The sequence below is a fragment of the Andrographis paniculata genome, unplaced genomic scaffold, assembly GCF_009805555.1.
Source record: "Andrographis paniculata isolate CXL003 unplaced genomic scaffold, ASM980555v1 Contig9END, whole genome shotgun sequence".
NCBI classification, from domain to species: Eukaryota; Viridiplantae; Streptophyta; class Magnoliopsida; order Lamiales; family Acanthaceae; genus Andrographis; species Andrographis paniculata.
Window position 1 is genome coordinate 1,218,353 of NW_026137639.1, and position 144,179 is coordinate 1,362,531.

Below are 144,179 nucleotides of genomic sequence, written 5' to 3' on the forward strand. Positions count from 1 at the left end.
ACTCAGCTTGTAAACAATTCGTCAAACTTGATCATATGAAAACAATGACTCAAATTTTGGATGCCTAATAGAAAAACTTGGAGAAATTGAAAAAAAAAATACTCATATTTGCAAAAGTCAGTTATTTCGGTTTTTGTAAACACGTGGGATATATTTTATCGGCGAGATAAATTCAAGACAAAAGTGATAATGGGTATATGTGTGGAATATTTTGTGCAATTTTCTCGAAAAACTTGTGAATTAGGACTATGTTTATATGCAACTCGGTTCAATTAGAGAGTTTACATGCATATTAATTCCAAGAGTAACAACAATAGATTCACATTCACATGTTATATAAGATAATAATAATAATTATAATAATTAGCATGCAAAGCATGAGTGAGTAAATGAAATTAAATTAAATACGACTAATGTCCCTCCCGAAGATTAGAGTGGTCAACCAGTTGGTAAGTACATAAAACCTGTTCCTCCAGCTGATCACCCTCGTCAGATATGCCGACCTCCACACAAAGAAGCTCACAAACCCTGCCATCGACACTCCTCTTCCTTCCTGTCAAGACGTCTCATTTCAAATTTCAATTCATTCATTCAAATAAATAAATAATTCCCCCGCCGACGCCTCAGGTCATATGTCACACATGGTTTGTCCAGTGTAATTTGTCAGTCAAGTCTAGTTTGCAGGGTATTAGATTCGATTGGAGATTTACCCAGTGCGTACTTTCGAATAGTAGCCGAGGGTTTTCAATGTCATAAAAAATAAATAAAGAAATAATTGACTACCTTGCTCTGCCTTAGGTCCACCAGTGCCTTGTACCTCCCAATTGTGGCCATGCTGCCTTGATGCTTGTACACAAATCCATCTCCCAAATCCATCTCCTTTGCCCCTTCCGCATGCCCTCCTCCACTCTTCCCTACACGGTTCAGCAACCCTGCCAGGTACTTCCCCTGTCTCTCCGCTACCTGCCTCCAACAATCATATTGTTGTTGTTAGTTGATCGATCAGAATAACTGTCTTAGTTAAAAACTTAAGGCGTTAGGAATTTATATTATTAATTATTTTTCTAATATATAGGACTCTCAACACACTCTCGTTCGGTGGAATTCGAACTCGAGACTTATGACTCTGATATCATATTAGATTATCGGAAGCTATTAGGTGGAGACGGGCATTCTGATCATATAATACAAATAAAATAAAATCAATCAATCCCTAGTAAGGAGTAATTAAGTCCCATGTGGTTAATAATAATTGATTTCTAACTGTACCTGTGCCAAGGCTGGGAGAACCGGCTTCCCTACGCTCTCAAGAAACCCGCTGCAGTCGCCTATGGCGAATGCGTCCTCCTCTGATGGGATCCGAAGCCATTCGTCGATTCCTATCCTGCGCCAATGTTTTTTCCACTCACTCTTTATCCACACACCCAAATTTGTTTCAAGAAAAGTAAATTACACACACACACCTTCCTCCAGGGGATTTGGGGATATCCAGAGAAGTCACAAATGGCGACGGACCGACACCGGTAGACCACACAAGAACACCGTATGGGATGCTGGTGTCGTCGTTGAGAATTATCTTGTCCGCCTCAACATCCCTCACAAGTCCACGAACAAGATGGACTCCTGACTGCAAAAATTGGGAACATATATACCATTATACGTACAATTATTTATATCAATGCTATATAGTATTGTCCTTCACATGCTTATCCATGGCGGTTTCTAACCTTGGTCAGTTGCTTGATCGCGTATTTTCTGAGGCGATCGTCGAATGATGATAGTATCTCATTCGCCTGCAAGATTTATCAGTTGAAAGAGATGGAATGAATCTATCAGATGACAATTTCAGTATCTCATTTTGCTGGCAATGGTTGTGTTTGTGTGTGTATGAATGATAGTTCAGTCTAACCTCAACTAGTGTAACTTGAATGTAATCTTTCACATGTGCATATCTTTGATGAACATCCTTCTGTATGAAGTCACTAAGCTCGCCGCTGAACTCTACTCCGGTAGGACCACCCCCAACAACGACGCAGTGTAAGAGCCTACGCTTCTCTTCATCGCTTACTCCTGTTTGAGCATGACAATTAGAGAGAAAACTGTTGTATATCACCCACAAACGCAGTGATCGTAGCCTATAATGGCGGATTTTCAATACCTGGCACATCTGACAGCATCAGATTCAGAAGCAATTTCCTCCTGATGGCCTGCGCATGATGAACTTCGCGAAGGAATGTTGCGTATTCATTTGCGCCTTTAATCCCAAACGTCGAAGCCTGCGCTCCGGAAGCAATGACTAACTTGTCGTACGCGAGCTTGAAGTTCCATGGATCTATGGCATTAGCTCCTTCAGTGACAGTTTGGCAGCTAATCTAGCACGAGTCAATGTTCATGTCAATAAGTACTATCATTGCCTAGAACAAACGCAGCAACATGGAACAACAATAGCAGTATCATCAAATCAAATTCAGGAGCGCAATCCACAAAGTAGATCCGAAATGAAAGAGGAAAACGAAATGAATCGTTTAATTACCTGGTGATTCCTGAAATCAATTCCAGTACAATTAGCCAGGAAGAAATACGAACCAGGTTCACGAGAAATCGCCGGTTGGATCCTCCCGATCGGCTCAGCAACTGACCGGAACTCCAACGTACCGACGCAAGTAGAAGCCAGCAGCGGAGTGAAGACCATGTGATTTCTCGGCGAAACGCAAACGACATCATAAATTGTCGTATCGATGTCCTTTATCAGCCTGCACCCAGCCCAGCCCGACCCCAGCACCACCACTCTAGGCTTCTCCGTCCTCTTCGTCGGCCCCAAGCCTGGAGGCTTCTCCGCACCGACCTCCGCACTGAAATGCTTCAGCAATTGAACAGTGGGCCCCGGAGGAGCTCCCAACGTCGACGTCGCCGGTCGCTGTCTCTTGGAGAGGACGGCGGCGGAGAGCTGGATGAAATTCCTCAACCACGGCATTCTGAGTGAGTCTGTAGTCCAGCATCAATTAAATCGATCGCGCATCGGAATCCAAATCGAAATCGATCGCGAGGCAAACCGTCAAACAAGTTGCTGAATTGGAATCAATTCATCTAATTCGTTTCTGCGTGTCGTTCCGCATGAATCGAACGCCGCTGCAGATTCCTGTAGATGAAATCCGAGTGCGCGTCGGTAGCTTAAGTTTTGATGGAGTGCGATGAGAGGAGTTGCAGAGTGTATGGACGCCATTGCAGATAACGTCTGGGAAAACCGCCAAAATTATTTTATGTAAATATTTAAAAAAATAATAGAGAAAATTGTGAAGGAGAAACTAATCTTTATAAGAAGGCACAGTGCCGGCGACATATGCATGCACGTACATATTGTGCATCTTTATTATTTATTTAAATACTCCATAAGATTGATATTTATATCATTTTAACTTTATATAAAGAGTAACTATATGCGTAAAAAATAATCGTAATTTAAATAAAACTTAAGAGTATTTTTTATGAGAATGATTATGGTGCTGATTTTTTAAATCAGCACACGTGATATATGTAAACAACACACATTAGTATTACACACAACACATGCTATGTATAATAAAGGCATGTATTGTTTTTTAATAATAATAAGTGTGTTGTATACAAGTATATCATAGACTAAGATCAACTGTTGTGTGTGTTGTATGAGATTATAACATGTGTTGTTAGTTCATGTATTGTATTTGTATTATATTAACATATATAATGTGTTGTCTGTAGTAATATTGTGTGTTGTCTGTAATAATATTGTCTACTGTTGAGACTCTAGCATTTGTGTTTTGTTTATGTGTTGTATGTGTATTATATTAACATATACGATGTGTTGTTCAGTACAAAATTCCGCATTGTAGCCGCCACCATTTTTTATATTAGTGTATAATTATATTTCCTAAAAAAAAAAATAATTTTAAATGAAACATACAAAAATAATAAAAATATTACTTTAAATTTTGATATATGGATGACTATTGAATATCTATATATGGTAAGTACATGTCAGTTATCCTACCCCAATGTACACAATATATTTGAGTACCCATACTATGTATTTTAAAATTATTGTAGAAATTAAAATAAGTATATGATTTAATATAAATACATATTTGATATAATATTTTTTAATTTTAAAAGAATATTACTATATCCGTCCCATAAGAAGAGTACCATGAGTTTTTTGTATGTTGATATTTGAATATTAATTATTATATCAATATGTAGTCCAAATCAAAAGAAAATGACAAAAATACATCTATTAGTCTCTTATAATACAAATACAATGACATTTGTGGAATAAATTATACAAATATAATAATATTTTCAACGTTAAGTACAATGACGTAAAATACAAATATTGCTCCTTTTACGGGATATAGTAGCATATATTTTAGATAAAATATATATATATATATATATTTTAACTTAAGACATATTTTAAGATGTGAAACATAACAATCATGATTATTAATCTAATTAAGTACAAGGCAGGGAACACCGGTTGTTGTGGCTAATAATTATATATGTGTTGTTAATGGAATGTGACCCTCTTTCATCATTACATGTAGACTATTATGTTCGGTTAAGAATTTATTTGAAAAAATAAAATAAAATAAAATAAAATAAAATAATAATATTAATATTAATGTTGGTTTGATTAGATATCTTTTTATTTAAGCAATATGAATGGCTTTTTATTAAAACTAAATTTTCACTTCATTTTGGTTAATGATATGTAAGAAAGCTACAATGATGTGACAAAAAAAAAAGTACATTCTTCTTTATTTATTTTTCAAATTTTTTGGAAGTATAAAATATATTGTTATATTTTAGAATGACTTTGAACATATTTAATGATATTCAAATGGACAAAGTTTTTATTTGTTTTGAAAAATAAAATGTGTATATCATCTATCTATAAATACAATCAAGTTTACAATTTTATTCAAATATGTATTATTTCATAATTTGATATATTTAATCCTTACTTATAATATATATGTCGACTAACAATTGCATTAGATGGATAAAAACTGCTTTTTATTGAAATATTTTAATATGACCTAAATTGAATTTTTTCACTTCCTAAATTAATGGAGCATTGATGGTTAACCAACTAGTTGAGCAAAGGGTATGTTTTTATTTTATTTGGAAAATTGTTTTTTTTTTTTTTAGCCGGGTAATTGACTTTTTGTTATTTTAGTTTAGAAATTAAAGTCTGTACATAATCGTAAGTAAAATTTTTTTAACACAATTGGTTCTCTAACCCAGAGATGTGTACGTGGCACACATGTCGGAGCATCAGTATCCGTCAGGTAGACAAAAAAAGATTCACTTACATGATTAAAATAAAAATGAGTCAATTACAAGATTAGAAAAATATATATATTATTTTGAATTTAAATCAATATTATTTATTATGCATTATTTTCAATAAAAAATATATTATTTCTTCTCACAAAATATCAAATTATATTTTTATTTAAACAAAAATTTAAATCAATTTCAAACTACAACTAAATAAACCATTAAATGTATACAATACATATATATATATACACGTTCGGCTTTGTTTACACATCAATTTTGATAAATTTTACATAATTTAACTTTTCAAAAATATCATGTTAAATATTTTTGCTTATCTAGTTGATATATTTGATCATTTTAGTCATTTAACTAAAATATGTATCGAAATAATCATTGAAAATGTATTATGCAATTAGAATATTATTGATACTTACATGAAAAAAATTAGCATCAAATAGTTATATGAATTTAATTTTATAAATTTATTAAAATATATATTTTTATCTATTTTAAAAATTAAATTCACGAAACTGTAATGTGACTATTTCATGTCAATTCCAATAATATTATGTCTATAAAAATTTTGATATTAGAGGACTTTTTTCGACAATTACAAATTAAATATAAATTTTTATATATGAAAACTTTAGTTAAATCATTAAAATAATAAATAATGTCACATTTGAGACTAAAAATACAAATATCCGTATAATTATAGATATATATTTATTATGTACAAGTTAATTGTTCTTTTTATTAACTTACGCATTAATATATTTCCATTAGAGCATAATTTTTGAAACATTTCTATATATGTACATAATTTAATTTCAATTACATTTATAATTATAAAATTTAAATTAATATCTAATAATTACAATATCAAAATCAATTCAAATTAAACAAATCTTATTTCAAAAAATTTCGAATTCAAAATTTCGCAAAAATGTAAATATACTCTAAATGGCCAAACAAACACGCCTTAACCTTCAAATCATTGCTGTTCGAATTTAATGGTTTTGAATTAATAACAACATTTAATTCGATAATGTGGAAATTAGTTAACATTAAAGTCCATTGAATAATAATAATAATAATAATAATAATAATAATAATAACATAGAAAAAAAATTAATTTCAGTCATAATATAATCAAAATTTATTACTTTTGATCATAATATAAAAAACGAACAATTTTTATCAATTTTTAAATATATAAATTTCTTTATACTCTCTCCGGCCCATTGAAAATTTGTTATTTTTCATTTCAATTCGTCTCGAAACAAAGTTATTATTTTCCAATTTAGTAATTGTTCTATCTGCCTAATATAATAAATATCCTTCCAACTTACATTATATTACACAAATATCATTACTTTTATATTATACAACAATAATACTAGCATTTTTGTTTTTTTTTTTTTCACTACAATTCATTGTAATACTAATATTAAAAAATATACTTCAAAAAAATAAACGACAACCATATGATTGGTTCGAGGAAGTATATAAATTGATTTTTAAATATATAAATTGCTTTATATATTTAATAGCTTACGAAATCTATTCTCCAGACTCCATTTTCACCGCCAGTTTCCTCTCAAAGTATACGCAATTGCGCCGCCGCATGTCGTCGAGCAAGAGGTTGAATTTCAGGAGAATCTTCACCGCAAATGGAAGCTGCGGATGCAGTCGGAAGGCGACCGACATTGTCGAACCTAAATCCAAGTCCAAAAACTCAACCGATCAAAAAAACCGCAACGGAAACGCCAGATCCGGCGACCGTTCTACTTCCGCCGGCGTGGTCTCGTCGGAGGATCTCGATCGTAGCGTCAAATGCTTGGAAACAGTGGCGAGAATCCGCAACAGCCTCCCCGTCGTCAAAGTCTCCGACGATCCTTACAGCGATTTCCGGCGATCGATGCTTCAGATGATATTGGAAAACGAGATCTACACGGAAGACGATCTTCAGCATCTCCTCCGCAGCTTTTTGGAGCTGAATTCCCCACACCACCACGAAGTAATTTTCAAAGCGTTTATGGAGATTTGCAGCACCTGTATCGCCGACGCCGGTGAGGAGTCGTCGGCGGCGCCGCCGCCGTGCTCCTCCGCTGAAACTACGTCACATTAATCACAAGGTACGCGCGCGCGCGTGTGTGCAAACTTGAGCTGTGCCGACCATGTGAATGGCTTTAAAATGATTTTATATAGTATTTTATTAATTTTTGAATGCTCAATCACACCACGTGACTGATTTTTTGATTCCTCAATCCGATCTTCTATTTATCTTCACGTACATAATCATTCACACACTACTTTATACACAATCGTTTTTCAATCACCGAATTCATGTATATATATTTCAATATAACTTCAGATCGTACACAAAAATCACAACCAAATGGAATCAATCAGCAAAGATAGCATTTGCAGTTTGAATCTAGAATATATATATATATATATATTTATATATACTTTCTCCCTCCCGTGGATTTCAAATTGATCTTTTGGAATTTTATATGAATAGATTAAAAAATAATACTCCAAATATTGACGTTTACTTTTGAGAAAATAATATTATTTTAATTATAGCGAGTAGTTAAAAGTAGTGTAGTGATATTTTTGTCCTTACTTTGTGATGTAAAAGTAAGGGTATTTGTGGAAAAAAAATAAAGTATTTAATAAAATGTTAAATTTGTAATTAGACGTTCCAAAATAAAAATATGTAAACATTGTAAGTGGACGGAGGGAATACTATCTTTTTGTTCATTTTTTTATTTTCTTTTGTCTCACTAATTTGTTTTTTTTTTTTTGAAAATATAATTATATATTTTAATAATAATTATTTTAATTTTAATTTTAATCAATAATTATTTTTATTAAATTATAATTATTTTAACTAATATATTTTTTAATTACTTAGATAATTTTTACTAATTTATCTGAGTAATTATACGATTGTATTGAGTAAAATTTAAACGTATTTTATTATTAGTATGTAATTATTATTTGTAAATAAAAAAATAAATATTTTAAAATAAAACTATAATAAAAATGATACTTTAAAACGAAACAAAATTACTATATATTAAATATATTTGAATTAGAAGGAGAATTAAAGTCGGAAAGCAACTAGAAAAGTTTGTTGAAGAGTGGGAGTTGGATTTTGACTTGTAGCATATTCACATCATCAATCAATTTTATTTTTATTTATTTTTTTAATGACAAGGGAAGGGACCGCAATCAAGAGTTTTGAACTAATTCACGGTCACGTGTCAACCCTCATCCGATCACAACTCATCAATAATTCATTTTGCCACATGCATTGCATTTACATAAAAATTAAGGCTACATTTACTTACAGATCTCGACTGAAGAAGTAGAATTTTGTCACTGTTAATTTTTTTTTTCAAAAATATTTTATTAAATACTCTTTCCGTCTCGCCACCGATAATTTTTTTTTTTTCTTTTTTATATCCCACAAAAGATGACATCTTTCTATTTTTGTAAGTTTATTGATCTTAAACATACTTAAAAAATACTCCATTTGTCAAGCCAGAAAGTATACACATTTTTATTTTTTATTTTGGGACGTTCAATTACAAAGTAAACATTTAATCAAATACCTCATTTTTTTTTTACAAATACTGTTATTTTACATATCATCATTGTTTTTATACCAAAAGTAAGGGCAAAAATGTCATTACACTACTTTTAATTAATCACTATAATTAAATTACTATTATTTCTTAAACACCGCGCCAATAGTAAATGTTTACTTTATCCGTGGATGGAGGGAGTATAAATCAATTTAATTAAACTTCTAACATCTTACAGGTAGGACTCACCCAGAACCCCTTTATTTTTATATCTCTCTTCAATTAAAAAATACTTTTATCTACCTTTAAAACTTCTCATTTTTATAAATCTAATTTATGATAATAATAAATAAATAAATAAATATATTTTGTATTCATTTGTATTATATAAAATATTATTGTCTACAAAATGATATCTATATTGCATATATTTTATTAAGACCTGCACCATCTAAAATACCGTATTCTTAACAAAATGCTTCATCTTCCGTAGTATTTATTTTCTATAGTTGTATTTGTTCAGTGTTTTATATATGAAATATAAAAAAAATATACTATTAATATAAAAGATAATATTTTATACTATAAATTTTTTATTTGTATAAGTGAATATAATGTATATATATTATAATTTTAATAATATTAATTGGAAAGCAAGTAGAAAAATGTTAATGAATATACCCTACATATTATATAAAAAAATATACTTAATAGTTATTTTTATTATATGGAGTACTTGCTTTTATTTTCAAGTTTGTTTTGTATTTTTAGTTTGAAAATATTTTTTAGGTGAGATATAAAAAATATATCGATAATATAAAATAATATTTCGTATAATTTATCTTTTTAGGAAAATATGGAGAGAGAGAAAATCCCTTATTTTTTAAGTGACTTTGTAATATATTGTAAGTTTTAGATTTTTGAAAATAGTTAAAAAAGCTTTGATATAATGTTTTATATAAAAGAAATTGTATTAATGTAATATGTTTTACAAAAATGAGTATAACATTATTAAAATTTCTCAAAATATATGTATAAACAGAGTGGAATCATCAATTGTCATTTTATTTTGGGTATAATTTACATGTTCTTTCAAGCAAAAAAATAAGTGCTATTTTTTAATATATATATATATAACCCAATATATAGTACTCCTTCCGTCCCATGTAATATGGGTGTATTACTGTATACAGGTAAAGTATAATTAGTAAGTAATTAAAAAATATATTAGTAAAAATAATTATAGATTAAGATTAAGATAATTTAATTAAGATTAAAAAATTAAATTTTAAATTTTAAAATAGGGTTAAAGTGTATAATTAATTTTTCAAAAAAAAAAGGATAAATTATATGGGACAAACGAAAATAAAAAATAGAGACAAATTATGTGGAACGGAGTATCATAAAATAAAAGTAAAAAATTACATAAATGTGTATCCAATAAAAGTTAATAATTCAAATACTCAAAAGAACATTCTAGAACACCATCAAAATTCTTGGTACTTGGACAATAAAAATATTTAAAATTATACTCCCTTCGTTTTTCTAAAATAAAAAAATAAAAAACAACGGGGGATACAATTAAAACTATGATCATTAACAAAAACATACCGGTGTTTTTGGCCAAATTATTTTAGTATTATTATTATTATATTTTTTATTATTTAAAAATATTTTATAAATATATATAATTAATTAATGTTTTTATTTGAAATTATGAAAAGAACAAACCATGAATGCTTAATTATTAAGTTTTATTTCTTTTTAATATTATTCTTAATACTATCACATTTAGCTCTGTTTAAAAAGAATCCAAATAAATGAATTAATTGAGCTATTATTTGGCTTTCCATAATTGATTATCGATGATTACGCAGGTATAATAATAACAATGGTACGATTGTTTTGTGAGATTGTTGAAAATAAATTTTTTTTATATAAAATAGAAAGAGAATTATGTAGAAAATATAAAAATAATAAATATTTATAATGTATTAAATTTTTTTGAAAAAAATATGTGAGAAGAAAAAAAAACTCTAGTTTTTGTTTTCAAATAGTAACTTTAAATGGGATATTTAATTAAAAAATAAATATAAATTATACTTCTCAATTCAGAATAATTATGATTTTTATTTTTTTTGTTGTGTACTAAACTTGGATAGTCTAGTAAAATGTTTATCCTCTCATAATTTTATTAGTCTTACTTTAATAAACAATAATTATTTTTTTATTATTATTTTTTTATTCCACTATTTTTTAATAATTCTTTAATAAAAATTTCATAATTACAAACTTTATTTTTTACCTATTATACTTTTATATAAAGAAATTATTATTATTTTAATATTCATATCCGAGCAAAATAATATATAAAGTATTCCGGACAAAAATAAAAAGTAATATATATATATATAACACAGTTGGTGTGTTCACCCAAGATTATTTTACTAACAAATTTTTCATAAACTATTTACACAGTATAATATATACTACGCTATCAAATTATCCAAACAATAAATAAAGAGTTTTTAATCATATATATTAATTATTATTTAAAACTATAAATTGTACTATTACTCATATAGAAATAATAAAATGATATAAATTATTATTATTAATTAATTAAATCTATGACCTTAAATATTACAAACTAAAAGTATCAAATTATTTGGAGACCGATGGAATAATTAATAAAATAAAATAATTATATTTTTAAATGAAATATAAAAATATATTATTATATGTGAAAATTCTATTTATTAAATTAAAAATGAAGACATTGTAGAACTTAAAATTATAAAATAAATATATCCACCCAAAATATATATATATAATACCTTTTCCATCCCACTTGAATATACAATTTAAGATTTTATAATCAATTAAAAAATAATATTTCATTAATTAATAAAAATACGCAAAGAATTTTTACCATTTTTATTATTTGATTTTATATATAAAATAATTATAAGTATAATAATATATTTATAATTTATATAAATTTTAAAAATATTTTAGTATTATTGTACATTTATTTTTACTTAGTATACAGAAGATACTTTGAATGGGCATGAAGGAGTATAATAGAATAAAATAAAATAAAATAAAATAAAAAACAAATATATACAAGTAAATAAAGATTGACAACAATTTTCATCTAAAACACAAAATCTAAATTTATCCTCCTTCATAAATTCAACCATTTGTTTTCACCCAAGCTATAAAAATAGCACTAGAAAAATCCACAAACCATCATCTCTACATGCAAGAATACACTTTCGGGTAGCGATCGCGGATTCCTACGATATTAAAAAAATGGAATTCCGGCGGGAGATTCCCGTTGGATTTCAAGAAAATCAGGATCCGACGAGCCCCTTGTATTTAGCATACGACATTATGAATGCGAACACAACTAAGCACATAATGCCAGTCAATATAACCACCTACACCGTAATAATTAGACAGATAGTTTCAGAGACTATGAATATCAGGAAAAGAAAATAGTGATAGAGTCGATATGGATGTCGATACTGACCCATTTGAACATGTAATCGTGATCATCGTTCCATGTGTAGGGGATGTTCATACCGAAGATACCGGCCACTAAAGAATATAGGGCGAGGCACATGGTTCCGGAACTAAGAAATAACTCGAGCTGTGGTCGACACGAGCGAATTAATTTTCGTGAAATAATGAATGCAAATACGTGTTCAGATAAGCCGGAAAGTTAGGGAGATGAACCTGAATGAGCTGGTTTCGATGGTTGTCAAGCTGCAACAGGAAATGTGATGCAATGGTTTAGGTATGCGAGAAGATGCGCCATAGAAATTGAACAAAAATATGTGTTGATATGATAATCTCACCTGGATATTTATATAATCTTCAGTGTTGTCAATGTATTCACGAAGCTGTTGAGAAAGACAAGCTGTTAAATAAATAACTATGCCCTGTAAAACTGTAAGGAAAGTTCAAAAGTTGCAAAACTTCGACCCACAGTTTATTCTTAACCTTTCTACAAGTCAATTTATAACTTATAGTGTGAAGAACATTTTAAAAGAACATTTTAACAGCTTGCATACCGTGGTTAATTTGTTGAACGTGCCGTCGATTTGCATAAAGTAGGCCTGCACATGAATACAAGGATATTATAATTATTATTCTTTTCAAAAGCTCAATCATAAAAAATCATATTCAGCAATTAACAATACCTCAAGCAACATTTCAAGTTCCTCGACATCATTCTCATCTCCGCGAACTGTTAGAACACTTGCTCTACTGGCACGAGATATCTTAGAACCAATGGTAGGTGACGCAAGGTACCAACTGGCAGCACCAGAGCTACTCACAGGCGATGCACTGGCTAATTTTCTGGATAAATAAAGGTCTGCCATGTCATCGTCATCATCCAATAGTTGTTCCAGTTCATCCCTGACCTGAATACAGCAAAAATTACAATGCAATAATCAGTAAAGATAGACTTGAGATCCATGAAGCAACGCAGTAATCTTGATTCATATTTTATCAGTTTCCAAAATATCAAGCTAATTAACAATCATCGAAAGCCGGCAATTTGAGACAATGAAGCAAAGCACAGATAGTGATAAAAAAGAGACATTGCACAACATTCTTGAAAATATTTAATGTTTAGGTTATTTTCAAATCATATAATGAGGTTTAGTATAATTTTTCTGTATTTTATGAAATTCAAGTGCAGCAGGCACGAAGCATAAAGAGCACATTACAATCACCATGACCTCATCTAGGAAAACATAATCTCAGAGATCCAGTCAAACTGTATCACAGTTTTGGCAGCGAAAGCAAACAGTAAGGCGATCGGTAATAGTGTAGATCAGAATTTTTAGATCTTGAGTCCAACAAAACAGAGAAGTGGTATCACAATCATTTTAGGAATTGTGGAAATTACAAAAATCACAGTTATTGATTTGAATGTGTAACAAGAATAGTCATTGACATGGTTGTAAATGGCGCACAGTGCAGCATGGGGCAAGGCCTTTGCCATGTCAGCATCATAAATATTAAATGTATAATTAAAACCAAATAAATATATGTACAATCAATATCTATATGCATTGTGATATACCCCCACAAGATGTGTGAATTTTGTAAAGTTCCTTTGAATTTTTTTTCTAACAAACTTACATTGCGATGAGTAGAGCCGAATTCATGGGGACTTAATGAACTACTTTTGGAAAACGGTTCTTTAAATAATGAAAAAGTAGAATAAAAGTGTGCAAACACTCTTCAAATGCATTCAATTTTTAACAGAACCACAAACGTGATTTTATTTTCAGTCTGTACACTTCTAAGAATCTAGTGACCGGTTCTATAGTTTGGTATATAATAAACAAGGAAAGAAAAATACAAAAGGGAAAAGGATTAGTCCGTCTATTATAGAAAAAACAGAACTGCATCGATCTTTCATTCAAAACCAATTGTTGAACATTATTGGAAATCGTTTTACTTTTCAATTTGCATTCATTTTCATACCAATGCCCAATACACGTTGTAGGTTGCAACACACACAAGTCTACTAAGTTTTAAAAAAGTGCACAACAGTAAAAGGGACAAGCCACAGTACTATAGCATACGGCAGCGGTAAGAAAGACGAATAAGTATATCAGAAGGAGAATAGGGTGTAGTAGGTAATGTTTCTATCATTTGAGCGGTAAGTATAGGTAAATGTGTGACAGGTTTCATATCCGAATGCTAATTAACAAACAAGAACACTGAAAATTTTTAATTTAAATGATTAAGCTAAAGCACAAAAAGATCACTATGAGTAACCCCATTAATCTGAGACAACACATACTAAAGCAAGAATATCTCAACATTAAAAAACATTTAGGAATGGGACATAAAAAGGTAGAGTTGTAGTTGAGCAGAAGTCTCAGAACCAAAACAAACATTGAAAAGAACTTCATATCAAATTATTTTGCACTTATTATAAAGGAGTGATACCTTTTGTACACGAGCAGTTAGTCTAGTCATCTGACTCTTTAACTTCCGTACACGGTCCAAGTTACGGCTACTAATCTGAAATTGCATTGGTTCAAGAAAACACAAAACTATATAATAATTGACTTTGTCAATGTCCATAAAGAGAGAGAGAGAGAGAGAGAGAGAGAAAGAGATCATGAAATTTTGTGTTCAAAAGAGGTGCATTAACATGCTATTAATTGCAATAACATTACAAATATTTACAAAGTATGCAAACGTTCTGAAAGGAATAAATAGATTTCAATCAAATAATTGACATGTGACTAGGAACACCTAAAACTTATGAGCCTAGATTTGATTACCTAAAACTTCTTTATCTTTATGAATCTTCATTTGATTAATAAACACTTACTAATGTATGTATAAACATATCAAGAATGGGAATCAATATTATAGGGATAATTAATATCAAATTATGAACAAAAATAAATTAAAAAAAAAAAAAATCCACCGCTTGATGAGCAAACAAATCAAGCTTAACAATAGCATGCTTAACTCGGCTAATTTAGTTCGATAAAATATCTACAGGTTCAGAACTGGTATAGATGAACAAGAACTCTCGTACCAATAACTACAAAACAAAGAAGTTTAAAAAATGTAGTTGTACTAAATGCAATGAACCTTGTTATTTTATGGTATTAAACTTGATGTGTTTGCCTCACATATCATATTAACGAACTACTAAAAAGATATATACCTTTGACGTAAGCATATCTAAAGCCGGGTAAACAGCAGACTCCAATTCTATTGTGCGGGCGGAAAGGTAACTACAAATGGCTTCTAGTGCTACCTCAAGGGCACGGAACTCAAAGGGCGAATCTGCATCACACAATGAAGTAAAAATATTAATTCATGCAAACGGGTGCAGATGCACTGCAGGCCAATTAAAATAAATAAATAAATAATAATTGCACCATCTGCAACTATGAAAATAGAGAAGTATTTAAGAAATACCATCTTCTTCGCCATTTTCAACATCAGGCTGCATAGGCATATCCCTGCCATCTGTATTGCCATCTGCATTGTCTTCCTGATTGGTAATGGCAGGTTTTAATCTCCTTCGAAGGTCCTCCACAATGGGAACAACATTATCGTCCGATGGATCACGAAGCAATACCTAATAAATTATATTTTTATCAATGTCTCCATGTAAGGTGGAGCAGAAACATCTAGACTCAACCTCAACCGCTTGATCAAATAATCTATCATAAAATTCCTTTCGACAAAAAATGGCTTTGTATTCTCTGCCAACAAATCACCATGCTAATCATCTCAAATTCAAAGTTTCTTTTACTGTAATTCTGGTTTATTAAGCTTACACAGAACTCGAATTTCAGTTGATTCATTAAGTTCAACACAATCACAAACAACCTAAATTCATAAACCTAGTGTCAATCGATTAAAACCTATTTGTCACTCTAACTATTACACTTCATCAAGTATAAACTCAGAAGAGCAGGTAACAATTTCATTCACTCACTAAGAAGTTCAATAAACTCTTAATAAACTAAAAGTTAAATATAAAGAATGCAAAAGAGAAGTAGCCCATCTGAGATGAAAACACCCACCTCCTCCGATGTGATGATAGCCTTGATATGCTGCATTGCACCATGAAAAAAGAAAGTGTTAGCTCATGAGTGCATACACACTAAAACCAGCACGCCAAGCCAAATCGACTCAACTTCAACAATGCTCGTACAACTAAGGGATTAGTATCAATAACAACACTTCAAAGAATTCCCAAATGAATCCATACTTTTATTCCACATGCAAATATACGAAAATTTTAACCATAAACTAAAAAATTCAACAGCTTGCAACACTGCAAAATCATCCATGGCTTTCGGAAACTTTATGCACTGAAGTTGAAAATTAAAATTGGTGGAACTTGAAAAACCTAAAAATTAGAAACTTAACCAGCTTCAAATATAAAAAACGTAAAAACAAGAACTGCCTATAAAAGGATTCAATTCAACTCCTAAAGCAAATTTCAATCTTCAAAACTCACCAAATTGAATTACTTCTTACTTCCTAACAGCATTACCGCCTATTGCTACATCTATCACTGTAAAGATCACTCAAAAAGCATACATCTAACTACCCAAAAAAAAAAAAAAGAAAAATTAAAATAAATAAATAAATATAGAAAAGAAAAACCATAACCGAAAACCTTCGTACCTCTAAATTGAGAACAATGGCTCTCTCACGGCCGAGGATTGCAGAGGGATAAGACAAGAGAGGATCGAGAATGCGAAGATCACGAGCGTGTATCTGCACGCGGTGCATGATTGCGTACTTATCTACATCGAGTACGATTTCCTGGCCAGATGAATCGATCAAAATCCAACTTCTGGAACCCGTCCCCTTCTTCTTCAACCCTCCAACAGCATTGGGAGTGTCCATCGGCACTACAGACGCGCCTTCTCTACCCGCCATCGTCAATCAAATCAAAGATTCCGTCGCTATTCACAGCCCGACTGTCAATTCGCCCTTCTGGAAGAGAATTTGCGATGTGTAGATTCAGTCTGGAAGAGGAAGAGGAAGAGGCTGTGTGTCTACTTGTAGCCTCGGCAGGTGTCTCTGTGTATTTGCAGAATGAAATTGAACCATCACTTCGTCCCCGTCTTGAAACCCTAGGCAAGAACAAAATACTTTCTTCTAATCCGTCCAACTAACTGCAAACGTTCACAATCGTAAGTTTCTCATTCGTTTATGCATTAAAAAGTCTAGTTTATGAAAGTTGAGTTTGGCAATTAGTGACTTGATTCAATAAATTATTAGCTTATTCAATTAGTTAGTTTGACTAGCTGAGTCAATTAACGATTTGTGTTAAAATATTTGGTACAACAGTAATAGTTGTTTATACATAAAAAAGACTATTAACGACATTGATATATTATTTTTTAAAATATTTAATTTTATTCATTTTGGTTTGAAATTTATGAAATTTTTTGTCATTAATTATTAAAATTATAAAATATTTATTTTTATTTTTATTATTTAAATTAAAAAAAATTATTTTTACTAAATTATAATAATATTTTATTAAAATTATATAAAATATAAAATAATAAATCTTTCGTATATATATTTTTATTATATTAATTATTTTTTTAATATATATAAATAAATTAATAACTTTTATTTTTTCTATTTGATTTAATTTAGAAATTTATATATTTTACAAATAAAATAATTTATATGTAATAATTAATAATAGTAATTGTTTTAAATTTAAAAAATAAAAATATAATTTAATAAATTAAATATATTAATAAATACTGCTATAAAAATATATTTATATTTATAAAATAAATAATTAAATTTTAAGGGTAAATAAGAAATAACTAAAATTAAAATTTCTTTCAAAATGTTGGGTAGATGAATTTTTCAAAAATTAGCTTTTTTTGTCCAAAAAATTCTTTCAAAAAACTAATTTATAAAACAGCTAAAAACTAAGCTCTTGAAAAGCTGTTACCAGACAACCTCAAAATCAAATACAAATTTTTTATTCTGTTTGATTATTTATCTTTTTTTCTGTATGTAAAAAGAATCAGAAGAGCCGCATACAGGTAAATTTTGGCCTATTTTGATGTTATTATTTTTAAAAATATAATCAAATTTAATTCACATACTTATACATTTTTTACTAGTAAATGATATTTTTAATATAGTTTTTTTTGTTTATTTTTTATGAATCGAACAAGAAAAATAATAAATTGAAAAATATAATAGATCAAATTCTACTATGATTTTTTTTATTAATTAATTTTCGTATTTTTCTAAGAAAAAAATAATCTTAACAAAAATTAAATTAAATAACCTACTATTATGTCTTCTTTTCTTTTTTCTTTTTTTCGGACCTAGATTGCAGAGTATTAGGTTCGACCGGGGGTTTACTTAGTACGCACTTTCGGATAGCGATTACAAATTCTCACATCATAAAATAAATAAATAAAATTATTAACGAACGAAATATTAAAATGTCTACCTATATGTTTATACAAGTTTGTTTGATTTTGATATAAATTTAAATTTTATTTTACTTTTATAGTCACAGTTAAATTTAAGAAAGAGGGTAATTGCTAAATAATTAAAAAAAGTATTAATAGAAATAATTATATACTCCCTCCGTCCCACATATTTTGGGCGTGTTACTTTAGATATTCTCACATAATTTGTCTTTTCTTTTTTTTTAAAAAAAAAAATTTGATTATATACTTTAATCATATTTTAAAATTTAAAATTTAATTTTTAAATATTAACTAAATTATTTGTTATCTTAATTTTAATTTATAATTATGTTTAGTAAATAATAATTACTTTTACTAATATACTTTTTAATTATTTACTAATTATATTTGACCTAATTATATCTCGTATCTAGAATAATGCCCACATCTTATCTAACATGGTCGGAGTAAGTAACTAAGAAATGAATTAGTAAAAATAATTATTGATAAAAATGGTTATAAATTAAAATTAAGATGACTAAATTGTTTAATTAAGATTAAGAAAATTATAAATTATGATATTTTAAATATGATTAAAATGTATAATATTTTTTGAAAGGACAAATTATATGGAACATACGAAAATAGAGACAAATTATGTGAGACGGAAAGAGTATAATTAAAATAATTAATTAGTATAAATAAAATTTAAAAAAATTAAAAATTTTAAATGTAATTAAATATGTAATCATTTTTTAAAGAATGGCATAAAAATGCTGCACGTGAGAGGGTGGGAGTAATTTAAATATTATTTTCATATAATATTTTATTAAATATATATATTTTTTTAAAATGTAATTTTTATTTGGATTTTATTTTATAAAATAGCTCAGCCAAATATGCTAGTTTTTTTAAAAGTAGAAATCAGGAGGGCAGCTCCTGCATCATTCCGAACGTGCCCTCACAAAGTGGGTGTGCGTCCGTACGAGTATATTAAATTCCAATAAGCAATATAAAAATGATAATATAATAATTTAAATAATTTTCATTTAATCGGTGACCCAATCAATTTATATAATTATGAACAATTAAATAATAATAAATTAATCAAGCTGGAGGCCATATAGAACACCGGCGTGCTTCTCATGGCCCCCACTCGCCACAAAGTACACGTCTCTAATCTTCTGAAACGCATGCCACGTCAGCAAGCTATCGGACCCGGCCTGATGCGACTTCCCGACGACCCGGTCCACTTCCAGAGACCGGGCGACCCGGTCCAGTCCGCCGTACAAGCTGTTACAAAACCGCATCAAATGCTTCACGTCGTACACGTTTTCACCGAACAGAGCCCGCACCACCGCCAGAAACTCGCCGAGCCGCCGTGGGAGCCGGCGGCGCGTCAGAGCCTTCACCAGATAACCGAAATCGTACGCGCTGTGGAACGTCACCCAGCTCACGCCGTCGTTGCACACCAGCCCCGACCCCATCATCCGCTCGGCGAACGCCGCCGAATCCACGCCGGCGTCGCGGTGGCGGTCGAAGTCGATGCCGTGCCGCCGGAGAAGCTCGATCGAGTCCGCCGCGTGAAGGTCACGCGCCACGTCGAAGTCGGAGAAATTGAACTGCCAGATAAACCGCTCTCCTCCACCGCCGCCGCCGCCGCCGCCTAGGTCGGGGAGGTTCCCCGCCGCGTCGGAGAGCGTGAGACCGATCTGAATGAGATTGAGCGCATCTACGTTCGATTTTAGCAGCTTATAATGATCGGACGGCGAGGAAGGGCGGCGGTGCGCCGGCTTGATGACGACGCCGGGGAACTCGGTGTCCATGGAGACGAAGGGGTAGCGATCGACGAGATCGGAAATGAGATCGAACTCGGCGTCGAGATTTTCCGACCAGACTTGCCGAATCTTAACAACCACAGCATCATCTTCTCCGATCCCCATAGATTTAGATTTCGATCCTTCTTCTTGGAAACCCTAATTGAAACCCCCAAAAATTTAAATCGATAAATATGAAATTGGAGAGTGGACATGATGCAGGAATTGAGGAAATGAATAGTTTTATACACAGAGAGATAGAAAGGGAAGGGGAAAGAGTGAAGGAAGGTTCATTGAATTTAATTAATTGACTATTCTCAATGTTTTCTGACCGGACACGCCTTTCACCGTGTTGTGAACATATTTATTTAATTTAATAATAATAATAACAATAATACCTATCCAATTATCGGATACAGAGTGGGGTAACTAAAAGTAGTGTGATGATATTTTTGCTTTTATTATTATTATTGTTTTTTTTATAAAAGTAATGATGTGATATAAAATAAAAATATTTGTAAAAAAATATAGAATATTTAATAAAACAATTACTTTGTAATTGAACGTCCCAAAATAAAAATATATATACTTTGTATGAAGCATTCTTTTACTAAAAATAAAAAAAACGAGAAAGACAATAAAAATAAAAGAATTTATAGAAGTATAAAAAATAATAATTTTTTATTAAAATAAAAATAAATTTAAATGACGATAATATATATATATATATATATTTTATTTGGATGAGATAGGAGTGGTAATAATTAGTAAATGCACACTACACTACGGGTAGTTAGCAGTTGCAGTAGTGTATGTTGGAAGAGTCAACATTGAGCGCCTACACTAGCTTTGACTTACTTAATATAAAATTTATTTGCATATTGTTTAACAGTCAACAATAATTGGGGGAGACCGGAGACGCAGTCACACACCACTTTCTCATTTGCTAACAATATCGGTATATGCTAATAATTGTCGAAATATTTTAGATATTATTTTTAAATTTTTAGAATTTAGGTTTAATAAATTAAAATTAAAATTTTATCTTTTTCAAATTTGAATTTACTTTTATATTATATATTTTTTTATTTTGATAATCAATAGTATTTGATATTGATAATATAAAAAATAATAATAATAATACTTATTTAGTCTTGCGTATATGCACTTTAATTTTATTTGAAATTTTTTAATTTATATTTTTTTTTAATTTTAATTAGACTAAGTAGATTTTAATATGTAATTATTTATATTATATGATAATTATATTTAAGGTAAACTGGTTTTTTAGTCCCGTAACTGGACCTCCCTCTTTATCATTTTAGTTCTGTAAGTGGAGCATGTGGCAAACTGGTCTCATATGTAAAAAAATTTCGTTATTTTAGTCCTCCGGCGCCGAAGACGCCCGCATGGCTCGCCGGAGGTGACGTGTCCGCCAGGTGTCCCGCCAGGTCAGCAACACCTGGCGAACACATGGATTTATTTTTTTTCATTTTTTTTAATTTTTTTTAATTGGACTAAATAAAAAAAATAAAAAAATAGAAATAAAATTTAAAATAAGTTTTTAAAAAAATTAGGAAAATGAAAAAAAATAATAAAAAAAAAACCACGTATCTGCCAGGTGTGTCGGACACGTCACATCCGGCGAGCCACGCGGGCATCTCCGGCGTCGGAGGACTAAAACAACGAAAATTTTTCACTTATGAGACTAGTTTGCGACAGGCTCTACTTACGGGACTAAAATAATAAGATGGTCCAGTTACGAAACTAAAAAAAATAGTTTACTCTTATATTTATTAATATATTTTAAGTTATTTACTAATTATATTTATTTTAAATTTTTATGCCTCGGCTCAAATACTAGATGCTATAGAAGGGTAGTATTTTATATTAAATAATTGATTTATTTAATAAATAAAATATATGATATAGTATTATATTAGTATGTATACATTACAAGTTTTTTTTTTAAGACCATAAATCCAATTTTGATCTAATCAAATCATTATTGTGTTGATTTCATTTAGTAATTCTTTCACATAAAAGTAATAAATATATATTATTGTAGCATATTTATGATACAATATATGTTTCATTATAATTCAGCATATATTGTCTTGTAAATCAATATATGATATTTTATAAGATAACATATATTGTGTTATGAAAAATATGTGATAATGCTTTTATTTATATGATATGTTGACCGATCAAATTAGTATCAAGCTTATTTGATTGAGTTAGCACTTGCTCGCGCCTATTTTTTTAGTAATATTTTTTTAAAAGAATTATTACAACAAAATTATTGAATGAATACACCATATTGCGTTTGTGGGAAGTTGGATTTTTTTAATTTAAATTGCAAATATTCAAATTTCAAATTTAAATATTTGTTTAATATGATACAAGTAAATATTAATATAACATGCCAAAAAAAAAAAATCAATTTGATATTGATATTTTTTTAAAAGAAAAAAATATATAATCTGATATATAAAAAAAAATAATGATAAAATTGCCTTCGTAGTATTGAAAAATTTATTATACAATATTTTTTTTTTATTAAAATACAGTATATTTTAAAAATACTTAAATAATTATTTTAAATTTATTTAATATATAATATCAATAAATAAGTTTTAATCAATCCAATTTTCACCCGCAGTTTACATCGAGCTAGTAAAAACTGATCCGATATGACAACCTGACACGATCCGACACGACAACCCGATTATAATATATCAATATTGATTAATATATTAATTATATATGTAAAATAATCATAATTTAATAATTTTATCATAAATTAATTTAAATTACGTTCAATTTTAAATATTTCAACATAATTTACACTCAAACCAATAAAAATTAACATAACACAACAACACAACAAAAAAAAATTATTTAATTTAAATCAAGAAATTCGACTTAATTATGTATACGGGTCAACACGAGTCAACCCAAATCCGACACGATAATAAACGAATCAACCCAAACCTGACACGATAATAAACGGATCGAATTAAGATTGAGTAATTTAACTCATTGAAAATATTCAACATAACATGAATAGGTCTCGCCAGCTCTAATCGTACACCTGCAACTCTCTTTTTTTGGCTTCTATGTATTATACTCCCTCCGACCCATGTATTATGGGCCTATTACGGTAGATACGAAAATTTAGATAAAATGTGATTAGTAAGTAATTAAGAAGTATATTAGTAAAAATAATTATCATATAATAAAAATAATTATGTATTAAGATTAAGATAACTAAATAGTTTAATTAAGATTAAAAAAATTAAAATAAGATTAAAGTGTATAATTATATTTCCAAAAAAATAATGGACAAATTATGTGGGCTGACGAAAATAGAAAATAGGAACAAATTATGTGTGACGGATGGAGTATTACTTTTAAATATATTAATAATACCACTAAGATGGTTATATTCCAAACGTGCCTATTTAGTCTAAAGTGGATTTTGATTATATATATCCACGTGCTAATTTCATTTTATGCACGTGATTGTTTATTCTTGTAGACATTGTCTGGACTCTGGAGTTTCACTTTTATTTTCTAAAATTATTTTTTCAAATAATACTTTCTTCAAAAAATTTATACTCCCTTAGTTATAGTCAAGATAATTATAGTAGATCATTAAATCATTAATAATAAATTACGATATTATTTTATTATTTTTTATATGAGTAGTAATATTGATATTTTTAAATATTTATAATATTATATCTTAATAAAATATATACAATACAAATATTATTTTATAGAAAATAAAATTTTATACGATACAAATAAGTAAAAAATAAATTTATTTATTTATTTATTATTAGCTTAAAAACTAATTTTATAAAACTTAAGAAATTTTAAATTTAAATAAAAATAAAATAAAGAGATTTTGGATGAATCATAAATAAAAATTTAATTAAATTAATTTATATTTTTTAGATATATTTATAATGAATAAAATACTAAAAATAAAAAATAGTCTATCTTCTACAAACTTACAAAAAATAGGAATAATTTGTTGAGAGAGAGAGAGAGGGGAAGTATAATTTTGTTTGGCCATATTAACTTAAAAATGAAAATATTTTAATATTAAAATAAAATATATAAAAAAATAAAATAAAAGTGGTATAAAAAATATATTAAATAATTGATCAAATTAAAAAGAAAAAAGTGATGAGAGGAGTAAAAAAATAATACTCTCTCCGTCTCAGGTGTCTCCTTTACCGATAGATACGAAAATTTATGATAAATATACTTAGTAAATAATTAAGAATGCGTCAATAATAATAATTTAATACAAATAATTTTAAATTTAAATTAAAATAACTAATTATTATAATTAAATTATAAATGCGATTAAAGTGTATAATATTTTTCAAAAGAATAAAAAAATAAGTGGGACAAAAAAAATAAAAAAATAAAAAGGTAGGCAAGATAAATAGGATAGATGGAGTAGTATATTTACTATTATTTGATAATATGTGAATAATAAAATTATAAATGAATACAATTGAATGCTATAAACAAATTGTACAAAAATTTAGCGGATATAAAAAAAATAGTAATATAATGTTAGCGGATTGGATTAATTACTGTGATACGAGAATTTAGAAAAATATAATTAATAAATAATTAAAAATATATATTAGTCAAATAATTATAGATTAAGATTATGGTAACTTATTACTCTAATTATTTTTTTTAAAAAAAATTATAAATTTAAAAATAAAAAAAGTTAAAGTATGTAATATTTTTTCTTTTAAATGACATAAGATTTAAAATGAACACAAATGACAATGTGAACTCGATAGGTGGGATGGATGAAGTATATACTTCCTTGGTCCCATAATAAACGAAATCTTTTTATTTCGTAAATTTTACTAATTTAATATATATTTAGCAAATATAAATCAAGTTAACAAACTTTATGTGTGTTTGTTTGAAGGATTTGTGTGGATTTCTACTGTTCATATAATTTTTTTTTTAAAAAACATCAAATCAAACATCTATTTTTTATTTTTTATATTATACTAAAAATTAATTTTATATTCAAAATATCACATCAATCCATATTTATACGTCGTATAACTATTCAAATTCCAATATTTTACTGTTCAAATTCCAATAAAAAATCCAAAGCCCCAAACACACAAGTAGGGTGTGTTCGTTTGATGAATTTGGATAAAATTCCACTATTCATCCAAAAATTTTCCCCCAAAAACATCAAATCAAACACCTATTTTTCATTTTTTATATTATACTAAAAATCAATTTTACATTCAAAACATCACATCATCACCTATTTATATCACATCATACGACTATTCAAATTCAAAATTTTTACTATTCAAATCCCAATTCAAAATCCAAACCTCCAAACAAACACACCCCTAATGTCTAAGACTTTGATTTGAATTTGATGCTTTCATTTGATTTTGAGATTAGATGACCTTTTTAGTTGGGAATAATAGTGTGCATTGGTGCAAGTGATATTATTTTATTATTTTTTATATGATTGGTATGGTTGATATTTTAAATATTTTTAGCATTATATCTCCTCAATAAAAAATATATATAATATGAACATCATTTCGTAAATAACAAAATTTTATATAATACAAATAAATAAAAAACTAATTAACTTAAATAAATAAATTTTTATTTATTTATAATTAATTTAAAATTAATTATATATATAAAAAAAGTTTTAAATATAAATAATGATATTTATTTATTAAAAAAAATAATAGAAAACAGACGATTTTGAGCGAGTCCGTGTAAAGGTTAATATTTAATTTAATTGATTTATGAAGTATATTTCAACTACATTTAAAATGAATAGATTTATTATAAAAAATATTGCGATGGACAATTCAAAAAATATACTTCTTCCGTCCAAAAAGTATAGTTTTGTTGGGTTGGACACGAGATTTAAGAAATATTGATATTATATTATATTGGTAATTTGATAAAAAGTAAGGACAAATGACTTTTTTGCCCTTACGAGTATATTAAGTGTAAAAAATAGTAATAAATGTGTAATAATAATAAAAGTAGAGATAATTTTACGGTGATATGATTATTTATGAAAATGAGGTTATTGTTTTACGATGAAAAAAAATGATAAATAATACTATTGAAAATATAACTTAATACATTATTTTAATACCAAACTAAAATTAAAATTTTTCCAATTATCGAACAAAACAAACCCAATGTTTTTACAGGTTTGTCAAACAATAAAAATAAAAATGTGAAACTTTATTTTATATTTTATTATTAATAAAATATTAATATTTGATACTCTATTAAAAAAAAAAATCAAAATACAAAATAGAGAGAGAATTATGTTTTGTAAATATATATTTAAGAAAATGTACAGTAAAATTGAAAAAAAAAAAAAAAAACAAAGAAAACCCTTAAATTGAGGGTTCTAAATAGATTATCCTTTTAAAAAAATAAAAAGTCAATAGGATTTATAAAAATTCAAGCGTCTCTCTTTTTCCTTCAAATATTATACTACATAAATAAAAAATAAAAAATTAAAATCAAGAACATCGCCAGAGACGCCGATACCCTTGCCGGGTGGTTCCGCCGCCGGTCGATGCAACTTTTCCTTTGCCTCTCATTTACTGCTATCTTCCGCTTGGATTTCCAATTCGTGTTTGATAGCGAAACAGCTGTTAGTATCGACCGTTCCGTTATTCATGATTTGTTTTGTGGTGATTTGTGAGACTTAATTGTTAGAGATTGCCGTGGTCGTTAATGGCGTGGAGAATGCTACCAAAAAAGGTTAGCAGTTGCTGGAGTTCCCTCCTTCCAATCCTCTTTTCCCCTGATTTAATTTCTAACACAGGAGCACATTATAGGTCATGATTTTCATGTTAATTGTGGCTATCAAGATCGTGACCTAATTTTATCAATTGCTGCTGCTGCGTCAATTATTACGATTTTAGATGCTTTTATTTTGACTATTTCTTTACGTTAGTTAGTCTCTATGAGCAATAGTTGCAGAAAGATCAAGACCTCTTTATTTGGAAAAATGGCAAAAAAAAACAATCAGTTTTGCCTTGATTCTCTAGCAGGTTGTTACTGCAAGTTTTTCTAGAGCATTGGAGGCCACTGCTAGGTATTCAGCTGCATCAGCTTCAAAATGTGTGTTTCAAGATTCTGCCAAAGCGTTGCCTGCTCTGGTCAGGCGTTTACACGGTATATTTATTATAGTTTGCATATTCATATTGTTAATGGCTTTACTTGTTTAAGACTATAAAATTTGCTTGTTTTATGTGTCTGATAGATTTTTAGTATCATTATGTTGTGTTTTTGCTGTTAAATGATGGCACTACTTGTTCAGTTGATTAGAATAACAAGAACGATACCACTCTAGCCATAGCATTATTTTCGTAATTTCCCAGTTGCTTTATGATGATGATTTGATTTTGGTCTGGTAGGATTTCAATAAGCTGTGAATTGTCTGTTTGAGCATAATTGGCATGATTTGGCAATTTTGTGGGTCGCAAGGCTATTGTTCAGTTAAATGCTGATGTTTAATCGTCTTTCAGGGTATTGCCACACTGCAGCATTTCTAGGTTCCGAAAAAGGGCTTCCTTCTCCCGCTGACGGATGTCTAATTAGGTATTTATCTTTGAGTGCAATTTGATTTAGTTACAGAGATGTGTTGATTTGTGTCAGCAAAGATAGTTGGTTGTTAAGTAATTGTTTAATATCTACTCCAACAATTGCCAATATTAGCTGGAAGTTGTGACACAGTGATTGTGTAGCTATATTCTCATGGCCTACTTGATAGTCATTCTAGTGAAATGTATTTTCATTTTTACCGCTTTAAGAATGTTATGTGATCACTGGGACCTCCCTAAATGAATAGCGATTATGATGCATATACTAACTTGATTTGGCTAGATCTGATTATAAGAGTTTAAAGCCATCTTCTATTAATTAAAAGCATGTAGTCTTGCATGTTACAAATAGCTGGAACGGTTTTGACTACATATCTAAGTGCCTGACTTTCCCGGGATGTCTGTGTCCTGAAGAAATTCCATAGCAACTCATTAATGGTAACATGAAAACACACTCTGAAGCCTGAACTTTCCCATTCTGTGATTCTGTATTAGAGTTGATGAAGAAAATGCTCAAATTCATTGAGTAGTGTTCCCTTTGTCTCTTAGTTTCTGGAATCTTATTTGTCAGCTATATTCTTCTTCTAATTTTATGAAGTAAACTGAAACTATTAATGGGTGTTCCTTTGGTGTGCAAAAATAGTATGTGATCCTATACAAGTGGCGAACTGTGTAAAACTTGATTTTGTATTTTGAACTTGGTTGTTTTCATAATATATATATACTAGTTTTGATTTTGTAAATTGTGTTTTTAGATTAAATAGTTGTTGGATATGATATTTTGTATAGAAAAATTATGTTTCTATTGGGAATCGTGAAGTTAGATGGTAAAGAAACTGAAAAAATATTCAAAGTAAACTGAGCCTCAATAATTGAATGGCTGCATTGATGCACAAGAGAAATAATTAGCTGTGAAGTATTATATCTTCGGTTTGCTCTTTTGATGGGATAAATAAACACCCAAAACACTAATCCTCTATGCCCGTATTTATACCTGGTAACACACAAAGACAGTTAATGATGTCCTTTTTCACACATCTTCATTTCAAGACTTTTTCACCTTAAAACAAAATTTGTATTTACATGAAATTAGATTATCAATGTATTATACCTTCAAAGAGTAGCTACGGCGAGGGTAGTAGTAGTACGTACATTCTGCCATAACAAGCTCTGCAAATGTCAGCCTAGGATATTTACAATTTATTTAAATACTTATGATGCAGGATGATTTGTTCTTGCCTTGAATGTTAATTATTTGATTTGTTTGTTTGTTTTTATTAAATTGCATATGCTATATGCTATAATTATTGATCTTCAAGATTCAACTATATTAACATTTGGGGGAGTCATTGACAGGCATGTTTGGTTTCTTTCTTTTATTTTTTAAATGCATTTGTAAAAATGGTTATGCAATATTCCTTTTAGATATTTCCATGCGACCCCTGAGCTTCAGGGCAGGAGAAAAGAGGATGGATCGATGCATCTAAAGACTTCGAAGAGAGTTAAAGTTGTAAATACTGGGAAATTTTCCAAGAAAAAGAAAGACACACCACCTCCTGTTGAAACTCCTTACATACCTCCAAGGCTAACTAGAACAGCAAAATCCTTGGCAAACAAAACTATTGAAATATTCGAAGGCATGACTATCTTAGAGCTTGCAAAGCGTTGTGGGGAATCGACAGCTACAATTCAGAATATTATAACAAATGTTGGGGAGAAAGTTGACTCTGAGTTTGACTCTCTCAGCATCGACATTGCAGAGCTGGCTGCAATGGTATTTATTCTTTTGAATTTTGGGTGTCATTCTTGATTTCTTGCTCCAAGAATTTATTTACGATCGTAATATTTTCTCTGATTACTGAGAATGAAATTAAGAATACCACACCAGAACATCAGAAGTTGAATTAGTTTCAACACTTCCCTTTCAAATGCTTTTGTATGTAATTCATTTCCATCTAATAATGCATTTTAATCTCTTATCTAGGAAGTTGGGCTGAATGTACGTCGACAGCACACAGATGAAGGAGCTCAAGCTTTGCCACGCCCTCCAGTCGTCACGGTTATGGGTCATGTCGACCATGGCAAGACATCTCTTCTGGACGCCCTTCGAGAGACATCCTTAGCTGCCAAAGAAGCAGGAGGCATTACCCAGCATCTAGGTGCATTTGTCGTAGGAATGCAATCCGGCGCATCCATCACTTTCCTCGACACTCCCGGCCATGCTGCATTTAGCGCTATGAGGGCTAGAGGTGCGGCAGTTACGGATGTAGTTGTGCTCGTGGTGGCGGCGGATGACGGCGTAATGCCTCAAACTCTAGAGGCCATGTCTCATGCAAAAGTAGCCAATGTTCCCATTGTCGTCGCAATCAACAAGTGCGACAAACCGGATGCGAATCCCGAACGAGTAAAGATCCAGCTTGCATCGGAAGGATTGCCGTTGGAGGAGATGGGCGGAGACGTCCAGGTTGTCGAAGTTTCTGCCGTAAACAAAACCGGGCTGGACAGGTTGGAGGAGGCTTTACTGCTCCAAGCCGAGTTAATGGATCTTAAAGCGCGCGTCAACGGACCTGCACAAGCGTATGTAGTCGAGGCAAGGATCGACAAGGGACGGGGCCCGCTGGCGACTGCGATAGTGAAGATGGGGACGTTGGTTTGCGGACAGCATGTTGTTGTGGGCGCCGAGTGGGGAAGAATTCGGTGTATCCGAGACATGGCTAGAAAACCGATCTCGAATGCTACACCCGCAATGCCTATCGAGATCGAAGGGTTAAAAGGGCTCCCCATGGCCGGTGACGACATCGTCGTTGTCGAATCTGAGGAACGAGCAAGAATGCTGAGCGAAGGAAGGAAAAAGAAAATCGAGAAGGATAGACTCATGAAACTCGACGAGGAGCGGCAAAGAGATGAGGTGGAGAGGCTACAAACAGAAGAAGGAGAGGAAAACGCCGACGAAGATGAGAAATCGAAGAGGGTCGAAGTTCCGATCATCGTGAAAGCAGATGTGCAAGGCACTGTCCAAGCGGTCAGCGACGCACTGAAATGTCTGAACAGTTCTCAGGTTTCGTTAAAAAGATTCTTCGAATACGATCGAATATTCTTCCTCCCGATTCACAGCTCTCAATGTCTTTGTCCCAGGTTTACGTCAAGGTTATCCATGCTGGAGTCGGGCCCGTCACTCAGTCCGACGTAGACATGGCGCAAGCCTGCGGGGCGTGCATCGTTGGATTCAACGTTCGGGATCCTCCTAGTGCAATCAGCCTTGCAGCTGCACAAAGCAAGATAAAGGTAAGCACGATTTACTCGGAAAACGTTTCGAACTAGGGGTGGGCAAAAAAATTTAACCGAACCGCCGAACCGAATTTTCGGTTAACCGAGCAAATTCGGTTCGAATACAAATACTGCATATTTTATATTTGTTCGATTAAGTTAATCGAATCGAATATATTTATATTATTATATTTTAAAATTTATATTAATAATTATATTCGCTTTGTTTTTTGTTCATATATTTGAAATATTTGTAAATATTTTTATTTAATTAGAATTTTAATTATTTTTTAATATATGTTTTTAATGTTGGTTCGGTTTGAATTATTTGCAAATATTTTCGGTTACGAAATTTTCGGTTCGGATACGGTTCACGGTTTCGGATATTTGTTCGGTTCGGTTCGAATATCAAATACCCGCATATTTGCAAATACCCGAACTGTGCCCACTCTATTTCTAACACTGTATAAAAATTACTTATACGACGATATCTCGCCGTCGAAGGTAAAATTACACCGAGTAATCTATCATCTATTAGAAGACGTGGGCAACTTCATCGTCGAAAAGGCTCCCGGGACGCTGGAAACGAAGGTCGCCGGAGAGGCCCAGGTGCTGAACATATTCGAGCTCAAGGGGAGGAGCAAATCGAAAGGGGACGATGTGAAGATTGCGGGATGCCGCGTGATGGATGGGCGGCTGACGAAATCGGCGACAGTAAGGCTTCTTCGGAGCGGGGAAGTGATCTTCGAAGGGTGCTGCGCGTCTCTGAAACGAGAGCAGCAAGACGTCGAGGCTGTGGGGAAAGGGAACGAGTGCGGTCTGGTGATCAAGGACTGCGACGACTTCCAGATCGGCGACGTGATACAGTGCCTGGTGAAAGTTAATCGGAAACCTAAGTTTATATCGTCGGAGAGCGGATCCGTGAGGATCGAGTGCTGATTTGATCAGGTCAGTAATGAAATCGTTTTTTGATGTTATTTTTGGACCTTAACTTATGAAGTATTTTTTGGTAGTGTTCTCTGCTCCTAGTTTAGTTAAATTACCAGATCTGGGGGTGGACTGGGCGGGGAATTAGTGAAATTTTAAATTTAGATAATTTTTTTGATATATTATATATAGATATTTGATATTTATATCTGTCTCGATTTGTTTGTTATTAATTTTGTTTTGCTATGATTTAGAATGTGTTTAAGTTTTTAAATTGACTCGTGTTTAAGTTTTTAAATTGACTGGGATAAAGATCTCTCTCGTTGACAGGTTGAATCGAATATAATTTTAAATATTTGTGTTTATTTTTTAATTAATAATTTTATATATTTATTTTTTAACGGACATTCGCGAATAAATTTTGGACTGGCAAATTAATAAAATGAGTTTATTTATGTTGTTCGGTTCATTTACTTTTGGAATCAAGTTTACATCAACCGAGTCAAATTCTCAGTCTTGAATAGCTATTTTCAATTTTTTTTTTTACAAGTTTCAACTAGTTTGTTTGGTTGTATTTTCATCATTTTATTTTTGCTATTCATATACATTAATTTAATTTTGTTTTCAAAATATTAGACATCATATATATATATTTTATTTAATATATTACATAATTGTTTTGTTTAAAATATTATATTACAAAATTTTTACTATTTACAAAGCATACTAAAATAATGAAATACAACCAAAAAAACACCAACAAGAAGGAAATATGGGATATGTATTTTTGAAGGTTTGGAAGTAAAATTTGAATTAGATTAATTTTGAATTAAAATAATTATTTGATGTGATTTTTTTAATATAATATAAATAAATAAAAAAAATTAAATATTTAATTTGATATTTATTATAAAAATAATAAAAATTCTTCAAATACAATCCAACGAAACACACCTCATTTGTCTATCAATTACGTATAGACAAAACGAACATAGCCCAAGAGAAAAATCTATCATCACAAATAAAAGCAAAATAGTAAAATAATCCATCAAATTATACTACCTAAAAATTTGAATAGGCAAATTTAAAATATTTGATTATATATACAACTTATTATAATAAAATATTTTTAAATTTTATTGATAAATGTAGGTTCTGATATAAAACATTAAATATATTGTGCATTCATTTTTTATTTTTTAGATTGATGTGTTTTTAACTATGAAACATTAGTATAAAATAATATTTTATGTTGAATTTTAATTTTTTCTGAAAAAAATAAAATATATATTGTATAGAGTCCTATCACTCAAAAATTAAAAAGATTAAGTAGACGATACAAAGACAACATCATCGACAAGTATAATCAAACTACTTGTAAGCCGAGCATGAGCTCAAGCTCAAGCTCATTTACATAGACAATAATTCTCGAGTCCAAGTTCAATTTGTCTATCTCTACGAACGATTTGAGTCGCAAGCTGCAGTTTCGTTTAACAGATGTAAATACAAACTCACCCTATAAAATTGGTGAAATTTTCTTATCAGAGTGTAGGTGACTTCACTGATCAAACTTATTTCTGTAGCTGGATATTACAATCATTTTTATTATTTTGGCTGTAAATATGAAAAATGAGTTGAGTTGTTAGGGTGGTGGGTTGAGTTGAAATCTGGACAGGTAACTTTGAATATGCAGAACACAACCAATTTTAAAGTATAATGTCAATGGTGGGAATAATTTAGTCAGTATTATATCAAATCATATCATATATATATATATATATCAATAAAAAGGAATCCAAAATAACAATAATAATCATAGGATTTGAGCGGGACATGATAACAACTGTTTAATTTCTATTCTGCAACAGCCAAAAGCTTCAACAAAACCCCAAAAAGAACAGTACGGACGGATCTTGAAACACAAAACAGACAGAAGCAAATCATCAAATAAACAAGACCACCACCACCACCACTAATAATAATCATAATAATAGCTGATACATATTGAAAAGATTCATTTGTTGTTGGGGTTGGGGGTGGGGGTGGGGGTGGGGTTGGGGTGGAGGAAATCAAGCAAGACAGTGTTCTTGCACTTGGGACACTTTGGGACATCATTCTCAAGCTCCATAACCACCATCACATACATGAGGCATTTCTGGCACCCCACCAGCATCATCATCGGACTTCCCTCCTTGCTTCTCTCCGGGCTCGACTCCCGAGACACACACGAGCTCCTTGGAGAAGATGAATTCGAAGCCCCCTGCCCCTGTTCCATTGGTGGAGATAGCTTCAGGTTCAGCTCCACCTCTTCCCTCTCCCTCCCATTCTTGTACCCAGCCATTCCTCAATTCAATCTACCTACGAACACAAATCAATCATTAGATACATACATATATAACATATATATATATATATATGTATCTCAGGCAAGCAAGTAAGCAAGTAAGCAAGTAAGCAAGAAGCAGTACCTTTGATGGAGCAGAAAGAACTTCTGAGTTTGTCTGTCTCCTTCAACTATGTGATAGATATATATATATATATATACACATATACATACCCACATATATATATACACAGCTCACCAGATGAAGAAGTAGTAGAAGCCATTGGAAACATAAGAGGTACATTTAATTTCAGAATTGATTATGGAAGCAACAATTGTACAGTTTGCTGAATTGAATTTGTATTTAGGGGAGATGGGTGGGGTGGAGGTGGCAGATAGATAGATAGGTAAAAAACAATAGATGAATTTGTTGAATTTACAACACATATATACATTTAAGTATTTGTGTGTGTGTGTTAATTGAGAACTCACAGGAAGTTTGCTGGCTACTAAATTTGGGAAAAACTGATTTATAATAAATAAATAATATTGGCAATGGGTATTTCATTTAATTGCTGACAGGGTTGGTTTAACTAAACACTTAATAAATTGAATTCAAGAAAGCCATTTAAAGGCACCATTAATAGCCCACTAACTGCCTCCCATCAAACTTACATATTAAATCAATCCTACTCTCTACCCTTTTCATCATCAAAATTAAATATAAATATAAATAATAAAAAAAATAAAAATAAATAGTCTAGTAGTATAAGTTTCCCACTCTCCCCTATTCACTTCAAGCTTTAACTTTTAGTTGGGAGCAGCAAACATTTATTTACATGCATTCTTTAAAGTCACATAGCACCCTAACCAAAAGGGGGTTCATCTATCAATCAATGTATATACACATATATACATACACCATATCATATGCATATTCAAACAAATAAAAAGTAAAAAATGAGCGCAATGTTCTACAAAAAAAAAATTCATTATTTTCTCTAACAAAACATCACATCACACTGCTATTTAAATAAAAAACCTAAAGCCAAAGCCGAAATAAACAAACTCTATATTTTAATGTTAATATAGGCTAACATCCAATTGAGCTTCTCAAATTTATAAATTTTTATATCATAAGCATTTCTGCTTGGAGCAAAGAAAAAATTTGCAGATCACAATGGGAATGGCCATAAACAAAAATTTTCAAAAAATAAAAGTACCGAAGTAAGGAATTTACAAAGGTTTGTATATTGCACATACAGTAATATTACAGAGAACTTCAAGGTTGGTCTGTTAGTCTTCCGGAATCTGTGGTTGCTCAAGCTCAATAACATTCTCTGTGAGCGAGCCGAGGGTGCCGCCGATGGTTGTTTGATTATTGCTATGGCATTGGTGCAGTTGTTCCCTTAGGCTGCGGACGAGCTCATTGAGCCTTTGGATGTTCTTCTCCTGCGATAAGATAATCTGCAAACGAGAAAGTATTGATGCAGCTCTCAGTATTTGTCTTAAAACATGCATAGCAGTAATATGTTGTATTATATTATGCATGTACGGGTATTTGGTTTTATGTTTGCACTAAACTATAGGCAACGCTAATTTTGCCAAGTTGTGAATTGCACACTGGGCACGAAGAATACTGCAGTTAAGCTCCCACGGGCAATATTAATGACAATAATGATGCATTGAAGCCAACATCTACTACATTTCCTACAGGCTACAACAGTTGCATAGATGTTGCAATATGCAGCTTAGAAGAAATCTTTCAAGCCAAAGAAGCCTTGTCTAATCACTAATTCCAGCCTCCATAACAATTAGTGCTCGTCTTATTGAGAAACCAAAATTATAATATAGGATGATGTCTCCCTTATTCTATATTTCTAGTGCCCAAGGAAAATATATCTAGCCTATTCTATGTTTCCATATACATCTTGAACCACAATGTTAGGAAATATATAGTATCTTTTTGTGGTACGACAAAAATACGAATGTCACCATCAGGCATTGAACCCTTTCAATCAAATTAAGTGGAAGGCACTTCAACAGTTGAGGCTGTTCTGGGTGTCCTAGGGAATATAGACAGGATGTAGCGTGCCACAACAAATGTTTGACATTAAGGGTGTGTTTGTTTGAAAGATTTTGGAGGATTTCCACTATTCATCCAATTTTTTCCCCCCAAAAATATCAAATCAAACACCTATTTTTCATTTTTTATATTATACTAAAAATCAATTTTACATTCAAAACATCACATCAAACCCTATTTATATCACATCATACAACTATTCAAATTCAAAATTTTTACTATTCAAATCCCAATCCAAAATCCAAACCCCCAAACAAACACACCCTAATATTACACAGAATGGAATATTACTAATGCAAAAGTTCAAATGCACCAATAGATGAGTATACAGGAGAATTTGCTTTGACGATAGATGATACAAATGATTTAATTCAGCCTTCGTTGTCGTGTAAGATATAAATACATAGATATGGAAAGGGAAAAAGAGGGAATGCCAGAGTCGTTGATTTCATTTCAACCCTGTTTCCATCTCAGGTGCCACGGGCGGCAGGTGATTATATACGGACCAATTATAAACATCAAAACATATTTATATAATAGACAAATATAGACTTTATTCCAATTCCTCAGACGTTTGCATACCGACAATTGACAATGCACACGAGGGGGGAAAACCAAAACAAAATCACCAAGATAATGATATAATTTGTTGCACTCATCCCAACAGAATGAATACGTAGGCAAAGATATACTTCAGCACAATGCCCCTGTCACGGCACATAACAATTGATAAATGTTCACAGACAAGGACACAAAAAGTTTAACTGAAAAACGGACATGGTTCGTTACCCTTAAGCACATAGCTCACGTCATGTTATGGAAACTAATAAGTGTGCACACAAGGGAAAAAAGAAACAAGAAAAAAACACAATCCCCTTGACGTTTCATGCCGAGAATTGATGAATGCACATGAGGGGGGAAAAAACACAATCTCCAAGAAAATGATATAATTTGTTGCACTCATTCCAACAGAATGAATACGTAGGCAAAGATATACTTCAGCAAAATGCCCCTATCATGGCTCATAACATTTGATAAATAAACAGTCAAGGAAACAAAAAGTTCTACCCAAAAACGGACATGGTTCGTTAGACTTCAGCACAAACTCATATCATGTTATGGAAACTACCAAGTGTGCGCACAAGGGGAAAAAAAAAAAGACAAGACAAGACAAGAAAAAAACACAATCCCCTTGATGTTTGCATACCAACAATGAACACAAGGGGGGGAAAGAAGAACAAAATCACCAAGATAATGATGCACTCATCCCAACAGAATGGAATGTAGGCAAAGAAATACGTCAACACAATTCCCCTGTCATGCCGCATACCAATTGTTAAATGTCATGCCGCATGCCAATTGATAAATGTGCACACACGAGGAAACAAAAAGTTCAACCGAAAATCAGACATAGTTCATTACACTTGAGCACAAAGCCCCTTTCATGTTATGGAAACTAATAAGTGTGCGTGAGGCATAAAAGAAAAAAGAAACAAACAAAAAACAATAGGAATTCAACCAAGAAAACAACATAATACAATGAGATCATCCGAGCAGAATGAATGCTAAACCAAATAGGGAAGGTACAATTTTACCTTCTCTTTAACAATTTCCTCCCTTTTTGAAATCGGCTGCTGCTTCTGAGGCTCCCCCGAACCAGTGTCCATATCATTTACTAATTGCTGCCTCCATTCGAATTGCGATGTGATAACCAATACCATCAGCAAGAAAACAAGCAGCATCGGCCTCGACATGATTCTCATCAGCTTTCACACAACCTAGAAGACAACCAAAAGGCACACAAACTTTTCAATCCTGAGAAAAACAATGGCACTAGATGCTGCAAAAAAAAAAAAGATTTCATCACCAGACAATCACACACACAATCATCACCCATAAATCCACACACTGAGTTCAATATAATAAGAACCCTAATTTTTCAACCCCCATTCTTCAAGCTCAAAATTCAGGAAAACAAAAGAGGAAATGGAACCTTTAGCACACCGAAGTCCGGTCATATTACATCGACATCGCTATATAGCTTACAAATCAAAGGATTATGCTTCAATTCCAGTTAGCTAAATTCCATAACGAGAAAAATGAACTTAAATTCAGAGCTCAGCTTCGACATATGCAGAAAAACGGGAGAATTAAAAACCAAAATAATCAATCGAATAATATAAACCCTAGTTTGGTTGCAGTATTCACCAGATTATCCCTTTTCGCGAAGTGCTGCCAAAAAGGGACCGACCGATAGAGAAATATCAAGTGCGCACCAAATTACTGTTCCAAACATTCGAATTAACGCAAAATGCTGAGTTCATGAAAACATAAAAATGAGAAATTGCAGAAGAGAGTACGCAAGACTATTGAAGCCAGCAGATGATTCTTGAAAGCTTCTCCACATCATCGTCGCCATAAACAAACTGCCAAAACCTTGAAGCGGTGATGCTTAAATTTTTTTTATTTCAAATAATTAAACATTAAACGAATAATTTTTTCAATTATGTCGTATTTACTTTTTCCTTTTCTTTTTTTAATCAAATATTAACAATTTTTCTACTCAAAATAAAATATATCGTATATGCATCACATGATAGAACTAGAGTAATTTTTATAACAAAATAAATAAAAAGGTAAATTATTTTTTTAGTCCTGTAATTGGACCTCATTATCATTTTAGTACCGTAAGTGGGCTGTTGCAAATTAGTTTCATAAGTGAAAAATTTTCGCTATTTTAGTTCTCCAGCGCCGGAGACGCCTGCGTGGCTAGCCGGAGGTGACGTGTCCGCCAGGTGTCCCACCAGGTCAGCTACACGGACACATGGATTTATTTATTTATTTCAATTTTTTTTTATTTTTTTTAAATTAAATCAAATTAAAAAAATTAAAAGTATATAAATAAAATTAAAAATAAATTAAAAATAAGTTTTAAAAAAAATTAAAAAAAAAAAAATCCATGTGTAGGTCGCTGACCTGGCGGACACATCACCTCCGGCGAGCCACGCGGGCGTCTCTGGCGCCGGAGGACTAAAACAGTGAAAATTTTTCACTTATGGGACTAGTTTGCGACATGCTCCATTTACGGGACTAAAACGATAAGGGGTCTAGTTACGGGACTAAAAAAACAGTTTACCCTAAATAAAATGACATTAATAAATATTTATTATAAATCTTGAAAAAGAAAATGACATAATCAAATAGATTTTTTTTTTTACTTGATTTTGAATAGTAAAATTTTGAATTAAAATAATTATTGGATATGATATAAATATATATTGACATGTAAAATTAAATTTTAATATAATATAATAAATAAATAATAAATATTTAATTTAATATTTTTAGAAAAAAAAAATTGAAATAGTAAAATCAGATGAAAATTTATATCTCTTTAACAAATCAACATAAATTGACCTTGAGTTCTTAACTATTCGAACTCAAACATGAAGAATTCGAACCAATTCAACTCGTTAACGGCTTTATTTTGAAACACTCCTTTATGTATATACATATATATTTCCCTAGCTTTCCACACATGTTCGTCTAGTGTGATGTGTCTTGTGGAGCTTAATTTACATACCATTAAATTCGATCGAATATTTATTCAAAGCGTACTCGAAAAGTAGCACGTGCGAGTTGGGTCCCAACTTATAGAAAATGTCACATTATACAATTAATGCTAAATTAGTTTGTAGTAATTGATGTTGAAGTCGTGAATGTAATTTCTCGTCGCTAGCAATGTTTTGGTTATATATATATATATAGGTAATTTATCAAATTGGCGTAGATTGATGAAAATAATTTTTTATATGAATGTGAAAAATATTTGCAACATGTTGAATGAGTTGTAATATCAAAATATGATTTTTCTTTTAAGTTTAACAATAATAACAATAATAAATTTTTCCTTTGCTATCTAATGAATATTATGACAAAAAACTTAAGCAATGATAAACTTTATCAACTTATTGAAAAACATAACTATCAAATAATTTTTTTACTATATTTTAATATTACAGTTTAATCAACATATTACGAATATCTTCAAATTCATATAAAACGAACTTTTATCTTCATTTATCTGTCATCAATTTGTTATATTATATCGTCTTTCCTATTTATATATATATATATATATATAAAACGATGCTAACAACAAAAAATTGTATTCACTCCTTTAACATCAATTGCTACAAAAACAAATTTAGCATGCATCATAATGTGACATTTTCTACAATATCTGATTATTGATTCTTCCCTTCAACTACTTCATTTTGTCGAAAAATTTTCAGGCAAAAAAATTCATGGTTACTTCAAATGGAAATTATTCCAATTATTCAAGTTCAATTATTACTTTGAAATAAAACTGTAAAACAAGCGAATTCCAATGCATTGAAATCACTAAAGAAATCAAACAAATGGTAATTTTTGCTAAATTCTATTTATTATATTCTACATATACTTCATGTCCTTTGTCGAAAATCATCAATAATTAACAAAAAATTCAAATAATGATGACAAATCGATAAACTAACATTTTTCCAAGTATGTTCATGTTCAAATTCATAGAAAAATTAAATCTCAAAAGCACTTGGTTGAGTTCATGTCAAAGCTTGAGTTCTTACTGCAAATCAATACCTAACCATTTTCAATCCATAACAAAACCAAACTCCTTGTTATAAAGATCAAATTTTCAAAATCCATCAAAGCTAAATCAAATATCACATCCACACCTATAAAAATCTAAGTTCAACCTAAAAGAGGAATCAAATGATATGTCTAAATAACAGAACTTTCTCTCATTGGATCCACATATGATTTGTATGAAATTTTATGTTCATAACATTACACGTCGTTTTTCTGTCTATAAATTCGATGCTCAAACCAAACCTTAAAAAGTTAACATACCTAAGTTTCGGCAGGCATAGCAATATCCTAAAAAGCAGCAGCAGCAGCAGCAACAGCAGCAATGCCGGGAATCACCTTCTTCCTCCTACTCCGAACATTAACTCATCCACAAAAACACTGCTCTACTGCTCTGCTCTCTAAGCCAAATTCCCGATCCGATCCAATCCAATTCAATCAAATTCCCGACAAAAATCTCTATTCTATTGTATCCTATCCTATTCAGGTAACTGTAGAATGATCCAAACAAGTAAAGCCTAGAGGATACGAGACGATATACTACAGATCGCAGATACTAACATCCCACCAAAATGCACAACATTGAAACCAACCATTCCAATCACAGACAATTTCTATCCCGGCATTCCATTGCATTGCATTGCCCAAAACGGGTAAGATAACGAAGGAAAAAGGAAAAGGGTGTCTATAGTTTTTTCAAAAGGATCCTAAAGGATACCAGTTTTTGTTTTTCGCTGTTCATATATTTTTTTTAACTTAATGGATCCCAGCTCAAGTCTCCCGAGGAGTGTCCGTCGGGTGGCTGTTTCCCGAGTCTGGGGCATTGGATTTCTTGCTCGTTGCGTCGGAATCCCCGCGCTCGGAACTCTTGCGCTTGGTGTCAGACATTGCGCTAGAATCCACGGAATTGGATTTCCGCGACTTCTTTTGTTTCTGCCCGGGAGGACTCGCTGAAGGCTGCAAAAGATAATCAAGATTTAGAACACCCCAAAAGTAAAAAAAAAAAAAAGACGGAAGCTTTAAGGTTATGAACGATGTTTTCGATGTTCTTTACTTACCACAGCATTATCCTTCCGCTTTAGCTTATCGCCTGTTTCGAGAAAGTAAAGCACCTCGTTCTTGGAGCGAAATTTGCGCTGCTCCGATGGTTCAACATAGTACTGCATGATTCCAAATGTAAGAATGATGAGAATAAGTTATTACCAAGTACGAGGAACAAAATCGTCCTAGAATACCAGCAATGATAATCAAGCTTATGATTATCGACCGAAGCGTCTAATACGGTTTTCTTCAACCTATAGAGCACAAAGCAATAGCCAACAAGCATTTTAAGGCACATAAAGATTAGGCAATTTAGGATATGGGTTCGACTTAATTTTTGTTTGGCCGTTAAGGAGGTCGTGTTGGAATGATGTAATAATTCGAATGTTGTCCTTGCCGTACTTTGCGGAGGAAAAAAAGAAAAGCTATCCAACTTTATAAAACACGAAAGAGGCGGAGTTAAAAAGATAAATCACGTAATCGTCGATAAGAACAAACGCAATTAAATTTCATGTGATATGCATAACTATGATAAGAAATATCACACCAATGACTCCGAAGATGACGACTATCCGACATTCGTACATAAATTCTCTACCGACAACCAATGATCGACTCGTTTACACTCTTAATTCAATAAAGGAAATCGAACTTTCTACGCAATCATTGGCACACGGAATATGCCGACAACTAAAGCAAACAAATATGATCCGACAGCATATTACGAATCGACAAAAATTCAGTCCCGACATATAACAAGGAATCAATCAAATCTACCAAATCGAAGCCGAACTTTTCCTCAAAACCTCGTAATCGACCAACGGACATTAACAAACAAGTCGAACAAATTCCATACATACATACATATATATATATACATGATTTGTAGACCCCTATCAACTTCAACATTCATCAATAAGTGTTCTAAATCTACAATGCAGCATTCCACCGAAACAAAATAAACATCAATTTTACATTCGAACAATCGACCATAGGAAACAACAACCAAATTGACAGTGCTAAGCAAATCAAATTTGTTCACAAGACTCAGTTTCTTCCTCCTCCTTCTCGAAATTCTATTCACACACATAAACCCTAATTTGGAACCCTAAATCAATCACAGTGCTCAGAGAAACCAAAACGAAGGAATCCAAACCAAATCAGAGACGGTTACTTCATCAAGAATCCACAAACGAACATAAAAACACATTCCCAACACACAATCAACAATCGAAAGTAACAAACGTAACGAAGAAAAGGAAGAACACTAACTCGGTCAATCAGGCCGGCGGAGGCGCCGGAGGAGCGCACTTTCAGATCAATCCTCCAACCGTCGGGCAGCCAGTCGGGGCGCTTCGCCATCTCCTCGGGATTCCTCCGGCGAGCCGAGCGGGGGGCGGAGGGCTCCCCCATGCTATCGTCGCTGGGGATGAACATCGTAATTGGCTGGGCGGCAATAGCCACGCCCCGCGGGAACACCACTCGCTGGCCCCCCTCCGAACCGCCGCCGATGTCGGCCCTCTCCGGGTTGATGAAGGAACCGCTTCCCAGAAGCGGGTCGGCGGCGCCACTAGGGCTCTCCTCCGGTGGACGATTGGGACTTTGGGTTTCGGGTCCGGACATTGCGATCGGAGAAATCGAGGGTTAAGGAACTCAACTGTGACCACTGACTCTCTCTCTATATATATATATATACAGAAAAATGTATCGGTGGGCAGTGTGTATAGATTTCGAGAAATTTTCAAAATTTTCCACCAAATATTTTATTCGAAGAAATAAATAAGAAAAAACTTTTTGACTATGTGGAAATGGAAGAGCAGAATAAAATCGCTGATTAATTAATTTATTACTATTATCGTTATTATTATAATATTATTATTATTACTAGGTGAGAGGTTGCTTGTGCCGATAACTATTTCTGACATGTAATGAAACAGAAGCCCGGATGAATATACTTTTTTTCTCTTTTGTTTTTTATATAAATATACTTATTTACTATTTATAAACAATTTGCTTTTTTGAATCTGGAGCCCAAATTGCAGCTTTTTTTTTTTTTTTTTTTTTTCAATATTGTTTTTTAAATTTTTTTTTAAAAAAATACTTATTAAATTTCATTTCAAATCGGTCATTTGAAATTTTGTAATATATTAAATAATAATAATATTTTATTGATTAGTGAGAGTGTGTAAGAGATTTTGATATTTTTATCATTTAATTTTGTCTATAAAATAATTGTATGTATAATGGTATATTTGTAATTTAAATAAAAATTTAAAATATTTTAATATTAGTGTATAATTATCTTTTGTAAAATAACAAATTGATACTTTGATATGAGACATACTAATAAAATGATATTTTAAAATGGGAAGAGAATATACTTTTCTTCGGTACCTCCGAACTGCAACTAGAATACTTTCAAGGTTTGAAACCATGATCTCATAATCACAAGTTCACTTTACACTCCATTAGGTCATCAATTACTATATTTCCTATTTTAACAATAATGCAAGATGTTTGAGGCATATCAGAAAAATATATTGAAGGGTATTTGGAACGGAGGAAGCATATTTTATATTTTTTACACAATTTCTAATATTATACCAAAAATCATTGCATCTAAAACGGAATAAACGTAATTTATGATTTGTTATTTTGCGATTTTAAATTACAATTAATACTATTTATTTTGTTTTTAATAAAATATACTCTATTATATTACTCTCTCCGTCCCATAACTAAATATTTCAGTATTTGTAATATTATGTATATAGTAAAATTACTATAAAAAAAAAAATTGATACTTTGTTATGGAATGGACTAAAATGTAAAAATGGATACTAAGACGAAGGAAGTACATCAAAATACTATTTAAATAAAAATAAAAATAATATTTTATTTTAAATCAATTTCAAACAGTAATCAAATAAACCCTTATATAATATTCCGTTTCACTTACCATGCCCACATTGTTGTTTTTATCCGTCTCACATCTCATGTCACTTTCATTTTTTGGAAAATGATTACACACTTAATCTCATTTTAAATTTTTTAATTTAATTTCTTTTTAATTTTAATTAAATTAATGAATTATCTTAATCTTAATTTATAATTATGTTTATTATAAAATAATTATTTTTACTAATATATTCTTAATTATCTACTAATTATATTTATCCTAAATTTTCGTGACATTCAACATGGGACGGAGGAAAAAAGATATAAATATATTAACTTAATAATTAAGTTGATAAAAATTTGAGGCTTTGGTACAGTGTGCTTTTGTTGGTTTTTTATTTGATGCCGACAAATGTTAATGGGTGATATTTTGATGGGGAAAAAACAATTTATAGCACATCATCTGTGTGATTCGTCGGAGGACACGTGTTCCCGACGTGAATTTTATTTTTATTTTTTAAAAAATTAATTTATTTATTTTGTCCATTTTTTTGGAAAAACTTAAAATTTTCAAAAAAAATAAATTGAAACTTAAAAAAAATAAAAATTCACGTGACACACGTGTCCTCCACCGAGTCACATGGATGCCACATATACATCTCCGGCCGAAAAACTAAAATTGCAAAAAAAAAAAAATTCAATTACGGAACTAGTTTGCGACATACTATAATTACTATACTAAAATGATAAAAAAGTCCAATTACGTGACAAAATAATCGGTATATCTTTTTTAAAATACAAATAATAAAAATATTTTATAATAATTTTTAAATTTCTAATAACTAATAAATAAAAATTAAAAAAAAAATAAAATAAATAGAACGATATATATATATACATATATATATATATATATTACTTATTTATTTGAGGTACCAGCTTCATTAAAGTCATGGGATTAATGTCTTATAACTTCTTATTTATTGTAACTAATTATTGTTCGTTTCGTAGTAGTAATTATTTGTATATTAATAGCTTTGGTAACCGTTTGGCAGTTGGAATTTATTCTTCATCGAAATTTGGGTTTTATTTATTTTTATTTAAATAGTAGTGAGCTGTAATATTTTGTAAAAAAGATATATTTTATAAGAAAATAAATAATTGAAAAGGAAAAAAAATCAAAATAAATAGAAATTGAGTTTATTTATTTACTATTAATTTAGATAATATTTTAATGTTATTTTATGATAGAAAATAAAGATTTTTTTTTTATTTTTTTATTTTTTATTTTTATAAAAATTGTATAAACTGAATAATTAAAACATATTGCTAGAAATAATGTAAAAATCAAACCCGGAATCGGGTATTGATTTTATTATATTATTAGTATAATTTTTTAATTGAGTCATAGTTTATACTTCGATTTCTTTGAACTAGTTACATAGGGGCAAGTATTCGAATACTCGAATTTATATTTTGTTAATTCGAACCAATTCGATTTATCTTTTTATTTTTAGATATTCCAAACTTAATCGATGTGTCCAAAACCTAATTATAAAATGCAAAATCTAAAAATTTAAAATCTGAATTATAAAATCCAAACTAAAATGAAAATTCTAAATTGCATATTATTTTTTAAAATCCAAAATTTTGATAATTTTATTCTTTTTTATATCTTTCTATTAAAATATTAAAGATATATATTTTTATTAAAACATTATATATAATAATAAAACATATTCATGTATAGTGTTATATTTTGAATCTCGAATTGTTCGAATTTTTATTATACCAATTCAAATTGATCCGAAAATTCAAAATATATAAAAATTTTAATCTGAATCAAAATATAAATTTTGATTTAATTCAAGTAAATATACTGAATACGAATATTTTGCTCATTCTCCTATTTTGAAACTCTTTCAAATCTATTGTTTTTTTTTTTTTTTTAATTAATCCAGTAGCAATATGTATACTATGAGTATATTTACACAATACTTTTGTAATACGATTTTGTATAAATATTATTAAAAAATACAATATACATATATATTAATATAACATATAATGGTAAATGGCATAATACATATTTGTATTTTAGTTAAAACAATATTATATCAATTAAACATGTAATAATGTATAATAAAACAATATTAAAATATTTCATTCTTTTTACTTTAGTTAGTTAATAATAATGTGTAATGAAATAATATCTTATTAACTTACAATTATTATTTAATATGAAATTTTAAATATAAAAATTATTTTTTTTATGTAATATATAAATAAAAATAAATATTTGATTTGATATTTTATTAGAAAAATTTATATATAAACAATACAAATTTTGTAAACATGGGTGAAAAATTCAATGAATAATAAAAATTTTATACATTTGAATTTTATTTTTTGGAATCAACAATTACATACAATATCTTTTTATATTTCTCATTTTATCTTAACTAATGAGGGCTTTGTTCTTTTAACAAAAAAGTTCAACATAATTTTTTAAAAACATTAATATATTACGTATACTATTTATTTTTATATTATATATACAATTTCTTATACTCCACATAAAAAATATTAAAGTACAAAACAAACACACCCTAGATAAGTTAGAACACCTACCTATGACGTTCTTTCACATTTAAGAATCTACAAAATGTGAAGCGGTAATGCAGCATGATATCATAATAAAAAATTAAAAAGAATATATGTGAAGAACGTTTTTACTGAAAAACTAAATAAGAACACCTAGATAAGTTAGAACACCTACCTATGACGTTCTTTCACATTTAAGAATCTACAAAATGTGAAGCGGCAATACAGCATGACATCATAATAAAATATTAAAAAAAATATATGTGAAGAACGTTCTTACTGAAAAAATGTGAAGAGGCAATGCAGCATGACATCATAATAAAATATTAAAAAAAATATATGTGAAGAACGTTCTTACTGAAAAATTAAATAAGAACCTTTTGTCATCTCCTCTAACTTCTACGTATAGGAGAAAATATATACATTTTTCAATTGAAAAATATTTTAAAATAAAAATATTAATATTTCAATAACAATTTAATATAAATATATAAAAATTTTATTTAATAAAAGATTTTAAATTAAATATAAAATATTTTAAATTTAATATTTTATTTTATTAAATACACAATAATGTAATTTATACTTATAAGATTTGTATTAAATAAAATAATAAATTTATTGATGTGAAAAAAAGAAAAAATTTAAAAATCTTTATAAGAATTTACAACGTGAGATAAAACTGCATTAGTTCTTACTAAGTTTTTAATGATATAACAGGACGTAGAAGAAAGAAAATCTCAATAACACATACTATTGGGAGATAATTTATTTTGGTGAATTTTATGTGAAGTATTGTTTAAATTTAAAATTTTATGGTGTATGCATTACTTTTTAATATTTATTTACTTATATTTAAGATTTACAATTGGTAAAATGATTTTTTTTTCAAAATTTATTTCAATACATACATATATTCAGCATAAAAAACATTTAAACCGAGATTCTTTTTATTTTTTATCAAATAAATAATTAAAATATCACTATATTATAAATATTATATCAATTAAACATGTAATAATGTATAATAAAATAATACTAGATTATTTCATTCTTTTTACTTAGTTAGTTAATAATAATAATTTGTAATGAAATAATATCTTATTAACTTAAAATTATTATTTAATATGATATTTTAAATATAAAAAATAATTTTTTATGTAATATATGAATAAAAATAAATATTTTATTTGGTATTTTATTAGATTTTTTTTAAAAAAATTTTTTTTATGAACAATACAAATTTTTTAAAAATAATGTTTTGGGAGAAAAGTTCAATGAATAATGAGGGGTTTGTTTTTTTTTTTTTTTTTTTTTTTTTTTTAGAAAAAAACTATTTTTTTAAAAAAAATTAATATACTATACACACTAATTATTTTTATATTATATATACAATTTTGTATACTTCACATCATTTTTTAAAAAAAAAAATCAAAATACAAAACAAACATACCCGAAATTTATACTTTTGAATTTTATTTATCACTATCAACAATTACATACTATATTTGTTCGACTTTAGAACTTTCATTTACTTTTTGTGTGTTATCTTTGAATATTAATCATTATATCAAAACATAGTACAAATTAAGGAAAAATGACAAAAATACTTTTATTGATGTCTTATAATACTATTGTAATGACGTTTGTTAAAAAAATTATACAAATATAATAATATTTTTAATATTAAGTACAATAACGCAAAAGGTAAATGAGACTCTTAGAGCCGAGCGGATGAAGTATTATATATTTTTATATTTCTCAGTTTATTTTGCGTAATGTGGTAAGTTAGAATACCTGCATTCTTACTAAAAACTAAATAAGAATCTTTCATCAGCTCCTCTCACTTTCACGTATAGGAAAACTAAATAAGAATTTTTTGTCAGCTCCTCTCACTTTCACATATAGGAAAACTAAATAAGAATCTTTCGTCAGCTCCTCTCACTTTCACATATAGGAAAACTAAATAAGAATCTTTCGTCAGCTCCTCTCACTTTCACATATAGGAGAGAGAATATATAAATTATTCAATTAAAATTTATTTTAAAATAAATATATAAAATTTGATTTAATAAATGATTTTAAATTAAATATAAAATAATTTAAATTATACTACCTCCGTCCAGTTCTAAGGTCTCATTTACTTTTTAAAATATTAATTATTATATCAAAATATAGTACAAACAAAAAAAAAAAAATTGAAAAAAATATAAAAAATTATATATTTATGAAATTATATAAATATAAAAATATTTCTAATGTTAAGTACAATGACGCAAAATGTAAATGTGACCTTGGAGGCCGACAGAGAAATTATTTCATTTTATCAAATATTTACATGATATTGTAATATATAAGATATTTTAAATATATATATATATATATTATACACTATTTGTATTAAATAAAATAATAAATTTATTGATATAAAAAAATTTAAAAATCTTAATAAGGATTCTATAATATGAGAAAAAACTGCATTGATTTTTCATAAATTTTTTAAAGTGATATGACAGAATGTGGAAAGAAAAAAAAAATCTAGAAAAACAATAAAAATATATATTTTTTATCAAAATATTATTTAAACTAAAAAATACAAAAAAAAAAATGGTATATCATTTTTACCGTTTTGAAAATATTATATTCATTGTAAATCATAATTTTCAATAAAAATATAACTTAGATTTTTAGTATGGTAATAACATGAAATTTTGTATATTAATGGTAAACTATTACCATACTAAAATTCAACAATAAATATTTATTTATGATACGTTCAACTAATATTTCAATTCAAAACTATTTCTAAAACATCAAACACAAGTAAATTTTTTTTAAGAAAAACCAAATAACCAATTGGTCTTTATTTATTAATAACTTATTTTAGCAAGTACTGTTATTAGTTAATTCTACTAAAGATAATAAGCAATTAAAATATGTATATAACATTTTTTAAAATAATGAATTGTTTTAATATGATAATTAAATTGTAAAATATTAATTTATTTTTAAAAATATATCTTAAATTAATATTCAATAAAATATATAAGAAATATATATATATATATAAATTAATTTATTTTTTACTAAAAAAGTGATTTCATTCTTAATTTATTTTAATAGGTATGAATAATTTTAGCACTTGGGCCCCCAAAATAAACAAATACTACTCTACCTGGACAGAACTCAGGTGCAATATAACAAAAATAAAAAATAAAATTCCTTCCAACATGTCTCCTTTTTTGTTTTGTTTTGTTTTGTTTTGTTTTTTTTTTTTTTTTTGTCTTTTTTTGGTACTAGTACATGATAAGTAATGTGTGTTTGTTTGTTTGGGGATTAGATTCGATTTATACTATTCATTCAATTTTTTCACCCAAAAAACATCAAATCAAACACTATTTTTTATTTTTTATATTATACTAAAAATCAATTTTACAATTTTACAACATCACATCAATAATTATTTATATCACATCATATAACTATTCAAATTCAAAATTTTTACTGTTCAAATCCCAACTCAAAATCCAAAACATAGTTGATAAGGAGCCATATGCTCGTAATTTTAAATAAAATGTAAAAATATTAATTAATATGTGATGTGTGTTTACTTTATATTTTTTAATGAAAATGATTTTTATGTTAGATATGAGAAAGTGTCGATAATAAAAAACCAAATTTTTTGTATTGAATTGTTTACTTTTTTTTTTTTTATAGTGAATAAGTATATATATTATATATATTGTGTTAATATGTATATATATATTGTATATTTGTAATATTTATAAAAAATCTTATTACTTAAAAAAATAAGTTGGGTGAATAAACCTATATTATTAAATAAAAAATTTAATAAATGACTATGGACAATCCGAATATAGTGATTAATGAATATAGTGACAGCAAATGAATGATTTATATATATATATATATATATTTTTTCCAATTATTTATTTATTTTTATAATATATATAATTCTTTAACTGTTTCAAAAAATATTACTGTTAATGCAAAAATCTATAATAGCTTCAATTGTCATGTTGATTTGTGAAAATTAGCATTATACTATTTTTTTTCAATCATGGCCGAGAAACAATTTAGAAAGTGCATACTCTTATTTCACTTAGCACATTCATACTTAAAATATTTACTGCATAAAAATATGTCACGTGTTATTAATTCACGTGTTATTGTATTAATATAAATAATGTATTGATAGTAGCGACATCATATACCGTTTTTAACACACAATGTACTATAGTACAATTAAAATTCAACACCATACCTAACTGCTGTCATTAACCATACTAAATAAAATTTAGGCTCAAATCTCATTTTTACAATATAAAGAATTGAAAATTTTCTAAGTTATTAGTGTAAATAGAAAGAAAATAAATGTAACGGGAAGATCTTCAAATAATTTCCTAAAAAAAAAATTCTATATTGTGGATTTAACATACCTAGAATTGTGCACATTGTGGATTTTTATAGATTAATTTCACATTGTTATAACTGTATTTGAATTTCGTAGAATAACCTGATTTGGGCCGTACCATAAAAAGTGGCCGCGACGTGGGCTTCAACATTCATTAAGTTATTAGCCCAACATACATTTAGCCCATAATCAATATTTCGAGTTTAATTAATTAATTCAGCTCGATACAAATCGATTTTGAAAAATTTTAAATTCAATTTACAATAATTAAATTACACCGTTTATTTATTATAGATCAATACTACTGGTTATTAATCAACAACTTTTTAAATTCAAAACACAAATATAAATAACTAAGCACCAAACTTTTTAAATAAAACACACACACTTATAGAAACAAACATACCTGAATGAATCAATATATATATATATATATATGCACTGTTTTGTGCATCTCTGAATTTGCCATAAAACACACAGCATTCTTCTACACTTCACACTACCATATATGTCCTGCAGAAAGAAATGGCGTAAACATAAATTAAATCACACACTTGATAGATAGAGTGAACAGTACGTGCTATTATACATGCACATAATATTACTACAAACACCACATTGTATGCGTATTATATATTGTATGCGTTAATATAATACAAAAAATAACACTACGTTTATTATATATAGCATGTACTGTATGTAATACTAATGTGTGCTGTTTGTATAAATGCCGTGTCCTGAGGTGAAAAATCTGGTAACCATCTCCATAGATAGATACATAAATATTCTGCAACTATGATGAGAAAACTAGAAACTTTACCCTATACGATGTCGTTGGGGGGACGGGCATCACGATCCTTGGGAGGCTGGCTGGCCAAGGTTCTGGCCGGGACTCGACATATCTTGAGAGGATGCAGTCCGGGAGCCAGAGACGATGTTGTCTCTAAGATCTTTGATCATTCTGTACCTCTTCATTTCATCCTCAACATCCTTCACACAACCATGTGATGTGAATCCATGCAATCCATTGTTTTCGGAGGTTGTCTTGAATTCCCAGGAAATGGTGTCGCCGTAGTTTGTTTGGTTCTTCTCCGGAATGGGATTCCTTCCGTTACTTTTGTCGACCATTTTCCTCTTCGATTCATTCTTCACTGCCTCACCCCATACAAAGCTCTTGCTGTGATCGTCCATGTTTAGTTCAATGGAGCAGAGATCGCTGTCGCCTGAATCTTCTTCTTCCTTGTTTTTCATGGTTTCGATATGGTCTTTTTCTTCATCTTGTTGACAGTCTGATCCTGGAAATGTTTCCTTCAAATACTTTTCGAGCACCTTAATTTTCTGGTACCTCGGCGAGCCATTTCCTTGTTTTTCATCGGTTCTTGATTTCAAATAGGCCTCAAGTTTGTTCCTTAATTCATCTACGAGCGCATTTTTCTCCTCGAACATGTATTTAGCCTCCAAAAGCTTCATCTGAACTCTTTCCTCGCGTAGCATGTCTGCTAACTGAAGCATCTCGCTCTCTTTCTCCACCTCTTCCCGAAGTTTAGCTGATTGATTCTTTAGCTCCTCCACTTTGGCCCTGTCTTCCCCTACGCCTCGGGCCAACTCTTCGCATACAAGCTCCACCATTTCTCGGGCTTTTTTCTCACTTTTGAGGGCCTTGTTTGCTGTTACCAACGATGCTTTCGTCTGCAATAACTCTTTCCTGAGTTTCTCACTCAGTTTATCTGTTTTTCGCCTCAGCTTCTTTTGCATCTCGAGATCTCCAACTAAGGAGTTAATGACACAGTGTATTATCCTCTCTTGTTCTTTACCTCCCAAAACCAATTTCTCATCCCTAAAATGCTTCAACAAAAGCTCTGCCCTGTTCTTGTTTGCCATATGACCTTGGATTAGTTTATAGATACGAGTACATGCCCTGTCAAGCTCAAACTCCACGATCGAAACAAGGGATAAGCTTGTAGATTTTGCTCGGTCAATTCGCCTGATGCGATTAAAGATTACTTTAAGCAGTTCTTTAGAGGTTACAAGACCATCATATACATCCTTGAGAGGATTCTTTAGTCCAAGTACGTGTGTACAGTGTTTCCAGACATTGTTTTTCGTCTCACAAACCTGCACTAGTAATATGGTGATTAAGAGCATCATCTACACCTGTCTCATTCACAACTATAAATCCATTTATCTAAATTGTTTATACTACACAGGATTTTAAGAGATATAGCTACAAGACAGTGTGGGCTGTTGTGTGCCCATAAGGAAGACAAGCCATGTTAGCTGTTTTATATTGAAGCCACAGACGGCCTTTCGTGAAATTCCCATCAATAGTTTATCCAGAAACATTAATGCACCAAAAGCACCACCAAACATATAATTCAGGATAAGGCTTTTCGAGTCTATATAACTACCAAAATCCAGACTGCAAAGCATGGTTTTGTAGGGTCATGAATTGATAGGCGAACCGATATGGTCAGTAGAGTGATTGAACAGCATTCCGAAGGTAAATAAGCATAAGCCATTTTACTTAACAGATAAAGAATTTACCTGCATAATATCATTTTGAAGAGAAGCAGCACCTGCCAAGTTACAACCAGATTTCAATTCTTGACAACTCGCCGGGATTCTGTTTGTCCGTTTGGCAGGTTTGTGTTGTTTTGTTCCCTGCAAAGCTCATAAACAGTAGCAAACAGGATATTAGTGAAACTTGTAGATAAGATTATTCATTATTGTATCGAAACTTTCCATTTGAGTGACTTGAAAACATTCATCTCTGCCCAAAATGAAATTCAACCACACCTCAGAACTCAATTTGGATGTCTCTGCAACAGTATTTTTTCCAACACTTCCAACTTCACTTGCCTTGTCCTCCAAAATGCTCCTTTTCGATCTGGGTGAGGGTACCCTATTAATCTCCCACAGAATGGCAGCCAGTTTTCGGGCCGACACCGGCAGCTCCTTCACCTTCTCAACTTTCCTCCCTGCCAGATACTTGAATGCTTTGTCATTTTCTGGTGATGAAGATTCTGAATTCATCATTTTCCACTGAGGAACTGGAGTTGTAGATCCCCCTCTTTTCCCAACCAGCAATGCCCTCTTTAACCTGTAATTCTGCCCTAATGTAGATGAAGATGTTGACGATAAGCATCCTCTCTTTCTTACTTTACTTACCCTACCTCCATATCCAATTCCCCCATCTACATCCAAGCTTCTCCTTGCCATTTTCCACAATTGAGATGCACAACAACAAACTTAATATATGCACATTACTCAATTTCGTAGCGCTAAATTTCTATGTTTCGACAATTGCGGAAATCTCCATACATACAAACATTTATAAAGATAGATTCATAGGTAGATAAAGAGGCAAAGCTAATTCCAACAAATACCAAAAATTAATCCGACCAGAGTTCAAACCAACCAACAGTTAAAACAGTCGACGCACATCGCTGCCAATTTGATTGAGCACCTCTTTTTTCTTCGGCATCTCTTTTCCGACTGTTTCCCCTCCTTTTTCGAACTACGTGATGGAGCAATCAATCTGCCACAGATTTTATTCCAAAATGCATTCAGTGAGTCAATAAAGAGAGAGCGCATAAAGCATAAAAAAAACAAGCACTACCTGGCTTCAAAACGTAGCACCGTTGCCGATTAAGTAACAGTACCTTTAACTGTCATGCAAATTTGTGCCGCGCTTTGATTCAAAGTCGAAGAGCGGTAAAAAGGGTATAAAAAAACTCACAAACAGATGGAAATGAGACAGTCTCGCCTCGCCTCTCCTCAAAGCAGCGGGAATTGAGGCGCGATTGAGAGAGGAAACTGACAGACATTTTAAGGAGCGAATCTGGCAGCCATTTTCAGGAAAAGCTTAGGTGTTGACAGTCAGCGACATCGCCATTTGCTGTAACTGATACAATTATATATGTAGCGCGAGATGACGTGGCACGAGCCTATGCAAAGGCCAATAATAAATTAATAATAATAATATTGAATAGGTGGAAAATAGTTCCAAAGAATATGGACAGCTACAATTTAAATTAAGCATGGTGCAATTACAATACACTATATTACTTTTAACAGCATATTATTTATATTAATATAATATAAATACAATACATAAATTACTAATTCATAAATTAAAAAGACATGAACTAATAATACATACAACAATTTTATAACACATAAAATACTTACAGTATAAATAGTAATTATGAACAAATAATATATTTTTCAATTTTTAAAATCAGTACCGTAACTCTCTCTATTATATTTGTCGACGTGTCGTCTCGTATACATAATCCCAAACCGGTCTTGGATTGAGCCGAACTGAGTCGAACCTACTGTCGAGCCTGTATTCTAAAATTAAAAATGAAATAGGCGGTCCGGTCAGTTTGAACCGACTCGAGGAAGCTACGCACACTAGCTGGTTTATGAGCTAGGCTGGTACCATCGGTTTAGGCTAGAGTTAGACCAACCGTACCCGCAGGTTTGTTTTATGCCTATAATTTATAATTTTTTATTGAAAAATAAATTGTACTAGTCTGGATATATATAACTGAGGTGAATTATATTTTCATTAATAAAAATTCCAAGATACTCTCTTTGTCTCACTCGAATATATATTTTTTAGATTTTATAATAAACTAAAAAATAATAGTATATTATTGGTTAGTAGAAATATATAAGAGATTTTAATATTTTTGCCATTATAATTGTATGTATAATAATATTTTTTGTAATTTAAATAAAAGTTAAAAAATACTACTTGTATTCATATACAATTATTTTTTTACTAAAATAAAAATAAATAAATAAATAAATGACACATATAGAAAAAAAATAAAAATAAAAATAAATCATACTGAGATAAAATCAATTAACTTTAGTTCTATTGATAAATATACCACTACAAAAAAAAATTATTTTTGTAACAAAACTTTTTTGTCTCTAAATCTACTTTTTCCGTTACTAATAACATCAGAGACGGAATTAGGAATAGAATTACGTTAGCTACATGAACTTTAGGGACGAAATTCCGTTACAAATATATTATTTTTCTGTAATGTACACGTACATTAATGACAGTAATACAATAACTATAATAAATTTATAGTTAACAATAACACAAAAATTGCATTAATCAAACCAAATAAATACATATAATATCATAAATTAAGATATCCAATCGTATCATACATACAAATAATTAAAAATATGTTGTTAAAAAATTGGAAACGAAACACATTTAAAATAACACTAAAATAAACTTTACTAAAGTCAAGATTAAGATCATTTTAATGCTAAGATAATTAATATATTAACAAATGATTAGAATTAACAATGAATTTCAAATACTAGGGAACTTAACTTTAAATATATCTTGAAAAGAATAAATTTCAAATCTTTCGGAAATATAGTAATTAATTTAGACTAAGAGTTTGAATTCTATTGAGCCAAATCCATCCAAACAAATAGTCCATAATGTTTCCAAAGTTTGTGTTCATTAAAGATTTGTTCCTCGACCATTTTGCTTGCACTAATTAAGAAGATGGTGAAGAATTTTTGTCAACATAATAATTTTCTCGTATTTAGAATATTTAATGCATAAATTGAACATTTCCAAAGTATATTAAACAATTTCATCTAAAACTATATGATAAAAACTAGTGCATAAACTTCAATTTTGAAAAAAAAAAAAAAAAAGCACGGTAGTTAATTATCTAACTAAAGGAACTTAAATGGAGAAGCATGAATATTTATAATATAAGTACAACCATCACTATATATACACAAGCAAATAATCAAATGTAAAAAAAAAAAAAAAAAAAATGTAATAAAGCAATGATATAGTATATATTAAAATTGAATGTAAGGAATCACTTGAACTCAAATTTAAAATTAATGTAGGTTTCAAAGCAATAACTTAAAAGGAAAATTAAAATTGACAACATCACTCCAACTTATACCTTAATTTGATTCCGCAAAATCTAAAATTCCATATTAGAAAACTAATCGACAACATCAAATTTAGCACAAGAACAACAAAACTTACAAACACTAAATCAACAAAACTTAAACCTAAATCAACAAAATCCTATCAAATTAAAACCACCCAACATGAACAACACTTAACCAAATATTAAATTTAGCACAAACAACAATTAAACTTAAATTTAGATCTACAAAATCTTATTGAAAGTGAAAATTCTTCAAAATAAACAACACTAATTCGAAATACTTAATCAAAAAATCGACAATGAGACGTTCCAATAAAATTATTTAATAAATTAGTGTATATGGTTTGCAAGTACAACGACCAACGAAAAAATTGACAAGAAGAAAGACAAATCGACGAGACATAAGACTATTTTGCTTGGTTTGTAGGAGAAGCGACGACGAATGTACGTCAAGGTGAAAAGAGAATAACGGTATTTTGGTAGGATCAAAGGAAAAAAACAATAAAATATAGTGCGAATGACCTATTTGCAAAATATATAAATATTATTTTCACAACAACAACAACAACAATAATAATAATAATAATCAAAACTCATGTTGCCTTTTTATTAAGGGGATTATATGTTTGTTCACTGGACACACTGCTAGCATTTATTAGACTTTCGGATGAATATACTTTTTTTCTTTTGTTTTATTGTACTGTAAACATATTTACATTCTATTTATAAATAATGTGTGTGTTTTTTTTTTTTTTTTTTTTTTTTTTTTTTTTTTATAATTTGGAGTCCAAATTGTAGGTTTTTTTATTTTCTTAAAGAATATATATTTTGAAAATATTTTAGATATTATATAAATAAATATTGTAGAAAATATTTTTTTTATAATATTCAAGGGTTTGGTGCGTGTTAGAAACCGATTAAATTGGACTTGTACATTAAAAAAATGAAATTTGACAACTAAATAAAATATGTATATTTAATATTTAATAATTTTATATTTATAAGATTATTAGTAAAAAGATAGTCATGATTTTTTATTTTTTATTTTAATAATCATGGGTTTGGCTTATTTAGTCTTTTGATTTGGAGAATTTATTTTGACGTGAGATATAAAAAATAATATTTTATATTAAATGTTGACTTTTTGAAAGAATAATATATATATTAGTAATCATATCCTAAAGAAATTGTGGGTAAACAAACCCATAATAGTTGAGTTGCATATCATTCATCTTGACCATCAATTGTTTTATTATTATTTTTTTAATATTTTTATACAAAAAATAGAAAACATCCCAAATTACAACATTTTTAGCACATAGTTAAATCAAAATTTCCGAATCCTTGCTCTTGCTATTCTTTTGCATCATTATTCATCTTCACTCACTTCTATTTTTTTCTTCACATTTTTTCTTTAATTTTTTGTTTGTCAGTTATAGAATTAGAGCATAATTTTTTTCATGGTTAGACTGTAGAGGATAATTTTACAACATGTGCTCTATATTCATAATATTTTTGTATAAACAAGATTTAATGTGAGAAAAAAATATTATAATAGAAGGCAACCAGATTTTTTTTTTTTAAATTTTAAAAATGATACTATTGTTCTTGTTAATGTAAAAGACAATAAATTCTTTGCAAAAAAATAAACAACTAGCAAAAATAAGCTTTGGATGTGGATGTAATATAAAATTAAAGATTTCTGGAACATAGGAAAATATGTAAGAATTGTAGTTTTTAATAAGAAGTATAACGATACTTTGTATGATCCAGCTAGAGTTCATTTGTTGCATTCATAATGTGAATTAACAGAAGATTATAAAACTGCGTATAATACTTTATTAAATGTCAGTATGCAATCTACAAACAATTCGGGGTTTACTAAAAGATACGTAATTGATGAAGTTACTTGGGAAAGGAGAAAAAACAAAATTTTGATGACGGAGATACAATTTCAGTTGTTCAATATACTAGAAAAAGGAATCAATTTAAGAATCAGATTATAATTGAAATATAAAAGTAGATGATAATGATAGTATTATGTTGGACTTGTATATATATACATATATTTTAAAAGTATTTTTACTGTTTAGCTGACTATACTTGCTTTGGGAATATTATTACTTTCAACACCATGTATTATAAAAGTAAACATGAGTTTGTGTGTGCGCTTTTCGTTGGTATTAATTATCATGATGATAATATAATATTTAGTTTTATATTTTACAGATGAGATATAAAGATTATTTAAATGACTATTTGATGTATTTTTTGAGTTGATGGGTAACCAACAACTTAACGTGATTTTCATAGATTAAAATCAAACAATGATTAATGCAATACATTGTAAGTATTCTAATACTTGTCATAAATTATATCAATAGCATATTGGACAAAATGTTTCTTTAAACTTTGAAAATTTAAATAGTGACGTGAAGTTCAAATCTTTGGGAAAAAATACATGAATTTTTATAAATATGAAGATGAGTTTGAAGCAATATAGAAGATACTTGTGAATGATGCTGGAAAGAACAATGATTTTCATGTATAAAATAAGGTAAAAATGTCAACACTTTTTTGTCTTGATATAATTTTGACAAGACTCGTGACAACATCTCGAAGTGAAGACACTAATACGGAATTGAAAATAATACATCCACCCTATTACATTGTGTTTATAGCTACAAAACTTTTTTGATGCGCTGATGAATAAATAAAAAAAAAAAAAAATAGAAAGAGAAATAATATTGAATCTCTTCGTAAAAAGTTCTTACTTTTTAATTCACACAATTTATTGACAAAACAAGTTGCTATGGTGTATACACGTCAAAATTTAAAATTGTTTGACAACGAAATGTAAGAGCAATTTTCGAATTGATGCATTGAAGAACCTCGATATCCAAATTCTTGCTTGAGAATTTTGAAAACAATGCCTCTTAGTCGTGACTCAAAATGTCACATTGTTCGTATAGTTGAAAGGTTAATCATGCTATAATATTCGATTGATAACATTTATTTGCTTTTTCTGCAATATGATGTCAACCTTAGTTGAAATGTTGTTTATTATATTATCTAATATGTATTTTTCGTATATATATAAATATAATATGTATATATAATATTCACTTCACAACTTTTTTCAATATAATAATATTTTGAAGTGAAAATATACTTTGGGGCTATTAGAGATGCTTTTGAGGTCATCTCCAACATATTCTCTATTTTCAATTTTTTTGGCCAAAATATCTTTTAAATTTTAACTTCATTCCAGTCAACTCTATTTTTTTAAAAAAAAATATATTCCACTTATATTTTTTATTCTTAAACAATTACATAACATTTATTCAACTTTTATTTATTTACATATTAATCTCAAAAATATTTTGGTGTAATATAATGTTAATTTATTTTATATTATGTAATATTTTAATAATGCCATATACATATTTACGCAATATGAATAATTATATATAATTTATAATTTATAAAATAATACAAAATATAAAAAAAAATTAAAAAATACTAAATATATAAAAAAAAAAAAACAAAAGATTTAAAGGACCAACATGACATAAAAAAAAAAAAAAAACTTTTACTTCAAATTTGAATAATATACAGTGTTCCTTCAAATATAGATAAAAGAATGGCTTCCGTTGGATTAGTTTTGCTCCAATTATAGAGAATTTCTCCATAATTGAAGACGGTTAGAGTTGATATAAGTAGATGGATTTCTTTGAACAATTTAAGCAAAACCAATTTACCTTGGACACTTTATATAGTTTGTATCTTTTGCTTTGGATTTTATAAAAAGAATGTTGGTTGATTTTTGTTATACTGTCATGATGATGCGTTGCGATATGCCAAATTTTATTAAATATCAATTTAGTAGTTTAATGATTATTGTTGCATTGTAAGAAAATAAAATACTAGTCAGGTTTCTTCTAAGTACACACCGCACACATACAAAATATCATTCATTCCTCACATCATTATAATATATATATATTGATTGGAAATGCCAAGAATTGGTTGAGCGTATTATGAAATATGAATGAATAAATCAATGTCTCGAATCTACGTATTCAAATCTAGATAATCAACAACCACACTAAATTTAAAAAACAAAAACCGTCAATGGCGAAGGGAGGAAAACTCCCATAATCAAGTCGGTGCTGAAAAAGATGCAGTTCTTCAAGCTTGGCCACACTATAATTCATTCCTCACATCATATATAGATTGGAAATGCCAAGAATTGGTTGAGGATATTATGAAATATGAATGAATAAATCAATGTCTTGAATCTACATATTCAAAACTAGATAATCAACAACCACACTAAATTTAAAAAACAAAAACTGTCAATGGCGAAGGGAGGAAAACTCACCATAATAAAGTCGGTGTTGAAAAAGATACAGTCCTTCAAGCTCGGCCACACCCATTCCAACTCAATTTCCGTCGGTAATTTCTCCGACGAGTGCTCATCCAAGGATCTCCACGCTGTCTACATCGGTAAATTGTGGCGGCGCTACTTCGTGACTTCCGAAGCGGTGGAGAATATGCTCTTCCACGAGCTCGCTGAGCGTCGCGGAGATGAGTTGTCGATAACCGTCGGATGTGAAGTGGTTCTATTCGAGCACCTTCTGTGAATGCTCGAGAACGCCGAACCGAAGCCGGAATCGCTAGACGAGCTCGTTATGTTCTACTCGTGCTAGCCGCTGCGTTAGCATCGGGAGTGATTGCATGCGGACGTCCATATTGTACGGTGTATAGATGAAAGTTATACTGTATTAATGTATGTATGTATCAGTTGGATGCTTTGTTTTGTTTTTCCCATTGTCAATACTCCAATTGATTGACGGTATAAAAAAATAAAATTAGATAATCAACACAAGAAATTTATGTACATTCAAAACCATTTTCAACAAGAATACAACTAATTGATGTGAAAGACAATAAATTATATTAAATATCTTATACATCAGAAGTACATAAAATATATCATACAACAACAATAGTGTTCTTTTAATGAAGATAAAAAATGTCTTTACACACTTATAAATGGAATAATAATAACAATAATATGTAAATATAAATAGTATAATGTAGGTGTTTATAGGGTATATGAAGAATGACAATATGCAATATTATCTCAAATTTGTATCATATGGTAAAAGATAGTTGAATTGGTTGGAAAGATACAATATTGCAGTGGAATTTGTGATCGGGGTTAAGTATATCCACATAATTCATAAATCTTGTCCATGACTCTGAAATTTTGAAATAATCTCGTGAATAATAACACGAAAACTCATACTCCCTCCGTCCCATTGAAAGGTTACCATTTTTTATTTTCGTCCGTCTCAAAACATGGTTACCATTTACTAATTTAGTAACTGTACTACCTACCTAACATAATAAATACCCTTTCAACTTACAACATGTTACACAAATGCCATTACTTTTATATTACACTATACTAATAGGGGTATTTTTGTCATTTTCACTATAATCCAATATAATACTAATATTAAAAAATCTACGTGCAAAAAACAAACGTCACCCTTCCAATGGGACGGAAGGAGTATTACATATTTTGCGATAGTTACAACGATACTTGATGCAAACATGCTTGTTACAACTTCAAGGGTGATAGAAATGGTAGGATACATAGCACTTAAGTGTTACCATATATTTGCTTGATAAATATACACATACATTAATGTGACTAATACAATAACTATGATAATATCTAGTTAACAATAAAATCAAATATTGTATTATTAAAATTGAATAAATACACATAATATCGGGTATGTTTCTTTTGATGGAGTTTGAAAAATTTTGCTTAGAGTTTGGTGTTAAAATAATGTATAATAAAATATTTTGTAAGAGAATTTTTTTTTTAATAACGCGGAGTCCAAATAGTAAAAATTTGGGTTTGAGATTAAAGAAACAAACCCATTACGTTATAGTTAAAATATCTAATCATATCACACATACCAAAAAAATTAAAAGTATTTTGATAAAAAGTTGTAAATGAAACTCATTCTTAATAGAACTAAAATCAACTTTGTTAAAGTCAAGAAAAATATCATATTACTACCGAAATAATTAATATATTAAAAAATAACTATAATTAACTAATGAATTTCAAATATTTAACTTTAAATCTATCTCTAAAAAAATAATTTGCAAATCCTTAAAAATATATATATATATATATATACAAAAACGATTGATTTAGACCAATGTTTTGAATTCCATTGGAGTTAACCTTATCCAAATAAATAGCCCCTAATGTTTTTCCATGTTTGTGTTCATTATTCAAGCATTTTACTTAGCACTAATTAAGAAAGATAATAATGGATCTTAGTCAATCTAATATTTTTTCTTATATTAAAGATATGTGATGCATAAACGGTTGAATATTTCTAAGCTACATTAAACAATTTTATCTAAAAATATATGATGAAATTAGTACGTGAACTTCAATTTTTTGAAAAAGGCAAAAAAAAAAAAGAAAAAAAGAAAAAAAGAAAAAAAGAATAATAACTTAACCAAAAGAATTTATATTTGATTATTATTTCACTTAAATATATATTTTTAAAAAATATCTAAAATTTTGAATAATTCTATAATGATATTATTATAATTTTAATTATACAAGACTATTAAACGAGACAAGCATAACATTCTTGATTCCAAGTGTACTAATGATCTAACATATTCAATAACAAATAAATTGAATTATACATATATTGAGCAATTTTTGATTAAAAATGGAGTAAACAACAACATGAAAAATTAATTGAACAAAAATGCTAAAAACTCCTAAATAACAAAAGAATGAATAATTTACACATAACAAAATCAACATATATTGTAATATTCATTCGTCAACAAACGTACACAGTAACATTAAAATATCTCGATATAAGATTTATATATATATACAACTTGTATTATTTGTGAGTCCAAATTCAACTTTTGAACAATTAATTGAATTATCTATGTTCGTCAGCTTACATAAATATATATTATAGCTAGTAGCATTATACATATAGGTCAATATTGTACACTTATCAATTATACAAAATTGCAATAATTATTTATCTTTATAAATGTATATGTACAGCTTAATACTCAATTCATTCAAATTTAAACACTCCTTAATAATTTTGTAATAATAAATATAATTATATAAAAAATAATAATCATACTTATATATCATCGAATATATATATATAATTCAATGATGAAAATCCAAAAAGCAACGTACAGATATTAGGTTGTCTCTTTATTGCAGTAATGGTGACGGATGCATCTATTGCAAGGGATCAGATCCTCGGAGTAGTAATACATGTAAATGGGACTTTATATTGTACTTCAAAGGGAAGTTCGGACGGGCCTTCAACTCCTAATTTTCCTAGTAAGTTTCGCTCTATTTACTCATGCAATATACATTACTTCATATTTTGATTTTTGTTTTTCTTATATATATTGATTAAGTTATTTTGATAAAAAAATAATAATAATAATAATAATTTATATTAAAATTAATAATGTATGATAATAGATAAGGTATGAATAGATTCAAAATCTGAATTGAATACAATTATTTATATTTAATTTGATCTTGAATTGAACTCAATCATACATACATTTGATTATACAACATATATAGGCTCAACAAGATTCAATCAACCCGTAAATTTCGAATATACATCATAAAAAATAAAAAAAGAAATTTATATTTCTACTGAACCTAAACACGAATAACCAATAATTTAATTTTGCAAATAATAATAATAAGTGAAAGAAGAAGAAAACTAAACAAAAATATTGATTTTTTTTTTAAAAAAAATAAAGTTAAACAAGTAACAAAAATAATCCAAACTATATTTAAAATATTTCGAACATATATATATGAAATATATATAATTTATTTTCAGGTTGAATAAACAATAAACCTTGATTTGGATCCTATATGATATATAATTAATTAAATTATATATTTTTTTTAATAAATCGAATATGGGTCGAGTTTAGATATATTCATATATATCCAATGTCATCCTTACAAAAAAATAAGTATTATGTATGAATTTTAAATATTTTAAATAAGAAATATGTTTCTAAAAAATATGTTTCTAAAATAGTATTATAAAGAAAATATATTTATTAAATGTAATATTTTTTAAGAGAAAAAATACTGCAAATCATATAGTAGATTAAAAATAAATAAATAAATAAATTCTTAATATTTTATTTTTTTTCAACGTGATAAAACTAAAAGTTTAATAAATTTCTACGTAGATGCCATCGTTCAAGTTGCATGCAGTGCTAACGCGATATATAATGCACCGACAAATGTAACTACCAACTCAAATAGAGCGTATTTGGTGGTGTTGCTCCGAGGTCCTAATGCAACTGTTACTACAGTGATCTCCAATTACAAAATTTTCGTTCTTACACCACTTTCAACTTGCAACCAATCGTTGCCTTCAACCGGCCTTTTGTTAAACTTGAGCTTTGTTAAGACTATTCAATCCGGATTTATGCTTCTCACTTATATGGTTGCATTTGGTTTTACGGTGTAGCCCAATTGTGCGCCTTTGTATAGCTATTTCAGTGTATTCGTCGAAAGATACGAATTATTGATTTGAACTAGTGAAACGTTTGTAGAGCAAAAATTCATGTGTTGTGTTCTATTTATTAATCATGGTATATTTAAATAAAATTGTATTTCAAACTTTTTATGCTATATTGTCCGAACACAAAGATTAAAATATAATAATATTCTAATGTAAAATTGAAATAAATAAAAAGTAAAATGAGGTAGCATAAGAAATTTATGAAAAAATTATTGAAAAGTAGTGAAGTAAATAGAAAATACAGTGACAAATTAATTATTATTTGTTAAAATATGATAATAAAACTGTGGATAGATAAAGTTGTTTAATGATTAGCTGATAAAAAAAAAAAAAAAACTATATAATTATGTCGGATGGAGGAAGTATGATTAATCAATTGATTATCCATAAGTATAGTTGATTTTTATTTTGTTGATTGACTATATAATTTTTGTTTTAAGAAATTGGTTCAATACTATTGTACACCTCTTAGGGTGAAGGCCCAAATAAAGTTCGGCTAAATGACTGTTGGACCTTATTTGCTAATATTCTTGGACAAAATATTTTGTTACTTTTTTCGAGCCAAAAAATGTACAGAAAAAAAGTGAATACATTTTTAAATTGACAAAATAATAATAATAATAATAATAATAATAATAAATATTGAATATAATTTTGTGAAAGCAGAAAAATAATAATTATAATTTATAAGAAAAATTGCAAAAAAATAAATAAATAAAAATCATGTTAAATATACCTCGAGCCTAGTCTAAATATAATCGAAACAAGACATAATTTAATTTGATTTGAATCTCGGGTTTCATGATGTGTGTTTGATCGGGTCTCGGGTCCAGCCATGCGGACCATTGTCATCCCTAATTGAATTTGCTTTTTGTCCTTTATTTGAGTATAAAAGTGTGGAATAAATCAGAAATAAATCATAATTGTCATTTTTCTTTCACATCCAAAAAAAAAAAGGCCAGTTGTTTCCTTGCTGGCTTTCATGACTGTAGTCTGTATATACCAATTGGACCTTATCCTAATCCAATATGTGTATATATATGTTATAGAATGAATGAATAGAATAGATAATAAAGTGTTACCATGAAAACCCTAAAAGGCATGGCAAATATTTTTGGTGTTATAATAGCAGCAGCAGCAACTATGGCAGTTGCAGAATGTGCCCAAAGCCATACCTATGGAATAGTTCATGTCAATGGAACTCTTTTCTGCTCCTGCAATGGAAATGAAACATCGAACACACCACCACCATCATCTTCTTCGTCTCCACCTTTCCACAGTGAGTTCATATTTACCATCATCACTAAAATCAAATGATCCATTTTAGAAGTTCTTACCCCATTAAATGTCTTTCTTTCTTCCGACTGCAGATGCAAAGGTGCGTGTGCAATGCACTGCAGATGTCATAGCCAATGAACGGGCGCCAAGCGATGTGACCAAGTCCAACGGGGCATATTTGGTGGTGCTGGTCCCTCGTCCCAACGCTGCTGTTAGTTCCATACTCTCCGCCTGCAAGATCTTTGTTCTTACGCCCCTCGCCAGTTGCCACCCGTCTCTGCCACAAGCCGGGCTTGTGTCCAGCTTGAAGTATGTTGAGACCGTCCCATTTGGATCTTTGTACATCACTTACCTGGCTGCATCTGGCTTCACTCTCCGAGTTTAGATCAGCCCCGAGACAACAATCGCTACGTCAATACATATGTGAAAAGAAAATAACAGTTTGTAGAGAGTCTACCTCAAAATAATCGAGCATCCTTAACCTGTTCCGCCTAGATACAACACATGTATGTGTATATATATATATAGTTCGCTTTCCAGTTGCCTTGAATATGCTAACATATATGTCAATTTGGGAAAATGAATATTCTACTAAAGAAAGGCGGCAAATCAAAACAGTGATGCTAAAAATAGTCGATAAACCAAACTACCTACAAGATCGACTTTCCTCCAAACAGTAAACCAACAAATTGCAAAGGAGTCAATTTAACCATAACATCCCCACAAGACTTCTTGCATACGTTCAACAAACGGATAAAACACCATAAACAGCATAATAATATACTTATTGGATACACAAGTTACAGCTGAATCCTATACATTCGCCGTCCAGCACTTGTTAGTTGCAGAGCGAGAAAACCTGAGGCGACATCCGCATTTCCAAGATTCATCACTACTGGTGGGCGTTCAGCACTGCTTGGTAAACCATATCGATGAATTGGTTGTCCTGCACAGAATAATTTAAGTGCATAAGATCAAAGTCAACATTTAAGAACATGATGCAAAAGGTGGCCAATTCAATTCTACTTTGATTGTATTAATTTAGCTTTCTCACCAATTAGACTGAAGAAAATAAAATTCTGTGAGTGTTAGATAAATAAAAATTTTAATTCTTGCAAGGATTCGCTGCCTAAAAGAGTATTGAACTTTCAAACAGAATTGATTTCTAGCATTTGCTTCAAATTATAACAGATAAAGTTAACAAAAAAAAAAAGACGCAAGCAACAGAGTATGCCATAGCGTAAAGGCCCAAGAATTTCACAGTTGAGGACCAAACTAACGGACCTGGTTTTGCTGTGTTATAATATTTGGCAAAAGAAAACACTAGACGAAGATTAAAACACCAGACCAAGCAAAACCATGCTCAAGAATGAAATGCTCATTATCCGATCAAAAAAAGAAATGAAATGCTCATTAGACAACAACGAGAGAGAGAACAATTAATACCTGAACAAGTACTTGAAGTGCATCCCTGACCTTGTCTCTGCTTATAACAGGCCCATAGTTCGGTGTAGGGGCTGAAGTTGGAGTGAGAGATGGTGGGGGTGTTGGAGGTGGAAAAGGCTGAAGTAAGGGTGCACCATAGGGTCGCTGTACATTTCCTGGCGGATTTAGAGGAGGGGCGGTGGGAACAGATGAAGTGATAGGAGGCATAATAAGTGGAGAGGAGGCGGTAGGTGGGCCAAAAAATGACGAAGGTTTCACAAGATCAGTTGAACGGCTTGCAGCAGTAGTATTGGATTCAGTTTTTTCAAGAAGGGACAGTATAGGTGATGAAGTAGATAAACCAGCCGGTGTCTGAGAAGATGATATAGTGGGTGGAGTGATAATCGGAGGATGAGCAGGAACAGCAGTTGCAGAGGTCTGGAATGGTGGCCCAGAAATTGCTGCATTCGGGGCACTTCCAACATTTATAGCACTCTGCATACAATTACTTTTCTATAAGTTATCCATAAAAGCAATTGTAAGGACAGACAATCGTTTAGTGCTAACTGCTAAGAAAGAATCAGATTGGAAGTCAGGTGAATACTGGAATTGGAAATTATAATAAGTTGCATCATTATTTTTTCACAAGGCATGCGCTCACTGGAGATTTTCGATGACTCCTAATCAATAACATAGGACTCTATATTTTATGCCTCCTAATCACTAGCACAGGACTTAATATACCAATAATGCACAAACTTCTCATTATGATGACTTTTATGTCTCAGCACTAATTTAGAACACTGACGTGTACCCTTTTCTATCATCCAAACTAGAATAAAGATGGATATATCAGAAGATTCCCAACAGTATTCTGCACCATTTTACAATTTCTTTACAGTTACTGCTGATTAAAATTAATAACTGAATCAAGACAAGAAATCAGGAGCATTTGCATACACCCAACTGGTGACTGTGAATCAGTCTATAACTAAACATGTAAAAATTTAAGAAGTTAATCACCAGCATCATTCAAACAATCCAGTAGGCATATGCCAGAGATGCCTGAGATAGGTAATGGATCCATATAGTAATGACTTTACAAACTAACTTTTCAGCATTCAACTAGCTATGAAATGGCAGTAATGTCATATCTGTTATCTATGGAAAATAAATAGATGACATTAAATAACAGAAGAGATGAAATCATACACTGAAGAAGTTCACAAAAGCGCGATCATCAGGTGTCTCTGTAACATTGGAGGTAGAAGATGGAGGCTCGAGGGGACCATCCATTACTGATAGCGTTGGAACTGCCTCCAGTTCTTCAAAATCACTGCTACAAACAGAAAAGATAATTAAATGCAGCTGACTGTGTTCTTCAATTTTCAAGCCAAAAAGACTTCGAGTTAATGGAGATGAGGGGAGGAAACTTAACCTCCCAGGAGAGATGAGAGAGAGTGAGAGAGAGAGAGAGGGGTGTTGGGTGAGGGGGAGGTGAAGTGAGAAATCACGAGCAAGAGAGAGTGCAAGGTAAATGAGGGAGGAGGGTGATAGATAGAAAGAGAAATGATCTTGTTGCCTCAGGTGAGAATAAATTTTTTCGTAAGTTAATTTTGTTCCGAAGATGGATTTGGGTTATGATGCATGACGGAACTCCCTCAGTTGAGCAGGTTGGTCACTTGGAGCAACGTAACATATAGGCCCAAACAGTTCTTCATTTTTTTTTCCAGAATTGAGAAATTGGAAGTCCATTATGAATTACAAGACAGAAAGCACAATTTGTATAAGAACCACAAACAAGATAGCTAGAATACCTTATACGACCTCACAGGATCTTGTTTTAGTTCTAAAATCCAGACAGATCAACTAGTAAAACTATTCTAAAACAGGCAGAAATATAAGCTGTAAATAAACATCAATTAATTAAGATTCATAATAGAACAGATTCCAACAGATAAGAATAAATTGAAAGCATGTTTAATCTGACCATTTATGCATGGATAATAAAAAATCTACAGCATTTAATATGTACTTATTGACTCTTAGCCGGGGAAAAGCAATTACCTTTTCGAGGGAGATACTTTAGACTTTGTAGGCACCTTGGAATATGCATTAAGTATCCTATGAAAACGTGTAACACTGACATTAGAATGCTGTGTATCAAATAGATATGTCAAACAAATCAGATGATAAGGTTAAAATATGGGTGATAATTTCCATCTAAAATGAACCATAACTAAATTCAAGAGTTTGTTTTTGGTTTTCAACCTTAGGTGCTACCACAGCATGTGAGACTCTACCGTAAAAAGTTTAAGTCCAGAGGCAAAAGGATTGGTATTACCAGAATACTTCCAAGTAAAAACAAAAAGGGAGGAATCAATTATATGAAATTAACACAAAAATTAATCTTCCAAAATGAAGTAATTCACTTTTTCCCTAAGTTACATTTTGCATTACTTCCCCAAAGCCATTAACTTTGTGTTATCCCCCACCTGTAACAGTAGATTAAGGAATTTTAAATCATGCCACTATAGCATCCACAAATGAATCCAAAGTCAGAAGACTACTTATGAATTTCACTTGTCATCTGATATTGCTCAACCAACATAAAAGTAGCCAAAACAATAATAAGAATAATAATGGGAGATAACTTCAATACCAACCTGCTAAATAGATTTGCAACTTCTTCACATTCACGAGGATTGTAGAACCAGATTCCATTAACCTCCTGTGTAGCATTTCGGTATAACAAATATGGAACCTGCACTTCATACTCAAAATCCCCCAAGAGATTCTCCACCAGATTATCTGTTTACAGCAAAAACAGAAATTAAATATAGTGATGCAAACTATGCTTGTAAGAAGTGAAGATGTGGAGAGGAACAAAAGCTGTTCAGAGCTTCAGTTTGTGGAGCATTACACCATGGCACTTATCAGAGCAATCCATTGTGTATTTTATATCATCAAGAACTTGTACATCATATTCATGACACAATAAGAATTAACAACAATCACATTAGTTTAAATAAACTAAAATAAGATGGTTCAACATGTAATTAGCAATTTTACAAGTTAAATTATTGGTTTTTGCAACCCATAGCCAGCCAACCCCACTTAAATAACCATGATATATGCAACTGGTTTATAGCTCTACCTTGACACCAAACATTAGTTCAGAATGATATAAAAACTCATTTTAAACTCTCATCCTATTTCTCATCCTCCTTTTATGTCCATTGGAAGTTTGATGCAAATTAAACTAATTCATGGGTGTGAAACACCTATGATGTCATCATTTGAACTGTCTTACAGTTCAATTGAACATCCAAGATTACGAGTCATGAGCTAAGTCGATGACTCCATTCTCCACGGGAGCAAAGTGCATTACTAATATTTTATTAACCATTCCCATTTTGGGGGATAATGTTAGTGTGAGGACTCTTTCAAACTTTCATTACCATTCCCAAATCATAGCACTTCATTTGTCAGGGCATATGCATGTTCCCCAATCCCCACCAAAACATTAAATCCAAATGCGTCAAATTTACAAGACAGAAGCACCAATGTGGCATCAATAACCCAAAGCCCCAAACCCCCAAATCCAACCCTATATCAAGGAAAGGGACTAAATTGACTTACCGGTGTTGCGACGATTCATTACTATAAATTGGAACCGTGGTTGAGTATTCCTACATAACAAAGTGAGCATTTCACAATTAATACAAAATCCAGATCCCCAAATTCAGATTAACCTAAGTCATAGATTCAGCAGAATCATCTGAGCCCAAAACTCAATCTTAACCACAAAAATTACAACCACCTAAGAACAACCGCACCTTTTCACCACAAAAAGCGAGCCTTCCACATCCTTCCGACTCTACAACCAACCAAAGATGAAACACAAATTTATATCTTAAAACAAAGAAAACAGAAAAATTAAACCCTACAATCCACCCAACACAAAGATTCACACACACGCACGAGTGACAGACAACATACCCACTGACTAGTGTCGATGTTGAATTCGTAGAAGGTAACGTGACCGGCGGTGATTAGAATTTCCTCAACAAAGGGATCGATCCTCTGCAGCACCGTCAAATTGAGCAACTTGGTGCTCTTCTCATCCAGATTCGGCATCAATTTCCCGTTCTGCGACATCGGCCCGCGCACTTGCTGCCAACCCTTAGCTTCAACAATGGATGGATACAACTGGCGAGTGGAGAACGTGAGACGCCTGCAGATGAAACTCTTGGGGAGTCGAGAGTCGGATTTCAATGGAACTGCGGGGTCGGTGGTGAGACGATGGGCGTATATGCAATGACTCTTGTGCCCCTGCAAGTTATGTTGAGTAGTGGAGGGTATATGTGGAATTTAACATGGGGAGAGGCTTCCTCAGCCGCAAGGTTTAGCATTACATTAATGGCAACAGGTATCATCGTAATAATATATCCTCGGAGTGAGTCAAATTTGTTTGTTTTGTAATTTAATTATTTTTTTAAATTAATAAATTTTCGATAGATAAAATATTTTAATATTATCTAAAGAAATATTATATTATTTTAGTTAAATATTTTAGATATAGAATATATAATGAGATTTTTATTTTTTAGTTTTATATTGCAATACATAGTTTACTAGTTTTGTATTTTAATTAAATATTTTAGATATAGAATATATAATGGGATTTTAATATATGTGTGTTTGATTGGAAATTTGGATTTTGAGTTGGGATTTAAATAGTAAAAATTTTGAATTTGAATTGTTGTATAATGTGATATAAATAGGTGTTGATGCAATGTTTTGAATGTAAAATTGATTTTTAATATAATATAAAAAATAAAAAATAAGTGTTTGATTTGATATTTTTTTAAAAAAAAATTGGATGAATAGAATATTTGAAAGGAAATTAAAGACAAACAAACACACAATTAAAGACAGAAATTGAGAGGGAGGTAAGAAACCAAACAAACAACTGATAAAATAGATCAACACTCCCATTCTTTAATCAAATCAAACCAAAAGACTATTTGCTTCCCAAACACCAAGCAAGCATTTACACATACATTATACATATATATATATATAACTATTCACTCAAAACAAAAACAATCGAACATCACATTAATTATCACACTCCATACATACATATATATATATATATATATAAATGGCTTCGGCAAACAAGCTGCCATTTTTCAAATTTTTTAACGATATGAAAATGATCAGTGGCGGCGGAGGGCGACGGCGGAGAGCACAACCAAGAATATGAGAAGGCCGGCGGCAATGAAGGAAGCCACGACGGCGCCGCTCACCCGCTGGCAGAAGTCTGTGAACTGCTGGCAAATCGCGAACCAGTTGGCGTTCGCGTTCCCGTTGTGGGCCAAGTACACGATCGCTGCCGCCGCAGACGCCGCCGCCGTCGTTAAAGCCACCGCTAACTGAGTACACAGTGTATCAATTGTATATAATTAGTCAATACAATATCGACACCATATGTAATATATATTATACTTCCTCAATGTCTCGTAGGACCCTTTTTAAATTAGGGATATACTATTTTAGAATTAATAACTTATTAATAATAAGTTACGATATTATTTTATTATTTTTTATATGAGTACGTGTTTGTTGGTATTTTAAATATTTTTAGTATTATATTTCAATAAAATATAATACCTCATTTACTTTAGCGTATCTTTGAATATTGATTAAAATTACAAAAATACTTTTATCAGTGTCTTATAATACTAATATAAGAATATTTTTACAAAAAAAAATTATACAAATATAAAAATATTTTTAAGATTAAAGATAATGACACAAAATATAAATATGATCTTTAGAGGCGGACTAAGAGAATATACAATAAGAATGATTGAAATATTACTTAGTATATACTACAAATAAATAAATAAAAATATTTGTAATTAACTTAAAACTAATTTTATAAAACAATTAGTTTTAAATATAGATAAAAATATTTGTTTATTGAGAAGATATATAAAAATAAAAGAATTTTGAGTGATCGTAACATATTAAAAATTTAATTAAATTTATTTATATTTATTAAATATGATTAAGATGAATAATTTATTAAATAAAAAGATATTATCTTTTATGGAACAGAAAAAAAAATGATCTTCTGTCGCGGGCGGAAAGGAGTATAATTTATTAGTACACTCACCATGTCCAAAATGAGCAGCAGAAGCTTTACTCCGACAAGATGAGCTCTGACAATGGCGACGATGGCGAACGGCAGAGAAAGTACTAAGTATCCTCCAACTATAGCGTTCGCCACTACGAAGAATCTGAACATTTAAATAAATGAAAAATAAATGACTTGATTTGATATTTTAAATAAAAATAATAATTTTTTTTTTCTAAGAGAGAGTACGCGAAAGCCGGGAGGTCGTCGTAGCTGGCTTGAAATTGGAAGAACTGAGTGAAGAAGGGAAGAGTTTCGTCGGTGGTGCCCATGGCGGCGGCGGCGGCGAGCGCGGCGGCGAGAGCGCAGAGCCTTAAAACGAAGTCAAATATAGCAATGCCTCGGCTGGCACGGCCGTGTTGTAGCGGCGTTGCCTTCGCCAGAGCCACGGCGGCGGCGGCGTCCCGCTTCGTCGATTTGGACTCGACATCGATGGCGGTTTCGCTCTTTGTCGACGATGCCATTTGCGTTTCGATTCGTTTTTTTTTTTTTTTTTTTAATAAAGAATATTGAGATGAGAATGGATTTGATACGAAATTAGAATGGTTTTGAGAGTGAGATTTATAGACTTGTTGGTATAATGTAATGTATGTAGAAATGGTGGGTTTGGTTGATTTTGGAGCAGTTGGAATCAATGCTAGAAATGAATGAATGTGGTGACCAATTAATCAATTAATAATGGAGTTGCTCCATATGTTGTAGGATTAGTTCCGAACTAAACTAGTTTGTTAATATTGGGTCAAGTATCACGGTAATGCTTGGATTTTGAGTTGGGATTTGAATAGTAAAAATTTTGAATTTGAATAGTTGTATGATGTGATATAAATAGGTGTTGATGTGATGTTTTGAATGTAAAATTGATTTTTAGTATAATATAAAAAATAAGAAAATGTGTTTTAATTTGATATTTTTTGGGGGAAAAAATTGGATGAATAGTGAAAAAAATCCAATCCCTCAGACAAACACACTTATCAGGTCTTGAGTCCAACGGTAGGGTCTAAATAGAGTCCAATTTTTTAAATTAAAATTTAAAAATTGTAAAAGTTTTTGCGAGTTTATTGGATTAATTGGATATAGTTCAAGTCAGTCTAGATATAATCAAATCCAATTCAGGTATCGGGCCCAACAATGTATATTCATATCGGGTATTAGACCCGACGATTATCATCCTTAACATTATTAATATATTTATTTGAAATTTAATTTTAATTTCATGTCCTCGAGATAGTGTCTTTGGTTTGAGTTTTTTCTTTTTTTAAGCTTTTTTTATTATTCATCATTATTCCGATAAAAAATACTCTCCGGCCAGAATAATTATTATATCAAAATATATTGTAAATAAAAAGAAAATGACAAAAATATATTTTATAATACAAATATAATGATAATTGTATAATATTAAATTAAATGCTTATTTTTTATTTTATATATTATAACAAACATTACTTTTACAACAATGATGAGGTTTAATAATTTTGTATTTTAGGATAAATGTATTTTTTACATGTTAAATATAAAGAAAAATGGTAGTAATATTAAAAATAATATTTTATACTGAATTGTTGATTTTCTATGACCCAATAACTATATATATTATATATATTGACTTAATATTTATATATTGTATCTTTAAATAATATTTATGGATGATTGTACCACAAAAAACACCAACTAAATAAATATTTCATTGCCTCTTATTATATTACATCAAACAACTATTAAAAATTAAAATTTTACTATTCATAGCCTCAACCACCAAAACAAAAAAAAAAAAAAAAAAATTCTTGTAGTTCTTCAAATTAGCTGAAAACTTCAGTTACCTGAAAATTTTATGAAAACTACTGATAGTTCCTAAAATGTTGAAAATTTCCATTTTGTTAGGATTCAATAGTAATTGTATTTCAAGCGCTCAAGGTGCGATTTTTTATTTATTTATTTTTTTTTGCAAAAATTGATACTATCACTGTATAAAATTACAAAAAATACTCTCGATATTTTAAATAAAGTTATTTTCTTTCTCCTTTCACTTTCTCTTTCTGTTATCTATTAATCAATTGGTCTTATTCATCAAATCTTATCTGTAAATTTTGAAATTGATTATTTGTGGTGATGAAGATGAGAGATTGGATATATTTAAAAAAAAAAAAATTGTAAAAGTTGTTAAATTTTGTGTAAAGAAATACACTATACACTATACACTATACACTGCTTAATCTTCTCCAAATTTTAGTGCAACAGATAGAATGTATTTATGGTTGACTGCCATGAGAACATAGAATCAACTCTGATGATGCCGGATAAGATTTCCTATAATCCTCCCAATCACCTCATCATCCGCACGGCTGGTGAAATCGTTAATCAAGCTCTCTCTGAACTCCTTGCTTAGACTCTAGTCAAAATCGAGTAGGAAGCTGTCGAAAATTTTAGCTCACTGTATGTCAAAGCCAAAGTCTCCGAAGAAATTGAAATTGAAATCGAAATCAGCGGATTTGGATACGGTGTCGTGAACCGCGGGAGGCTAGCGCGACGGGCGGAGTTTACCGTCGGAGTAATGTGGCCTTGGAGAAGGTATGAAAATACGATGGCATGACAATGGCCGTGGGACTTAGGTGAATAAAATGACTAAGACAAGGAAAGAAGAAGAAAAAGAATTAAGTGGATAAGAACGAAAGAAGATATGGAAGAGAGGAAGAAACAAGAAAAATAGGTGAAAAAGAAGAAGAAGTGCAAACAATAAGATGGTGTACAAAGAAGAAGAAAAGTAAATTAGAAATGACATAATGATAGACGTAAGTACAATTTAGAAGGAGCTGCCATATATCACCGGACTATAGGGGATAATATTTATGATTTTTGCAAATATATAGTAGGTATTAATTTTTTCTTTAATCCAAATAAAAAATCTATTTATTTAATATTTATATCATTTATTTTTTAGACCGTGATATAAATAGGCATTGATGTGATATTTTGAATGTAAAATTAATTTTTAATATAATATAAAAATAAAAAATAGATGTTTGATTTAACATTTTTAGGAGAAAAAATAGAATAAATAATATATTTAAAATTCAATCCGAGACAAGCAAACCCTTAATCTTATTGGATGCAGCTTACTATTTTATACACTGTATTTTGTAAATAATATCTTTAAAATGTATAATTGTATTGACTGTGGTGGGTCACTTTATGGTCACACTTTTTAGACCATAGTATTGTTACTTGTTAGTGGCGAATTTTGGGCGGCAACACTATATGTATATAAAGGGCTGTTTTTACCTAAATGCAGTGTTTGTTGACTGCTGGGGATGTGGAAAATTTTTGAGGGGAAAGAAATGGAGAAGAACAGAGTAGTAACCGTCTCTGCTCTGCAGTTCGCCTGCACCGACGATGTCACCGCCAACGTTGAGACGGCCGAGAGGTAATTGCACTTGCTAAAGCGTCTAATTATTGTACCTGTACTTTTTTTTTTTTTTTCTTTTTTTGTCGATTAGGTTTGGTTGGCGAGAGGAATTGTGGCGGTGTTGGAATCATTGCATTTTGTTTTGTTTGTTTTGGGTGCGAAGAAAGGTAGTGTGAGGAGGATGAGTCTAGGATCGTCTGTGTAGAATTTTTGTGCGGTTTCGTTGTCCTCTCTGGCTGGTGTTGAATTGATTCTTACTGGATATGTTTTGGTGTTTGGTGGTTCTTTTGGTTGCAGGTTGGTTAGAGTAGCTCACCAGAAGGGAGCGAATATCATTCTCATTCAGGTATGCGCCGTTTGTTTTGATTTGGTCTCATGGAGCTATGTAATTTTTTTTTTCAGATTTAATTAGGTATTTGCGGTAGATTTTTATCAGTTGTGTTTTGAATATGAAATTTTTGAATGGAAAATATTTGATGGATTTTGTAGTGTTCTAAATGAGAAATAGGCATTGGATTTGATGGTTGGGATGGAAAATAGGTTTTTGGATGATATTGTTGAGATGTAAAATAGGTTTTGGAGGTGTTACTTTAAATAAAAATAGCGTCGGATGTGATGTATTTTTGAGGGTTTTGAATTGTCATTCTCTGCTGAGAGAGTGATTCATTTCTTTAACTTGAATGAGTGCTCCTGGAAATACCATAGTTTGATACAATCTTGAAATTCAATTGTTCATCTCGCAACATAGAAAACAGAAGATACCAATCAACACACACACACATATACATATAGAAACGCCCGACAACCCCCTACATTAGAAACTAATACTTCTGGCCTCATTTTTAATTCGAAGCCATTTCCTGAAAAAAAAAAAAAAAAAAATGTGGCCTGATAACCCCCCAAAATTAATTGGTATGCCAACATTAGAATTTGATGCGTTTTTCTCCCCCTAATGACCTGATGGTACATATGAATATCAGTTGACCAGGAAATGTTTATGCACTGCGTTACTGCATTAGATTCTTGGCCTAGTGAGGTGCTTATTACTGATCTGAGATGAACACACCCTCTTCTTAAACTTTACCCAATTGACAAAAATTTGGTTGTTAATAATGCATTTAGTTGTCGTTGTCTTTCATTATTCTAGTTTGATTCATCTGATTAGGTAAGAGTATACTTGGTATATTGATATGGTTCACTTAATCTTAGTAAAAGAACGAAACTATACAAATGATACCTTGTGTTTCCACATGATTGTTTGTTTCAGGAATTATTTGAGGGGTACTATTTTTGTCAAGCACAAAGAGAAGACTTTTTCAAGAGAGCTAAACCTCGTGAAGGGCATCCCACAATACAGAGGTAAAGAAGGTGTAGCTTTGATGATTGACTTTCTGTTCCGACTCCTGACTGCATAATTTTGATGCACAGGCCTTCCCTTGCTCAAATTTTTTGCATAATCACCTAATGTACTAACAGTTGACAGTTGAATGTTTTATTTCAGGATGCAGAAATTGGCAAAAGAATTGGGAGTGGTACTGCCAATTAGCTTTTTCGAAGAGGCAAACAATGCACACTACAATTCAATTGTAGTTATTGATGCCGATGGGACTGATCTAGGACTTTACCGGAAGTCCCACATCCCAGATGGCCCAGGTTTGTGATCTTCTCCATTTACCTTTTTTGGTATTTGATGGAAAATAATGTATGTTTTAAACTATACAATCGATTATGATCTCCTCAGGTTATCAGGAGAAATTTTATTTCAATCCCGGAGACACTGGCTTTAAGGTTTGTTTGTCTTAGGGATTGAGTGGCTTTGATGAATGAGCTTGTGTTTGGTCGCACTTTCTGATTATTGATGTCGATTCTTGATAGGTATTCCAAACTAAATTTGCTAAAATTGGAGTAGGTGAGATGCTCTTCCTTGGTCTTGTATGTTATTAATTTCTTCTTTTTTTATACTAGCAAAAAATTTGTGACATGGAAGCCATTATCGAAGGACCCTTTCCTAAAGTTAATGCTCGTCTATCTTTTCATTCCAGCAATCTGCTGGGACCAGTGGTTCCCGGAGGCTGCCCGAGCCATGGCACTTCAAGGTGCAGAAATATTGTTCTATCCGACTGCTATTGGTTCTGAACCTCAAGATGTAGGCCTGGATTCTCAAGATCACTGGAAACGAGTAATGCAAGGCCATGCAGGGGCTAATGTGGTGAGTTCTTGATGCACAATACGAATGATTTAATGTAAATCTGTTTCATATTATTCAATATATGCTGCAAGTTAAATCATTTCTTATTTATTTAAATATTGTACTGACTTTGTTTATCAGATTTAGGAGTGGTTATTCATATCCCCATCCCTCTTCCTGGAATTTGTCTATGCTCATCAACAAGGATTAGTTTTTTTTTTTTTTTTTTTTTCTAATTTCTGCTGGAGCATATTTACAATAAATTACATTTTCAGTAATGTTACTTAATTCGATGTGCTATTTTATGTTTGTCATGTGAAACACTTCCAATTTTTATCTTTTGCACCTGTTTCCATGTGGCCGATTTACTTATACCTTTTTTTTTTTTTTTTGTTTTAAAATCTCATTCAGGTTCCTTTAGTAGCTGCAAATCGCATAGGCAAGGAGACAATTCAGACCGAGCACGGCAACAGCGAGATCACATTCTATGGGAATTCGTTTATTACCGGTATATGCCTCGTACTGAACCCCATTATCTCATAATAATAATCCCAATTATGAACACTAACTTGACAGCATTTACAATTCACTGAAAATGACCTGTAAACAGGGCCCACCGGTGAAATACTTGCAACTGCTGATGATAAACACGAAGCTGTTCTCGTCGCAGAATTCAATTTGGATAAGATCAAATCGAAGAGAAGTAGCTGGGGTGTATTCCGTGACCGTCGCCCCGACCTGTACAAGGTTCTTCTTACATTGGATGGCAAGAATGTGGCTTCTTGATCCGAGGTCAGTGTTTTTAAAGTGCTGTTAAATTATCTCCAAAACTAACTGTGTTGTGCATTTTAGATTTTTAATTGGGAGAACTTCGACCCTATTGCTCTAATTAAAGAATAAATCAAAACTTGGTTGTTTCCAACTTCAATTAAATTGTTATCCAAAACTTAAATTTCAATTAAATTGGGGATCCCTTTTTTTTTTTTTTTTAAATAAACCTCTAGTGTGGTGGGTTCTTGGGCACTTTGGGATTTGATTTTCGTAGGGGTGAATATCTTACTAAATAATAATGCAGTGTGTTTGGATCAGTGATTATCAATGAATTCTTGCTATCCATTTTATTTGTACGTAGAAAAATGTATTAAATTATTATTATTTTTTTATTCTCTTTGAAATTTAGTATATTGTGAATTAAATTTTTATTTAAAAGATCATATCAAATATGACCGGAGAGAATCTTAAAAATGAACTTATCCTTAGGTCTTTTTTTTTTTTTTTTTTTACAAAAAGAAGAAGATTGGAAGAGATATTTAAATATATTTTGGAAGTGTGTTGAGTTTTTCGGTTGATTTAAGAATAATAAAGAATATTTAATGTAATATAATATTTTAATAAAAATAAATTTTATATTTGATGTTTTGAATAATGTACTGTATGTGTATATTTGTATTTTTTGCACAATATATATTTATACACGTATGTTAAAAAAATTATTAGAATAATGGTTAATTACATATTGTTATTAAAAATTGTTATAGTCTTGAATTCGTCACATCAATGGATCGTTAATTCTGATATACTCGTATAGTTGTATTGTGGATTGGATCAATTCAATATTAATTTTTCTAGAATCACAAATGGTGTCATAGACAAATGTATTCCAAGTAAGAATCGTGTTTTCACCCAACATAAAAATCTACACATTTTTTTTATTAATATTATCAAAATAAAATATTATATATACATACACTTATATAGTATACAATATACATATAAATATATTATATAATATATATTTTACTTACAGATAAATTATGAATTTATCACAAAATACTATTTTTTTTTTAATATTATTTATAACAAAAATACTTAAAAATAAAAATACCAAACAAACATATGTTGGCTCCATCAATAATATTTGTATAAATATATATATATATATATATATATCTAAAGAGGAATTATACTTTGAGTGCCAGACTAAAATGTAATAAACCTTCATCCAAGTAAAGCTGTAAAGGTACCCTTGCTATTCCAAAACATCAATAATCCCAATACCAACCCTCAAACAAATACGCTAACAGTTTCCATTAGCACCTTTTATACTACTGCACACGTTTTAACAAGAATGTATAAAAATTGCTACTTTTTATAGTTTAAAAAAGGTACAGCAAGAACTACTCAAAAAAATGAAGTTGCGGAAAGAAACAAGATCAATTAATAATGTTATCAAAAGATATGTGAATTCTAAAAACCCTAACATAAGTTGTTACTAAAAAGAAAAACAAACAAACAAAAAATATATATATATGGATTTGAAAGTTCCATGAACTAATATAACATGCATATAATTCTATATCAACAAGCCCATACAGCAAAAAAATAAAAACAAAAACCCTCAAGTAATATAACAAGCAAATCCATTAAATAAAGAAACGACTGTGTTAGCATCCCAGAAAAATCCCAAAACGTTGCTCAGGTAGTAAGAAGATCAAAATATCACAGCAAATTGAAAATCAAGAAGTCCTACCATCCATGATGTTTGCACTCAGCAAAGAGATAATAGCAGCAGGTAGTACTGAGTCATTTATCATATTCCTTAAAAAAGATCGATCATGTCACAATTCATGAAATAAGATGAGATGAGATAGTGAACCTGGTTCTTACGGGAGTTTGGACGACTTTTTATTGCGGCAGAGCAGATGAGCTTTGGGGCATGCATCTATCTCAGTCGTGTGCTTCCTCGGGTTCCTTCTTCCCTGAGCGCAAATACCATCCGGCAGAAGCAGCAATTGTAACAATACCTGCTGCAACGGCATAGTTTCTGAACTTGTCGGTTGACACATTAGAAGCAGTTGAAGAGGAGGTCTGGCCACTCGATGCAGCACCAGCATCAGCTGTAGATCCTGAGCTTGTCGCAGAAGTTTCGTTGGGACCCTTGATGATTCAATTGCCGTAAATTAATAAAGTGTTAGTTCTGAGGTGCGTTCGAGAAGTCCAAAATATGAAGACATGATCGGAAGTTAGACGTTGTACAAGGAATTTGTTGGTGTACAAGAAAGACAATAATTTAACAAAAACCAGTTATTGAGCATGGAAAGTATGCATACCTTACGAGCAAGCTTCTCCAATTTCTCTTGTTCCATTTTCTGCCAAATTTCAGAATGTTCATCAAATAGGAAAATATGTTAACTGCTGAACTGTAATTAGTTATATGCTTCAAGCTTTATAGGTTAAGCACCTAATTAATTATCAGATAAAGTTACAAGTTACAACAAATAGAACAAGTCAACAAAGACATCTTCCACCATTAAATTAAGTTCACCTTGATATACACGTTTTCTGCAGCCTTCTCCTCCTCACTGAGGACTTTGCCACTGCTTGACAGCCTGCGGGAGATATATCTAGCTGCAATTCTAGCCGCCATTGAGACACGAGTTTCCTGCCAACCAGAAGAATTTAGGTCAGATTATTGTGCTCAGTTTGGTAGTTCTATTTCATAGACAGAACAATAGTAGCTGCTCCGCAAACTTGTCAATCAACAAAGGACGTGATGTGCTAACTCTTCATATTATCAGATTCTAATAGCACTGTAATTATCAACCACGGAGAAACATTAAAATCATTTGTTTGAGTGACAAATACATGGAAGCCAACTTCATAAATGAAAATACTTTCGCTGTGACTAAACTAAGAAATGTAGTTGGAAATTGAGTTTTATCTATTATACAATATTAACAAATAAGGTTGACCAGTATACTATCCAGAAAGTAGCCAAAGTGCCATAGCTCCAAAACATTTTGTTGTGTATAGATACTATAGAACTGTACTTGTGAAGCCTTCAGCATAAATACCATAAATTTCAACAGAGATAAAAGGAATTGCGATACAAAGAAATAATGGATCCAAGCAACTTCACAAAATTTTCACACCAGACAATTTTACTTGCCTCATGGAATTATTTAGTCGGAGATACAAGATTCAGCCAATTGTGTTCCATATGTGGAATTTGAAAGGAAACTATACATTCTAATGGTTCAAGGAAAGTAATAATGCACTAAAATCATTACCACATCACAGCATAAGAGATAAAAACATGATACCAAGACGCGGCATGAAGTAATGAAGAACACATTCTCTTACCCACACAAGTTACTCCATAAGTACACTTAAATATTTCTAAGTGAAACTAATACAGTTCATTAAACTTGATGAAAATTTCTTATCAACACCAATCCTCAGTAGCATAAAAGAATGCTAAGCTAGGTTCTCTAACTAATCCTACATCTTCAATGCTTTGAAACCTAAACAGAAACTCTAAATGCAAACCAAGGCATAAAATATAATCTAGCTATATACTATTCCCACCATAAGAAGGTAAACAGGTCCCCACACAACGCGAATACAAGAATATAGCCGAAGACTCATCTCCAAGTAAACTCGAACTGCTGAAAATAGCAAGTACAGTAATCCTAAAGAGAATTACAATTCTACTGAACTTAAACAGTCATCCAAGGCTATAGTATCACAGAGAAGAATTCGAATCCTAGAACATGTACCAATTCCTACACACTTCGCACAGCAAAACTCAAAATCCACAGATACAGATGAAACAAGGACGCTTAGAATAATCAACTCAATTAAATCGAATGATACAAAAAATGATTGTACAACTACCGCAATAACCCCTGAAATCGAGCAACTAAGACAATCTGCAGAAGGAGAAACCAAAACAGATAAAACATATAAAAAACAATACATACGAACTGCTCTACTCACAGAAATCCACATAAACATTACTCCATACAAATGCGACGATGATATCGATCGATTCAGTAACTACCTTATCAGACGAGATCCGGAGACGGTGCGGATTGAAGGGAGGTTGAAGTTTTGGAGACTTGTAGAAGCGAGTAGAAATTCCTTTTAACTGAAAATGAAAACAGTAATAATGAAATTAAATAGGAAAATAGTCTGGGCTTAAGACACTGGGCTCAAAATAGAAGCACGGCCCATTAGTTGGGCCTATGTAAAGCTTTTAGCCCATGAAAAGGGATAATGGAATGTTCGGTAAAAATGACTTTTAAAGGAAAAAAAGAAATTGAATACATTAATTTAAAATTTTAATCAACATACATTAAGCTATAATAATAATAATAATAATAATAATAATAATATTGTGGTTAGGGTGTTTGATTGGATTTGATTTAATTAAAGCATACAATCAAATTTTTATATAGCACAGTATAATTGTATTACATTTTATATGGATATTATAATGTATAAATATATTTATTGTTTGTTAAAATTAATATTTCCCGTCAGTAAACATTTGCTCCATTGGAGTCGACGTGAAGATTTTATTAAAAAAATAAAATTTGTAAAGAATAATTTTTTTTAAAAATTTAATTAATAACTAAAAGAAATAAAGAGAGACAATATAACAAAAAATAGTGACAATGATGATAAATAACTATTGAATGATAGATAATAGTTAAATATTTAAAATTTGATTTTATTAAAATTAATAATAAATTAAATTTAATGGGAAAATAAAATTTAGAATAAATTTTGTCATAAAAAGTACTTCCTCCATTCCACATAGCATGTCCACGTTGCCGTTTCTGTCCGTCCTACATTCTACGTCACTTTTTTTTTTAAAAAATGATTACTTTTTAATTTATTTTTTTAATTTTAATTAAATTAATTAGTTATCTTAATCTTAATTTATAATTATTTATATTATAAGATAATTATCTTTTACTAATACGTTCTTAATTATCTGACTAAATTACACAAAATCCATCCGTGATTTCATGAAATTGCACAAAATCTCCCATACTTCTAAAACTGCGTCAAATTCCCTCGTGGTTTCATAAACTTTGCGTCTAACCCCCTCAGTGGTCCTTATTTAACGGTATTTGACCTAAATGCGCTCAAACTGTAAATAAATTTTAGAATCTCAATTTATAAACCTCTAAAATTACAAATATATTATATATATATTTACCCTAAAAAAATAGTAAATATACTCAACAATAGTTATTTTTCTCAAGTTTTATGAGTTTATTTTTACTATTTTTTAGGCTAAATATATAAAAAATAAATATATTTGTAATTTTAAAGGTTTAGAAATTGAGATTCTAATATTTATTCGCAGTTTGAGCGCATTTAGATTAAATACCGTTAAACAAAGACGGCTGAAGGGGTTAGACGCAAAGTTTATGAAACCACGAGGGAGTTTGATGCAATTTTAGAAGTATGAGGAATTTGGTGCAATTTCATGATACCATGCATGGATTTTGTCCAATTTAGCCTAATTATCTACTAATTACACTCCTCCTAAAATACCGTCTACAGTGTAGCAGACACGATATATGAGACGGAGGGAGTAATATACTCTCTCCCCTTCGTCCATTGAAATGTTGCCATTTTTCATTTTCATAAGGTTACTATTTTTTAATTTAGTAATTGTACTATTTACCTAACATAATAAATACCCTTTCAACTTACACTGTATTATACAAATGCCATTACTTTTATATTACATAATTACTAATAGGAGAAACATTTTTGTCTTTTTCACTACAACCCATTGTAATACTAATATTAAAAAATCTAACTGTAAAAAATAGACGACAATATTGCACCAGAACGGAAGGAATATTATATATTATGTGAAATTATATTGTTGTCAAATATACACTATCTTGTCTTACACCCTAACGGTAGTAATAACATTGATTGAACTTTTGCTAACCCTTAGACATGTATCGGAAATAGGTAATCGTCAACTATAGCTTCCATTGGGAAATGGTAATGGCCTCAGCATTTAAATCCCAATGATCTATTTATTTATTTATTTATTTGATCTTAGCCAATGATTTCTTTTGCTTGCATTAAAATAAGTTGAAAAGACATCTACCAATCTTATACAACTACTGGAACTGTAAAAAGTAGTTGAACAATAATTTTTTAGATTGGCATAACTTTGACATGCGGCCTGCAACATTTGCTCGTACACATGAACACGCCCGTGTTCAAAGGGAACACGGGCATGTTGCATCAACACAAAGAAGCATAAAACCTGAAGCAAATTGAGGAGCAGACAGTATTTGTGGTTTTGGCCGACAGTGACAACCCCTTATTACAATCAGCAAAAAAACAGAGAAGAAACAAACTCAAGAAAATAGGAAGCTAAAAAAGACCATAACACAGTTCCTTCCATCTCCATTTCATGTCCAAACAACATAGGAATTGTCTTCTAAAATACTCTTCTGCTCACTCTTCTTACCTTATATTTCAGTAAAGATCAGTCTCCTTGTGGGTGTGGATGACGCAGTCCGACGTCGGGTACGACACGCACGTAAGAAGGTACCCTTCCTCCATTTGCTTGTCGTCGAGGAACGATCCATCCGACTGGTCGACTGATCCGGTCGCCAGTTTTCCGGCGCAGGTGGAGCAGGCGCCGGCTCTGCACGAGTAGGGAAGATCGATTCCGGCAGTTTCCGCAGAGTCGAGGATGTAGCAGTCGTCGGGTGCTTCAAATTCAGACTCTGCGCCGTCTGGGCCGATCAATTTGACCTTGTAGGAGGCCATTGCGTATGTTCTGAAGGTGGGCTTGGCTGAAAGTCCGAAGGCTTTGGCTGTGCTCCTTTTGGAGGATAAGGAGGTCGGAACCTTGATGAATGCGCTCGTTGGTTGTCTTTGTGGAGTTGTTTGGAGGATGGAGGTCGCGGGGAGCGGTGCTGTCGCCATTTCCTGAAAAAGGGCAGCGGAAACAGATCAGATTTGATGTATTCCACAACTATGTCATTAGCTGCATAATTACATAACATGATAAGAGCATCTGGGATCAATCTTGTTCACCATAAGTTAGTTCTGTCTTGACCAATAATGGAAAAGGTTTGTATCTAATTAACTGTTTAAGCTTCCCTATATAATCTCATATTGCAAGTTCATAGTAGGGTTAATTACTTTCAACTGGAAATCAAAATTTACAGAGCATACTCTGGATTTACTATTTAATTTCACTGAAACCTGAGCACTGTTGTTTGCATAAAAACATAGGAGGGAAGATAAAGAAATAATGAAGAAAGTATCCTTGACTACTCAGTTTATGATAAAAATGTATTGAAAGAGAAAGCACAATGAAATGGTTGTATAAATTGGCTCCAGAATATGGCGAAAAGTATTCTAGAAAATTATAGAATTCATCGCCTTTGTTTCTTACGTAAGCACATAAACATTCAAATACTGAAAATTATACAGTGACCTCTGGAAATTCTCTAAATTTTCACTTCCTTGCAAGGAAAAACCGTTGAGTCTCACTCTGAAAGCAAATACTGAAACGGAATATGTTACGCGTTTAATGAGGAAGATAAATAAACATTCCCATCAATCACATCAATAGCATGAACCAAACGAATTTTCATTAATGTCCACTGATGAAAAGTTCCTTTCAGAGCCGCAAAAACACAGGAATTCAAACAAACGGCTAATAACAAAATTTGGATCATTTCAGCCCTAACGAATTAAAACAAACACAGCTAGTAACCAAAAATTGGATCATTTCACACCTAACAAATGAAAACAAACACAGTCTCTGCACAAAATTGCAAAAATCGAAAGCTCAGTTAAAGCAAACAAAGCGAAAATCTCAAACCGAAGAGACATAACTCGTAAAATTCCTCAACAAACACCGACGAAAGACACAAATTAAACAATAAACCGAAAAAGATCCAAAGACTGAAACGAAGACTTACGGAGTTCCAAGCAAGATCCGATCTCGTCCAAACTCGATTCCCGGATTCAGCCGAACTCTCTTCTCTCACCTCACCTCTGCGCGGGGGTTTGCCGAAGATCAACTGGCGGAAATGCCGAGGAAGTTAGAGGAAACCTGAATTTATAGACGGAAGTGGAAAAGAGCAATTTGCTTTGCAGTCTGTAATTTGGCTAATTATTGAGACATTAGGTCATTTCTATGGGCCAATCAGAGAAAAGCACCAACAATAATAAATAAATAAAATCTATATATAATAGATAGTGAAAGACCAAATTGCCCCTGTCGACGCGCCGCCATTGTTGCAAAGTGGCTTCTCTTCTCGGCATTTAAATAATAATCTGTGACGTGTTATGTATTTTTAGATTATTTTAAATAAAATTTAATAAAGATAATATTTATTAGGAAAAATTATCGATAATCAACCATTAAATTTACAGAAAATTCACAACTTTAATACATATACATAATTTTTTAAAATATACTATGTTGAATATTAATTTAGAATGGAAAGATTATACTATTAAATATTTATTAATATGATATCAATTTTTTTATTTTTATTTATATAAAGAAAAACCACCTAGCATATGCAAACAAACAAAGGATCTTCTCACGAGTTGCATTACTCTTTGTCCGCTTTCTTCATAAAAATTAATTTAATAATATATGCGACTTGCGAGAACTAGCAAGATAAATAAAATAATAATAAAAAGAGTTTGAAGATTGAATGTAAGTTAGAAAGAAAGTACTTTAGAAGAGAAAGTTATTAAATTTTTTTACTATACATAATTTATAAAATTATATGATTTTTCTTACAATATATCCTATCCGTCAAATTTATGTTATTATTATTATTTTTTTAAATTTATTATTCTTTAAACTTATATATAATTTAATTAAGAAAGAAAGCATTATATTTATTAAATGGCCTCTCAGCCTCATTACAAGCCAATAAACATCAAATGGACAAATGGCCTCCTCAATGGCTGCTGTCACCATTTAAGTAAATATTTGCATTTTTTAAAATTTATTCATATTAAATTGCTAAAGGAAAGCCAGTATAGTGCAGCCCATTGGGCCCACTAAAGCTTTACTAAATTAGGAAAATCAAATGTTTGTTCGGGGAATTGGATTTTAAATCCACTGTTTATCTCTTTTTTTTTTTTTTTTAAAAAATATCAAATCAAACACTTATGTTTCATTTTTTATATTATACTAAAAAATCAATTTTCCTTTCAAAACATTACATCAACCCCTATTTATATTACATCATACAACTATTCAAATTCAAAATTTTTACTATTTAAATCCCAACTCAAAATCTAAACCCCATAAACAAACACACCCTAATGTATGATTATGGTTAAGCAAAATGTTGGCTTAAATAAATTAATGAGTTTGTTAATTTTTACTTGGAAGATATTTTTACATTTTTTTTTTTTTAAAAAAAAAAACTCGGACTGGTAATATTTAAAAATACTTATATTGCTTAGTAAAAATGCTTTAATTTTCTCTTCAAAATACTTTTATAACTCTCGGTAACTAATAATAAAAATATCAAAAATTCTTGAGCACTAAAAAGAATACAACTATATGTGCCCTCAAGAGTTTTAATGTTAAATTTTGATAGCGAGCCATACTAGATACATGTATAAGAAGTTGTGTTAGAGTTAGCTATAATTTTGTTAATTATTCAAGGCTAATGAAAATTTCAAAAATTTATCTAGTGTAACGTCACCTAAAATTTAAGATAAGAAAGTACATATATATATATATATATATATTATTTTGGGCGAATGATGAATTTTTACTTATTTTAATAGCCTACAAACGAGACAAGCAATGAATTTGTCGAAGTATCAATGATGAAGTCATGACATATCGATAATTAGATGTTCGTATTTGTGTTCGTGTTTTGTTTTGTTTTTTTTTTTTTTTTTTTTCAATTATTGATGAAAACTATGGACATTTCTTTTCCTCCATTGACAAGATCAACCATACATTGATCCATAGTATCAAGAAAAATCGAACCCTAATTAAATCAAGAGCGAATGATTTATCCAGAGTGCACTAAGAAGAGTAATAACTGTGAATTTTTACGTCATAAAAAAAAATCAAATCAAAGTGCATAAAGATCGCGGATTCCCACATTAATATATATATATATATATATACAACCCTAATTATATTAAGAGTCATGTTTTGTAAATTTTGGTTATATAATTCATCAACAATCGACATCAAATTAATCCTCTACAATCAAGACTCTTGTAGATAGATTAATAAAGAGGACAAAATGGCAAACTAGTTATAGACAAATAAATATGTACACACACACATACAAGATCTATCTCAGTACATTAAGCTAAGATTCACTAACTTCCATACCAATTAATGAATCAAATGTCTGATCTTGAAGACCTAATTAATGGCTTCCATGTCTATATATGATCACGGCGAGGGCCAGGCGGGGTAGGGTTTGCATTCTTGCAGTGATGGTCGAGGCGATCGTGTATGATTCGATTCCTAGCCGACGCTTGGGCGGCGAGGCTTTCTCTGGCGACATCGGCTTCTTTATTAGAAGCCCACAAGGCGTCGAAGGCCGGGCATTGGATCCAGTCCCGGAGAAAACCCTCCATTCCCCATCTCTCCGGCGGGCGGCGAAGGGCCGAGTTTTCGAGGCCCTGATGAACAGCATTAATGGTGGTCATGTCCGTTGTTGGTTTAGAGTGAGAAAGGGGTTTGTGGTGGTGATGATGATGATCTTGTTGAGGAGGGTTTGTGGGATTAGGGTTTTTGTGCTGATCATTTGATGTTTTAGGGTTTGTCATATTGGATGAGGATGATGAAGAAAATGATGATGATGAGGATGATGAGTTTTCCATTGTAGCGAGAGAGAGAGAGAGAGAGTTTGATGAGTGAGAGAGAAAAGGGAGATATTTTGGATTTGTGTATTTAGTTGTTGGGAAGTGATGATACTTAGGAGAACACATCTCATTGTTTTTGGCCTTAGAGAGTGCTTTCTTTCTTCTTGTCTTTCTTTGGCTTGTAACTTTGCACGTGTCCATCTTGCTACAATTTTATTCTTCTCTCTCTCTCTCCACCTCTCTCTCTCTCTCTCTATATATATATATACATATATGTATATATTGTTCATTCTAGTACAATAGTCATCACAATCGTATCAATTTCTATGATCTTTTCCACATATTGTTTAGACTTTGTTCATGCGTGACGATATGATTTCAAACTTTAATTATGAGAAAATAATACACTTTGGGATAATGTGTTTAGTTTCATAAATTTTAATACGTCAATTTCTATTTATATAGTATCAAATAATTATTTTAATTAAAAATTTTATCAAGAACACAAAAGTAAAACCCCCAAACAAGCACAAATTATATAGGGTATTTTGAGAAATTCATTAGAGAATGTGATTAATTGTAATGTATGTACTAGCAATGATAGTGATAAAATTGTTGAGTTTGTTATTACATTGTTCCCAAAAAAAAAGAAAAAAAAAACATATTTTTTAATAAAAAAAAATAGTATTATTATTATTTATTTATTTATTTATTATTATTATTATTTTTGAAATATACATTACCAAAACAACGTCATAATTTCTCAAAAAATACTTCACAATTTCTAATAACTAGCAAATAAATAAATAAACCCACAAATTTTGAAAACATATAAAACTAGACATGTCATGATTTCAAACTTCAATTATGAGATAATAATACACTTTGGGATGTGTTTAGTTTCATAATTTTAATACGGTTTTCTTGCATTTTCTTTTTTTGTCTTTCCAAATTTATGCTTATCATTATTTTATTTTATTTTTTTAATTTTCATAAAAATATTTTCAATTTTTTAAGTAATTAGTATTTTTTTATACTTTTTTTACTATAAAATACAAAATATAATAATTATTGACCACTTTTACATGACAAGAAGATTATTATATTTTTTAACAGAAAAATATTCTATATTTCTTATCACAAAATATATATATATAAAAAAATAATATAAATATTTTAATAATATTTATATGATCATAAATAACTAGTAATAAAAGTGCCAAAAATTTGTAACATAAAATATGTTTTACGCCTGAAAATGAAAATCTTCTAATTAAGTTGTAGAGATTAATGTAAAAAAAAAAAGCAAAATCATTTCCTTTTGTTTGCTTGTGTATGTTTTGATGTGCAAGTGGTGATTAGAAGTGATATATGGTTTGAAAATATATATTTTCACTGCTAGAAAATTAGGCTATAGTTGCGGTGAAAAAAGTCACACTTTTAATACAAATTGATGACTTTTTACTAAAAAGTCACGGAAAAATATACGGAACCATTTCCGTGGAATTTTGCTGGTGACTTTTTTTAAGTTGTGACATTTATGTGACAATAAGTTATGAATAATACCATGACATGTCCGTGACTTTATATAGCAACAGAAGCTGCAACAAAATTTCGTGAATATTTTATCATAGTGACATTTTCGTGACAATAAGTTACAAAATAATACTATTACACCCCTGTGACTTTATATTAACGAAAGTTTTAACAATTCCGTGATTTTATATTTTTGAAAAAAAAATATATATTTTCACTACTAGTGACCTTATATTTATTAAAGACTTACACACCTGTCATGTCAATTTAACTATCTACTACAAAGTATTACTTTTTGTTTGTTATTATACTTTAACTATATAAATATTATTGATTATAAATTTATCTTTTAAAAATATATACATATTTATTTAATATATCATCATGAATTTTTAACAAAAAATTGAATAGCTATGAACGATATTGAATAAAGATATTGAAGATGATTTTATTATTTTGTTATTACTTTGAATAGCTACGAACAATAATAAGAAAAATTTATAGTTGTTTTTGTTACTTATGTTGTGACATTTGATTTTAAAAAGTCACAAAATTATACTATGACAATATCTGTAATAATTTAAAATGCTGGAAATAGTTTGATTATTTTTGCCGCAATTTAAAATAGTCAAGAAAAAATTTCGTGATAATTTTTGTGACGAAATAGTTAAAAGACACGGAATAGAAATATTTTTTGGACATTTTCGTTACATAAGTCATTACTTTATATGGTCACGGAAAGTTGTTTGTAGTTTTTTTTGCAAATATTACTTGCGGAATAGTCAAAGTAAAAAGTTGTGACATAAATTTGTCACGAAATTACTTTCCGTGACTTTTAATTGTCACGGATTAAAATTTGCGACAAATTTCTGCAATTATCAATATTTTTTCTAGTAATGTTTGCCCGTAGGTTTTCACCCATATTTTAAAATTATTTTTTGAATATTACACAAATAAATAAAAAATTACTTTTAAAAATTCAAAAAATATATATATATAATACTATCTTCATCCAACTCAATGCACTATTCTTGTTTATCTTTTTTAAAAATATTTATCTTCTATTAATTTTTTCTTAATCTCCATGTCGGAAAAGAAATGAGTATTTGATTATGGATAATTTATTAAGATATTAATAGATTTGGATAAAATAGAGGTAAAGAAACACAATATCCTCTCTTTTCCCCGCATAAACTTTAATTTATGTCATTTATTTTCATTCTCTTCGATTTATTTTCCTTTTTACTTTTATTTTATTTTTGTTTTCTTTAGTTTTCTTGTCCTTTTTTTATTTTTATTTTTTATATCTTTGTTCCATTTCTCTCTCTCTTTTTTTTGATTTATTACTTTTAAGTTCCGGATTTTTTTTTTGGGATTTTTTTTAGGAAATCGGAGAATCCACCTGATTTTCAAGGGACTTGCTATGATAAGCCGCTGAAAAATATTTTGAGCGGGAACAGGTATAATTTTTTTTTATTTAATTATTAATAACTTAATTACATAGTTTTTTTTCAAGTTTTTTTTTTTTTTTTTTTTTTAAATGGTGCTGCTGTCACAATTCGGCTTGCTTCAACCGTGGGGCTATTATGATTATGAATATGGTTAGTTTGGGAGACCTATTACATGTAATAATAATAATAATAATAATAATATAAGCATGATAATTACTATATATAAATTTATGGCTTATTCGGGTATTGTTACTTATCTTTCAAAAATTTTATCAAATTAAATTCTAACCAACTAAATCTTTCACTTTGCTCCCAAATCACATTAAATTCTCAATCTAACCTACAATCCTACTTTATAATTAGCCTCTAATAAACATTTGAAGACGATTGATAACAAAAAGAAGAAAGAAGTAAAATAGGATAAATTTTTTTTCAAGATCCAAGATCGAGAAGCGAAATACAAACTTAGGAGTTTAGATGGATTTACACTTTATATACTTATATATATATATTATCGGAATTATATACTTGTATCTTGATTGTTGTAAAAGTATGTAAACTTGGGAGTTAGATGGATTTACACTTTATATACTTATCACTACAAAATAAAAAAATAGTATATTTATAACAGAATTCTATCTCTAAAGTTCACGTAGGTGTAATTTTATCCCTAATTCTGCCTCTAATATCGTTAGTAACGAAAAAAATAGATTTAAGAATGAAAAAATCTCATTACAAAATTGATATTTTCTTGTAGTGTATGTCTTGATCGTCTCAAACTAGACATAACAATTTATATTAGAAAGAAGAAAAATTAAACTAATTTATTATAAAGAAGGTGGACATAAAATATTTTGATCAATTAATCTATGTTAGAAGAAAGAAAGATGAACTAAATTATTATAAAGAAGACTGACATAGAAATTTAGATCAGTTTATATATGTATGACATGATTTGTATACTTGTATCTTATGCATCAAAATACACGTAATAATCCATGTTAGAGAAAAAAAAAAAAATTAATTTCACTAATTTGATTATGATGTAATTGATATGTGTGTAACGAATTTTTATACCTAAAGATGTAACGACAAATTATGTTACAAATTGCCAAATTTTAAGTTGCTTTTGATTATTGGTTCGATTATTGAGTTAAAAGTTGGATTGAAAGTAATTTATTTAATTTATATTTGATTTATAATGTAGTATATATAAGATTTAAAAATTGAAAATATGTGTTTAATTATTTTAATAAAATATCATATCATATGAATACTATTTTGTAAATTATAATATTTTATACAAATACAAATAAATAAATAAAAAATAATTTTATTTATGATTACCATAAATTAAGTTGCAAATAAATAGGAAATTTTGAATGAATATAAATATATTTATTTATTGAGAAGAGAGATAAAAATAATATAATTTGAATGAATTTTAAATTAGTCCATATAATGTATATTTTAAAAAAAATTGGGAGCATAATGCCAACCTGATCCGAAAAGCCAACCAGTCTATGTTAACATTATGGGATTAATTCTTTTAATTATGTGAAGTAATTATTAATTATGTAGTGTGTTGGTTTATATTTAAATATAAGTTATATCATGTTTTGTGTCGGTTCATATTTAAGGAGTAATTATTTGTTAATAATTAGGTATGGTATTGATTAATTATTTGAATATTAATTATGTATCATGTGTTTGTCTATGTATTTAATTGTGAAATTATAAATATAAAATAGTATGAACCCTATGTTCGTACATGTGTGAAGTATTCTATGCAAAAATATGTATTTTATTTAGTAGGTACTTCTTCTGTTCTAAACATCATGTAATAATTTTCTTGTTGGTCTATCCTAAATCTCTGTAATATTTTCGAAATATATAATAATTAACTATGTTTATTTCCTTGTAATATTGACTACATTTTATCATATTATCTAATTATCACCGTATCATTCGTTAAAAATAATCGGGGCATGATACATATAATTAAGGGTTATGCTAGGTTCCTTGATGAAGCTCCAAAACTTGTGAAGATTACCCAAGTTTCATGTGAATACGATACTAGAGTTATATAAAATGAAGGCGACTAGACCTGGGGTCATAGGATAAATTGAAGACGAATCTTATAGTGTGTAAATTAGACCAATAAAATAAATTATTCTAGACGAACCATGTGTATCAGACAAGAACTCTTGCCAAGATGTGTAATCTGGATGGGATTGTTATTAAGAAAGTCGCATGTGGCGGCATGCTATGACCAAGAAAGGAAGGTTGTATGCTTATGATGTTGGTCATGCGGGGCGGTTAGGTCTTGGCCCCCTAAATGGATTCTCTTTTTACATACCTAATGCATCGAAAAATATGCTCTTGAATTTACTATTTTTAGTGATCTCTGTTGCATAAACCTTGTCATTTGCTATCATTTTCACATAGAATCAGAGATCACCAAAACTGGTAAGTACCAGAGCATGTTTTGCTATGCATTAGATGCACAAGACGTATAAAAGTGTGAAGAATTTGCAAGACATGCAAAAGTGTGAGTATGACCGCAACAGACGAGCTGTGCACTATCAAGGATAACCATAACTCCTAGTTTACCTTGCGTCATCATAAATAGTGTAACAATGATGCTATATACACCATTGCGTGATGCTGCAAGATAAATTGGGTAATAAATGGATTCCTTTCTTGCATACCTAATGCATCGGAAAACATGATCTTGAATTTATTAATTTTGGTGATCTCTGTCCCTTTTGCGATGATTCTCATGTAGAATCAGAATCACCAAAAATGGTAAGTTCCAAAGCATGTTTTGCAATGCATTAGGTGCACAAGATGTACAAAAGTGTGAAGAATTTGCAAGACATGCAAAAGTGTGAGTATGACCGCAGCAGATGAGCTGCACACTATCAAGGATCACCATAACTCTTGGTTTACCTTTGCGTCATCATAAAATAGTGTAATAATGATGCTATATACACCATTGTGTGATGCCGCAAGATAAACTAGGGAACAAATGGATTCCTTTCTTGCATACCTATGAATTGGAAAATATGCTTTTGAATTTACTATTTTTGGTGATATATGTTGTATAAACTTTGTCTTTTGCGATCATTCTCATATAGAATTAAAGATCACCAAAACTGGTAAGTTCCAAAGCATGTTTTGCGATGCATTAAGTACACAAGACATACAAAAGTGCGAAGAATTTGCAGGACATGCAAAAGTGTGAGTATGACCGCAGCATACGAGCTTTACACTATCAAGGATCACCAGAACTCCTAGTTTACCTTGCTGTCATCATAAAATGGTGCAACAATGATGCTACATACACCATTGTGTGATGCCGCCGCAAGATAAACTGGGTAGCAAATAGACCGATGATCCTGTACGGTACTAAGGATGAATATATGGATCACAATAGCTATAAATGAATATATGGATCACAATAGCTATAACCAGGCGGCTAAGCAAATCCACAATAGTGGAATCTCCATAATGGATATCCCGCCAAATCATCAAATTGAAAAAAGAAAAAAGAAGAGATACCATCCTGATGCTTTGCACAACACCTCTAGAGTTGTTATTAATACGCTAATACCAATATATTCTTGTGTTTTACTTAAATTACAAACATATCATTACACATACAATTACTTTATACATAATATCAAAATGACAAAAATATCAAAAACTCCTTTTGAATTGAGATGGAAGAAGTAATAGCAAAATAATTATAGTATTATGCATTAAATATTTAATCGACAATAAAAAAAAAAAAATTGATACAATTTTAACGGGTAAAAAATGTATATTATCTAAACCCATTTATAACACTGGGTTCGATCTAATAATTTTTAAAACACTTCAATGTACAAGTTAAATTCGTTTTTAATCAAATATGGATTATGTCGTAATTTAATTATTAAGCATATGCCTCATTTCAAATACTAAAATCAAACTTTTAACCACAGCTAAAATTCAAAGAAGGAATGCCGATAGATTAAAACAAATTGTACAAAGCAAACCTTAAAACAAAAGATATGCTTATCATAAAATAAATGTGATAGAATTGTGCGTTTCTTTAGTACCAGTTTGAAGAAATTTTGTCTGAATTTGATATTAAAATAATATTTCAGTGACGTACATTTTTATTTCAAAAAACACAGTTCAAATAGTGAAAATTTTGAGAAATTTTGGATAAAGAAAGCCTACGAATTTGGCTCCACAAGTGACTTAAAGATGGCTTCGCAAAAAGTTGCATTATATATTAAAAGATGGCCGGCGTCGGGGACCTCATGGTATTTAATCCATGGAAGCTGTTCCGACAAATGCCGGTTTACCTTGTAAGGAATCAGCCTATCTTCGTATGCTTGCCATAGATGAATTTGAATAGATCCGTTGCTCACCAAAGCATTGCTGCTAATGTCCGTCGGATCGAACCCCCAATCTCCAAATCCGACGATCAGGTCGCGATGTAGACACTCATGAACCCCTTGTTGTGTTGGCTTTTCCTGCGAAATATTTATTTTGTCACAAAATATTATAATTTAAGATATGACATAGTGGTGTGAGAATAGGCTCGTGAACGAGTTACTCAACAATTTATACAACGTTAGTAATAACATCCTTCTAGGCTCAATGTCTTATCAAGTCTTGAATTTTTTAAACATGATTCTTAAAGAACTTATTTTTCAACCGAGACATCACATATTTACTTGAAAAAAAATTTACTCGAAAAACACCTAAAGATATTTCATATAAGTTCTTCCTAATTTTCGCACGAAAGACATACCTGACTCAGCTGTGGACCTGCAGCCGTCTGTTTCAAGATCTCCAGGTCAGAGTCACTGAAAGCGTCGAGCTTCCCTTGCAAGACACTGAGAGATGGGAACCATTTTTGAGTCATCCACCAGTTCAGTAACCACGGAGTGTGATGGGCAATCATGAATGCAAATTGATCTTGGATGAGCATTTTTCCGAATGATTCTTTCGCTAGCTTCGCCGGAAGGCACTTCCACCAGTAGTTAACAACTGGAACGACGAGGGCAGCGCTCGATATCCTTTAAAAAACATGAAACAAATTTTAGCGCGATTAAGTCATCCCAAAGAACATTAGCGGAAGCAAAAATCGAATAAAACTAAAACAATATTAAACGGAATGAAATTGAAATGACCACATATTAAGGCTTAATTAATTTTTCTGAAGTTCAATTTTGCCTTTATGCTTAATTGTGTAATTTTGATTTTGATTCTGATTCGGTTGAATTGATTTGGGTTTATTTCGAATTCGCTTCCGCTGATATTAAATTTGTATATCAAAAGATTTGGGAATAAATTCACAACACCAAGATCAGTACCTATGTGGGATGTACTTCAAGCAGCTGTAAACAGAGTATGCTCCCATGGATATCCCGACCACGACAAATTTGGGCCCGATTTGCAACTTGTCAGCCAATTCCTCAATGTCGAATGCTTCACTTTTCACCGATCTTGTAGGGCGCGGATCGCTTTCGCCATAACCGGCGCGGTCGAATGACAGAAGATATATTCGATGTTCCTTCATGAATTCCTGAAAATGCAGTTGTCATTCGCGCTCAATTTACGGCGAATATGGCTCGAGAGTAAGATTCGAGTATGCTTACTTCGGACAAAGGGAGGTTGAAGTCTTTTGAGTCACCGAGGCCATGAGCAACAATGATCTTATGCTCGGCGTCTTCCTTGGCAACGCCCCTCTCCTTGTACGCCAAATGCCTCCCGTCCTCGAGTTTTACCCTCGGCGAAGTCACCGGAGGCCCGCCCGGTGTGCCGCATATTTTGGGAGGCGGAGGCTGGATTGAAAGATACACATATCCGAGACCGGCAACGACAACAGCAGCAGCAATTCGAGCAATCATATCTAGGCAAATACAGTTCATATGAAATTAAGTTTGAAGATCATCTCGACTGAGGAATTATATCTAAGCAAGTACAGTTCATATGAAATTGAATTCGAAGATCATTTTGATTGAGGCATTATATCTAGCAAATGCAGTACATATGAGATTAAATTCAGAGATTATATATCTCGATGAAAATGGAGGTGAAAATTTTCTGCCTTTCAATACAGCCAAAATGATTCAGGAATTATTTGTGTTCGTTGTTAAGTTGTTAATTGTTCTCTATCCAATACCAGAGCAGAACAATCGTCCAATTGCGAAGTTCAAACCCTAGAATTTTGGGGGATTCACACAGTAGCACGTAATTGAAGTAATAATCCTTCAGAAAATTTAATTATAGCAAACCAGTAACAGAAACTGAAAATCTGACAAATCGATTTGGCAGAAGGAAAAACAGAGCAAAATCATATATAAATTTGCAGAACTATAAATAAGATCATCCAAAAGTAGAGTATAAACAGTTGAATGAGGTAACCTGTCTAAGCGCCGTCAACGAAGGTTTGGTTTCCGGCGATCTAATCCTAACAGATGAAGCTGAAACTCTGTCGATCGGATCCTTGGACTGATTGTGTCAGCGCTGAAAATGTGAAAATTAGGAGAAGCAGAGGGAGGACGAATATACTCAAATCTTCCTTCTGAAGGCACTGTATTAACGAAGACGATGGAGCTGCCTATTCTTTAACACTATTTATTTTTTTTCAATTGCCTATTCTTTGAGAGAAAGAACATATATTTTTTTATAATAACTTTTAAATGTAATGCATAATTTTACTTTTTGAAAAGTAAATATGTAATTTTATTTTATTTTTTAAAAAATAATATGTATTTTTTTAAAAAGTAACATGTAATTTTACTTGTAAAAAATTAATGTAATTTTTTATTTCAAAAATAATTTATTTGATATATTTTCCACAAAAATTTATATGATATATATGTATAATTATTAAAAAATATATGTTTGTGTTTAGATTTAATTTTATTTAAAATTGAAAATTATATATATTATTAAATTATTTAGCAAATAAATTAAAATATAAAAACACGTGGGATAGGATGCAAATTACATAAATATTATATGATATAATTCAAATTACAAAATACAAATTGCATAAAAAAGTAAAATTATATGGATAAAATACAAATTACATAAAATATTAAAATACACTAATTTAATATAGAGAAATATTATTCTTTCTATCTCCACAAATATTATTGGAATATTGAAAAAACATATTCGAAAAAGACTATGGATTTGATTCCTCATATTCATATAAAATTTCATTTTTCTTGAGCCGGTAATAAGTACGCTGAACAGGGTTAAAAATAATTTTTTCCTCACTAATTTATTTTTGTTCAAGTGGCAAAAATTATTGTCTATACAAAAATAATTTTTATAGTATTTCTAGAAACTTACTCTTTTAACATTAATAATATGAGCATTTTCTTTATTTTTAATTTTATGCGTTGTTTTTTTCTCCTCATGGGTGGTCATATGAACACCCACAACATTATAATTTAGATTTAGTCTACTTCCATGATCGTTTAAGTTAACTACAAAATAATAAATTTTTAAAAGATTTAAAAGCAGTGTTATCCGACCATAACGATACATGAGTGAAATTATTTTTTTGAGATATTTATATAATTTTTAGCTTCATTGTGATTATTAAAATTTTCAAAATCTCTTAACAATTTTCAAACATGATCAAATTTAAAACTTTTTTTTAAACTTGCATATATCTTCATTAGTATCTCATTTGCTTGAGTTAATTGCAATTAATACTTTAAGGTTACAAATAGAACTTTCGAACTATATATATTAACAATAAATTTAAGAAAAAACTTGCAATATTCATCTCTGAAGCTCCACTAGGTTTTAAAGTTTCTATTTTCTTCGTACAAGTAAATATTTTCGAATAGCTTTTTCCATGACTTGGATTGGATTTTGTACCGATCTTGACACATATATCCCAATTAGGATTTTTAGTTTGGTTGTATGCATCAGTGATTCGATTCCAAAATTGGTCTCTGGATTATTGTCTTTGGGTAATTGAATCTTGTGAGATATCTAAATAATGTTGGCATTGCAACACATTTTAATCATGACTATAACCACCATCTCATATGAACAATTTGAAAAAAAATTTTAATAAATTTTTGTTATATTAGAATGAAAAGTAAGCTGTGGTGCAATAACTCAAATGGTGAAAATATATATTTATAAACAAAAATTTTGGATAGATATCAAATCTTATCGATTGAAAAACTTAATCTCAAAAGTTGATTTAGATTTCACTCACACCTAGCCGGATCAAATACCTTTTTTTTTTTTACCAATCTTGTATATTATATTTGACTATATATATATATATATATATTATAAAAACCTACTTATTCATATCAAAGGATATCGAACCATTAGTTTGAATTTCATTTCTATTTCATCCGATTGGATGAATATCTAAATTATCCAAATAATTATTATATATTATAAATTATAAAAATTTACTTATTCATATAGGAGCAATCATCTTCATTTCATCCGTCTATATTATCCAATTAATTATTATATATTATATATTATAAAAACCTACTTATCCATATCAAAGCAATCTTGCATGTTTAGATTTCATCTTCATTTTATATATTGGATGAATATCTATATTATTTAAATAATTGTCATATATTTATAATTTATCTAAACTTTTCATTCTATAAATTAGTGGGCATTCAACGAAAATTTATTCATCAAACATATATTCACCCATCAAAGCAATATTATTTCTTCGATATAAATAACTTTTCATCGTCACGTGATGAAGTTAGTAAAATTTTCATGGAATCCATGTTGAAGATTCTGACTGTTTCGAGAATTATTATTTAGAGTTTGTTAGAGTTATTTTAGCTAGTTTGATTTAGTCTTGGTATTCAGTTAAATAAATGCTTAGTGGCCTAATTTTTAGCCTAATTTTTTGGTAGTTTTGTTATATGGATGGCTCTTTAAAAGTCAGATTTATTCTTCAATAAAGCATTCCAGTTGTTTTTTATGTTAATTTCTGCAGTATTTCTTAACATCTAACATCTGGTATCAGAGCGAGCACTGGGCTTGCAAAGAAAGACTATAGAGAGAAGTAGTAGTCTTCGAGTAAGCAGATACTAAGAGAATGAACGACGACAAGACCTTGACGAAGATCCCTCACTTTGATGGTCACTACGACCATTGGAGTGAATTGATGGAGAACATGCTTAGAGCAAAGGATTTGTGGAGTTTGGTAGAAGACGGCCTCGAAAAGCCAGCAGAAGGGATGAGGTTGACAGAGGCGCAACAAGCATTGCTCAATGATATCAAAACTAAGGATTACCAGGTTAAACATTATCTTTTCCAGGCACTTGATCGTGCGGTCTTTGAACAAATCCTAGATCGTAGTACAACCAAGAGTGTTTGGGATTCGATGAAACGAAAGTTTGGAGGAAATGACAAGGTGAAGAAAGCTCTTCTTAATTCACTAAGAAGGGAATTTGAAGTTCTATCGATGAGGAAAGATGAAACCATCACCGAGTATTTTGCAAGAGTGATGACCGTTTCTAATAAGATGCGAAGCAATGGGGAAGATATGCCTGACTCAAAAATTGTTCAGAAAATTCTACGAACCCTAACTGAGAAGTTCACGTACGTTGTGGTGTCCATCGAAGAATCAAAGAATACTGATGACATGTCCATTGATGAATTACAGGGTTCGTTGGTGGTACATGAGCAAAAGTTTCCAAGGTTGCGCAGTGAGGATGAAGAGCAAGTTCTAAAGATAGATTCAGGGTCTGGAACAAGGGGTGGAGGAAGATCATCCAGAGGCAAGGGAAGAGGAAGAATAGCCTTCAACAAGGCAACTGTTGAATGTTACAAATGTCACAATTTAGGACATTTTCAATATGAATGTCCAAGATGGAATAAAAGGGTAAATTATGCTGAAGAAGATGTAGATGAGTTGCTGTTAATAGCATATGAGGAGCTCCATGAAGACAAGAGAACTGATGTGTGGTTTTTAGATTCAGGATGTTCAAATCACATGTGTGGGAATCAGGGTATGTTTTCAAGCTTGGATACAACTTTCTCTCATACTGTCAAGCTTGGAAATAATACAGAAATGAAGGTGATTGGAAAGGGGGCTGTGAAACTATTTTTGAAAGGCATTAGCTATGTTATTGGTAACGTATATTGGGTGCCTGAACTCAAAAACAATCTTTTGAGTGTGGGTCAGCTGCAAGAAAAAGGATTGGGATTGCTGTTCAAAGATGGTGTGTGCAGCATCTATCATCCACATAAAGGAAAAATAGCGGAATCCATCATGAGTGCAAATAGGATGTTTAAGTTGATTGCTGATTCACCCACCACAGTAAAGGAAGAAAAGTGTCTGCAAATAAGCACCACAAATCAGTCCAAGCTTTGGCATCATCGCTATGGTCATCTTAGCTATAAGGGCCTGCGTACTTTACAAAGTAAAGAAATGGTGGTTGGTTTGCCATTAATTATAGATACAAATGAAATTTGTGATGCATGTATGAAAGGCAAGCAGCAACGCATTCCTATTCCCAAAAGGAGTCACTGGAGAGCAACAGGAAGACTACAACTAGTTCATGCAGATCTTTGCGGCCCAATTACACCGGCCATTAACAGCCACAAAAGGTATCTATTGTGTTTCATTGATGACTTTTCTCGAAAGACATGGATCTATTTTCTTTCAGAAAAGTCAGAAACCTTTTATCACTTCAAATGTTTCAAGACTCTTGTAGAAACAGAAACTGGAATGTCTATTAAGAGTTTGAGAACAGATAGAGGAGGGGAATTCAATTCTGCAGAATTCAATGATTTCTGTAAGCAACAAGGTGTGAAGAGACAACTGACAACAGCCTACACTCCACAACAAAACGGAGTGGCCGAGCGTAAAAATCGTACAGTAATGAATTTGGTGAGGGCCATGCTATCGGAGAAGAAAGTACCTAAGACTTTTTGGGCAGAAGCTGCTAGGTGGACAATTCATATCTTAAATCGATCATCTACTTTAGCTGTGAAGGATGTGACTCCAAAAGAAGCATGGAGTGGAAGAAAACCTTCGGTGGAGCATTTTCGAGTGTTTGGTTGTGTGGGACATGTCCACATACCAGATGCTAAGAGAACAAAGCTTGAAGATAAAAGTGTGAATTGTGTACTACTTGGGGTCAGTGATGAATCCAAAGGGTATAGAATGTATGATCCAGTTGCAAAGAAAATTATTGTGAGTCGTGATGTTATTTTTTCTGAAGACCGTATGTGGAATTGGGATGCAGATTATGGAAAAGAGCAGCTGATGGATTTAGAATGGGGAGACAACACTGAAATAATTACAAATGAAGAAGAAGAGGTGGAAGATATGAATGAAGCAGTAAATGAAGCACCAATTATTGAAGAGAATTTGACAGGAAGGGAGGGCAGAATTCGACATCCACCAGTATGGATGACAGACTACACATCAGGTGAAGGATTGTCAGAAGATGATGAAGTAAACATGACAAGCATCGCACTTATGGTGTCTTCTGACCCTACAAGCTTTGAGGATGCAGTTGAAAGCTCAAAACGGAGGCTGGCCATGGATGAAGAAATCAAATCAATTGAGAAAAACCAGACTTGGCAGTTAGTAGAACTACCTATTGGAGCCAAAAGGATAGGAGTGAAGTGGGTTTACAAAACTAAGCTAAACGAGCTTGGTGAAGTTGACAAATACAAGGCCAGATTGGTAGTAAAAGGTTACTCCAAACAATATGGAATAGATTATACAGAAGTATATGCACCGGTGGCTAGGATGGATACAGTGAGAATGATCATTGCTTTTGCTGCACAAAGAGGGAGGAATCTCTACCAATTAGATGTCAAATCCGCATTCTTGAATGGGGAATTGAAGGAAGATATGTTCGTGGAGCAGCCAAGAGGATATGAAAAGAAAGGAAGTGAACATATGGTCTATAAGTTACAAAAGGCTCTTTACAGACTAAAACAAGCACCTAGAGCTTGGTTTAGTAGGATTGAGTCTTATTTCATCGAGGAAGGATTCGAAAGGAGTCCTAGTGAGCACACACTTTTTCTTAAAAGAAAAGGAACAAAAATTCTAATAGTAAGCGTTTATGTAAATGATTTGTTGTTCACCAGTGATGATGAAGTAATGCTGTGTGAGTTAAAAAATTCTATGAATAAGCAGTTTGACATGACAGATTTAGGAAAGATGAGATTCTTTCTTGGAATTGAGGTGTTGCAAAGGACTGATGGTGTTTTTATATGCCAAAGAAAATATGCAGCTGAAGTTTGAAGTCGTTTTGGCATGAAAGAAAGCAATTCTGTTCGTAATCCAATTGTTCCTGGCCAAAAGATTGATCCGGATGAAGAAGGAACCAAGGTAGATGCAATTCAGTTCAAACAAATAGTCGGAAGCTTGATGTACCTTACAGCTACTCGACCTGATCTCATGTTTGTTGTAAGTCTTATTAGTCGTTTTATGGCAAATCCTACACAACTACATTTTGCAGTAGCAAAAAGAGTTTTGAGGTACTTAAAAGGAACTATGGATTATGGTGTTTTTACAAAAAAAGATGAGTAAGTGAGATGGTGGGTTATACTGATAGTGATTACGCTGGAGACAAATAGGACATCAAAAGCACTTCAGACTATGTGTTCATGATGTGTGGAGGAGCAGTAGCCTGGTCATCAAGAAAGCAACCCATAGTCACTTTATCAACCACTGAAGCCGAATTTGTAGCAGGAGTTGCGTGCGCTTGCCAAGCTATTTGGATGAGAAGAATTTTAAAGGAAATTGGTCATGAGCAGGCACATTGTACTACATTAATGTGTGATAATACTTCAACTATAAAGCTGTCAAATAATCCAGTTTTACATGGCCGCTCAAAGCATATACGAGTAAGGTTTCATTTTCTCAGAGATCTTACCAAAGATGGTGTTATTGAGTTAGTTTTCTGTGGGACTCAAGACCAACTTGCAGATTTAATGACTAAGCCTCTCAAGTCTGATGCTTTTGAGAAGTTTCGTGAGAAATTGGGTATGTGTGCTGCTGCAGATTTGAATTAATTGCTTAAGCAATGAGTTCAAGGGAGGGATTGTTGGAAGATTCTGACTGTTTCGAGAATTATTATTTAGAGTTTGTTAGAGTTATTTTAGCTAGTTTGATTTAGTCTTTGGTATTCAGTTAAATAAATGCTTAGTGGCCTAATTTTTAGCCTAATTTTTCGGTAGTTTTGTTATTTGGATGGCTCTTTTTAAAAGTCAGATTTATTCTTCAATAAAGCATTCCAGTTGGATGGCTCTGAATTGATGCAAAATAATGCTTATTTGGAACAATTATTCAATCACTCTTAATCAATCCACCGACGCTATATCCCAAGTCATTGAGTAATTAATCGTGTTCGTAAACGTTCGTATCATAATTTATGTATTGATTACTTTTCAAATAATCCTTTATATAAAGAAAAAAAATATTTCATCTACGATTTCAAATGTCTTGAAGTTTGCTACTTCGTATTGCTGATCTGGTTAAAAATCATGATTCATAGGTAATGTTGTATAACTAATAAAGATAACCAATTTGACCTGGACAAATAGTATAAAAAAAAAAAAAATTATTCAAAATAAATCAGACTCAAGACACACCCAAAGTGATTTGATCTGCTCAGATCGATCTACAGCAACAACTACGACCATAAATATTTTTAAGTTCTAATATTCCACAACAAGAATGAAGAAAATCACTTGTGTTTACTTTAAGAGATTTTTGTATAATTTTACTATTTCAATTTTTTTTAAAAAAAATATCAAATTAAACATATATTTTTATTTATTATATTATATTAAAATTTAATTTTATATTTAAAACATCATATCAAATAACCATCTCAATTCAAACTTTTACTCTTCAACCCTAAAATCCAAAATCTAAATATGTAAACTTAAAAAATGGAAGTATGCAAATTCATCATATAATTAAATTTTATTGACATATTGATGATCATATAAACTAACCCAAAGATCTTGCTCATCAAAGTAAACATATACTTCTATTGAAACACATTTCAAATAGCAGTTGTAAGTTCCCACGTCATCTAAAAAAATAAATTTCTCGAACCTATGCTGATTATGATACAATTTAGCAACAAGTATTTACGCATGCTCATGAATTTGACGACAAAAGTACCTTGAAGATGGTTTCACAAAGAGTTGCATTGTAGATTAAAAGGTGTCCGGCATTAGGTACCTCGTGGTAACGAATCCATGGGAGCTGCTGGGACAAATACCGGTTCAGCTTGTAAGAAATGAACCTGTCTTCATATCCTTGCCATAGATGAACATGGTCTTCATTGTCGGGGAAAGGATTGCGGATATCTGTTGGGTCAAATTCCCATTTCCCGAAACCCACAATCATGTCGCGATGAAGAGACTCATGAACACCTTGTTGCGTTACCTTTACCTGCAATGATCGAATGATATATGGAATTTCGGGCAAAAATTTGTCAAAGAAAAGAATTAAGGGTTGCAACTTTCTTAGTTTAACAATGCTAAGAATGTAAAACTTATTTTATTTTTCTAAAATTTCAAGGCTTTGTTCTTCTTAATTTTCTTCTCTCACGTTTTTCCAAAAATATTAATATACTAGACTTATTTACTATTTTTATATTCTCCATATAAAAAAATTTCTTTTTCAATATTCTCACAAAACAAACACACCCCAAAACTTTTATCTAAACGGAACTTAACTTAGTATTGCTCATTCCGTCCACCAAACTTATACTTACTTTTTATTTAAGCGTGTCGGCTAAACTTATGCTTATATAATAAAAAACAACAATTTTTTTTCGATTCACTTAAATATTATCCATAATTTAAATACATTGCAACAACAACTTTGTCACTGTTATCACATTAAGTGTATGCTATCAATTAAACATATTTAATTTCTCCAAATACCTCCGGTAACTTATATTTCTAAGTTCAAGATACTATGTTTTCATGGACGGAGGGAGTACTTGGTATTATAATTTTAACTAAAGATAAAATTTTTTAAAAGTCTATCTGGGAAATGCAACACATACCTGGCCCTCCTGGGGAGGTTCTGTGGACCGTCGTTTAATGATCTCCTGATCAGGCTCACTGAGAACATCGAAATTCCTTTGGGTGCGGAGACAGGGGAACCATTTTTGAGTCATCCACCAGTACAGTAGCCATGGAGCATAGTGTGCCACTCGAAATGCCCACTGGTTTTGGCGAAGCCGTTCCTCAAAGCATTCTTTGGCGAGAGCTGCCGGAAAGAACTTCCACCAATAGTTAACAAATGGAACAACAAGAGCAGCTCCTGCTATCCTTTAATATGAAAAACCAAAAGGTTATATGCAATTCCAAAACAACACCAATGATTCTGTTTCGATAACATGAGTTTAATTTAACAGAGAAGATGCATCATTTCATATCTTAATTATAGAGAACAAGAGATTGAAGTTACCTGTGTGGGATGTAATGTAAGCAGCTGTAAATCGAGTAAGCTCCCAAGGAGATGCCCACCACGAAAAATTTATTGCCAAGTTGCAATGTGTCAGCCAGTTCTTGAATGTCAAATGCTTCACTTTTCACCGATCTTGTAGGGTTCGGATCGCTTTCTCCATAGCCCGCACGGTCGAAGAACACAGCATATATTTGGAACTCGTTTATCAATTCCTGTAGAGCAACAAATGGGGGAAAACAACACAGATATAGCATAAACATCTTTGCACCCGAAGTAGTTATCCACAAGCAAGTTCCATAAAAATTTAAGCAGTAACTACACAATCACTTCCGAAGTAATTTCATTAAAGGAACAGACAATTAGTCCTATTATGTCGGCATGTTCTTTGTTCTGGCTATTCAAATTTATAGAAGTCTGGAACAGCATATTAATTAAGTTAAGGAGTTAAGAATGATCTTATATTGGCTACCTACTTCAGATAATGGCGGATCGAAATCCTTGGAGTCACCAAGGCCATGGACAATGACTATCTTAAACTTTGCTTCTTCCTTGGCAACACCCTTCTCCTTGTATGCCAAATGCCTTCCATCCCTAAGTTTAATCCTCGTCGAAGTCACCGGAGGGCCCCCTGGTGTGCCGCATATTTTGGGAGGCGGAGGCCTTATTGATAGGTAAGTGTATCCACAAAAGCCAATCAGTGCAGCAACTGCAATCTTACCAATCATATCTGGAAAAATTGCAGTTAGCATAATTCTTAAAATGAGAATGAACATCAAAGGTAAAATTGAGATTATGAACATTCGCAGCTCATTCATGATTCAAGCTTTCAGCTGATTGCAATAATAACATCTGCTCACTTCCTACTATGTTATAATTTCTTAAATCTGATTTACTGAGCTGTCACTACGAGGAGATAGTTGAGGGAAATCATACCCTGAAGAAGATGAATTTTCAGAACTCAAACGCAATGAAACTTAAAATTTTCCGATCGATTGAGGTAATTAAAGCAGAATTCCTAGCTAACACCAAACACAAATTCACACTGGAAATATCTGGAACAACAATCCCCAAATTTTGCCTCAAAGCTAGTTCGAAGCCCGTAAACATTTACTAGCGAAATAGAAAAATAGTAGTAGGAAAGCAATCGACGAGATTGAAGCAAGTATAAATAGAGAAAGGAAAGTGTAACCACCTCAACCCTATCCGACAGGCAATTCGCACAGCTGAATCCTGAATCCTCTTCTGCGTGTCATTCCCACTGTGAAGTGATCAACGAAGAAAGTCAATTTACTACCAGTCCTTCTGTCTTCATCAGTTACAGTGCTATGTTTTATTGCAGGGATTTTTAGGAATTTTAAATTTTAAATTAATTTTTAATATAATATAAAAAATAAAATATAATCTTCGAGATTTAGTGACACACGAATTAAGAAAAATAATATTTTATTAATTTTTTTAATAATAGTTATGATATTTTTAAAAATATAAATAAAAATTATAAAAAAATATATTAAAGTGAATGATATTTATTATAAATAAATATTTTAAAAAAATAATAATTAAATATTATTTTTTTATTTTTCTTTAATATAGTATCTAGGTAAATTTAATGGCCGAACAAAAATAATTGAAAAAAATAAAAATAAATTTAAAGGACATATGAAATATTTAATTTGATATTTTTAAATAAAAAAATTTAAGTAATAATAAAAATTTGGGAAAATGTCCGAAAAGAACACCCTTGCATGCGCATATTCTTCATGCTCCCTCACTCATTGATTCATTTTCCGAAAGCTTTGGGCCTTAGCACACTCTTTATCATTTTGGGCTTTTTGTCTATTTGGGCTCAACTATTATGAATCTTCTTGAGTTTTTTCAGGATTTACTTGTCTAGATCGTTTGATTAGGCCCGTTATGTCATTTCGGATTTTCTTCGACATTTAAGGTTAAAATTTAGGCTTTGTTCTACTTGTGAAATTTATATTTCCGTTTTACTATTCCATTTTTTTTCTCCAAAAATATCAAATTAACCGCCTATTTTTTTATTTATTATATTACACTAAAATTAAATTTTACATTCAAAATATCACATCAATACATATTTATATCACATCAAATTACTATTTAAATTCAAAATTTTACTATTCAAAAACCAAAACTAAAAACCAAAATCTCACAAGTAAATACACCCTTATTTTTTAATTACAATTCCAAAAAATAAAGGCATAATTTGTTTGTTTACTGTATGAGAATATAAATGTGTTGTTAGTTCATGTATTGTATTTGTATTATATTAAACATATAAAATGAACTGTGTGCATGGGGTGTGGTGTTAGATAACACACGGTATGTTTCTTAGTACAATGATAAAATTTAAATTCAGCGTTGCGGCCTTTTCTAGCTAACTATTTGTATCATATTCCCTCCGTCCTCTAACTATTGTCTTACTTTTCTATTTAGGACGTCGAACAACTATTGTCTTATTTCTTTTTTTTAAACACAAATTTTACATTTTTATCCTTCATTCATTTAGTACTTTTAATCTCTATCATACAATTAAGGCCAAATTTGTCAATTCATGATAAAAAAAAATAATCATCTAAAAAATTGTACAAATATACTTTAGGATAATAGAAATTGGACGGAGGAGGTATTAAATTTGTACTATTATTAAATCTCAAACCCAAATCTCCTCCTTAAGGAAACAGACCCTAATATCCTACTGCAATTTGGGTTGATCCGACCCACCAATTCTAGGGTCGGATTGTCATCACCATTGCAGATAATATCTACATCCAATGTACATTACGTTACATACAAAACTCAAATCCATCATTCAGATCTACATATATATATACACATTGTCACACGATCGCCATTGAAAGAGAGAGAGAGAAGAAGAATGAGCAGTAGCAGTGATCCATTAGTGAGTGGGAGAGTGATTGGGGAAGTGGTCGACAACTTCAACACCACAGTCAACATGGAAGTCGTCTACAAATCCAAATCCAAAAAGCAATGGTACAATAGCAAGCAACAGTGTGTGAGTTATGTCCCCGTCGTCGTTCGCAATGACCATGAGATCTTCCCTTTCACTCTCACCTCCAAACCTAGGGTTCAAGTTCTTGCTGCTCATTTCACTACATTCTTCACACTGGTAATTAATTAATTAACTAATTATTTGCTAAACACACACAATTTATTATTATCTTTTTTTTTTAAATATTAATTAAATCGAATTGATTGATTATTATGTTAGCACAGATCATGACAGACCCTGATGTTCCAGGTCCAAGTGATCCATATCTTCGAGAACACTTGCACTGGTAACAACATATAATAGTAACTCATTAATCTTTAATTTAGAATTTGTTTGGCTGTAGTTTGAAATTAATCTGAAGTAAATTGTATTTTGATTTGATATTTTAAAAAAAAATAATTACTCCCTCTATCCCATTGAAACGTTGCTATTTTCCATTTTCTTCCGTCCCAAAACAAGATTATCATTTCCTAATTTAATAATTGTACTGCCTATTTAACATAATAAATACCCTTACAACTTACACTATATTACACAAACGTCATTACTTTTATATTACACAATATTAATAGGGGCATTTTCGTCGTTTTCACTACAACTCATTATAATACTAATATTAAAAACTCTATGTGCAAAAAGGAAACGACAATCTTACACCGCGACAGAGAAAGTATATTTTTATTGAAAAATGTACATTGTAAATGACATTCAATTTGAAATCACAAAAAGAACAAAATTTTTTTATCACTATATATATATATATATATTACTCTACAAGGTTGTAATTATATATCACTAAATTTCTCCCTATCCCGTTGTCAATAATATTTTTATTTGTCAATTTGTTCATGAAAATGTTTTTATAAGTTTGAGAAAATTAATGTTGTAGTTCCCTTACGGCGCTATAAGAGCATCCGCAACAGGCACATCTCCTCCGGAGGAGATGCGCCACCTCATCATTTTTTTTAAAAAAAAAATTAATAGAACCGTGCTTCCCAGCATCTCTGCACGATTCTGCATAGATGCTGGGAAGATGTGATTTCATTGTCATGTGTCCCAATTTAGATATGTATATTATATGTATATATAAATAATATACTCCCTCAGTCCATTTACAAGGATTACATTTACTTTTCGCGCAGTGTTTAAAAAATTATAGTTGAGTGGTTAAAAGTAGTGTAATGACATTTTCGTCCTTACTTTTTTTTTTTTAAAAGTAATGATGTGATGTAAAGTAAGGGTATTTGTGGAAAAAAATAGGGTATTTAATGAAATGTAAACTTTGTAATTGGACGTCTCAAAATAGAAACATGTAAACTTTGTAAGCGGACGGAGAGAATATATTATATATGTTTTGTTTTTGTAATTTATATTGAATTTATTATAATATTTAAATTTTGTAGTATTTTTTATAATTCATAATATTTTGTATATTCCACAAAATGATATCAATATTGAATATATTTTATCAATTTGAAATTTAAAATATAAAAATACAAATTTGATATTAAAATTAAAATTTAAAAATAAATTAAAACTAAATTTAATTAAATCATAAATAATACTCCCTCCGTCCAGCTAGAAAGTATACATGTTTCTATTTTGGGACGTCCAATTACAAAGTAAACATTTCATTAAATACCTTACTTTTTTCCACAAATACCCCTACTTTACATCACATCATTACTTTTACACCAAAAAGCAAGGGCAAAAATATCATTACACTACTTTTAACTACCCACTATAATTAAAATACTATTATTTCTTAAACACCGCGCCAAAAGTAATTGTATACTTTTTTTGTGGACGGAGGAAGTATAACTTTTTTTCCATAATTTTTTAATAAATCGAAATATTGACAAATAATAATATAATATAATATAATAATTAATACTAAAAATTAAAACTATAATTAAAAATTAATATATATATAATATGAAAATAAAAATTTATTAAAAAATTAAGATGAATATCTTTGTTGCGAATATAAAATAGAAGAGAGTATCTCGACGCTGACGTAACAGAGAGAAAAAGTGACGTGGATAACAAAAAGTAGTGGAGATACCCAAAAGCAGGTATCTCCATTGCGGATGGTCTAACTAAACCTATTATTTCTTCTTTTAAGCTTTCCAAAATGTTACATGTGAAAATCAAATCTCCTAAGTATGAGCAATTAGAACTAAAATTAAATCTAAATTATTCCATCTCCTCACTAATTCAAGTTTATATATAACCCTTGGCATCATTCTTTAACATAATTAATTATTGACATCATCAAGTATCAAAATTATCGACATCTTGTATTGCAGGGTGATCACAGACATCCCGGGCACAACGGATTCATCTTTTGGTAGGAAACCTAAGATTAATCCATGTTATAACTAAACAAATTCGAATTCGCACAATGATCTTCATTAACTAGCTTCAATTTGTTCGAATTTGTATATATATATATATGAGTAGGAAGAGAAGTTGTGAGTTATGAAATGCCGAGGCCAAAAATTGGAATACATCGATACATATTCTTGTTGTACAAGCAAAAGAATCGGCTACAAGTGTCGTTGAGCCTCCCTATTAGCCGAGATGGATTTTGCACGAGGAAATTTGCCGAGGATTACGAATTAGGCCTCCCCGTGGCAGCCGTTTTCTTCAATTGCCAGCGCAAAATAGCTCCAAGGAGGCGATGATTAAATAATATAATCATATCGATATTATATTAGGGTTAGGGTTTTTTTTCTTAAGAAAGAGTTTTCAAGTGAATTCTTGGGAGACTATTTTCAGCTAGGAAATTATATCCTTTTAAAGATATGATAAAGGGATTTAATTCCTATTTTATCTTAGATATTAAAATAGTAATTTGAATACATATATCCTAAGTATCACAATTAATTAATGTGAATCAACATAGTAATGTAAATTATTACCTAAAATTTAACAATTTAGAGTGACTTAATGTTACCTAAATTCATTAGGTTTTGACTGGCAAAAGCAATGCCCCATTTTACTTGAGTCGATGCATGCAATTCACAAATTGAACTTATTCTCTTATCATATGATAATTACTAAAGTGAAGAAAAATAAAAAAAAAAAAATCATCAGTTTTGCTACAGATATTTATGGCTGAGCTTCCAAAGTTGAATCAATACTTTCAACATTTTGTTAAGAGCATGTTCTCTCCGTCCTAAAACTATAGTTTGGGTTGGGTTTGATACGAGATTTAAAGAATATTAATATTATATTAGTAGTGAGTAAAATGTACGAGTAAAAGACTTTTTTGCCCTTGTGAGTGTATTAGTGTAAAAAGTAGTGGCAATTGTGTAATAATAATGAAAAAATAAGCAGTTTTATAAGGATATGGTTATTTATGAAAATGAGACTATTGTTTTGGGACATACAAAAATGGTAAATATAACTATTGTATTTAAACGGACGGAGTATTATAAATACAATACATGAACAAACATCACATAAATTAGTCTACACAATATATGTTACCGTTGATTTTTAGTATATATATATATACATATATATATTGATACAACAAGTCTATATATTGACGAACATGTATATTTTAATTTACAAATAATACATCATGGGTTATATTAAAATAAAAATATTTAGTATTATTTATATTTTGAATGCAAGCTTATTTTCCTAAATGTGTAGTGAGGTCTTATAACTAAGAGATATATATTTTTTTTTATTCTTCTTAAAATATTAAATATAGTTAAATTAGTTATCAAAATTGTTATACATATATACATGTTCGAACTTAAGGGCATTTCTCTCCGTCTTATGAAGAGAATACATTTGTTTAATTCTCTGCGCGGAAAATTAAAATTAGGGCACGTAAAAGGAGATCGTGTTGGACCGTTGGTTGTAATCAATAATGTGATGATTACCCAAATCAACATATGAAAAATAGTTATATATATACTCCCTCCGTCCAGTTAGAAAGTATACATGTTTCTATTTTGGGACGTCCAATTACAAAGTAACCATTTCATTAAATATCCCATTTTTTCCACAAATACCCCTGCTTTACATCACATAATTACTTTTATACCAAAAAAGTAAGGGCAAAAATGTCATTTCACTACTTTTATCTACCCACTATAATTAAAATACTATTATTCTTTAATATACGCGCCAAAAGTAAATGTATACTTATTTTGTGGACGGAGGGAGTATTACATAAGCTCGTTTAACTCAACACAAGTTTGTTATATAAATATTGCAATATCTCGTCGGTTTATATACTCCCTCCGTCCATTTATAAGAGTTACATTTACTTTTGGCGCGGTGCTTAAAAAATAATAGTATTTTAATTATAGTGAGTAGTTAAAAGTAGTGTAATGACAATTTTGCCCTTAATTTTTTGTGTAAAAGTAATGATGTGATGTAAAGTAAGAGTATTGTGGAAAAAAATAGGGTATTTAATGAAATATAAACTTTGTAATTGGACGTCCAAAATAGAAATATGTAAACTTTGTAGGCAGACGGTGGGAGTATTATATTTGTATTATTTAACTTATATTTTATGTTTTTCTATTTATATTTTATATATTGTCTGTCATATGCTATAGTGTGAGCACAATACTATAAATAAATTTATTCAGCACTGGTGGCCTAACCCATTGGTTCCTCATCCAATTTAGAATTGATATTGCTTCATCTTACACAAATCGTAAACTCCATAACTTTTTAATATATATATATATATATATATATAAAAGTAAAAGAATAAGAGTGTGTTTCCTTTGGTTGAGTTTGGAAAAAATTAGTTTGGATTCTGTATTAAAATAATATTTGATAGAATATTTAATTTAAATAGTAAAATTTGGGAAAATTTGAGTAAAAAAATATACCCTAAATTAGTTAGGGATTGAATTTTTTATTTTGTTTATTATTATTATTATTATTATTATTATTATTATTTTGAGCCATGAACCCTAGTTTGCATTGTACTAAAACCTAAATCATTGCATTGATGTCCTACCTAAGAATAGTGTAATAAGATGGCAAGTATGGTAGCCCAGTACACCGTATGATGACTATCCTTTTACCTTACGAATAATACTCATATTAAACTTGTCGTCTACCAATGTTCCAAGATGATTTTGTTATGTATCATATATATAAATATATATATATATTGAATTAAAAAAAAAAAAAAACCTATGGCAGCCACATAAAATATTTTTACTGCTATTATATTTTTCAAATTTCAGTTTAAAAAAAAAATACTTCATTCGTCCCTAAATAATATTACATCCGTCTAGCTACAAAGTATACAATGATTTTTTTGTGTTAGTATTTAAATATTAATCATTACATCAAAACGTAGTACAGATAAAGAGAAAATGACAAAAATACATCTAGTGGTCTCTTATAATACAAATACAACCATAATTTTGTAGTAAGATATACAAATATATAAGGATATTTTTAATATTAAATACAAAAACATATGTTTACTTTTTTGTTGGACGGAGGTAGCAATATTATATTAAAAGTGTGTACAAAATAAATAGTGAAAGACTAAAATATCATTATTAGTGTATTTGCATAAAAAATAATGATATTTGTGTAATAATAATGAAAAAATAAAGATAATTTTAAGACGATATGCTTATTTTTTAAAATAAAACTATTGTTTTGATAGGAACGAAATTAAAATAAAAAAATATTACTATTATTTTACAACGCTGAGAGTATAAAAGTACATATAGCTATTAGTATAAAATTCTAATGAGTTTGGACACAAATCATAAAAAATACAATAAATTATCCTTCACTTAATTACAGCCATAGTGAACAAAAAGAGCGACATTCTTGTCATACTTAAAGAGATTAGGTTGTGTGTGTGTCAATTTTTTATTTTTTTTTTTTTCAAAAATATCAAATTATATCAATATCTATTTATATCATATTAAACAGCGATTTCAATTCAAACTTCTACTATTTAATTTTTTTTATTTTTTTATTTTTTTAAAGTAATCCACAAACAAAGAATTGTTTCTACTTGAACTCAGAAGTTCACAACATAACAAAAACTACTGTATGTATATGATATTTTGGGAATCTTTACACAATTGATGCAAGCATACAATCTATCAATATGCATGTGTTAAATTAAATTAATCTTCTCTTTTAATTCCTAATAGCAATAATTTGAGTTGATTTGATTTGATTTTATTTTATTTTATTTTACCCTAGAAGAATATATATATATATTTCAATTTTAATCCGTCTGGTAACAAAGTATTCATTTCCTTTTTTACTAATTGTACTGTCTACCTAACATTACAAATACCCTTACAACTTACAATATATTACACAAATACCATTACTAAATATCATACATACTAATAAGGTTATTTTAATCATTTATACTTTATTCCTACTATATCTCAATATAATACTAATATTTCTAAAACTACTTGTGCAAAAAAAGAAATAGATATTTACTTATGGAAGGAGGGAGTATTTAATTACCAATTTATTACTATTATTTTTATTTACTAAAATGACATTCTACATCTACACTTCACTCTTGATCTCATAAATTTCAAATATATTTTTTAGATTTTTTAATTTTATACAAATTAATTTATTAATATGATGTTAATTTTTTTTTAAAAGAATTTACTATAAAGATCTTTTAAACCAACACAAACAAGACGGATAAAGTAATAAAGTAAAATCTTATTACTCCCTCCGTCCCATATAATTTCTCCCTATTTTCTATTTTCGTCTGTCCCACATAACTTGTCATTTCTATTTTTGGAAATATAATTATGCACTTTAATCGCATTTTAAATTTTAAATTTTATAATTTTCTTAATTTTAATTAAATTATTTACTTATCTTAATCTTAATTTATAATTATTTTTACTAAATAATAATTATTTTTACTAATATATTTTTTAATTACTTACTAATTATATTTTGCCTAAATTTCCGTGTCTACAGTAATACACCCGTATTATATGGGACGGGGGGAGTATTATTATTGTAAAAATAGGGTTAATGAATTAGGACAAGACAGGAGAGGGCAGGCGTTTGATATCCGAAAGCATGAAGTACATGCGTTAACGGTTTTTCTGGCTTTTTTTTCGCTATATATGTACTGTACATTCATTATTCTTTCACATCCTTTATATATATATATATATATATATATACTTATTTCGTTCCAGTAATGATAAAAAAAATAATTAATAATATATCAATAATATTAAATACAATATAATATAATTATAATTAAAATTAAGATAACTAATTAGTTTGATACAATGTTAAAAAATTTATAAATTATAAAATTATAAAATACAATTAAAACGTTAAATATTTTTCCATTTTGGAAAAGTAATATAATATGTGGGATGGAGGGTGTATATACTAATTATCAATAATAACTTTTTATGAAATTATATTAAATACTTATTTATTTTTTACAAAATATAATATTCTTTCCGTCCTATTGGAAGGGTATCATTTGTTTTTTTCACGTAGATTTTTTAATATTAGTATTATATTGAATTATAGTGAAAAAGACAAAAATACCCCTATTAGAATGGTGTAATATAAAAGTAATGGAATTTGTGTAATATATTGTAAGTTGAAAGGGTATTTATTATGTTAGGTATGTAGTACAATTATTAAATTAGAAAATGGTAACCTTATTTTGGGACGGACGAAAATAGAAAACGGTAACCTTTCAATAGGACGGAAGGAGTAGTTAAATCTAGTGGTGTGTTTATTTGGTAGTTTAGATTTTGAGTTTTGATTTCAAATATTAAAATTTTGGATTTAAAAAATTATTTGATATGATACAAATAAGAAAAAAATATTTTTTAGTCCAGTACGTGACTTCTTTTATTACTTTAGGACTATAAGTAGATCATGTATTGGATTAGCCTCAAACAAAAAAAATTGACAGAAATGATCATCAGACGCCGGAATCGCTGATGTGGCCAGCATCGTGACACAAAGGAAATTGCATGGGTGATAAACAAACATCTAATTGAGAATCATTTTGAAGTCATAATTAGACAACATCTTAGATTCGTCTCATAGGAAAAGAATTTTGACGAAAATAATTTTCGAATGTTGTCCACCTGTAATTCACATAATCTTCGTTGTACCACAATGTGTCATGCAAGCAATTCCGACGTCTAAAAACCATTTTTGCTAATTTTTCTTTTAGTTGTAGGACTAATTTAATACTCCCTCCGTCCCATATAATTTGGCCTTATTTTCTATTTTCTTTTGTCCCAAATTACTTATCCTTTCTATTTTTAGAAATATAATGATGTACTTTATTCGCATTTTAAATTTTAAATTTTATAATTTTTTTAATTTTAATTAAACTATTTACTTATTTTAATCTTAATCTATAATTATTTTTACTAAATAATAATTATTTTTACTAATACACTTTTTAATTACTTACTAATTATATTTTACCTAAATTTTTGTGTCTACGGTAATACACCTATATTATATAGGACGGAGGGAGTACAAAATATAATTATAGTCCTACAATAATAAAGAGAAAAAGTACAAAACTTAAAAAAAACAAAAACAAAAGACAGCTGAGATTACTCATTTTTATATTGTTTTAAAAGTTAATGTAATTCTATGTACTATTTTATTTAAGGACATAAATGGACTAAAAAATAGAAATAATTGTGTTTGTTGTTTGGAAGAATTATTCATTTTTTTTTTCTTCAAAATACTTAAAAATTATATATCTATTTTTTTTATTAAAATATTATATAGGATAAAATTATAGAAATAATTGTGTTAGGTATTCGGAAGAATTATTCATTATTATTATTTTTTTCAAAATACTTATAAATTATATATTTATTTTTATTAAAATATTATATAGGAGTATATTTTTCAAACATCACTTTAAAATCTATTTAACTTAAGATATTGAGTACATTATATAATAACTTACAGTGTTCTAATAAAAATAAATAAAATATCTTGTATTTTATTTAAAGCGCAAAATCCTATTGCATTAATTTAAAGTATGCACAAAATATCATATTCGTCAAAAATTGATATTTGATTTTAAATACGGACCACTATGAGAATTTTATACAAATAAAAAAGATAAAATATTTTAAATAATTTTTTTTAATAAAATAAATAATTGATTAATCCTTCCTAAAAATCAAATAACAATTGTTTTCCAAAAAACTATAAAATAAATGATTAACCAATTATTTATTTATTTATTTATTTTATTAAAAAGAAACTGTAAAATCTTTATTTTTTTATTTGTATAAAACTTATATAATTAAATTCATATTTACATTCAAATTTCAGCTTTAATTTGAATGAAGAAAGTATTTTGTATAAATTTTAAATTAATACAAAATAATTTACATAATAAATAAAAAACAAAGTATTTTGTATATTTTTATTAAAAAAATATAACTATTTATTATTCTCCAACTTACAATCATATTTTCCAATTGTCTCCCAAGCAAACAAGCCCAATAGTCTAAGTCTCGTTAGATTTGGGCCGAAGGCCTCGTAAAATTTCTGCTCCAGAAATATGGTTAAAATTATTTATATATACACTAGACTTTTATTTGGTTTGACTTAATATTATTCTTTAAATTTTTTTCTCTAATTTTTTAACATAAATATATTCCCTTTTTTTTATATATAAAATATCATATCAAATTACTACTTCGTCCGTCCCATAACAAAGTATCTATTTTTTTTTAGTAATTGTACTATCTACCTAACATTACAAATTCCCTTACAACTTACAATATATTACACAAATGTCATTACCTTTATATCACACCTTACTAATAAGGTTGTTTTAGTCATTTATACTTTATTCATACTATATCCCAATATAATACTAATATTTGTAAAACTACGTGCAAAAAGCAAATAGATACCTAGTTATAGGACGAAGTGAGTATTATTTAAATTTAAGCCACTTAAAAACCATTTGAAATTACTACTCTCTCCGTCCTAAACAAGGTACAACATTTGCTTTTGACACAGATTTTTAGGTGGGTAGTATTAAGTAGGATAATTTAGGAATTAGGTGATGTGATAGAGAGTGAAATATATATACTCCCTCCGTCCCATTGAAAGGTTGTCATTTTTCAACTTACACTATATTACACAAATGCCATTACTTTTATATTACACAATATTAATAGGTGTATTTTTGTCATTTTCACTATAATCCATTATAATACTAATATTCAAAAATCTACGTGCAAAAAACAAACGTTGCCCTTGTTCCGGGACGGAGGGAGTATTTTATTTTATTTTTATTTGGATAATGTGAGGGGATAAAATATGGGATAGAGATTAAATATACTTAATTATTTCCTATTTTAAAAATGTTGTTGTAGGATGTTTGGGACGGAGGAAGTATTACACATACACAAAACTTACACAGCAAAGCTTGTATTTGGTTTTGCCTTTTATAGGGAGCCGTTAACATTAAATTATTTTATTTGAAATAAAAAAATATCACATTAATAAATATTTAATTAAAGTTTTTTTATTCAAAATTCAAACCAACAATTCAAATCTCCAAACAAACATGCTCCATTTTTTTAGGGTGTGTTTGCTTTGAATTTAGAACATGTTTTGGACGTAATTTATAAAATTATTCAAATTAAACAATAAAGATAATTTTATTTTATTTTTAAAAAAAAGTAAAATAAAATCTATCGTAATTATACCAACCAAATAAAGTATTAAAAGTACAAGTAACAAATATATCGAACGTATGAACATAATTCGGACATGCGGATCATGTACGTAGACATGCTGGCCGGCCACCGGCCGAGAATGTCGACTAGGTTTAATATTGTAAAAGGATTACATTATATAATTTATGACGAACAACAAGCACGTGATGAGCTAGCTAGGTTTAATTTAATGAATGAATGGTTGATGTTCTAAATTAAATTCGATCATACGTATCAATGTTTTGTTTCCTTAACAAATTAAAATAAAATAAAATAAAATCTATATATATAGTCAAATTCACACTGCACACCAAATTAATACTGTTGTAGTCTTGTAGAAACGTGACAGTTTTGGTACCATCGACTTTGGTGCCACAAATTAAATCAATCAAAATTCAAACTTGCGAGGAAAATGAAACTATGTTTTATACAAATTTGATTTCATTTTTTAATATACAGTTATCGCAATTTTCTGTAAAAATATACTGTTATCGTTATACAAAACATTGAATGCAAATCATATATATATATATATATATTAAAAAAAACTACATCAAACTCCAAACGAACACACATTGTGAATGTTCGATCATGCCAACTTAGGGGTGTATTGATATATTTAAAAAGTATAACATCCGTAATTGTGAAGTTTTTATTTTTTGGTTTTAATTTTAAAATAATTGTTGAATATAAATTTTTGTACGAATAATAAATCTCAATTGAGTGATATCGTAAATACAACAAAAATAAAATAACGGTTCAATATTTCAATTTTTTTTTTCTTATTTTTATACTATTAAATAAAATTTCTTTCGATACAAAACACAATGTATAATATTTTATTAAAATTAAGTCAAAGAACAACCCAAAGGTACAATAGAACAAACATATTTATTTTATTTTTTTCATTTAAAAAACATTTTCATTCAAAACCTATTAACTTAAGTATTAACTAATGGTGTGTTTGTTTTGGGGATTTTGTAATATTTCTATTATTCCTTTAAGATTTTGTAACATTTCTATTATTTATTTATTCATTATTTTTTTAAAAATATCAAATTAACTTTTTTTTATATTATATTATTAAAAATCAAATTTTAATTCAAATATCATATCAATACTTATTTCTATCACATCAAATAATTATTCTAATTTAAAATTTTACTATTCAAAAACTCAAAATTCAAACCTCTAAAACAAACACAACCTAAATAATTCAAGATTGTACTGTTAAATAATAGAAAAAGATCTATATATTGAATCACATAAGAAACATACACCATATTAGTTAACACTATGTAAAAAAATACATTGAACCACATAAAAAAAAATAATAATAATAAAAAAAATCATATAAAATATCTATTGAACTAAATGATTCAATAATTCAAGATTTTAGAAAAGACTAGTCTTTGTTTCTTTGGCAAGTCCTAAGTTAATTTGATGCAAGAATTAATAGATGAACACATTTTTTCTATTTAGAGTATTGGCTATTTCAATGGAAAATAGAGTATTGGTTTAATATTTGGCGCAAAAGACAATAATAAAATTTTCTAGTTATCTTGACGTATTGTATTATTAGTGAACTTAAATCCAAGAAACAATCTTCCGATCCTCGTAAAAAAAATAATATATAAAAATTAAGAAGCAATCTTACTCCATTATCGTTTCATGACATTCGAACCATACCAATACTAAATCCACCGTTATTCCTTTACTTTACGGCATTTTCATTCACTTCTTCAAGCAAATTTCTTACAACCTTGTATATTTTTTTTACATAACACTTGCTTCTAAAACAATATTTTTCCATAATTATAACTCTTGTCATCGGTTTCGTATAATTTCCATCATCTATTTATTAACAAGAAATGAATAATGGGATGTTTAAATGGTTAATGAATGCAACGAATATATTTTTGACTTCTCTTCTTATCTTTTCGCCTAATTATGAAATCATACAAATCGAACGGTACCTCTTAACTTTATTGTGGTCCATTTCAATATTTGATACGTTTATTTTTTTTTTAATTAGACCGCAAATTGACATTATACTTTCAACTTCTTTTTATTTTTAACTATATCTCTATTTTTTTTTTCAAGGTGGATGAACTTGTAATCTCATATTTCTATTTTTTACTAAATATTATTTAGAAAATAGAATATATGCACATTAATATAATCAGTCTGTTTATTCAATATTTTTCAATGTAACAATTCTTCATTAATATTATTAAACAATACAAATATACATATACATTAATATAATATATATATTATTCACTTATAAAAAGTCAATAATTTAATACAAAATATTATTTTTTTATATTAGCAATACAATTCTTCCATACCACACCAAAAAAATCAATTTATCTAAAAATGTTGAATGAACAGACCCTTCGTCCCTCATATCGTGTCACCATTATTGTAAATACGAAAATTTACGAGGAGTATGAGTTGTAAATAATTAATAATATATTAGTAAAATCAAAGGATTGACTGAAATAAAAAAATGTGATATGATATGTGAGATGAATGAATTATATTTTATCTATTCAAAAAAAAAAAAAAAAACAACAACAATATAATAAAAAATATTACTTTTTTATTTTTCAATGTAATTTTCTATATATAATTTAAAAAACACATCCATCCAATAATACCAATTTTTTATTTTATTTTATTTTGTTTTGCCAAACACATGATAATGAAATTGTTGTGTGCCCAATAAATGCAATTATATTATATGTATACAGGTAGTCATTAGCATGTTTTGAAGACCATGCCCCCACACACGTGATATCAGGTTATCTCTGATTTTACATAGCTGGAAAATAAATTAAAAATAAGAATAAAAAAAAAATTAAATTAAAAATTAAAAAAATTCTTTACATCTTATTTGTTTGAGAAATTTGAATTAAAAGTATTTCAAATGATTTTATCAAATTCATTCATTTAATTGGATGATACAATTAGTTTTAAATCTTCAAAATTAGCCATGAATGTCAAATATACCTTATTAATATATTCTAATAATGAAACATTTCAAATATGAAATAATTCAAATCAAATTAACTATTTATCGCGAATTCCAAATCTATCATGTTATAAATTCACTCCGACCAAATCAAATTTAAATAATTATTTATTTATAAATATCATACAACTATTTAAATTCAAATTTTCTGTTATTCAAAATTCAAATATATACATAGTACAATTATTCAAATCCAAATTTTTTGGTATTCAAAATTCAAACCCCAATTCCAAACTGGCCGAGTATTTTGAAGGTTTTCGGAGAAGAAGTTATGAAGAAAAATGAGGAGACATAGAGATCATCAATAAGTTAATTTCTAATTTCAAGAATAGGATTACACTTGCTTTTGGTAAGAAAAAATAATGCATTTTAATTGATTTTGTAGTTATCATTGGATTTGTTATTTTAGCATCTTAAATCAAAATTAATAGTATTTATCGTATATATATTTTTTTTAATAAAAACATACTATTTTTACTTACAAAATATGACGTCAAAGAATGGACTACATTGGAACTTTTAGAGGTAGGCTTTTTTTTTTTTTTTTTTTTTTTTTTTTTTGATCAAAACTAAGGTAAATAGTGTTGTATATGTTTTACTTATTTTGCGCGTATCATTTAATTTTATATAAATTATTTGGATACGGCACCAATAACAAGTCCGCTAACAATTTATTTCTTGTATAACTCATTCTTCCACTGCATATTATTGTCGTTTGCCTATCTAATTTATATCGACATGCATATTTCTGTGGCCATTCAATTTTTTCGAGTAATTTCTATCAATGTATAATTGCGTTGTTGTTGTTCATCTAGTTAACGTTCAACTATATAATCCCAATTACGTTGGACTAATGTTTATTTTTTTTTATTTATTCTTGTAAACTAAAATATGCATCTGGATGGTAATAAACGGGTTTGCGATAGATTTTGTAAAATCTATACTCCCTCCTCTAAAAAGTATAGATCTTAGATTTTATTTCATTTTGCATTATATTGATTTGACTGGATTATCATATGTTCTAATAGTAAGAATATACATTTTTATATAATATAATATATGTTGTATTATAATATATCATATATATTGTATTGTAATATAAAATACGTTGTATTATAAATTTGCTACGAATATATGTATATAATATGCTATTTACATATATCATATATGTTGAACCCATGCCCCTAAGAAAAAGTTTGAAGTCTAGGGACTGTTTAGAATTTAGTTGTCATGGATTAGATATGGACATGGAAAATTTGATTTTCTACAATTTTTATTTTAAAATGTAATTTCACAATTCTTTTTCCAAAATGTTAATACTAGGGACTGATCATGACATATAGTACTGTTAATTAAGATAATAGTAGACGCTTTCAGGTCATCTGCAACATATTATTCGCCTAGTGTGATTTTTTTTGTCGAATCTAATTTATAGGATATTAGATTTGGCCGGAGATTTATCCAATACGCACTTGCGGATAGGGACGGCGTATTCCCACATTATAAGAAAAAAAAAACAAAAGAAAAAATTAAAGATTTGCAAAATTAAGGATGTGTAGAGAGAGGGAGAGCAGTAGCAGCCAAGAAGAGTACTAAAAGTTGGCATCTGCAATAAATATTTTTAATAAACATTAGTATCAAGTTTGGATTTTATTTTGGCACTCAAACCAATACCATATTATATATCAAAAATTAAATGATAAGTACAACAATAAGAACAACAACAACAGTAATAAACTGATGATATGATGAGACCACATTTATTCGAGTAGGTAAACAGCTAACTCCTAACAACATACATCCAGCTTCCAACAATCCTCAACATTTTCTCTCTCTATCTCTCTCTCTCTCTCTCTCTATATATATATATATATATTTATTATTATACCAAAATCATGTTTTATACTTCATTCGTCTAATTTCTATTGTTTTAAAGTATATTTGCACGATTTTTTAGGTGATTGTATTTTTGCTATAAATGGACAAATTTGTCCTTAAGTGTATGGTAGAAATTAAAAGAATAAATGAATGAATGGTAAAAATATAAAATTCGTGTTTAAAAAAAAAAAAGGAAACATGACAATAGTTGTTGGACGTCCCAAATAAAAAAATAGGACATTAGTTTGTGGACGGATAAAATATTTTTTTCACCGGATTTTTTGTCCCGAAATTTGGGCCCTATCCCGTTGTGCCTACATACAGTAGATGTATATATATATACAATTAATTTAGTATTTTTAGATAAATTGATTTTTTTACATGTAGTATGAAAAATTATATTAGTAACATAAAAAATATATATATTTTGTGTCGAACAGTTGATTTTTTATGAATAGATAATATATATTATATTAATATGTATATATTTTTATTTTTTTAATAATATTTATGAAGAATTATTTAATTGAAAAATGCTACCCCCGACTTGTATAGGCATGGTGGGATTGGGCCCGAATTCGCGACAAAGGAACCGGCCTAGTATATGACAAACACCCTAGCTGTTCTCCTTCTCTCTCTCTCTCTCTCTCTATATATATATATATATATATATATATAGAGAGAGGTGTGGTTGACCAAATTGAGTTGGCATAAATTGCATGACAAGGTTTTGGGAGAAATTAAATTAAATTAAGTTAATGTGGACAGAGAGAAATGGACTGTTGCATTTTGATACAAGTTGTTGGACCATTCCCATCACACTGTCTGCGATCTTAATTTATACTAATAATTTAAATAATGTATAAATTATTATTATTATTATTATTATTATTATTAACTTGTAAAGTGAAAGTTTACATGTGTTTTTCGCGTGTACATGTGTTTTTTAAACGTTTGATACTTGAATATTAAATTATTATATCAAAACATAGTATATATATAAAAAAAAATAATAAAAATATTTCCTATTAGTGTCTTATAATAGTAATAGAAGGACGTTTATACAAAAAATTATACTAATATAAGAATATTTTTAATGTTAAGTACAAAGAGACAAAAAGTAAATGTAAACTTATTAAGTGGACGAGAGAATTATAAACCTTCGTCTTAACAAAAAATGATAAACCTTCACCTTGAAAATAATTGTTTTTTCCTTTAATAATTTGATTAGTAATTAACGTGTGCTTGTTTGAGTTTTGTAGTGTTTTGATTTTTTTTTTTTTAAAAAAATAAAATTTTGATATAATAATTTAAATAATATAAATTATAATTATTAAAACAATTATGAATAAATAGCCAAAGAAAACTAATATATGAAATACAAGATTTTTACTATTTATGATTGATTTCATGCATGCTAAAGCCATTTTTTATATTATAAATGATGAGAACAATGACATAATATAATTAATTACATCAAATGAATGAGATTAAATATAATTGAAGGGGTCTTCAATAGACCCACACAAATAAACAAATTCAAAAGTTTTTCTTTACATTTCATCATGAATACAATATCAAGAACACAAATATAATAATTAATGTAAAGGGTCTGGTTCTTTTTACCCAAACTTTAGATTTTACTATTTAAACTCTGTATTTTTTTAAAATAAAATTTTTTTTTTCATAAAATATGTATCAAATATTATTTTAATATCAAACTTAAACAATTTTTTTTTTCAAACCAATAATAATAATAAAAAAAAAAAAAACAGACCCTTACCTCATTTAAAGAATCAAATCACTCAACTTTTACTTCCTCAGGTTCCAACTTCCAAGCGCAGTACAAAAATACAATATTTTTGTAACGGAAATTAGGGATGAAATTTATTTTTATCCCTATTAGCGATGGAAATACAGACGTAATCAGAGGAAGCGTCCTTTATTAACGATTTGCCACGAAATTTAGGGATGGAATAAATTTCGTCGCTAACTTTTGTCTCTCTAATTCCATTAATAACAAAAAAAGTAAATTTAGAACTCTAAATTCCTTCGCTACTTAATTGTTTTTTTGTAGTGGCGACTGATATTATGCCGACTACTTATAAACAATCAACACACTGCTGACACCACACATAATATAAACCAAAAGTACAAAAGATATAAACAAACAATATAAAATATATATTAATATAATATAAATACAGTACATTATTCGATAATATATAACAATAATTCACACACTATATATTTAACTTATATTAGCACAATATATATTAACACATTAATAAAAAATTAGAACAATATATATTAACAGAATATATGTTGTATGGTTTGTCTTAATCAACAAATAAAAATAGATCAAATTAATCGTAATCAGAAAATAAAAATAAATCAGACAATATATGTAAATAAACCAAAAATATTTTTAGAATTATTCATCATGGTGTTGATTAGCCTAAATCAACACCCTAACTATTCTCGATTTTTCAAATTTTCATTTTATTTTATTTCTTTGTTTTAGAGTATGGTATTATTTTAGCTTATTTAAAAAATACTAAAAACTGAAAAAAAATAAAAAAAATTTGATGTGACACGCCTTAGAAGAAAAAAAAAAATTATATATATTTACTGGAGTGTAAAAATGAATGTAAAATCAAAAGTAAACAAACCGACATACTGGCCATGGCTCAATTAAATCATACAATTAATGACTCAATTCAGAAATCTTTACAAAAGATATTCCCGACCAAAAAGAATAATAAGCCATATATAAATCCGGGTAGAAAGCAAAATGAATATATATAAATTGATACTCACTCCGTCTCAGATATCATGTCCACGTTGCCGTTTCTGTCCGTCCCACATACCATGTGACTTTCCTTTTTTAGAAAATGATTACACACTTTAATCTCATTTTAAATTTTTAAATTTTATTTTTTAAATTTTAATTAAACTAATTAGTTATCTTAATCTTAATTTATAATTATTTATATTATATGATAATTATTTTCACTAATATATTTTTAATTATCTACTAATTATACCCCTCCTAAAATACCGTGTCTACAGTGTAGCAGATACGGTATCTGGATCGAAGAGAGTATTTATTTTAGGAATAAATTAATGTTTGTTGTTTTTTTTTTTGGTTACCCTATCACTTTTAGTCCTTTAATAAAGTATATATAAATATAATTCTATATTTAATGGAAAGGTAATCTAATTAATATTAGAATATTATCACATAATCACATGACACAATCAATACTTGTGACAATTTCCATTCAAAATATTGGCGCGTATGTTTGATTTTTTTTTTATATATATATATATATAAAAATTTACAAATATATTTTTGATAAACATACAAAATTAAACCTATGTTAATCTTTGATCCTGAAAAATTGTCGCATAACTAATACATATTAACACACATGATAATATTCTACGAAGGTAAATTATATATAAGATTATTTCTCTGTCTTTCACTTAAATATCTAAAATAATAAACAATAATATTTAACATACACTAGAAAAACCTCATCTTTCTAGGGTGTGTTTGTTTGAAGGATTTTGAAGGATTTCTACTATTCATCCAATTTTTTTCCCCCAAAAACATCAAATCAAACACCTATTTTTCATTTTTTATATTATACTAAAAATCAATTTTACATTCAAAACATCACATCAAACCCTATTTATATCACATCATACAACTATTCAAATTCAAAATTTTTACTATTCAAATCCCAATCCAAAATCCAAACCCCCAAACAAACACACCCCTAATGTATTTTCTTAACTAAAATGATAAACAATATTACCTCTGTCTATTTAGAAAATAAATATTTATATTTTGTACGAAATTTAATAAATATTATATTTTAACAATAGTTGATGAAATTTTTTATATATTAAGACTATTTTACTCTCATCACGTGTAAATTTAGTATACAAATATTGATGCAAATAAGTATGAAAGTAAGAGTATTACAATATGGGCATAGATCAGTTGTAATCCAGTACCAATATATATTTATATATATTTCAACATATTTATAATAAATAATATATTATATTACAACTTATCATATCATTACAAGAAAAAATCATTTTTGTAACAAAATTTTTTTGTCTCTAAATTTACTTTTTCCGTTACTAATGACATTAGAGACAGAATTAGGAATGAAATTACGTTAGCTACGTGAACTTTAGGGACGGAATTCCGTTACAAATATATTATTTTTTTGTAGTGTATGTTATCATATAATACAATATATATTGAAATATGTATAAACATATGCGGACTATAGACAATAAATACTGATCCGATCAAATTAGCACTATGATGCAGGATCTCCACCCTTATAATGTACTTCCTCCGTCCCACATAATTTGTCCTTATTTTTTATTTTTGTCCGTCCCACGTAATTTGTCCTTATTTTTTATTTTTGTCCGTCCCACGTAATTTGTTCTTATTTTCTATTTTTGTCCGTCCCACATAACTTGTCCTTTTTATTTTTGGGATATAATTATGTACTTTAATCGCATTTTAAATTTTAAATTTTATAATTTTCTTAATTTTAATTAAACTATTTACATATCTTAATCTTAATCTATAATTATTTTTACTAAATAATAATTATTTTTACTAATACACTTCTTAATTACTTACTAATTATACTTTACCTAAATTCTCGTGTTTACAGTAATACATCTATATTACATGGGACGGAGGGAGTACAATAGAGTCCATACATATTAAAAAAAAAAATAATTATTTTGTATTTAAACAATAAAAGTAAAAAAAAATTATACTAGTTAAGTAGACGAAAACAATTATACATAACCAAAAAAAAAAAAAAAAACACAACATTTTTGTCATGTATTTTAGAAAACACGTATATGTACATGTGTATACGCGGGTGTATGACATGATTTAATTAGCTGGCCTAATTAAGATGAAGCTGGTTGAAGTTGAAGTTGAAGTTGAATGTCAGATCGTGCACATACACACATATCTTATACTATATACATATATACATATACCTATATATATAAAAGAATCCAAATGCAATAAGAGCAAGAAAAGTCAAAAATCAAAACCCACCAATGTCGATCTACCCAATAGGACTTGCGTACACTCTTTTCCATATTCAAACTATTTATATCTCCCCCCAAACCCCACATTTCTCCATCCCATTTCTCTCATCTCTCTCCCTCTCTCTCTCTCTCTCTCTCTCTCTCTCTCTCTCTCTCTCTCTCTCATCATCTTTCCTTTAGGCACACCCATACACCAACACACTTTCATCCTTATATATATATATAGATATACATATCGAAGACGACGACTCAAACCCTAAAAAAAACCCTAAAACTTTAAATCCTTTGAAGATTGTGTAATGGAGTTTGGCAGCATTATTGGGTTCTTGGAGAATAGGTCTATTCTTGTCACTGGTGCCACTGGCTTTCTTGCAAAGAGTATGTGATTCATTTTATTTTATTTTATTTTTATAATTTCATGTCCTATATATATGTCAGAGATTTTGAAATATAATTTGTATTGTGATCATGTTAATTTATTTGCAGTTTTTATTGAGAAGATACTGAGGGTGCAACCCAATGTGAAGAAGCTTTATGCTCTTCTTAGGGCAGCCGATGCTAAGACGGCCGCCCTAAGGTTTAACAACGAGGTCCGGCCGCAAATTTAATTGATTTAAACTTTTGGAGTGTTTAGCAATTTCATTTTTTTGTATATTGTGCTCAGTTGCCCGCAAACCGACCGTTAAAATTTGGCATTGCTACGGGGCAACGTCAATTCCAGTGTTGTTAAAATGTAGCAATACCAATTTTGGCATTTTCATTCCTTTTTAATTTTTTTAATAAAGATAATATTAATTATAAATATAAAAAATAATTTAAAATAATATATAAAATCGAAGAATATTCCTTTTGAAATATAAAATAAAATTCTGAACTAGAGTAAAGATACTGTAGTAACTATATTTTTTAGTTAAGTCTGCATAAATAGAATTTATGGGTTGAAAATGGCTTAAAAGTGTGTTTACTTTGGAGAATAATCACATAATATAACATATATATATATATACATAGATGTTTTCTCGGATTTTAAAGCTCTGTTTCTCTTTGATTTTTTTTTTAAAACTATTTTCTTGTAAAAATATATTATTTTTCTTTTCAAACTCTGTTTCATTAACATGACTTTTTTTTTTTGAAAGTGCATGTGTGTGTACACACATAATGATTTTTTTAATGTTTAGTATAATAATAAGCTAACATAAAATTTTGGAGAAAAAAAGATTAATGTTGTGCTTATTATTTCGATCTTTTATAGGTGATCGCCAAAGAGTTATTCAAGGTCCTAAAAGAAAATTGTGCGGGAAATTTAAATTCGTTGCTTGCGCAAAAGGTTCGAGTTGTGGCCGGGGATATTACTACGGAGAATATGGGTGTAAAAGATGCATCTTTGTTGGAGGAAATGTGGAATGAGGTCGATGTTGTGATTAATTTGGCTGCAAATACCAACTTCGATGAAAGGTCGAATTTGTATTCAATATTTTTATTTATTTTTATTTAAAATAAGTTTTATTAAAAAAATTAAGCTCAAAAGTTAAATCTGTGTATTTTATTTGATTGGCTCGCAGATACGACGTTTCAATGGGAATAAATACACTGGGAGCTATGCATGTTCTAAATTTTTCCAAGAAATGCAACAAGTTAAAGGTTCACTTGCATGTATCGACTGGTTAGTGCCCTTTTATTTTTTAAATTATATGTCCATAACTTTCTAACTATTTATTTATTTGTTAGTTCTTGCATTTATGATTTAGCATTTATTTTATCACGAAGCCCATCGATTTTAATTTATTTTGCTCATAATAATAATAATAATAATAACAATTTATTCATCATCCATATGTTTGGTCACCTGACTATTTATTTATTTTTTATGACATTAGATATTAGTAAAAATAATATTCCATCTGTCTCACAACAAAGATACAATTTTTCATTTTTGACCATCTCAAAACAAGGATATCATTTTTTTATTTAATAATTGTACTACATATTTAACATAATTAATACCCTTACAAATTTCAACATATTACACAAATGTCATTACTTTTATATCACACAATCTAACGGGGGCATTTTTATATTTTTAACTATAAACCAATATAATACTAATATTTAAAAATCTACGTGAAAAAAAAGTAAACGTTACTCTTCTTTCAGGACGAAGGTAGTATGTACTTTTATTTACTCATAAAAAAATAAATATTCAACACAAGGTATTATTAATATTATTTTTTTATTATCGACGTAATTTTTCCTACAAAGTGAACACACCCATTTTATCTCTAATTTCAATCACATTATAAATTTTCTTCTAAAAAGAAGGACCTAAAAATGTGTGTGTATTTATCGATGTAAATTCCAGCTTATGTTGCGGGAGAAAGATCGGGACTTATACTCGAAACCCCTTATAAGATGGGGGAAACCCTAAACGGGGAACCTGGGCTGGACATCGATTTGGAGAAGAAGTTAATCGACGATACCTTGAAGCAACTCAAGGCTGAACAATGTTCAGAAGACTATGTTAAATCAACCATGAAAGATTTGGGAATTCAAAGGTTAGCCAAACAAATTTATTTAGATACAAAATGTTCATCTTTGATACTACTATATTATTTATTTTTTTTATTTGGTTGCTTCATTAGTTGAACTATTTAGGTTTTCTTGGTGAACAAAGGTTGTTGTGTCATACCATTGACCTATATTAGTTTCTCTCAGAAAAAAAAAAACAATTAAATTAAATATTATTAACAAGTAGAAATCAATTGAGGATTATTGATTTCTTGGACGTTTTAGCCTCTACCAAACCCTCACATAGACATATTTATTTTAAATTTCAGTTTGTATCTGCAATAAATATTCACCAAAATCAATTTATGTCAGTATCAGTCACGCTTTAAGGGCCCTTAAATTGCGGAAAATCATGTCACATTAATTCAATTTTTGGTCGTCAAATATAGTATGTTGTTTAGGCATAGGGTCCATTTTTGAAAATAGTAAAAGCTTATATTAAAACAAAATTTTGATTTCATATCAATAAATATTTTATCTAGTATTTTGAATGAATTGTTTTATTTAAATAATAATTTGATATTATATTATATAATTTATATTTTTTTCAAAAAAAAAAAAAAAAGAACAAACCCATATGCAATGCCCTCACAGTGCAATAAATTTAAAACTTTCTAAATTGGTAGTTGAAGGCATTTATAATAGTTATATAATTAATGTGGATAGGGTGCCATTATTAAATGCCCAACTGCCAAACATAGCTACTCTGCACATTTAACTATTTATTGTATGTCCCATTTAGACAGGTTTCACGTATAGGCAAAGTCACAGCTGATTCATTATTGCTTTTCATTAATAAACAGCTATTTTCAAAATACTAAAAAAGAAACTATACTATTTTGTCATCGAAATTTATGTTTATTTGATCGAGTTTATTAAAAAAAATGCATAAATATATATATTTTTTTTTCTTTTATAATAAAGAAAAAAATTACTAAAAAGAACAAATTAATATTTTTCATAACATTAGAAAAAGTAAATATAAATTTGTATGATAGAGAGAGTATGTGAAAAAATTCTCAATTACATATTTTATATTCTCATATATACTTGTTGAATATAAAAGACATTAGGGCAAAACCCATTTTTATTTAAAATAATATCTATTGGATTACATTTATCTTGAGTATTTAAAAAACATAAGTAAACAAAACTCATTTACATATAGATTTTTGGAGTTTCCGAAAATTTGAAAATAATAAAAAATCAAGACTATTAGATGCCAAAAAAAAAAAAAAAATTACTATTGATGAATAGTGTTAAAATTTTCTAAAAATATCTATCTAAATTGACGTTGCTAACATTTCTTTTGACATGAAATTTTATTACAACAGGGCAAGGAAGTTTGGATGGCCCAACACCTATGTTTTCACCAAGGCCATGGGAGAGATGCTCTTAGGACAATTGAAAGAAAACATACCTCTTGTAATTGTTCGACCTACAATTGTCACGAGTACTTACAAAGACCCATTCCCGGGGTGGGCCGAAGGTGTTAGGTAACAAAATAATTTCACGACACGCAACAAGTTAAATAGCAATTTTATTTTTCGCTTCAATACAAGTTATTATATCGATCATTTATTTTCTCTCATTTTCTTTTTTCACGACTAATTTTATTTGGCGCAAATCAATCGCAGAACAATTGATAGCTTAACTGTTGGATATGGTAAAGGAAGAATATCATGCTTCCTCGGCGATCCTAAAGCAATTATCGATTTAGTGAGTTATTCATTTTTCTTTTCATTTTTTTTTGGATCGCGCATTTTAGGTGAAATGTGACTTACTAAATGTATAAAATTAACTTAAATGCAGATCCCGGCTGATATGGTCGTGAATGCGATGATAGTAGCCATGGTGGCGCATGCGAATCAGGCGAATGAAACTATTTACCATATCGGGTCCTCTGTTTCAAACCCTGTGGAGTTTGCCACAATTCAAAACTACGGCCAGAGATACTTCATGACGCATCCGTGGATCAACAAGGAAGGCCGGCCTGTCATTGTTGGCAATGTTACCGTCTTGAATTCCATGGAGAGTTTTCAGCGATACTTGACGATTCACTACTTACTCCCGCTCAAGGTTTGCTACTGATTTACCCGTACACCACAAAATTACATCCTTTTATATTTACGAACATAAAAAGAGTTATATATATATATATATAATATAAATATACAACGGATCCCTATTTATATTTAGCCTTGGACGGCCGTCCTTCTCGCCTGGGCTCAGTACCGGCCCTCCTAGGAATCCTCAGTCCTCTACCCCATTATTAAATTTTATGTATAAAATAATTCTATTGTTTTGAAAAAAAAAAAAACTTTGGAAGAGTGACAAATCACACTATTTAACATTTCGTATGTTCTTGGCGCTAAATTGTAGCTTACATTTTATAGAAGAATACTCCTTAAGGGAATTTTGACATACTAAATAAAATTTCGAAAATGTATTTTAGGGACTACAAATATTGAACACGGCGTGCTGCCAATACTTCCAAGGCACGTATGTCGACATGTGCCGAAAGATCAAGTTCGTATTGCGACTGGTGGAGCTTTACGCGCCGTATTTATTCTACAAAGGATAGTAAGTGTATCTTGAGTTTTCTCTTTGCACTTTCAGTAACTTATCATGTGAATGCCAACGGGGAAAACATGTCCTAGAAACACTTGTGCCGAAAACTAGAGTTCAAGTAGGCGCAATATCGAATTCAAATCATCATTGCCCAAAATAACTCAGTCTTGATCTTGTGCAGTTTCGATGATATGAATGCTGAAAAACTCAGAAGGGCTGCTGTAGCAAACGGGGTCGAGGTCGATAAGTTCAATTTCGATCCCAAAACCATCAAATGGGATGAGTACTTCATGGGCATTCACTTGCCAGGAGTGGTAAAACATGTACTCAAGTGAAATATTTGTCACAATATATGTTTTATTGCATGTTGGTGTTTGGATTTGGGAATACTCATGTTTCTGGATCAATATATATATATATATATATATATATTATTTACTAGGAATTTAAAATTTAAAGTGTATTTAGGGGAAGATCTAATGTCATTACATTCTAAGTGGAATTGACTTTGAATTGTATTCATTCCTTTGTACCTCATTATGGAGGCCATATACAATATGTGTAATAGTCCTTTATTATATATTTTTAGTATTCGAATGAAATTGAAATCTTATGTGTAGAAAATCAACACACATGTTGGGGTAAGTTTACACCAAAATGAATTGAAGGACGAGCTTGCATAAAGATTAACTTTAATGCACAAATGACAATAGACAGATTATATGACAAAAATAGACACGACCTGCAACATGCATACCTAATTTCTTAAAATTAGATTTAATTCCTTACTGCTTACCTCTTATCGACACTCCCTAGTTTTTGCAATTTCACCCAAATCTCCTCTAACGTACACCTGCCCCATTATTTACTCAAATCAAATAAGCTATATTCTTATTCATAGGAGCTACGAATAGGCTATTAGCTAAAGAAATTCGTCGATTAAATAGCCAAATAGCCAGTTATGAATTTTTGAAGAATTTCTAATTTAATATCCTTAATATTGAAATTCATATTAAAATTCATAATTAAATTCCAAGTATAACAGGAATCGAAATCGGACAGCTAAATCTTTTTTTTTTTTTTTTTCTTCCTCTTTCTTTCCTCTCTGCCTGCGTTCTTCCTTCTGCTCGAGCTAATGGGTGAGTTTATATGGGTGAGTTTATTTATTTATTTACTATATATTATTATTATTATTATTATTATTATTATTATTATTATTATTAAACCTTATTATTATTATTACTTACATCATGATCATCATCCATCTCTATCATTATTATTATTATATTAATATATATATTATATTTTATATTTATCATTGTCAATATTTATCTGTTTAAACGTCTCTGTAATTATAATCAATATAAAAATAGGAATAAATTTATTTCAAAATATTAATTTCTTGATTCCAAAATATTCTAAAAATATTTATTTTCTATAATAATATTCTTTAATACATTCCGATATTTTGGTATTACAATTCACTCCCCCTTAAAAAGATTTCGTCCCCGAAATCTAAACTCAAACACATAACACTAGGACTACGAATAGGCTATTAACTAAAGCAATTCGTCGATTAAATAACCAAATAGTCAGTTATGAATTTTTGAAGAATTTCTAATTTAATATCCGTAATATCGAAATTCATATTAAAATTCATAATTAAATTTTACTTATAACAAAAAATACAATACCGAAGTCGGAATCGAAATTAAATGGCTAAATCTTTTTCTATTTTTTATTCCTTCCTCTTTCTTTCATCCCTACTCCTCTCTGCTTGAAAAAGCCTGCATTTTTCCTTCTGCTCGAGCTAATGGGTGAATTTATGTACTTATTTACTATATATATTGTTGGCATATTCAAAATTGCCAAACCCTTTTGTTTCTACTTTTGGCATATGAGCAAGTTGCAGGATGTTGTTGCAGGTTCTGTTTGACACCATTTCGGGAAATCTGCCAACTGCAGAGTTGACCGAGTTACAGCTTTTGGATGCATCTTGTGTGTTCTACACTCAATGGAACAGGACAAATGAATATGCATTGGACAGAGGACGCGCAGGAGAAGCTGCATGTATTGTCCTCTCATACTGGATGGCATTAAATGACCTTGAACACACTGCCCCAAAAATTGTCACAGTCAATTTTTGTCTTTTGTGTAATGTGTATATATTTGATATGGATGTTTGTTTGTATTCATGGGTGAGCAACCAGAACTTAGAGAAGTATTTTCTCCACCTGTTAGAGTGTTGAGAGAGCTCATCCATGGAGGATTGAAGACGAGAAGAAGGATTCTTGGAGTCGAAGCCGAAGAAGATATTCATCCGGTAAACAACCTTATTCTTAGCTTGGTCGCTGGCCTGCTGGAGTTGTTGCGGTAGAGTAACAGCCAGTCCATGAGAGTTTGTAAAACTAAATGGAGCTTGGGTAGAAGATAGGTTGGGTAGTTCGGTTTGGTGTCTTATATGGTGTAAACCAAGTGTTTGGTTTAGTTAAGACTCCTGGATTGTAATCCCCCAGACGTAGGTTGGAAAACCGAACTGGGTAAACAAACTTGGTGTGTTGTTTTTCTTTCTGCACTTATTTAGCCATCGATTCGTGCATGAACACACACCTCTGCTATAACCGCGAGACAACTACATTGTAAAGCTGTGTTTACGTCGAACGTTTCACAGTTCCGCTGTGCAAGGTACTCGGAGGCGTTGGACCTCTTTCGCGCCCCTCTCCGCGACTTTCAACATATATATATTATATTATATAAATATATATATATTTATGTCATATTTTATATTTATACTTATCGATATTTATTCGTTTAATTGATTCTATAATTATAATCAATATACAAAATAAGAATAAATTTATTCCAAAATATTAATTTTTTGATTTCAAAATATTATAAAAATATTTATTTGCTATAATAATATTATTTAATACAGTTCAAAATCGGAGCATTACATTATCATTCATATCAAAGATATGCTAACACAATACACTTAAAATAAAAAAAATTACATATTAACAATCTATACAATACATATTTGATGTGCCGATTCGGCGCGATATCGATTAGTACTAATTAGTACTCTAACCATTCATATGCATGGATGTAGATAATCCACGACATCATGTGCTTAAGGATCATTTAATTGCAGCATTAATTTTCATAGTTTGTTTAATGAAATTCTTCTACTATAAATCAAAGAGATCATTCCTTTTTGCTTTGTGTGTGTCTTCTTTTAATCTACAAATTTGTATCACATTGTGGTACTATAGCCTTCCATCGACATGGACGTTCCCTACAAATATTTTGCAGGCAAGACCGTGTTGATATCGGGTGCCACCGGTTTCCTTGCAAAAGGTTTGGTCCTCTTCTCGTTCTCAATTATCTCTACGCTAAAAGGGTG

The 144,179-nt window shown here is 29.8% G+C and overlaps 20 protein-coding genes across 24 annotated transcripts in view; 8 read left to right on the forward strand and 12 right to left on the reverse strand.

Moving 5' to 3' along the window:
• Positions 1-233: 233 nt before the first annotated feature.
• LOC127244189 (internal alternative NAD(P)H-ubiquinone oxidoreductase A1, mitochondrial-like) lies at positions 234-3,258 on the reverse strand. Of its 2 annotated transcripts, none has more exons than XM_051264615.1 (8): positions 2,534-3,258; positions 2,159-2,372; positions 1,910-2,070; positions 1,728-1,793; positions 1,464-1,627; positions 1,270-1,384; positions 784-963; positions 234-553 (listed from the first exon to the last, which is right to left on the reverse strand). In XM_051264615.1, the coding sequence occupies exons 1-8, from the start codon at positions 2,972-2,974 to the stop codon at positions 401-403; spliced, it is 1,494 nt and encodes a 497-aa protein (XP_051120572.1). In that variant the 5' UTR covers positions 2,975-3,258; the 3' UTR covers positions 234-400. The 2 variants fall into 2 exon arrangements, with proteins under 2 accessions (XP_051120572.1, XP_051120573.1); XM_051264616.1 differs by having other exon boundaries at positions 2,159-2,367; positions 2,534-2,862.
• A 3,607-nt stretch (positions 3,259-6,865) lies between these two features.
• LOC127244304 (transcription repressor OFP8-like) lies at positions 6,866-7,626 on the forward strand. The gene has a single exon (XM_051264778.1). It carries the CDS (start codon positions 6,953-6,955, stop codon positions 7,454-7,456), a length of 504 nt encoding a protein of 167 aa, XP_051120735.1. The 5' UTR covers positions 6,866-6,952; the 3' UTR covers positions 7,457-7,626.
• A 4,382-nt stretch (positions 7,627-12,008) lies between these two features.
• LOC127244391 (magnesium transporter MRS2-I-like) lies at positions 12,009-17,640 on the reverse strand. The gene is made up of 11 exons (XM_051264898.1): positions 17,121-17,640; positions 16,511-16,540; positions 15,897-16,059; positions 15,640-15,761; positions 14,904-14,978; positions 13,133-13,357; positions 13,004-13,048; positions 12,788-12,832; positions 12,666-12,695; positions 12,460-12,579; positions 12,009-12,367 (listed from the first exon to the last, which is right to left on the reverse strand). The coding sequence occupies exons 1-11, from the start codon at positions 17,376-17,378 to the stop codon at positions 12,281-12,283; spliced, it is 1,200 nt and encodes a 399-aa protein (XP_051120855.1). The 5' UTR covers positions 17,379-17,640; the 3' UTR covers positions 12,009-12,280.
• Positions 17,641-19,922: 2,282 nt separating this feature from the next.
• On the reverse strand, positions 19,923-20,964 carry LOC127244067 (probable CCR4-associated factor 1 homolog 11). The gene has a single exon (XM_051264377.1). It carries the CDS (start codon positions 20,836-20,838, stop codon positions 19,999-20,001), a length of 840 nt encoding a protein of 279 aa, XP_051120334.1. The 5' UTR covers positions 20,839-20,964; the 3' UTR covers positions 19,923-19,998.
• A 6,286-nt stretch (positions 20,965-27,250) lies between these two features.
• On the forward strand, positions 27,251-32,852 carry LOC127244068 (uncharacterized). Of its 2 annotated transcripts, none has more exons than XM_051264378.1 (7): positions 27,251-27,531; positions 27,822-27,948; positions 28,302-28,374; positions 29,802-30,150; positions 30,361-31,434; positions 31,512-31,661; positions 32,148-32,852. In XM_051264378.1, exons 1-7 carry the CDS (start codon positions 27,505-27,507, stop codon positions 32,580-32,582), a joined length of 2,235 nt encoding a protein of 744 aa, XP_051120335.1. In that variant the 5' UTR covers positions 27,251-27,504; the 3' UTR covers positions 32,583-32,852. The 2 variants fall into 2 exon arrangements, with proteins under 2 accessions (XP_051120335.1, XP_051120336.1); XM_051264379.1 differs by having other exon boundaries at positions 27,825-27,948; positions 32,148-32,850.
• A 3,145-nt stretch (positions 32,853-35,997) lies between these two features.
• LOC127244070 (uncharacterized) lies at positions 35,998-39,475 on the reverse strand. 3 transcript variants are annotated; one of them, XM_051264380.1, is made up of 4 exons: positions 39,340-39,475; positions 39,188-39,262; positions 38,575-38,757; positions 35,998-36,360 (listed from the first exon to the last, which is right to left on the reverse strand). In XM_051264380.1, exons 3-4 carry the CDS (start codon positions 38,740-38,742, stop codon positions 36,190-36,192), a joined length of 339 nt encoding a protein of 112 aa, XP_051120337.1. In that variant the 5' UTR covers positions 38,743-38,757; positions 39,188-39,262; positions 39,340-39,475; the 3' UTR covers positions 35,998-36,189. The 3 variants fall into 3 exon arrangements, with proteins under 3 accessions (XP_051120337.1, XP_051120338.1, XP_051120339.1); XM_051264381.1 differs by lacking the exon at positions 39,188-39,262 and having other exon boundaries at positions 39,340-39,446; XM_051264382.1 differs by lacking the exons at positions 39,188-39,262; positions 39,340-39,475 and adding an exon at positions 38,973-39,143.
• A 2,283-nt stretch (positions 39,476-41,758) lies between these two features.
• Positions 41,759-44,348, reverse strand: LOC127244025 (methyl-CpG-binding domain-containing protein 6-like). The gene is made up of 3 exons (XM_051264305.1): positions 43,940-44,348; positions 42,685-42,786; positions 41,759-42,583 (listed from the first exon to the last, which is right to left on the reverse strand). Exons 1-3 carry the CDS (start codon positions 44,288-44,290, stop codon positions 42,398-42,400), a joined length of 639 nt encoding a protein of 212 aa, XP_051120262.1. The 5' UTR covers positions 44,291-44,348; the 3' UTR covers positions 41,759-42,397.
• Positions 44,349-52,885: 8,537 nt separating this feature from the next.
• LOC127244028 (uncharacterized protein At5g41620-like) lies at positions 52,886-56,482 on the reverse strand. The gene is made up of 5 exons (XM_051264310.1): positions 56,224-56,482; positions 55,401-56,142; positions 55,149-55,265; positions 53,425-54,719; positions 52,886-53,117 (listed from the first exon to the last, which is right to left on the reverse strand). Exons 2-4 carry the CDS (start codon positions 55,821-55,823, stop codon positions 53,454-53,456), a joined length of 1,806 nt encoding a protein of 601 aa, XP_051120267.1. The 5' UTR covers positions 55,824-56,142; positions 56,224-56,482; the 3' UTR covers positions 52,886-53,117; positions 53,425-53,453.
• A 6,437-nt stretch (positions 56,483-62,919) lies between these two features.
• Positions 62,920-63,204, forward strand: LOC127244408 (auxin-responsive protein SAUR78-like). The gene has a single exon (XM_051264938.1). It carries the CDS (start codon positions 62,920-62,922, stop codon positions 63,202-63,204), a length of 285 nt encoding a protein of 94 aa, XP_051120895.1.
• A 5,064-nt stretch (positions 63,205-68,268) lies between these two features.
• Positions 68,269-69,042, forward strand: LOC127244151 (uncharacterized). Its single transcript, XM_051264536.1, has 2 exons — positions 68,269-68,491; positions 68,583-69,042. Exons 1-2 carry the CDS (start codon positions 68,296-68,298, stop codon positions 68,873-68,875), a joined length of 489 nt encoding a protein of 162 aa, XP_051120493.1. The 5' UTR covers positions 68,269-68,295; the 3' UTR covers positions 68,876-69,042.
• Positions 69,043-69,052: 10 nt separating this feature from the next.
• LOC127244150 (mRNA-decapping enzyme-like protein) lies at positions 69,053-74,238 on the reverse strand. The gene is made up of 8 exons (XM_051264535.1): positions 73,918-74,238; positions 73,755-73,795; positions 73,558-73,607; positions 72,582-72,726; positions 71,983-72,039; positions 71,128-71,251; positions 69,937-70,410; positions 69,053-69,436 (listed from the first exon to the last, which is right to left on the reverse strand). The coding sequence occupies exons 1-8, from the start codon at positions 74,074-74,076 to the stop codon at positions 69,383-69,385; spliced, it is 1,104 nt and encodes a 367-aa protein (XP_051120492.1). The 5' UTR covers positions 74,077-74,238; the 3' UTR covers positions 69,053-69,382.
• A 677-nt stretch (positions 74,239-74,915) lies between these two features.
• On the reverse strand, positions 74,916-76,636 carry LOC127244294 (casparian strip membrane protein 3-like). The gene is made up of 3 exons (XM_051264766.1): positions 76,313-76,636; positions 76,103-76,226; positions 74,916-75,356 (listed from the first exon to the last, which is right to left on the reverse strand). The coding sequence occupies exons 1-3, from the start codon at positions 76,585-76,587 to the stop codon at positions 75,141-75,143; spliced, it is 615 nt and encodes a 204-aa protein (XP_051120723.1). The 5' UTR covers positions 76,588-76,636; the 3' UTR covers positions 74,916-75,140.
• A 2,750-nt stretch (positions 76,637-79,386) lies between these two features.
• LOC127244198 (N-carbamoylputrescine amidase) lies at positions 79,387-82,641 on the forward strand. The gene is made up of 9 exons (XM_051264630.1): positions 79,387-79,544; positions 79,824-79,872; positions 80,794-80,885; positions 81,028-81,179; positions 81,268-81,314; positions 81,402-81,435; positions 81,569-81,735; positions 82,126-82,222; positions 82,325-82,641. Exons 1-9 carry the CDS (start codon positions 79,432-79,434, stop codon positions 82,498-82,500), a joined length of 927 nt encoding a protein of 308 aa, XP_051120587.1. The 5' UTR covers positions 79,387-79,431; the 3' UTR covers positions 82,501-82,641.
• A 1,476-nt stretch (positions 82,642-84,117) lies between these two features.
• Positions 84,118-86,685, reverse strand: LOC127244199 (uncharacterized protein At2g27730, mitochondrial). The gene is made up of 4 exons (XM_051264631.1): positions 86,558-86,685; positions 85,040-85,156; positions 84,825-84,863; positions 84,118-84,651 (listed from the first exon to the last, which is right to left on the reverse strand). Exons 2-4 carry the CDS (start codon positions 85,139-85,141, stop codon positions 84,442-84,444), a joined length of 351 nt encoding a protein of 116 aa, XP_051120588.1. The 5' UTR covers positions 85,142-85,156; positions 86,558-86,685; the 3' UTR covers positions 84,118-84,441.
• A 1,986-nt stretch (positions 86,686-88,671) lies between these two features.
• On the reverse strand, positions 88,672-90,647 carry LOC127244342 (uncharacterized). The gene is made up of 2 exons (XM_051264825.1): positions 90,480-90,647; positions 88,672-89,475 (listed from the first exon to the last, which is right to left on the reverse strand). Exon 2 carries the CDS (start codon positions 89,470-89,472, stop codon positions 89,017-89,019), a length of 456 nt encoding a protein of 151 aa, XP_051120782.1. The 5' UTR covers positions 89,473-89,475; positions 90,480-90,647; the 3' UTR covers positions 88,672-89,016.
• A 9,701-nt stretch (positions 90,648-100,348) lies between these two features.
• Positions 100,349-102,982, reverse strand: LOC127244015 (uncharacterized). Its single transcript, XM_051264287.1, has 5 exons — positions 102,783-102,982; positions 102,014-102,267; positions 101,729-101,940; positions 101,164-101,431; positions 100,349-100,882 (listed from the first exon to the last, which is right to left on the reverse strand). The coding sequence occupies exons 2-5, from the start codon at positions 102,263-102,265 to the stop codon at positions 100,580-100,582; spliced, it is 1,035 nt and encodes a 344-aa protein (XP_051120244.1). The 5' UTR covers positions 102,266-102,267; positions 102,783-102,982; the 3' UTR covers positions 100,349-100,579.
• A 7,303-nt stretch (positions 102,983-110,285) lies between these two features.
• LOC127244010 (uncharacterized) lies at positions 110,286-113,142 on the reverse strand. Its single transcript, XM_051264281.1, has 5 exons — positions 113,030-113,142; positions 112,311-112,564; positions 111,838-112,049; positions 111,431-111,698; positions 110,286-110,808 (listed from the first exon to the last, which is right to left on the reverse strand). Exons 2-5 carry the CDS (start codon positions 112,560-112,562, stop codon positions 110,512-110,514), a joined length of 1,029 nt encoding a protein of 342 aa, XP_051120238.1. The 5' UTR covers positions 112,563-112,564; positions 113,030-113,142; the 3' UTR covers positions 110,286-110,511.
• Positions 113,143-114,739: 1,597 nt separating this feature from the next.
• LOC127244329 (protein CENTRORADIALIS-like) lies at positions 114,740-117,561 on the forward strand. Its single transcript, XM_051264814.1, has 4 exons — positions 114,740-114,991; positions 115,099-115,160; positions 117,184-117,224; positions 117,338-117,561. The coding sequence occupies exons 1-4, from the start codon at positions 114,740-114,742 to the stop codon at positions 117,559-117,561; spliced, it is 579 nt and encodes a 192-aa protein (XP_051120771.1).
• An 18,145-nt stretch (positions 117,562-135,706) lies between these two features.
• LOC127244003 (alcohol-forming fatty acyl-CoA reductase-like) lies at positions 135,707-141,354 on the forward strand. The gene is made up of 10 exons (XM_051264275.1): positions 135,707-136,018; positions 136,127-136,230; positions 136,893-137,095; positions 137,203-137,303; positions 138,000-138,192; positions 139,540-139,701; positions 139,843-139,924; positions 140,018-140,284; positions 140,661-140,788; positions 140,958-141,354. The coding sequence occupies exons 1-10, from the start codon at positions 135,940-135,942 to the stop codon at positions 141,109-141,111; spliced, it is 1,473 nt and encodes a 490-aa protein (XP_051120232.1). The 5' UTR covers positions 135,707-135,939; the 3' UTR covers positions 141,112-141,354.
• Positions 141,355-142,970: 1,616 nt separating this feature from the next.
• Positions 142,971-144,179, forward strand: part of LOC127244418 (probable fatty acyl-CoA reductase 4) — a 5,736-nt gene continuing 4,527 nt past the window's right edge. Inside the window, 2 exon segments of the mRNA XM_051264951.1 lie at positions 142,971-143,099; positions 144,049-144,133. Coding sequence (XP_051120908.1) covers positions 142,971-143,099; positions 144,049-144,133 — 214 coding nt within the window.

Coding starts and splice junctions, on each gene's coding strand:
- LOC127244189 (XM_051264615.1), bottom strand. CDS start 2,974: ATGCCGTGGTTGAGGAATTTCATCCAGCTCTCCGCCGCCGTCCTCTCC. Junction 2,071..2,158: donor GATGCTGTCAGATGTGCCAG/GTATTGAAAATC, acceptor ATGCTCAAACAG/GAGTAAGCGATGAAGAGAAG. Junction 1,628..1,727: donor CGATCAAGCAACTGACCAAG/GTTAGAAACCGC, acceptor CAATTTTTGCAG/TCAGGAGTCCATCTTGTTCG.
- LOC127244304 (XM_051264778.1), top strand. CDS start 6,953: ATGTCGTCGAGCAAGAGGTTGAATTTCAGGAGAATCTTCACCGCAAAT.
- LOC127244391 (XM_051264898.1), bottom strand. CDS start 17,378: ATGGCGGGTAGAGAAGGCGCGTCTGTAGTGCCGATGGACACTCCCAAT. Junction 16,541..17,120: donor CCATTGTTCTCAATTTAGAG/GTACGAAGGTTT, acceptor GGTGCAATGCAG/CATATCAAGGCTATCATCAC. Junction 12,580..12,665: donor ATCGAAACCAGCTCATTCAG/GTTCATCTCCCT, acceptor TGTCGACCACAG/CTCGAGTTATTTCTTAGTTC.
- LOC127244067 (XM_051264377.1), bottom strand. CDS start 20,838: ATGGGGATCGGAGAAGATGATGCTGTGGTTGTTAAGATTCGGCAAGTC.
- LOC127244068 (XM_051264378.1), top strand. CDS start 27,505: ATGGCGTGGAGAATGCTACCAAAAAAG. Junction 27,949..28,301: donor TCTGGTCAGGCGTTTACACG/GTATATTTATTA, acceptor ATCGTCTTTCAG/GGTATTGCCACACTGCAGCA. Junction 28,375..29,801: donor GCTGACGGATGTCTAATTAG/GTATTTATCTTT, acceptor TATTCCTTTTAG/ATATTTCCATGCGACCCCTG.
- LOC127244070 (XM_051264380.1), bottom strand. CDS start 38,742: ATGAGAATCATGTCGAGGCCGATGCTGCTTGTTTTCTTGCTGATGGTA. Junction 36,361..38,574: donor AGGAAATTGTTAAAGAGAAG/GTAAAATTGTAC, acceptor TCTCGTTTGCAG/ATTATCTTATCGCAGGAGAA.
- LOC127244025 (XM_051264305.1), bottom strand. CDS start 44,290: ATGTCCGGACCCGAAACCCAAAGTCCCAATCGTCCACCGGAGGAGAGC. Junction 42,787..43,939: donor CCGCCGGCCTGATTGACCGA/GTTAGTGTTCTT, acceptor GGAATCATGCAG/TACTATGTTGAACCATCGGA. Junction 42,584..42,684: donor AGCGGAAGGATAATGCTGTG/GTAAGTAAAGAA, acceptor TATCTTTTGCAG/CCTTCAGCGAGTCCTCCCGG.
- LOC127244028 (XM_051264310.1), bottom strand. CDS start 55,823: ATGGCAAGGAGAAGCTTGGATGTAGATGGGGGAATTGGATATGGAGGT. Junction 55,266..55,400: donor CATCCAAATTGAGTTCTGAG/GTGTGGTTGAAT, acceptor TGAGCTTTGCAG/GGAACAAAACAACACAAACC. Junction 54,720..55,148: donor TTCAAAATGATATTATGCAG/GTAAATTCTTTA, acceptor TTACTAGTGCAG/GTTTGTGAGACGAAAAACAA.
- LOC127244408 (XM_051264938.1), top strand. CDS start 62,920: ATGGCGAAGGGAGGAAAACTCACCATAATAAAGTCGGTGTTGAAAAAG.
- LOC127244151 (XM_051264536.1), top strand. CDS start 68,296: ATGAAAACCCTAAAAGGCATGGCAAATATTTTTGGTGTTATAATAGCA. Junction 68,492..68,582: donor TTCGTCTCCACCTTTCCACA/GTGAGTTCATAT, acceptor TTCCGACTGCAG/ATGCAAAGGTGCGTGTGCAA.
- LOC127244150 (XM_051264535.1), bottom strand. CDS start 74,076: ATGTCGCAGAACGGGAAATTGATGCCGAATCTGGATGAGAAGAGCACC. Junction 73,796..73,917: donor ACATCGACACTAGTCAGTGG/GTATGTTGTCTG, acceptor GGTTGGTTGTAG/AGTCGGAAGGATGTGGAAGG. Junction 72,040..72,581: donor GTTGCAAATCTATTTAGCAG/GTTGGTATTGAA, acceptor ACGTTTTCATAG/GATACTTAATGCATATTCCA.
- LOC127244294 (XM_051264766.1), bottom strand. CDS start 76,587: ATGGCATCGTCGACAAAGAGCGAAACCGCCATCGATGTCGAGTCCAAA. Junction 76,227..76,312: donor GACGACCTCCCGGCTTTCGC/GTACTCTCTCTT, acceptor TTAAATGTTCAG/ATTCTTCGTAGTGGCGAACG. Junction 75,357..76,102: donor TGCTGCTCATTTTGGACATG/GTGAGTGTACTA, acceptor CTGTGTACTCAG/TTAGCGGTGGCTTTAACGAC.
- LOC127244198 (XM_051264630.1), top strand. CDS start 79,432: ATGTGGAAAATTTTTGAGGGGAAAGAAATGGAGAAGAACAGAGTAGTA. Junction 79,873..80,793: donor CGAATATCATTCTCATTCAG/GTATGCGCCGTT, acceptor TGTTTGTTTCAG/GAATTATTTGAGGGGTACTA. Junction 82,223..82,324: donor TGGGAATTCGTTTATTACCG/GTATATGCCTCG, acceptor ACCTGTAAACAG/GGCCCACCGGTGAAATACTT.
- LOC127244199 (XM_051264631.1), bottom strand. CDS start 85,141: ATGGCGGCTAGAATTGCAGCTAGATATATCTCCCGCAGGCTGTCAAGC. Junction 84,864..85,039: donor CAGAAAACGTGTATATCAAG/GTGAACTTAATT, acceptor GAAATTTGGCAG/AAAATGGAACAAGAGAAATT. Junction 84,652..84,824: donor TGGAGAAGCTTGCTCGTAAG/GTATGCATACTT, acceptor TGAATCATCAAG/GGTCCCAACGAAACTTCTGC.
- LOC127244342 (XM_051264825.1), bottom strand. CDS start 89,472: ATGGCGACAGCACCGCTCCCCGCGACCTCCATCCTCCAAACAACTCCA.
- LOC127244015 (XM_051264287.1), bottom strand. CDS start 102,265: ATGATTGCTCGAATTGCTGCTGCTGTTGTCGTTGCCGGTCTCGGATAT. Junction 101,941..102,013: donor TCAACCTCCCTTTGTCCGAA/GTAAGCATACTC, acceptor CTGCATTTTCAG/GAATTCATGAAGGAACATCG. Junction 101,432..101,728: donor TTGAAGTACATCCCACATAG/GTACTGATCTTG, acceptor TGTTTTTTAAAG/GATATCGAGCGCTGCCCTCG.
- LOC127244010 (XM_051264281.1), bottom strand. CDS start 112,562: ATGATTGGTAAGATTGCAGTTGCTGCACTGATTGGCTTTTGTGGATAC. Junction 111,699..111,837: donor TTACATTACATCCCACACAG/GTAACTTCAATC, acceptor TTCATATTAAAG/GATAGCAGGAGCTGCTCTTG. Junction 110,809..111,430: donor AACCTCCCCAGGAGGGCCAG/GTATGTGTTGCA, acceptor CGATCATTGCAG/GTAAAGGTAACGCAACAAGG.
- LOC127244329 (XM_051264814.1), top strand. CDS start 114,740: ATGAGCAGTAGCAGTGATCCATTAGTGAGTGGGAGAGTGATTGGGGAA. Junction 114,992..115,098: donor TCACTACATTCTTCACACTG/GTAATTAATTAA, acceptor ATGTTAGCACAG/ATCATGACAGACCCTGATGT. Junction 117,225..117,337: donor CACAACGGATTCATCTTTTG/GTAGGAAACCTA, acceptor ATATATGAGTAG/GAAGAGAAGTTGTGAGTTAT.
- LOC127244003 (XM_051264275.1), top strand. CDS start 135,940: ATGGAGTTTGGCAGCATTATTGGGTTCTTGGAGAATAGGTCTATTCTT. Junction 137,304..137,999: donor TCACTTGCATGTATCGACTG/GTTAGTGCCCTT, acceptor TGTAAATTCCAG/CTTATGTTGCGGGAGAAAGA. Junction 140,789..140,957: donor TATTTATTCTACAAAGGATA/GTAAGTGTATCT, acceptor GATCTTGTGCAG/TTTCGATGATATGAATGCTG.